The sequence below is a fragment of the Triticum aestivum genome, chromosome 1A (genome assembly GCF_018294505.1).
Source record: "Triticum aestivum cultivar Chinese Spring chromosome 1A, IWGSC CS RefSeq v2.1, whole genome shotgun sequence".
Lineage (NCBI taxonomy): Eukaryota > Viridiplantae > Streptophyta > Magnoliopsida > Poales > Poaceae > Triticum > Triticum aestivum.
Window position 1 is genome coordinate 171052148 of NC_057794.1, and position 144179 is coordinate 171196326.

The following is a 144179-nucleotide window of genomic DNA, read 5'->3' on the forward strand; positions in this document are numbered from 1 at the left end:
ACAAACTCGCAACACAAAGGACACAAGATTTATACTGGTTCGGGCCACCGTTGTGGTGTAATACCCTACTCCAGTGTGGTGTGGTGGATTGCCTCTTGGGTTGAGGATGAATAGTACAAGGGGAAGAACAACCTCCTGAGGAGAGGTGTTCTTGTGCTTGGTGAGCTTGTGGTTGTTCTGGTCCCTCTCGATGCGACCTCCTTGGCTATGGTGGTGGCTATTCCTATTTATGGAGGCCCTGGTCCTCTCCCCAAATATTGAGTGGGAAGGGAGCCAACAATGGCCAATTCGAAAGGGGATAGCGAGCACATCTTATCCTGACAAAAGCAGTCTTCGCCTGCAAAAGGCTCTGGTGGTGACGCTGTCTTGGGCTCCACGGTGACCTCCGTCTTGCCGTCCTTCTGGTCTTGGTCTCATTGCACTGATATCGAAACCTTTGCTTGATGCCTCAATACTCCGCGCCTACACTTGCTTCCTTAGCACCAAAGAGGAAACAAGGACTCTGTGCGCGCTGGCGCCCGCCTAGCGCCCGCCCGACGCCCGCCTGGTGTCGATCGTCATGGCTCGCATCATTGGAACCTCGCAAGGTTTTCCTGGCCTTGATCTCTCCGCCCCTCCCGAGCCAGCCTAGTGAGGCCGCTCCTGAGGTCTTGTATCGTTTGACTCGCGAGGCTTAGGCCCTCACGAGGGTCTTGAGTCCTTGTTGGCGAAGATGGGCCATACGGGCCCGCTCGCAGAGCCACGCCGTGGGCCGCAGGCAGGCAAGTCTGGGGACCCCCGTTCCCAGGACACCGACAAAGTTGGATTGGTGGAAGTGGATGGTGGGCAAGCCAATGCGGAAGTTTTGCCTCAAATGCCAAGGGAACAAAATGGGTTAGGTTGCGGAAGTCGGTGTGGTATAGCGGATGATGTGGGGAAGGCTCTAGGCAAAGATGCAACAGTTCCAAAAATTTGATGAGTCAAATGGTGATGGTGTATTTTTTGGGATTGGGCATATCAAGAGCTTCGAAACGAGCTAAAGAACGTCAAAACCGGACTCCGGATGAATTAGTTATGGTCAAAACGGTGAAACACCAAAGGCTGAAATACCAGGGGCCGGGCATCCGGGGGTTAGGCTGGAAATCCGGGACCTGATGTCCAGAACCGAGCGTGATTTGCACTCCGGCAGCTGGATGTCTAGGGGGGAAGATGTCCGGGGCCATGGACCGGATGTCCGGGCTCCAAATCCGAGGATGAACTTGAGGAACTCGATTTTGGGGGCGAAAATTGATGATTTCAGGGGCAAAATTTGACGGATTTTGTGGATGGTAAGTGGAGAAAATTGGGGAAAAGCTAGATCTACTCAAGACACAACGAATCCATGGATCAAAATCAACAAAACATCATCAAACCAACAAATCACAAAAAAAATATAGGGGCTATTTTTGTGGGGTTTTTTGAATTTGGGACAAAAACAAGCAAAATAAGGCTAGAAAAAGAGGGGTAGGGGCTCCAAATTCGTGATCAACCTTGCTCTGATCCAAGATGATGTAGGGTAGAACCCTCGATGCCCGATCTTTCACGAAATGGAGGTAATCCCGCAAAGAACATGAGGGGAAAACACGAGGGGAAACAAGAGGAATCACTCAAATCAACAAGAAACGATCACACATGTGCTAGATCCATGAACAGAAAGGGAGATACATGATTCAAATCCAACAAAAGGGGATACAAGAGGTAACTAGGTCATCTCCTAGAAGGAGGTCTTGAGTCCATGAGGGGTCTTCCCGTGAGGGGTCTTGAATCCAAGATGGATCTTCTCCGTAGAGGCTGCAGTCTCTCTTGGTGGAGTAGATCCGGATGGATGAGCAAAGGTCTATCTCAAATGAGCTAATCCTTTGCTAAGCCTAAATGGAGGAGGGATAGGGATATATATAGGTAGGTGGAGGAAGGGGACGAAGTGGAGGTGAAAGTGCGTTATATCGACTAGAGGGGGGGTGAATAGGCGATTTTTACAAATTCGTCACTGAGGAATTTCAGGGTGAGGAAATTCCTAAGCAACGAACTACTTAGCAGTGGAATAAGTACTCAAATGAAAGCATAACAGAGTAGTAGCACAATCATTATGATGAAATGAAAACAAGCACATTGTACAAGAAGCGTAAACACATGATAAGCAGGCTGAAGACAAACTGACAGAAGAAATTGAACTGAGGAAATTGTGAAAGTCTTCAGTCAAAGTCGTCAAACAGTAACGATCAAGTACAACAACACAGTGATGAGGAAATGAAAGGGTTGAGGAAATAGAACCAGTTAGCTCGGTGAAGACAATGATTTGGTAGACTAGTTCCAACTGCTGTGACAGTCGTACGTCTGGTTGGAGCGGCTACGTATTTAAACCCGAGGACATACAATCCTCACCGTATTCTCCTTGAGCTAAGGTCACATAGACCTCGCCCAATCACTTTTGGTAAGTCTTCAGGTGACTTCCAAACCTTTACAACCTCTGTCACTCGGCGATCCACAATTTCCTCTTGGATGCCGTAGACCATGACGCCTAACCGTCTGGAGGATGCACAGTCCTCAAAGGTAACAAGCGTCGGCTCCACACAGGAACAATCTCTTCAATGATGCTCACTCACTTTGGGTTTGTAGGTGTTTGGTTTGGGGTTTTGGGTTTTCCTCACTTGATGATTTTCGCTCAAAGTCCTCGGAGGATGGGATGCTCTCAATGACAAGTGTTAGTTTCTCGCAGAGCAGCCAACCAGGTAGTGGTTGTAGGGGGCGACTATTTATAGCCTAGGGAGAAGCCCAACATGATAAGGCATAAATGCCCTTCAATGATATGACCGTTAGGTGGGTACATATTTTGGGACAACTGGTGCATAGCACAACAACGGACGGAAATTTGGCTGTCAAATTCCTCAGGGCTATCATGTTCCTCACTTGTAGGCAATCTGCACTGGCGAATTCCTAACTCCTCAGTCAGAACAAATTCCTCAAAGAACAGAAGATCTTTGTCTCTGTCACTGAAGAAATTGACTGAACTATATGAGATTTCCAGTGGCTTCACTCGAAAGGATTGTGTAGGTGTAGGATTTTGAGATGAGCATCACTTGGAAACTTTTCCTTAGTTTTACCTTGACCCCCTTTAACAGTACAATGTTTCCTATGACTTAAGAAAGAGAAAAACAAAACTACAAAAACAAAAGTATCCACGCTTCATATTCCTCGCATGAATATCAAGTCTTCAGGATCACACCAATTTCTTCACTTTCAAAGTCTTCAGAAAGCCAAAGTCTTCAGATGAAGACATTCATTTTTAGAGGTCGACTTTCTCTATAAATATCAAACTCCTCATAGACTTATAGACGTGTGTACACTCACAAACGCATTGGTCCCTTAATCTATAAGTCTTCAATACACCAAAATCACTAAGGGGCACTAGATGCACTTACAATCTCCCCCTTTTTGGTGATTGATGACAATATAGGTTAAGTTTTCAACGGGGATAATCATATGAAGTGCAAATACTGATATTGAGGAATTTGATTGCAAGATATAGAAGAACTCCCCCCGAGGATGTGCATATCTAAGGAATTTGCTTTTGTGAAGCAATGCACATTGAAGAGTAGAATCATGGAGATCTCCCCCTATATCTTGTAATTCATACACGCATTTAACATATGAAGTGAAGAATTTGAAATGCATGATGAAATATGGTGACTGATGTAATTCAGCATGCGTGCATTAACATATATGAGGAAATATCATGTAGAAGAACATTGTAAAAGTATCAGACCACCATCGGACTTAACTTTACAACTCGATCCAACAAATCTTTAGAAGAATGAGAGTTGTAACTTAGCAAAAAAACGCCCATATAGATAGACCTGCTTGAAGACTAACTCAAATCCCCCTTTGTCATTGAATGACCAAAAGGGATGGAAAAACAAGGACTAACGCCCCTGAAGAATATCATCACGAAGTCAATGGAGGAGCATTAACGTTGTTGGGGTCGGTTGTTGAAATAGAGCCCGCCATAGTGTCGTCCAAGTCTTCATTTTCATCAGTCTCGCGTGATGAAGAATAGGAGCTGGCCACTAAGTGAGGAACTTTGACCTTCTTGAATTTCTTCTAAGGTGGCTGAGACCAGTCAAAGTCCTGCTTGAAGCCCATCTACTTAAGATCTTCTTCACCATAGAGATGAGACAGAACAGCCCAGGTGCGATCAAATACTTCATGTAGATAGTAATGGTTCTTCTCATATAATTTTGCGTGATTGTCATGTTCTGAAGAATTGAACCAAACTGCCGTTTGACCCATTTGTGGTTGCGATCGACCTTTTGGTGAAGACTGAGGAGAAGCTCATGATCAGTGAGCACCCTTGGAGCAGTGGCTTGAGGATTTGGCTTTGAAGCATTAGCGGCAGGGTCATGAGTGGCGGAGTCATCATTGGTGGAGTACGAAGCAGCTTTGCGAAACTGGCCATCCAATGGACGAGTGCCTTCATCGATAATAGCTGCCTTGCCCATCTCATCAGATGAGGAAATAGGTCATTTGAAGACTTCGATTGGGGGAAAGTAGCTGACGTGATTTTGCAAATCAGCCTTGTAATGAATTGAAGACCTTGATCTGATGAACCTCATGATCCAGGGAGCGTAAGGCTTCAATTCAAATGGTGAAAGAGCAACATTTTCCATAGTCCTCATGAAGAAATGATGGTAGTTGATAGGAACTCCATGGATGATGTTGAATAGCAGGTTATTCATGATGCCAACGACCTCTTCTTCATTAGAGTCGTGGCCCTTGATTGGACTGAGGGTCTTGGTCAAAATTCTATAAATTGTGCTTGGCGCATAGAGCAATTCCTTCACGAGGAATTTGGTTCTTGGGGCTTGGCCAGGCTTCAGAGGCTTCATTAACACTTGCATGAAATGATCAGATAGCTCAGGTTCATGGCATATGAGTCTTGCACCTTCAAGGGGAGGACTGACAGAGACGACATGAAGCAATTCAGAGGCCGGGGATTTGTAGTGAGTGTTTTCGGCCATCCAGTCCAACACCCATGAATTCCCATCTTCGGCGTTGCCTGTGATGGCAACGTAGCATAGAACTGAAGAATTAGCTCTTCATTCCAGTCACAGATGTGGGTGCAGAAGTTGAGCAGCCCAGCATCATGAAGAACACTAAGGACTGGGGTGAAGTAGGGCAGCGACTCCATATCCACATGAGGAATGTGCTCATGGTCAAAGATCTTGTCTTTATAGAATAGCAGTGAAGAATAGAAGTTCATATGACTTGCTGTCCAGAAGTGCTTGCGTCGAACACGAGCAGAGTCATAGGTGTTGTAGTCAGTGAGGAAAATGTGCTCATTGAAGAACTCAGCAACTTTGAACTTCTATTTCTTGGAGAAGGGATCCTTTGGCTTGGACTGAGGAGTGTCAGTTAATGTCTTCATAGCCTCTGGAATCACAGTATCCGGAGTTGCAGGCTGAGGTATTTCAGTTGCAATATCATCAGTAGCAGCCTGGTTCTCCATTTCTTCAGCAGCATTTACATCAGCGCTAGTGGCTGTAATTTCTTCAGGGATCGTAAGAAGAGAAGCTTGAGGTTCTTCAGAGCCCATGTGAATTTCTTCGGTCTGAACCGGGGACTGAGGAATTTGTTGCAGAGGAGTGAACAATGGTGTTGCAGAGGAGTGAACAATGGTGAATTGGGGTGATGACTTTCCCAGTAGTCATCATTCAGAATTGGAGTGGTGCACCCAATGTCCACGTCTTCATCTTCTTCATCAATTACGTCAACGCCAGCCTCTTCAGCTGTAAACTGAGGCATGGGTGATGATACCAATGGAGTTGAAGGGATGTTATCCACTTCAATTTCTTCATCCAACTGCTCTGTTGAAGCAGCAGGAGGACCTTCTGCATCTGATCCACTTGGAATTTCATAATCCTCATCAAAGGGAACAATCTCCTTTGATGGCATGCTCGACAGAGGAAAAACATCGATGGGATTTTTGTAAGAGCTTGTCAAAGTCTTTGCCTTCTTGGGAGCAGAACACTCTAAGAAAGCAGATGCTTTCCTTTTCTTTACAGCTGCTCGCTCCACAGCATTGGTTTTCTTTGCTTCTGTTGCAGAAGGAAGGATAGGACTTGATGTTGATGCAGGAGGAGCAGAGGAAATTGGTGCAATTCCTGTTGGAAATATGCCCTAGAGGCAATAATAAAATGGTTATTATTATATTTCCTTGTTCATGATAATTGTCTATTGTTCATGCTATAATTGTATTAACCGGAAACCGTAATACATGTGTGAATACATAGATCACAACTATCCCTAGTGAGCCTCTAGTTGACTAGCTCGTTGATCAATAGATGGTTGTGGTTTCCTAACCATGGACATTGGATGTCATTGATAATGGGATCACATCATTAGGAGAATGATGTGATGGACAAGACCCAATCCTAAGCATAGCACATGATCGTTTAGTTCGTTTGCTAGAGCTTTCTAATGTCAAGTATCATTTCCTTAGACCATGAGATTGTGCAACTCCTGGATACTGTAGGAGTGCTTTGGGTGTATCAAACGTCACAACGTAACTGGGTGACTATAAAGGTGCACTACGTGTATCTCCGAAAGTGTCTGTTGGGTTGGCACAAATCGAGACTGGGATTTGTCACTCCGTTTGACGAAGAGGTATCTCTGGGCCCACTCAGTAATGCATCATCATAACGAGCTCAATGTGACTTAGGAGTTGGTCACGGGATCATGCATTATGAAACGAGTAAAGAGACTAGCTGGTAACGAGATTGAACAAGGTATGGGGATACCGATGATCGAATCTCGGGCAAATAACATACCGATGGAAAAAGGGAATTGTATACGGGATTGATTGAATCCCCGACATCGTGGTTCATCCAATGATATCATCATGGAACATGTGGGAACCAACATGGGTATCCATATCCCGCTGTTGGTTATTGGCTGGAGAGATGTCTCGGTCATGTCAACATGGTTCCCGAACCCGTAGGGTCTACACACTTAAGGTTCGGTGACGCTAGAGTTGTTATGGGAAATTGTATGTGGTTACCGAAGTTTGTTCGGTGTCCCGGATGAGATCCCGGACATCATGAGGAGCTCCGAAATGGTCCGGAGGTGAAGGTTTATATATGGGAAGTCCAGTTTCAGTCACCGGAATAGTTTCGGGGGTTATCGTTATTGTACCGGGACCATCGAAAGGTGTTCGGGGGTCCACTTGGTGGGGCCACCTACCCCGGGGGACTTAATGGGCTGAATATGGGAGAGAACTAGCCCCTGGTGGGCTGGTGCTCCCCCCAAGGGCCCAAGGCGCCTAGGTTTGGAAACCCTAGGGAGAGGGGGCGCCAACCACCTTGCTTGGGGGGCAAGTCTCCCCCCTTGGTCGCCGCCCCCCTCTAGATGCATCTAGGGGGGCCGGCTCCCTCTCCCCTTCACCCTATGAATAGAAGGGGGGCGGGAGGGCTGCCGCACCCCCTTCCCTAGCGCAGCCCCTCCCTCTTCCAACACCTCCTCCTCCTCCGTAGTGCTTAGCGAAGCTCTGCCGGAGAACCATGAGCTCCACCACCACCACGCCGTCGTGCCGTCGGAGTTCTCCCTCAACTTCTCCTCTCCCCTTGCTGGATCAAGAAGGAGGAGACGTCCCCGGGCTGTATGAGTGTTGAACACGGAGGCGCCATCCATTCGGCGCTTGATTGGATCTTCCGCGATTTGAATCGCCGCGAGTACGACTCCATCAATCGCGTTATTGTAATGCTTCCGCTTAGAGATCTTCATGGGTATGAAGATGCACTCCCTCTCCATCGTTTCTAGCGTCTCCTAGATTGATCTTGGTGACACGTAGGAAAATTTTGAATTATTACTACGTTCCCCAACAGTGGCATCATGAGCTAGCTCTATGCGTAGATTCTATGCACGAGTAGAACACAAAGTAGTTGTCGGCAATGATTTGTTCAATTTGCCTACCGTTACTAGTCTTATCTTGATTCGGCGACATTGTGGGATGAAGTGGCCCGGACTGACCTTACATGTACGCTTACGTGACACTTATTCCACCGACTGACATGCACTTGATGCATAAGGTGGCTAGTGGGTGTTTGTCTGTCCCACTTTAGTCGGATCGGATTCGATGAAAAGGGTCCTTATGAAGGGTAAATAGAATTGGCATATCACCGTTGTGGCTTTTGCGTAGGTAAGAAAGGTTCTTGCTAGAAACCCTTAGCAGCCACATAGAACATGCAACAACAATTAGAGGATGTCTAACTTGTTTTTGCAGGGTATGCTATGTGATGTGATATGGCCAAAAGGATGTGATGAATGATATATGTGATGTATGAGATTGATCATGTTCTTGTAATAGGAATCAAGACTTTCATGTCAATGAGTATGACAACCGGCATGAGCCATAGGAGTTGTCTTAATTTATTGTATGACCTGCGTGTCAATGAAAACGCCATGTAATTACTTTACTTTATTGCTAACTGTTAGCCATAGTAGTAGAAGTAATAGTTGGCGAGACAACTTCATGAAGACACGATGATGGAGATCATGGTGTCATGCCGGTGACGAAGGTGATCATGCCATGCCTCGAAGATGCAGATCGAAGGCGCATGATGATATCGGCCATATCATGTCACTTTATGATTTGGATGTGATGTTTGTCATGTTTACATCTTATTTGCTTAGAACAACGGTAGCATAAATAAGATGATCCCTCACTAAAATTTCAAGAAAAGTGTTCCCCTAACTGTGCACCGTTGTGAAGGTTCGTTGTTTTGAAGAACCACATGATGATCGGGTGTGATAGATTCTAACGTTCGCATACAATGGGTGTAAGCCAGATTTACACATGCGAAACACTTAGGTTGACTTGACGAGCCTAGCATGTACAGACATGGCCTCGGAACGCGAGAGACCGAAAGGTTGAACATGAGTCATATAGTAGATACGATCAACATGGAGATGTTCATCGTTGATGACTAGTCCGTCTCACGTGATGATCGGACACGGCCTAGTCGATTCGGATCATGTATCACTTAGATGACTAGAGGGATGTCTATCTGAGTGGGAGTTCATTAAATAATTTGATTAGATGAACTTAATTATCATGAACTTAGTCTAAAATATATGTACAATATGTCTTGTAGATCAAATGGCCCACGCTAATGTTGCCCTCAACTTCAACGCGTTCCTAGAGAAAACCATGCTGAAAGACAATGGTAGCAACTATACGGATTGGGTTCGTAACTTGAGGATCATCCTCATAGCTGCCAAGAAAGCATATGTCCTTGAAGCACCGCTAGGTGACGCACCCATTTTCCCAGCAACTCGAGACATTATGAACGCCTGGCAGTCGCGTAGTGATGATTACTCCCTGGTTCAGTGCGGCATGCTTTACATCTTAGAACGGGGGCTGCAAAAGTGTTTTGAGTAGCACGGAGCATATGACATGTTCCAAGAGCTGGAAATGGTTTTCCAAGCTCATGCCCGGGTCGAGAGATATGAAGTCTTGGACAAGTTCTACAACTGTAAGATGGAGGAAAACAGTTCTATCAGTGAGCATATACTCAAAATGTTTGGGTTGCACAACCGTTTGTCTCAGCTGGGAGTTAATCTTCCAGATGACTCGGTCATTGACAGGATCCTCCAGTCGCTTCCACCTAGCTACAAGAGCTTTGTGATGAACTACAATATGCTAGGGATGGAGAAGTCCATTCCTAAGCTATATTCAATGCTGAAATTAGGAGAGGTGGAAATCAAAAAGGAACATCAAGTGTTGATGGTGAATAAGAACACTAGTTTCAAGAAAGGCAAGGGTAAAAAGAACTTCAAGAAAGACGGCAAGGGAGTTGCCGCGCCCGGTAAATCAGTTGCCGGGAAGAAGCCAAAGAATGGACCCAAGCCCAAGACTCAGTGCTTTTATTGCAAAGGAAATGATCACTAGAAATGGAACTACCCAAGTACTTAGCGGATAAGAAGGCCAGCAACGCCAAAGGTATATGTGATATACATGTTATTGATGTGTACCTTACCAGTGCTCGTAGTAGCTCCTGGGTATTTGATACCAGTGCGGTTGCTCATATTTGTAACTCAAAACAGGAGCTGCGGAATAAGCGAAGACTAGCAAAGGACGAGGTGACGATGCGCGTCGGGAATGGTTCCAGGGTCGATGTGATCGCCGTCGGCACACTACCTCTACGTCTACCTTCAGGATTAGTTTGAAAACTCAATAATTGTTATTTAGCGCCAGCTTTGAGCATGAACATTGTATCTGGATCTCGTTTAATGCGAGTTGGCTACTCATTTAAATCCGAGAATAATGGTTGTTCTATTTATATGAGAGATCTATTTTATGGTCATGCCCCGCTGGTCAATGGTTTATTTTATTGAATCTCAAACGTGATGTTACACATATTCATAGTGTGAATGCCAAAAGATGTAATGTTGATAATGATAGCCCCACATACTTGTGGTACTCCCGCCTTGGTCACATTGGTGTCAAACGCATGAAGACACCCCATGCATATGGACTTTTGGAGTCTCTTGATTATGAATCATTTGACACATGCGAACCATGCCTCATGGGCAAAATGACCAAGACTCCGCTCTCCAGAACAATGGAGTGAGCAACCAACTTATTGGAAATCATACATACTGATGTGTGCGGTCCAATGAGCATTGAGGCTCGCGGTGGCTATCGTTATGTTCTCACCCTCACTGATGACTTAAGTAGATATGGGTATGTCTACTTAATGAAAAATGAGTCTGAGACCTTTGAAAAGTTCAAGGAATTTCAGAGTGAGGTAGAGAATCAGTGTGACAGGAAAATAAAATTCTTACAATCAAATCGTGGAGGGGAATACTTGAGTCTGAGTTTGGCACGCACTTAATGAAATGTGGAATTGTTTCACAACTCACGCCGCCTGGAACACCTCAGTGTAATGGTGTGTCCGAACGTCGTAATCGCACTCTATTGGATATGGTGCAATCTATGATGTCTCTTACCGATCTACCGCAATCATTTTGGGGTTATGCTTTAGAGACTGCCACGTTGACTTTAAATAGGGCTCCGTCGAAATCCATTGAGACGACACCGTATGAATTATGGTTTGGGAAGAAACCTAAGTTATCGTTTCTGAATGTTTGGGGATATGATGCTTATGTCAAGAAACTTCAACCTGAAAAGCTCGAACCCAAGTCGGAAAAATGCGTCTTCATAGGATACCCTAAGGAAACTATTGGGTATTCCTTCTACCTCAGATTCGAAGGTAAGATCTTTGTTGCCAAGAATAGATCCTTTCTAGAGAAAGAGTTTCTCTCGAAAGAAGTAACTGGGAGGAAAGTAGAACTTGACGAGGTACTGCCTCTTGAACCTGAGAGTAGCGCAGCTCAGGAAGATGTTTCTGTGGTGCCTGCACCAACTAGAGAGGAAGTTAATGATGAAGATCATGAAACTTCGGATCAAGTTGCTACTGAACTTCGAAGGTCCATGAGGACAAGTTCCGCACCAGAGTGGTACGACAACCCTATCCTGGAAATCATGTTGTTAGACAACAATGAACCTTCGAACTATGAAGAAGCGATGGCGGGCCCGAATTCCAACAAATGGCTTGAATCCATGAAATCCGAGATAGGATCCATGTATGAAAATGAAGTATGGACTGTGACAGACTTGCCCGTTGATCGGCAAGCCATAGAGAATAAATGGATCTTTAAGAAAAAGACTGACGTGGATGGTAATGTGACCATCTATAAGGCTCGGCTTCTCGCTAAGGGTTATCAACAAGTTCAAGGGGTTGACTATGATGAGACTTTCTCAGCCGTAGTGAAGCTGAATTCCGTCGGAATCATGTTAGCAATTGCCGCATTCTATGATTATGAGATATGGCAAATGGACATCAAAACGGCATTCCTTAATGGTTTCCTTAAAGAAGTTTTGTCGATCCTAAGAATGCTTACAAGGTATGCAAGCTCCAGTGCTCCATCTATGGGCTGGTGCTAGCATCTCGGAGTTGGAACATTTGCTTTGATGAAATGATCAAAGCATTTGGGTTTATGCAGACTTATGGAGAAGCCTGTGTTTACAAAAGTGAGTGGGAGCTCTGTAGCATTTCTTATATTATATGTGGATGACATACTATTGATGGGAAATGATATAGAACTTTTGGAAAGCATAAAGGCCTACTTGAATAAGTGTTTTTAAATGAAGAACCTTGGGGAAGCTGCTTACATATTAGGCATCAAGATCTATAGAGATAGATCGAGACGCCTCATTGGTCTTTCGCAAAGCACGTACCTTGAAAAGATATTGAAGAAGTTCAATATGGATCAGTCCAAGAAGGGATTCTTGCCTGTGTTGCAAGGTCTGACATTGAGCACGGCTTAATGTCCGACCTCGGCAGAAGATAGAGAAAAGATGAGTGTCATCCCCTATGCCTCAGCCATAGGCTCTATTATGTATGCCATGCTGTGTACCGGACCTAATGTGAACCTTGCCGTAAGTTTGGTAGGGAGGTACCAAAGTGATCCCGGTATGGAACAATGTACAGCGGTCAAGAATATCCTGAAGTAACTGAAAAGAACTAAGGATATGTTTCTCGTTTATGGAGATGACGAAGAGCTCGTCATAAAGGGTTACGTCGATGCTAGCTTCGACATAGATCTGGATGACTCCAAGTCACAAACCGGATACGTGTATATTTTGAATGGTGGGGCAGTCAGCTGGTGCAGTTGCAAGCAAAGCGTCATGGCGGGATCTACAAGTGAAACGGAGTACACAGCTGCCTCGGAGGCAGCACAGGAAGCAGTCTGGATGAAGGAGTTCATCACCGACCTAGGAGTTATTCCCAATGCGTCGGGCCCGATGACTCTCTTCTGAGACAACACTTGAGCCATTGCCCTTGCCAAGGAGCCCAGGTTTCACAAGAAGACCAGGCATATCAAGTGTCGCTTCAACTCCATTCACGAATATATTCAAGATGGAGACATAGATATTTGTAATGTGCATAGGGATCTGAATGTAGCAGAACCGTTGACTAAACCTCTTCCACGAGCAAAACATGATCAACACCAGAACTCTATGGGTGTTCGATTCATCACAATGTAACTAGATTATTGACTCTAGTGCAAGTGGGAGACTGTTGGAAATATGCCCTAGAGGCAATAATAAAATGGTTATTATTATATTTCCTTGTTCATGATAATTGTCTATTGTTCATGCTATAATTGTATTAACCGAAAACCGTAATACATGTGTGAATACATATATCACAACAGTCCCTAGTGAGCCTCTAGTTGACTAGCTCGTTGATCAATAGATGGTTGTGGTTTGCTAACCATGGACATTGGATGTCGTTGATAACGGGATCACATCATTAGGAGAATGATGTGATGGACAAGACCCAATCCTAAGCACAGCACAAGATTGTGTAGTTCATTTGCTAGAGCTTTTCTAATGCCAAGTATCATTCACTTAGACCATGAGATTGTGCAACTCCCAGATACCGCAGGAGTGCTTTGGGTGTATCAAACGTCACAACGTAACTGGGTGACTAAAAAGATGCACTACAGGTATCTCCGAAAGTGTCTGTTGGGTTGGCATGAATCAAGACTGGGATTTGTCACTCCGTATGACGGAGAGGTATCTCTGGGCCCACTCGGTAATGCATCATCATAACGAGCTCAATGTGACTAAGGGTTTGGTCACAGGATCAAGCGTTACAGACCGAATAAAGAGACTTACCAGTAACGAGATTGAACAAGGTATGGGTATACCGACGATCGAATCTTGGGCAAATAACATACCGATGGACAAAGGGAATTGTATACGTGATTGGTTGAATCCCCGACATCGTGGTTCATCCGATGAGATCATTGTGGAACATGTGGGAACCAATATGGGTATCCAGATCCCGCTATTGGTTATTGGACGGAGAGATGTCTCGGTCATGTCTACATGGTTCCCGAACCCGTAGGGTCTACACACTTAAGGTTCGGTGACACTAGAGTTGTTATGGGAAATTGTATGTGGTTACCGAAGGTTATTCGGAGTCCCGTATGAGATCTCGGATGTCATGAGTAGTTACAAAATAGTCCGGAGGTGAAGATTTATATATGGGAAGTCGAGTTTCAGTCGCCGGAATAGCTTCGGGGGTTATCGGTATTGTACCGGGACCACCGAAAGGTGTCCGGGGATCCACCAGGTGGGGCCACCTGCCCCGGGGGACTTAATGGGCTGAATATGGGAGGGAATCAGCCCCTGGTGGGCTGGTGTGCCCGCCCAATGGCCCAAGGCGCCTAGGGTTGGATACCCTAGGGGGAGGGGCGCCTCCCACCTTGCTTGGGGGGCAAGTTTCCCCCCCTTGGCCGTCGCCCCCCTCTAGATGCATCTAGGGGGCCGACCCCCTCTCCCCTTCACCCTATAAATAGAGGGGGGTGGGAGGGCTGCCGCACCCCCTTCCCTTGCGCAACCCCTCCCTCCTCCAACACCTCTCCTCCCCCGTAGTGCTTAGCGAAGATCTGCCGGAGAACCACGAGCTCCACCACCACCACGCCGTCATGCTGCCGGAGTTCTCCCTCAACTTCTCCTCACCCCTTGTTGGATCAATAAGGAGGAGAGTTCCCGGGCTGTACGTTTGTTGAACTCGGAGGCACCGTCAGTTCGGCGCTTGATCGGATCTTCTGCGGTTTGAATCGCCGCGAGTACGCCTCCATCAACCGCATTCTTGTAATACTTCTGCTCAGCGATCTTCAAGGGTATGAAGATGCACTCCCTCTCCCTCGTTGCTGGCATCTCCTAGATTGATCTTAGTGACACATAGGAAAATTTTGAATTATTACTACGTTCCCCAACAGTTTCCTCAAGCACAACTAATGCAGTTACCCTGGCATTGTTAGTGTCTTGAGGCGCAGTAGCAAATCCTTCAGCTAGCCTGGCTTGTTCTTCAGGCACAACACTAGAGGTTGCCCTGGCAGTTTCTTCAGTGGCTGGTATGTCTTCATCAGCCCTCGTATTTTCAGTTTCTTCAGCAGCCTGATTTTCATCAGTGGTGCTGGCATGTTCTTTAGTAGGCTGTGCAGATGCATCAGCCTAAGGAGATTCATATTGCGTTGGGGCTGCAACATTAGAGGTTAATCCCTTCACCATATTGACGAATCTGACATTGGCTCCCAGCCAATCTATACAGTACCCGTCAAATTCATCACTGAGTCCTTTGATCTCAGCTTGCATGGCTACAAATTCATCAGTTGTCATTTTGACAATGTGCTTCTTCGGAAAACGCTCCTTCTTGTACTGAGCTTTCTTCAACTGCCTATCCTTCTCAAATTTCCATTTTTCCTCGCCTATGAAGGCAGTCAACATGTGATTCTGGCCAGGTGTGAGTTTGAAATCAGGCATCGGAGTGTTGGGGTCCTTGTGCTCGAGATCAATGTACTCAAGGATCAACTTGGGATCCAGCAGAAGAGGCACATTTGTGCCTTTGGCTCTAGCGGCACTTTGCTGTCTATCGTTGATGATTTCTTCCAATTCTTCATCATCAGCCTCGTCTTTGTTAGATGGCACATGAAAGGCAACCCGCTTCTTGTGTGGACTTGGTCTAGTGCCTCATCTAGCAATGGCCTTGGTCTTCAGCAAAGTTGGGCCTATTGTGGACTACAGAGGAGCCGAAGAACTTGCTGAGGATCCTGATGCAATTGAGATGCCAGTGGTCCTTTGACACGAGGCGAGGTGCACAGGTGCTGAGGACTTTGCAGGAGCAACTAAAGACTTTGCAGCTGGAGGAACTGGAGCAGCTTGAGGAATTCGCTTTGAGGGCACAGAAGAGCTTGGCCGTGAGGGCATTGCTGAGGAGCTTGGTGGTTTACGAGCTGGCTTCTTAGGCATAGCCTTCTTGGGCTTGCTAGCAGAGACCTCAATAGCAGCAGCAGTAGCAGTGTCTTTGTTGAATTTCCTCACTGCTTCTTTGGCCACTTTAGCCAGTTTAGCTTGTCGCTTGGCCCATTCAGCGGGAAATTCCTCACCTCTTCTGATGCTAGAGGGATTAGCAACTTGGCCTGGTGCCAATGGAGGTCTTGGGCATGGAGGGTGTACAACGAATTTCCCCATGTAGTTGGGAGTGACATAGCGATATTGCCTCCATTCTCTAGCCCATCTCCTCTCAATATTATGAATGCGCACTTTTCGCTCATTCTTTGTTTCCTCAGGAGGTGTGCAATATCCTGCATAGATGTCTTCAGGGATTTAAAAAGCAGTGTTGACTTCCAATTTCTTCCCTCCCTTCTGAGGTTTCTTGCTGTCAGCCATTTTCTTCAGCTGAGGAATTTGAACAACAGAGTTCTCTGAAGAGGTATGCAATCTGTCTTCGAGGAACGCTGCAAATGAGTTAAGTTGATGAGAACCTAGTGATCCAGCAGTGGACATGAGTACCTATGAGCAAAGTATAGGTGCGAAGAATTTGGAGAGGTCATATGCGTTCTCAGAAGTTTTTCAAAAAGAACAAGTTTGAGGAATTTGACCAAAGGCGTCTTGAGGAATTTCACTAAGCGTTCTTTGACTTAGGTTCCAAAGTTGTATAGATTGGAAAATCCACACAATTGAGGAATCTTGAAGAAAAAACATTGCTTATAGAAACCGGTCAAGAATAGATGTATGTGAGGTGTTTAAAGTGTGGAAGTTGAAGAACAAACACCTTTTGAAGATTTTGTGGAAATCATCAGAATCAACAAGGGCGGTAAAAGTAACTTTTAATTACCCTTGATGAAGAACACGACGGACAGGGAGTTGTAGATTGGAAGTTAGTCAGTCCAGATCTTCCACGCCCTAACTCGGCAGAGGAAGATAGCTGCGGCATCGGCGGAGTGAAGATTTCCGCGGCCAGCGCGAGTACAACGACGACGAGGTGCAGGCAGTGCAGCTCTTCCTCACCGGCGACGATGGAAGTAGCGGCGGCGCTAGGTCTGGAAGCTCGAGCGAGGGGAGTGAGGTCGAGCGGGGTAAATGAAGTATGTGGAGGGTGTGGGGTATTTATAGCCGAAGTGAAAAACCGCTCCCCGAAGAAATTGGACGAACATGCCCCTGACCCTTCTCATCCTAGCGACATGTGTCACCCACGTACAGATCAGTGGCGATCGTGTGAGATCGTGGGTGACTAGATAAATCCTATCATGGGATGTGGAACGATTTGAGCGGCAAAAGCCAAAAATTTGGGATATGAAAATTTTAAGGTTTTGTTCGCAAATTCTTCAGCTGACAAGGACACAGTGAAGATTTTGAACAGGTTTCAAATAGAACGCATATGAATAATATGTGAACAGACTGGATTGAGTATTGCATAGAGGGGGAAGGGTCCGATAACATTCACTTAGCAGAAAAGTAAACATGAAGAATTAGCGGCAAAATCCAACGAAGAACACAAATGGAAAGAGTGAAGACCATGCAAAGTTGAAGAATTTGAACAACTGAGGAATTTCGAAACTGAAGAAATACTCTAATTGAATATTTTCAACTTTTGTTGGTGGCGTGACCCACCGTATAAGAATGATGAATTCAGATGCCGCGTACAATTGTCATAGGGCTCTGAGAAACAAATTCTTCGTTAATTTCTTCACACTTAGAGGGTTAGTCTTCATTGATTGAAGAAAAATGTTACTTCGTGTGTTGCACATCTAAGTCATCAATTTGCATAAGTGTTAGGATGTGTGTCCTTTTCAAAGAACATTCAAAGATTCTAAGATATTTAGCTCACACCACAACTTGCTAAATCTCTTCTCATCGAAGGGCTTTGTGAAGATATCGGCTAGTTGTTCTCTAGTCTTCACATGCTCGATAGAGATGTCACCCTTCAACACATGATCACGAAGAAAATGATGACGAATCTGAATGTGATTTGTCTTCGAGTGCTGAACTGGGTTATGAGCAATCTTGATGGCACTCTCATTGTCACAATAGAGTGGCACATTCTTCACATTGATGTCGCAGTCCTTGAGGGTTTGGTTCATCCATAGTAATTGAGCACAACACGAACCAACAACAATGTACTCAGCTTCAGCAGTAGAGAGTGATACGCAGTTCTGCTTCTTCGAGGACCAACATACTAAGGAACATCCGAGGAAATGGCATGTGCCTGATGTTGACTTGCGGTCCACACGATCACCAACATAGTCAGAGTCAGAATATCCAATGAGATCAAAAGTCGAGCCCTTGGGATACCATAACCCAAGTGTTGGTGTGTGAGCTAGATATGAAAGTATATGATTCACAGCCTTATGGTGTGATTCCTTCTGTGTACCTTGAAATCGTGCACATATGCAAACACTAAGCATAATATCTAGCCTAGATGCACATAAATACAATAAGGAGTCAATCATGGAGCGGTATACCTTCTGATCGAAGTCTATACCATTTTCATCAGTGCATAGATGGCCATTTGTGGGCATAGGGATTTTGACGCCTTTGCAATCTTGCATGTCGAATTTCCTCAACACATCTTTGAGGTATTTCTCCTGCGATATGAAGATGCCATTGTTTTATTGACGAATTTGAAGACCTAAGACGAATTTCAATTCTCCCATCATACACATTTGATATTCCTCACTCATCATATAGGCAAATTCGTCAGTGTAACATTGGTTAGTACAGCCAAAGATAATATCATCAACATAGATTTAGCACACGAATAATTCATCATCATAGGTTTTGGTGAAAATAGTTGGGTCAAGTGAACCGGCTTTGAAGCCTTTCTTCATGAGGAATTCCTTCAAAGTATCATACCATGCCCGAGGTGCCTGCTTGAGGCCATATAGGGCCTTATTGAGTCTGAAGACTATGTCAGGATGCTTTGGATCTTCAAAACCTGGGGGTTGAGCAACATATACTTCTTCCTCAAGCTTACCATTGAGGAATGCACTTTTCACATCCATTTGATATAAGATGATATTGTGATGGTTAGCATAAGCAATTAATATGCGAATAGCCTCAAGTCTAGCAACATGTGCAAAAGTTTCATCAAAATCAATTCCTTCAACCTGTCTGTAGCCTTGAGATACAAGCTATGCCTTATTCCTCACCACAGGGCCATTTTCATCTTGCTTGTTGCAGTAGATCCATTTGGTGCTGATGATATTGTGCTTGCGAGGTTCTGGTCACTTGACAAGTTCCTAGACATTGTTGAGCTCGAATTGATGTAATTCCTCTTGCATCTCTTGAATCCACTCAGGCTCCAGAAATGCCTCATCTACTTTGGTGGGCTCTGTGATAGAGACAAAAGCAAAGTGACCACAAAAGATAGACAAATGTGAAGCCTTTGAGCATGTGAGAGGACCTGGTGCTTTGATGTCATTGATGATTCTCTCAATCTACACTTCATTAGCAACGCGAGGATGAGCGGGTTGATGATGTTGAGGGGGCTCAGCATTTTCTTCAGAGCCATTTTCCTTAGGTGCACCAACACGATGTTCTTCACGTTCTGGAATGACTTCTTCAGCAGATTCTTCGGTAGGAATGGCATCCTAAGTAGCCTTGAACTTAATGGATTCCTCAGGTGATATTTCATCTAGCACATGAGGTAGGTGCTCTCTTTGCGAGCCGTTAGTCTCATCAAACTGCACATCTACAGTTTCAACAACCTTGTGGTGATAGGTGTTGAAGACTCTATATGTGTGCGAGTCCTTTCTGTAACCAAGCATAAAACCTTCATGTGCTTTCGGTGCAAATTTAGAATTGTGATGAGGATCTCTAATCCAACATTTAGCACCGAAGACTTTGAAATAACTCACAGTGGGTTTCTTGTCAGTGAGGAGTTCATATGATGCCTTTTTGAAGAATTTGTGAAGATATACCCTGTCGATGATGTGGCACACAATATCAATTGCCTCAGGCTAGAAGCGAGGATCCTTCTTGTATTCATCAAGTATAGTGCGAGCCATCTCAACAAGAGTCATGTTCTTGCGCTCCACGACGCCATTCTGCTCATGAGTATAAGGAGGAGATAACTCGTGAGTGATACCAAGTTCATCAAGATAGTCATCAAGACCAGTATTCTTGAACTCGGTTCCATTGTCACTTCTTATGTGCTTGATCTTCACACCAACGTTGGTTGAAGCCCTCAAGGAAAATCATTTGAAGACTTCCCGCACTTCAGTTTTGTAAGTGATGATATGCAGCCATGTGTAACGAGAATAGTCATCAACAATGTCAAAGCCATATAGGGATGCAACATTAGTAAATGTGGCATAATGAGTAGGGCCAAAGAGATCCATGTGAAGCAATTCAAATGGACGAGTGGTAGTCATGATGGTCTTTGAGGGATGCTTGGCCTTGGTCATCTTTCTAGCTTCACAAGCTCCACACAGATGGTCCTTGAGGAATTTTACACCCTCGATGCCAATGACATGCTTCTTCTTCGCTAGAGTGTGCAAGTTCCTCATGCCAGCATGACCAAGTCATCGATGCCATAGCCAGCCTTCTGAAGCGTTTGCAAGTAGACATGTAGCAGGTTGTGGTCCTGTAGAGAAATCAACAATATACAAATATCCTCTCCTAAAGCCTTCGAAGAATTTGGAATTGTCGGCTTTCATGATCACAACACAACGGTACTTGCCAAACACAACAACCATATCAAGATCACAAAGCATTGAGACAGACATGAGGTTGAACCCTAAGGACTCGACAAGCATGACTTTGTCCATGTGTCGATCCTTTGAGCTCACAACCTTACCTAGACCCAATACCTTGCTTTTGCCTTTGTCAGCGTAGGTGATATGCTTCAGATGTGATGGAGATAAGGCATTTTCCATCAATAAGTTCCTATCACCAGTCATGTGCTCTGTACATCCAATGCCGAGGACCCACTCAGTGGCTTTGGGTTGATCATCCTGCAGATGAATTAGTGCATCTTACAAACTCATATACTTCATCAGTGAAGAATATGACATCAAATTCATCAGATCAATTTCATCAAGGAATAGAACAGATATAGCAGAATATGGACGTGAGAAATGAAAATGCATTTCTTCATGATTAGCTTGCATCCTTTCAAGCATATTCAGGTCTCCAACAAATTCTTCAGACGTTTAAGTTCGTTTGGAGACCTGACCGTGCATAAGAGATTAGTTCATTTTCTTCACCACCCACATCTGGAGGTGTGGCAAAGACTTCACCATTCTGCGAGCTCCATAAGAGAAAAGTGGCATTGACGCCAATCCACTTTGTTTCACATAAGAGGGGTTAGAGTAAGCATATGAATAAGTAGAGAAATTCTTCATGGACTTATGAACATAATGATTTGAAGAATAATGCACATGTTCATAACCCTTAGATCTTCCCTGTGAAACAGAAGTGTTAGCACGATGATGTTCATACGACGATCTGGATCCATATGAGGACTTTGATCCACGTGAGGAATTTGGTCCATATAAGGACTTGGATCCATATTAAGAATTTGATCTGTGGTTCCTATTCTTCATAGGTGGTGTCATGATGACATTCACCTGAAGACTTTCAAGGCACCTTTTGGGAACCCATATTTTCTTCATAGGGGGACCGTTCCTGCAGTTAGTGCCAACATATCTAGCAAATACTTCACCATTCTGATTTTTGAATAGTTTATAGTTGGAGTCAAATGACTCATCAGAAGAATATGAAGATTCACATGTAAAGCCAGATAAAGTAGATGGATCCATTGAAGGTCGCTTAGCAGCAACCCATGAGGTTTTGGGATACTGCTTAGGTTTCGAGTAGGTCCCATCAGCATTGAGTTTCCTCTCAAAGGCAATACCCTCTTTCCTAGGGTTCCTATTGAGGATCTGCTTTTTAAGCACGTCACAAAGAGCCTGATGCCCTTTGAGGCTTTTGTACATGCCTGTCACATACAATTCCTTCAGCCCTGCATGGTCAGTGATACTAGCAGCATCCTCAGATGAGGAATTTGTGATAGCAGAGACAGTTGAAGAATTTGTAGCAATAGAAGCATTTGAACTTTCAGGGGAAGAATTAGCAGATTCACGTTCAATGCATTTTAAACATGGTGGAATGAATTCAACTCAGCGGAACTGATTTGTTGAGCAAGTAATGAATCACGTTCCTTCTGAAGATCTCCATAACTCACCCTTAGCTGCTCAAGATCTTGCTTTCTTTGAAGATATTCATAAGAAAGCTTCTCATGACCACTGTCGCGCAATGTTGGGGATATCGCTTATCGGGAACTTATCGGTCGACCCATGATAAGGGGTAAATCGGACAGTTTATCGGCATATCAGCTGATTTATCGCCATATCGGCTGATTTATCGGCCAATTTATCTTATCGGTCAGACACCGGTAAGCGATAAATCGGCTGATTTATCGGAATATCGGAAGATATCTTGAACCATGGTGTCGCGGGATATCCGCGGCCACCTATGGGACCGGGCGGCCCCTTGCTGGTTCGGCGGGGGACGTCGTGTTGCACAAAGGGCAGACCAGCGCGAGGTAGGACGGCAGAGAGCACACAAGCAATTTACACAGGTTCGAGCCGCCGCGAGGCATAAGACCCTAGTCCTCCTTTGGTGGATTGATGGTGGAAACGAACATGGTGGTGCGTGGTACACTTGCCTGGCAAGACCTGCCTGATACGTCTCCAATGTATCTATAATTTATGAAGTATTCATGCTAATACATTATCATTCTTGGATGTTTTACAATCATTTTATAGCAACTTTATATCATTTTTTGGGACTAACCTATTGACCCAATGCCCAGTGCCAGCTGTTGTTTTTTTTCTTGTATTTTACATCGCAGAAAATCAATATCAAACGAAGTCCAAGCACCGCGAAACTTTACGAAGATTTTTTGGGACCAGAAGGAACCCAATGGGCCAAAGTTGCACCTAGGGGGTGCCAAGAGGGGGGCACAACCCACCAGGGCGCGCCAGGGCCCCCTGGCGCGCCTAGGTGGGTTGTGCCCACCTCGGTGGCCTCCCGCACCCCCTCTTTGCACTATAAATTCCCAAATATTCTGAAACCCCTCGGGGTTAACCTAGATCAGAAGTTCCGCCACCGCAGGGCTCCGTAGCCATCGAAAACCAATCTAGACCCGTTCCGGCACCCTGCCGGAGGGGGGAATCATCTCCGGTGGCCATCTTCATCATCCCGACGACAACCACAATGAGGAGGGAGTAGTCCACCCTCGGGGCTGAGGGGTTGTACCAGTAGCTATGTGTTTAATCTCTCTCTCTCTCTTGTTCTTGAGATGTCACGATCTTAATGTATCGCGGGCTTTGTTAATATAGTCGGATCATATGGTGTTTTCCCCTCTCTATCTTGTTGTGATGAATTGAGTTTTTCCCTTTGAGATTTCGTGGTTATCGGATTAAATACTTTTATGGATTTGAGAACACTTGATATATGTCTTGCAATCGAATACTCGTGGTGACAATGGGGTATCGTATTGATTCACTTGATATATGTTTTGGCACTCAACTTGCGGATTCCCGTGGTGACATTGGGGTAATCTATGCATAGGGGTTGATGCACGTTCTTGTCCTTGTCTCCGGTAGAAATCTTGGGGCACTCTTGTAATTCTTTTTGTGGATTGAGTATTATGAATATGAATATGCTTTGGTGTTATTCTAGTACGAACTCTAGGATAGATCTAACGGAAAAAATAGCTTTGTATTATTTTAGTACGTACTCTTGAATAGATCGAACGGAAAGAATAGCTTTGAGGTGGTTTAGTACCCTACAAAGAATTCCTATCTTTTGTTCTCCACTAATAGGCACTCGAGAGTGATTCTTTGTTACACTTTGAGACTTTGATGGATAATCATATGATCCAACTATGTTAGCATTGTTGATAGATTGCACTAGAGAAAGTACGAACCCTAGGCCTTGTTTTTAAGCATTGCAATACCGTTTTTGTGCTCGTTTACTATTTGCTACCTTGCTGTTTTTATTTATTCAGATTATAAAAATATATTTCTACCATCAATAGTACACTTTCAACACCATCTCTTCGTCGAACTAGTGCACCTATACAGTTTGCCATTGTATTGGGTGTGTTTGGGACACGAGATTGCTTGTATTTGGTTGCAGGGTCGTTTGAGAGAGACCATCTTCATCCTACACCTCTCACGGATTGATAAACCTTAGGTCATCCACTTGAGGGAAAATTGCTACTGTCCTACAAAACTCTGCGCTTGGAGGCCCAACATGTGTCTACAAGAATAAAGTTGCATAGTAGACATCAAGCTCTTTTCTGGCGCCGTTTCTGGGGAGGTGAGTGCTTGAAGGTATATCTTTAGATCTTGCAATTGAATCTAGTAGTTTCTTGTTTTATCACTAGTTTGGTTTATAAAAGAAAACTACAAAAACATGGAATTGAGGTTGCATCATATTATTAATCATCTTTATAATATCTTTCTTGAAAATTATGGTTCGGAAAATTGTGCTCAATTGTTAGAAGAAGAAGTCAATAAAATGTTTGGCACAAAATATTTGAATGATGAGCATGATTGCAATGTTGCTAGTATGAATTTTTTGAATATCCATGATGCTAATGATATGCAAAGCCACAAGCTTGGGGATGCTATATTTGATGAATATGATATTTTTAGTCCCCCAAGTTTTGATGAGAAAATTTATTCTGATGATTGCATGTTGATAATCCCCAAGTGTAGGGAATCATCGTAGCAATTCCCAATGGTGGAAGTGATAAGTATGGAGTGTCGAACCCACAAGGAGCTAATGGTAAGATCATTATTATCTCAAGTCCTATCTGCCACTGATACGACTCTACATACACCGAACGTTTGCTTCCAACTAGAAACGAGAAATAAAACTACATTGTGGGTATGAAGAGGATAACTTCGCATGGTATCAAAGAGATAAAATATATAAGTAGGGGCTGTTATGATAAAGTTAGAATATATTACTAAATATTATAAATAGCAAGTGTGGAATAATGATGGGTCGGTGTGCAGAATTATCCTAGGCAATCGTTAACATAACTGGTAGTCGTCATTACAATTTCATATGAGGGAGAGGCATAAGCTAACATACTTTCTCATCTTGGATCATATGCACTTATGATTGGAACTCTAGCAAGCATCCACAACTACTAAAGATCATTAAGGTAAAACCCAACCATATAATTAAAGCATCAAGTCCCCTTTATCCCATATGCAACAGCTGTCAGGACCCCGATCCTAAGTCATACCGATCTAGCATGTAACACATCATATCACTTTGTGGCCTCACGCACGGTATTCCCACAGGTGCCACCTTACCCGGCCCAGGATTGTTTGCGCCTTTTGGCTCACGTATATGATAGTGTCGCTAGCATCCATATGACAGAGAAACCGAGCCGACATTGTGATGCCCCGATTCAATCATATACTAATCATACACGCAAACGTGTACGATCAAGATCAGGGACTCACGGGAAGATATCACAACACAACTCTACAAATAAAATAAGTCATACAAGCATCATATTACAAGCCAGGGGCCTCGAGGGCTTGAATACAAGAGCTCGATCATAGACGAGTCAGCGGAAGCAACAATATCTGAGTACAGACATAAGTTAAACAAGTTTGCCTTAAGAAGGCTAGCACAAACTAGGATACATGTTGAAAGAGGCGCAGGCCTCCTGCCTGGATCCTCCTAAACTACTCCTGGTCATCGTCAGTGGCTTGCACGTAGTAGTAGGCACCTCCAGTGTAGTAGGAGTCGTCATCGACGGTGGCATCTGGCTCCTGGACTCCATTGTCTGGTCGCAGCAATCGGGTATAGAAAGGGGGAAAAGGGGGAACAAAGCAACCGTGAGTACTCATCCAAAGTAGTCGCAAGCAAGGAGCTACACTACATATGCATGCATTGGTATCAAATGGAAAAAGGGGTAGCATATGTGGATTAAACTGCAGAATGCCGGAATAAGAGGGGGACTGCTAGTCCTATCAAAGACTAAGCTTCTGGTAACCTCCATCTTGCAGCAGAATAAGAGAGTAGATGGTAAGTTCACCTAGTAACATCGCATAGCATAATCCTACCCGGTGATCTTCCCCTTGTCGCTCTGTGAGAGAGCGATCACCGGTTGTATCGGGCACTTGGAGGGGTGTGTTTTATTAAGTATCTGGTTCTAGTTATCATATGGTCAAGCTACAACTCCGGGTCGTCCTTTTACCGAGGGACACGGCTATTCGAATAGATCAACTTCCCTCCAAGGGTGCACCACATTTCCCAACACGCTCGATCCCCTTTGTCCGGACACACTTTTCTGGGTCATGCCCGACCTTGGAAGATCAACACGTCGCAGCCCTACCTAGGCACAACAGAGAGGTCAGCACGCCGGTCTAAATCCTATGGCGTAGGGGTCTGGTCCCATCGCCCATTGCACACCTGCATGTTACGTACGGGGCCGGTGAGCAGACTTAGCCTCCCTTATACAAGAGCAGGCGTTCCAGTCCAACCCGGCGGGCGCCACTCAGTCGTTGACGTCACGAAGGCTTCGACTGATACCACGACGTCGAGTGCCCATAACTGTTACCACGTAGTTGGTTAGTTCGTATAGGCTAGTGGCCAGACTCAGATCAAATACCCAGATCTCGTTAAGCGTGTTAATTAAATTATCCACGGACGCCGACCAGGGCCAGGCCCACCTCTCTACTGGGTGGTCTCAACCTGCCCTGTCGCTCCACCACAAAGTAATAGTTGAGGGCCGTCGGGAACCCAGGCCCACCACTACCTGGATGGAACCACCTGCCCCTTCAACCCCCCAACATTGGAATCACTTGCAGGTACTCAACGAGCCGACTCAACTTTAGTCACAACATGTAATATGTATAAAGTATATAATATATCCCCGCGATCACCTCCAGAGTGCTCACGGCCCGATAGTATAGCATGGCAGACAGACAGGAATGTAGGGCCACTGATGATAAACTAGCATCCTATACTAAGCATTTAGAATTGCAGGTAAGGTATCAACAACTGTAACAACAATGACAGGCTATGCATCAGAATAGGATTAACGGAAAGCAGTAACATGCTACACTACTCTAATGCAAGCAGTAGAGAGAAGAGTAGGTGATATCTGGTGATAAGGGGGGGCTTGCCTGGTTGCTCTAGCAAGTAGGGGTCATCAACAACGTAGTCGACCGGGGCACCAGCAGCGGCGTCAGGTTCATAGTCTACCTGAGAGAAGAGGGGAAGAAACAATGAATACAATGCAAACAGATGCATAACGATGCATGACATGACAAGTAGCGGTGCTAGGGGTGCCCTAACGCGGCATGAGGTGATACCGGTGAAGGGGGGAAACATCCGAGAAAATATCCTCGGTGTTTCACGTTTTCGGAAAAATGACTCAGAGGGGAAAGTAGCGTGTTCGCTATGCTAGGTATATGTGGCGGACGAACGGGCTGCGTATCCGGATTCGTCTCGTTGTTCTGAGCAACTTTAATGTACAAAGTTCTTCCATCCGAGCTACGGTTTATTTTATATTGATTTTTAAAAGATTTAAATTAATTTTAGCATTTAATTAATTGATTTAATTCGACATTATCCATAACAGTGCATGCTGACGTCACCAGTCAACAGGGGTGTTGACTAGTCAAACTGACGTGTGGGTCCCGTTCGTCATTGACTAGACTAACTAAACGTGATTAATTAGTTTAACTAGTTGTTTAGTTTAATTAATCAAAATTAATTAAGTTAATTAATTATTTTAATAATTATTAATTATTTATTTTTAATTCTTTTTTTAAACGTTCTCAGGGGTGGGCCCCGGCTGTCATTGGGCTAGGGGCCCTAACGGGTGAACGGGCGTTGGGCACGGGCACCCGACAGGGCACCACCGAGCGAGGCAAGCGGGGCTGCGGCGGGGCGCCGGCAGCTGCCACTGATAGAGGCGAGGGTCCCGATCTTTCGATGAGATGAAAACTATCGACTTGGTGGAGTCAACTTTGACGATCCGACTACAAACGTGCACGACGTTGCGCCTTAGCAATCGCTAAACCAATCTCCTGAGGTTACCGACGATGCTGGAAGCATGATCAGCCTGACCACGAAGTTCTATTCCTGCACGCAATCGAAGAACAAGCAAGAATATGATAATGCAATCTGAATACTGCGAATATAGATGTAGTACTGATAAAGGTGGGGATCCGGAAGCGGTCTTGGTCTGGTTGTTGGACACAAACGAAGTACACGAAGTTGCAATGGCTAACTTTTAACTAAACAAATCCCAAAGTCTAAACAACACCCTAAGGTCCGTATATATGGAGGAAGAGGGGGGATTTCGTGGCCCTTGGAGGAGGGGTCTGAAACCAACCCTAACTCTTGTTTCCCCACACATACGGACTCTAAAAACAGCCTATACTTAAGTATTTCAAAAATACATGGGCCTGGCCCAATAATAAGGTGACGCAACACCTAAAATAGCCTCTGGACGAAATTTATGAAGTGGCATCTTGTATATTTCGTCCAAGGCTTCATGCACTCCTTATGGTGGCTTCAAAGTCCTGAAATCATCCAGCAGCCGAAGCGGGAGGTCGGGGATGGGCCGCGAGCGGCGCGCGTTGTGTGCGAGCGTGCATCGGCGCGGAGAGGTGGAGGCGGCAGGACACGCGCGGGCGGGGGGTAGGCCGAGCTGGGCAGCAGCAACGCCGCAGCGAGAAGCAGCAGTGCTGCAACGACAACACGAGTAGAGCAGGCACAGCGCAGGCGCGTAGCACGGAGCGGCAGACGCAAAGGCGTGCAACAGCGGGGGCACAAGGCGGTAGCTGCGGGCGAGCAGCGCAGCGGCAAGAGAGGCGCAGCAAGGCGGGGCTTGGCCATGAGGAAACAAGGGGCATGGAGACACGGGTGCGCTTGGGGGACAAGCGGCCGGAGAAGAGGCGAGGCAGCGCCAGGGAGGGGGTCGGCGAGCGGCTGTGTGCGTGTGAGGCCAGTGGCGGCCGAGCGTGACGAGGACGACGGCGGGCGCGAGCGAGAGATGAGGAGAGGGGGTCTCACAAGGGGATGTAGGGGACTGGGCAGCGGGGCTCATGGTGGGGGGACGGGGACGACGCGACGGAGATGAAGCAGGCCGGCGAGGCGGCGTTCCGGGCAGAGGTGGACGGAGAAGGGCGATCCGGGCGGCGACCTCCTCCTCCGATCCCGATCCAACCGGGGGAGAGAGGGGAGATATTTCGGGGGAGTGTGGGGGAGTGTGGGTGTCGGTGGAGTGGGGAGGGGGTTATGGAGAGGCAGTGGGCCGGCCGGTTGGTTGGGCCAGGTGGGCCGGCGCCCTGCTGGGCCAGAGCACAGTGGGGGGTGTTTTCCTTTTTTTGTTAGTTTGTTTTTCTCCTTTGTATTTTCTTTCTTTTATTTATTTTCTTTTCTGTTTTATTTCAATTTGAACTATTTAGGCATTTTATAAAAATGTGCTTATTACACCATATTTACATATGCATAATATGGCACCTCCCAAACATTTTTGTTTTAACTTTGGAAAAGTTTGATGTGTGACATTTATTTAAACTTTTGAATTTGAAAAGTTTTGATCGAACGCGAGATTAGCAACACTAACCAGGGTGGCGTGGCACCGTTAACATGGGATTACTGTAGCATGATTATCCGGGCATTACAAAACTCCTCCACTACAAGAAATCTCGTCCCGAGATTTTAGGAGGTAGATGGAAACAGTGCGGGGTATTCATCATGCAGGCGGTCCTCACGCTCCCAAGTGGCTTCATCTTTAGAGTGATGCAACCACTGGACCTTGAGGAACTTGATCGCTTTCTGACATGTGCGGCGATCAACTTGGTCGAGAATGCGGACTGGATGCTCTTTATAGGAGAGGTCCTGTTGCAATTCAAGTACTTCATGATCCACTGCTCGTATTGGGTCTTTGAAGCAACGGCGGAGCCGTGACACGTGGAACATATTGTGAACCTGAGAAAGGTTTGACGGAAGCTCCAATTGATATGCCACTTTAACATGCCTTTCGAGAATAGTGAAGGGACCGATATAGCGAGGAGCTAGCTTGCCCTTGATCCCGAAGCGGTGAGCACCCTTCATTGGTGTAACCCGAAGATAAGCCTTTTCGCCAGGTTGATAGACCATGTCTTTGTGATGACGGTCATACTAACTTTACTGAGGTGACTGAGCAGTCTTGAGATTCTCGTGAATAATGCGGACTTGTTCTTCGGCCTGTTGGATAATATCCGGACCGAAGAGTGGACGTTCCCCAGATTCTGACCAGTTTAGAGGGGTCCGGTACTTTCGTCCATATAACACTTTGAAGGGGGCCATCTTCAGACTAGCTTGATAGCTATTATTATAAGAGAGCTCGGCATACGGAAGAGATTCCTCCCATTTCTTGCCGAAGGAAATTACACAAGCTCGAAGCATGTCTTCGAGAACTTGGTTGACACGTTCAACTTGTCCTTGCGACTGAGGATGAAACGCAGTACTAACGACAGATGAGTTCCGATAGCTTCTTGGAAACTTGCCCAGAATCTTGAAGTGAACAAGCTGCCACGGTCCAAACTGATAACCAGTGGAATACCGTGAAGTGAAACAATACCGTGAAGCTGACTAGCAGTGATTGTTTCTTTGACCGCCAGAAAATGTGCAACTTTACAAAGCCGGTCAATGACGACAAGAATAGCATCATTACCTTTCTGCGATTTGAGAAACCCAGTGACGAAGTCCATTTCAACATGGTCCCATTTCCATTCAGGAATAGAGATAGGTTGCAAAGTTCCAACAGGCCTTTGATGTTCTGCTTTGATGCGACGGCAAACATCACACTCAACAATATAACGGGCAATGTCTTGCTTCATATTAGACCACCAGAATCTCTAACGAATATCCTGATACATCTTTGTACTACCAGGATGGATAGATAGAGGCGTATCATGAGCTTGTTTCATGACCTCCTGTGTCATATCAAGGTTTTTCTCTGAACATGGCACCCCTAGGCGGCCCTTGAAGTACAAGGTGCCAACATCAACCATAGTGAAGAAGGAGGGCTTGCCTTCTGCGAGGTAGCGCTTAATCTTGTGTGCTTGAGAGTCATATCCCTGAATTCTCTTGATGGAGTCCAAAAGATCTGGTTCGACAACTAGGGTATTGAGGGTACCCTGGGAAACAACACAGAGGTTCATCTTGCGAAACTCCTTAGGAGGGGGAGTGAGGGCACTAGGGGGAACAATATGGAGGTTCAGCTTTCTGAATTCTTCAACAAGCAAGGGCTGAACTTTGCGAACCTGGAGGTGGTTGCAGTAAGACTTGCGGCTCAAGGCATTAGCCATTACATTAGCCTTGCCTGGGGTATAGGATATACCCACGTCAAAGTCTGCAACAGTCCCCATCCATCTCTGTTGTCGGAGGTTTAGGTCTGGCTAAGTAAACAGATATTTCAGACTTCGGTGGTTGGTGAAGATCTTGCAACGATTACCGAGAAGTTAATGTCACCACTGCTTCAAAGCATGAATGGCAGCAGCAAGCTCGGGGTCATGAACTAGGTAGTTTTCTTCATGAGGGCGCAGTTGACGAGAGTCATAAGCAATAACTATGCGCTCTTGCATTAGGACACAGCCTAATCCTTGACAGGAAGCATCGCAGTAAATGACGAAGTCCTTCTTAGTATTAGGTGGAGCAAGCACTGGGGCAGAAGTCAACATGTCTTTGAGTGCCTGGAAACTTTCCTGACATTTGTCTGTCCATTGGAACTTGACACCTTTATGCAACAGATTAGTCAGAGGCCTAGTGATCTTGGAGAAGTTCTCGACGAATCGACGGCAATAGCTGGCGAGACCGAGAAAACTTCGGACTTGCTTGACATTCTTCGGAGGAGTCCAATCGAGAATAGCCTGAACTCGTTCAAGGTTGACAGCAATACCATCATTGGAGATGACATGTCCAAGATAGGTTACTTCGGGGAGCCAGAATTCACACTTGGAATACTTAGCATAGAGTTGATGCTCTCGAAGCTTTTCCAGCACAAGACAAAGATGTTCAGCATGTTCTTCTTTGTTCTTGGAAAATACAAGGATATCATCCAGATAAACCACGACGAATTTGTGGAGGTAATCCATGAATATGTAGTTCATCAGACGAGAGAAGGGTGGCTGGAGCATTCGTTAAGCCGAATGACATGACGATGTACTCGTAAGATCCATATCGAGTCAAGAAGGAGGTCTTTGGGATAACCTCTTCACGAACACGGATCTGGTGGTAACCCAACCTCAAATCGAGTTTGGAGAACACTGATGATATAGCTAGTTGATCATACAGATCATTGATCCGAGGGAGGGGATTGTCGGGTGGTTGGTGCGACATATGCCAAAGGATGGCTTATCATTGTGGGAGCCAATAAAACATCGCCGGTGCCTGGAAACGGGATAAGGCGAAGACATGCACGCCGGTGAATCTTACCCAGCTTTAGGGCTCTCCGTGGAGATAACACCCCTAATGCAGCTCTGTGGGGTCTCCGCATGATTACTAGCTCGATGGGTAGCTACAGAATGCTCCTTGAGTTGTTCGGTGAAAGGATGAAGGAGGGCCAGGCCAGCCCGCTCCTCTTCTCCTTGTGGTGTCTAAAAACTATCCAAAGAGCGATCTCCCCTGCATGGGAACCCTGGGGGGTTTATATAGGCCTACCCCCCAGGGGTACAATGGTAATCCAGCAGGGCGTGGGCCCTGGCCGTCTGTGTCTACACCCACCGGCTTCTCCACTGACTGGTGGGGCCCGCCGACTGGTGGTCCCGCCGGCTGCCGACCCTTTGGTCGACAGGCTGGCCCCACCGCTCGGGGGTCCTGTCGGGGGCTGGTTACTGTTACCTTGCCCCTGGTGACGATGGCTTTGTCGTGGTAAGCATGGCTACAGTGTTGTCGCGAGGCGGCTCATCACTGTAGCCTTACCTTCTCTTGTCTCCTTAATGAAGCACCTCCTTGGAGGGAGAGAGCTGGCCGGCTATTGGAAGCCGGCCATACCCTTGGCCGACTGTGGGAAGTCTGGCCGCCCTTGGGATCTCCCTGACCGAGGGGGCCCGCCACCCACGGGTCGTACTGACCGCTCGCCGTGGGTGATGTCACGATCATCGTGGTAACAGTGCCGCGCCGGACGGGAGATGGCCGCCCCGTACAGTGCACTCTGTCCATGCGTGCGCCGGGATTTGGGGGTGGCAGGCTTTACTGTTGCCACGCCCCGTCTTGTCGCCGTTATGTGGGTGCAGACTCTGAGGGCAAGATCTTAGCCGCCTGCTGAGGGACCGGCTCCTGGGAGTCGGCCTTTTCATGGCCGGCTTCTGGAAGTCGGCCTTCTCGTGGTCTTGTTTCTCAATGATTTCAGGGCTAGGTCGCCTTTGCGCAGCAGGCTTGAGAGGTAGCCGGCTGGGGGAAGGCGGCCCCATGTCTTGGACGCTTGGAGGCTTGATCGGCCTATAATTTTTCTAAAGTGCCAGGGGAAGCCGGTTAGGCTACCCGTGGTCATTTACTCCGATAGTAGTCCCCGAAGCTGGTTGGGCTCCGAGGCAGAAAAAAGACGAGGAGCTCAGTCAGCTTCCTATCTTGAGGAGCCGGGAACTAGGAGCCGGTTTCGACTAGGCGCGCCGTCTCCTAGAGATCTCGAAGCTTGAAGGCGGGTGCCAGTCGGTGCGCGAGTCCGGCTATGAGATGACCGTTCATCGTCTGCGTGCCATGTGGCATCCTCCGGCTGGAGGGGCCTGCCAGCCCACCCGCGCGACGAGACGCCGCCGCAGTCTGGGGCCCGCCACTACAGGGCCTCGGCCCATGCGCGGATGTTCTGCGGCCCGGACGGACTGCACGCGCCCCAGCGGCGGTTTCCTCACGCCGTGATGGCGCAATAATCGCGGGGCGTGGGGGAGTGGGTGCAGTTAATCCCACATCCCCCCACGTCTTGCCTCCTCGGCTTTGCCGCACGAGGCTATAAGTAGGGGGAGAGGAGGGGAGCGCCAAACGCTCGCGCGCTCTCCCTCGCTCTACCCCCTGCTTCTTATTCTTCCTCTTGTCATGACAGCTACCTGCCGCCGCTCGGCCTTCCTGCCAATCTTCTTGGCTTGCTGTCGCTTCGTCGCAGCTGGGTCGTGCGCCCTCCTTTCGCCGCACCTTTCTCGCTGCTGCGGCGTCCCCATGGCGTTGTCGATCTCCTGGGACGGCTCCAACATCCACGACGACCACGTCGACTTCCTCCGTCGGATGCGGCGGCTGCCGGGCATGGATCTCGTGCGGGTCCGCCTCGCGCCGGAGAGGGAGATCTCGCCGGTGCCGGAAGGGGACGAGCGGGTAATCTTCCGCTCGCACTGCCTGCATGGTTTCGGCCTGCCGGCGAGCAGGTTCCTCCGCTCGTTCCTTGAATTTTATCATCTCTAGCCGCATCACCTCACTCCCAACGCGGTGATGCTGCCGTCGGCCTTCGTCACCCTGTGCGAGGGTTTTCTTGGCGTGCTCCCCACTCTTGAACTATGGGGAGAGTTCTTTCAGTGCAAGCTCGACACTATCATCGCGGGCGTGCCCGCCCCATGCGGCGCCTTCATCGCCATGCGGAGGATGAGCGACAACAACCCGTTTCCGCCTATCCCGCTGATCCAGTCGGTGAAGCTCTAGCAGAAGTCCTACTTCTACGTGAAGAATATTGCTCCGCAAGGTGACTTCGTCAACCTGCCGGCTTACGTAGCCGGCCCGACGGCTGGGAGGCAGCCTTCATGGTCCTTCCGGTCTAGGTCATTGTCTCCGGGTGGGTCTGCCTCCATTGCCCGGCTCCGGGTGATGATCCAGTCGGAGGGTCTGTCCGGGGCCGACCTGGTGGCCGCCTTCGTGGAGCGCCGGGTGATCCCACTCCAGGGCCGACCTCACATGATCTGCCAGATGAGCGGCCGCTTCGACCCGTGCCGGCTAAGCACCAAGGAGATGCCTCACGCCGAGGTGTCTTACATGGTGAACTACATTTCCAAATGCAAGCTCAACGAGGAGTGGCAGTACGGGAAGGTGTCGTACTCTCGTGCCACTCCTCCGCTGATGGTAAGTTTCTCTTCCTCTTTCTCTTTACTTGTTGCCGAGTTCATGGTGGCCGACTCCTGACTAGCCAGCCTTTCTTTGGCAGAACCCCATGCTTCCACCAGCAGCCGGGGCCGCAGGGGTGGAACGCCAGTTCCTTCCCGATCATACGATGGACGATGTAGACGACCCAGACCTAGGGGCAGCCGCCATGGAGGATGACGTCGCGGGGGAAGGCGGCAACACAGGACTGTCCAGATGACGACGAGGCCGAAGTCATTCCGCGCTGCCGACCGGCGCCCAATCACCATGGTGCGGGCCCATCCGCCGGGCCGACTGCCCATGGCGGCGCGCAGAAGCGCCAGGCCGCGTTGATCCACTTCGGCAGTCGGCCAAAGAATCCCAAGAGTACCGCGGCGGCGACCAAGCGGGACGAGGCGGCCGCGAAGGCAGCCTGCTTTCGCAAGGTAGTGAAGCAGCCGCAGGTGGTCTCAGCTTAAGTGTCGCTGTTGTCATGCCTTTCTTTTTTCTTCTTCTTCGGTTGATGTTTTTCCAAACCCTTTTTCTCGATTTATCAAACAGGGCCCCTCTTTCCCTTGGGCGAGTCCCGGCCGCCTCCATAGTCGGAGCCGTAGGAGGGTCTTCAAGCTCGCGCCGGGTAGATCCCCGCGCCGACCTCCTAGAGGCGACGGAGCGGAACGCGCGGGAAGTGCGAAAGGAGCGGGAGGCGGAGGAGTGGAGGGCGGCTCGAGAGGCGGAGCTGAAGTCGGTGGAGGTGCGAGCCGTCGCAGCCGCCAAGGCCCAGGCAGAGGCCGCAGACGCGAAGAGGGAGGCGGAGGCCCTGCAGAACCAGCCTCCGCAGTTCGTCATTCCCCTCCGCGCCGTGGCTCCCGACACCCCTGTGCCCCCGTTGGAAGAGGCCGGCCGTGGCCAGCCGGAGATGGAGAGGGAGGCGGCGCCATCACTGCCGACTGGAGCGGGCCGAGGAGGCCGGCCTGAAGTGCCGCCAGTGCAGCCGGCCGGGGGCGAGCCGACCGAGGGAGGGGATCTTGTGATCTCGTCACCGCTTCGCCGGTGCGCGGGGAAGGCGACTTCAGCGCAGGACGCGCAGAAGACCGTGGACGCCGGCTCGTCGGCCCAGGACCTAGAAGCGGCCAGCGACAGCTCGTCCGGGTGGATGCCGGGTGGCGGGACAGCCATGCTAAATGTGGTGGCGCAGGACGTCCGGAACCGGCTTCAGGCCCAAGCCACCGCGCTGAAGCAGTACAACCAGGAGTTTCTCACGACGCGATCGGTTATTCGGGTGAGTCCTCCTGCTCCTTGTAGATTGCTTTTAATTTCTTCCATGGGGGCGCGTCAGCACACCCACTGGGTGTAGTCCCCGAGTTCCGAGCCGGCTGCTGAGCAGGAGGCTTGGAACTTATTGGAAAGCTTGATTGCCATCTTGTTCTTAATCGCGTCCCTTGTCTTCTCTGCAGGAGTACCACAACCTCCGCGCGGCCGCCTTCAACTCCTAGGCCCAGGAGTTGAATCAGAAAGCCACTGATCTGACCAAGAGCCGTAGTAAGTGCTTCATTTTTCTTTTAAGTGGGGGCGCGTCAGTGCACCCACTTGGTGTAATCCCTGAGATTCGGGCTGACTACCGAGTAGTCGGGTCGGACCTTTTCCTGACAACTTCTTTGTTTATATTTGCAGGGGCCAATGCTGACTTGAGGAGCTAGCTGAGCGGAGCCCAAACCGCCCTTCGTGCCAAGGAGGCTGAGTGCGCCGCCCTGGCTCAAGAGCGTGACCACCTGGCCAAGAGGCTGGCCAACCAGGAGGAGAGCCACAAGGCGGCCCTGAAGGCGGCGCAGGACAGCGAGGCCGCCCTCAAAGCCGAATATGAGACCGAGGCGGCAAACTGGGCTGAGATGAGGCAGGCGCTGAGCCAAGGCTACAGCCGGGTGGAAGACTTGATTGATGGTAGGCTGCCTTCTTCTTTGCTTCCTTGCCTGCCTTCTACTATCTGATTCATTTTTTGACTTTGTGCCACTGCTTTCCTCTTTGTGCAGATTACTTTCCCGGCTACTCTGCCGCCACCACCCAAGCCATCGAGGCCTACCGCGACGCGCGACGGTAGGCGGGGGCCGAGATCGCACTGAATGCCAGCCGGTCACTTGAGGAGCAGCTTCTGGGGCTTCAAGCCCGCCTGCAGCCGGCCCACCGCATGCTCCGTCGTCTTCAGCGTGCCGGGGCGCGAGTGCTGGCCGCCCTCTGGCCTGGCGAGGTGGTTCCGCGCACCCCAAGTCGGACCGCTGACTGGCTGGAGGTCGCAGTCGGCCGCTTCGAGGCTTGGAAGGCGTCAGCGGCCCGGTCCGGCACTGGGCGGGCTCTGGAGTTCGTCCGAGCTTGGTATCCTGGGCTGAACTTGGACCAGCTGAGCACCTGGCGGCAGGAGGCTGATGAGGAGCTGGAGGCGGTGTGGCCGGCTATCATCCAGCGCGCCTCGGAGATCGCCGAGTATACTGATACCAGCGCCTTTGCTGCTAAGGTGGATGACGCCGGCGTCGCTCAGCCGGAGGAGTGGTTCATGCTGAACCCGGCCGAAGTTGAGGACTCGGCCGAGGAGATTGCCTCCAGTGATGAGGGCGAAGGGGAAGAGGGAGAGGATGACGAAGACGCTGCGCCGGAAGGTGAAGAGACGAGCCCGCCTCAGCCCGATCGTGCCTCTAGCAACGATGCCGAGACTCGCCGGCCGGTCACTCCTCCAGCCAGCACCGCCGACTCCGCCAACCTGCCCAACTCGCCTGTTGTTCCCCTGGCTTGATCCTCCGTCCTAGCTTTCCTGCTTGTTACTTCTTTGAAGAATCTTTAAATTTTCACAGTTCCACCCACTGGGGGTGTATTCAGACTATGTTGAATGCTGGCCTTTCGAAGGTCTTTTGTGTAAATATTATGCATGTGTTTGGCTTCCGTTTATGTTTGCTTTTTATCCTTTGGCTTTTCCCTTTACCGCCTTCCCTTGGCCGTCGCCTTCCCAGCCGGACAGCTGCTTTGCAGTCTGTGGCCGGAGAAGGACTTGGTCGTTTTGGGAAGGCAAGTACTCGAGCTTTCTCAGATTGCAGCAAGGGGAACGGGAAGCCGGCCAGACGGCTGCTCTGGTAGCCGGCTGGCAAGTGGGAGGCCAGCTCGCGTTACATAAGTTCGTTGGTCCTTAGCCGTTTTTCGCGTGGGCATCCTTTCCTGCCCTTGGCTCTTGCCAGTCGGACAGTCGGTTCTTCGAGCTGTGACTTTTTGGCAAGAGGGGGCTTGGGTGCCGGCACACTACTTGTCTGACTGCAGGTGGAACTTCAGATATAACTTGAGGCGGCGAGTCCCCGGGCCGACTGGTCGAACCCGGTGCCGGACGAAGAAAGCAAGTGTAGTAACATAATCATATGCGTGATACTCGTATTTCATAGATAAAAGAGGGTAGTCCCCGAGCGCTCCTCGGGGCACCCCTTGTCTCGTACTTAGTACAAAAGGTAGCGTGCTACATACTGTTTTTTAACTGTAAAATTTTCGGAGGAGATTGGCGTTCCACGATCATTCCGACTCCTTGCCGGAATCATCTCTCTTGCGTGCCTTCGGCTTCTGCGCGTCGATTAGGTAGTAGGAGTCGTTGCCTAAAGCTCTGCTGATGATGAAGGGGCCCTCCCAAGGGGCCGAGAGCTTGTGCTGGCCGGCTGTTCGCTGGATCAGCCGGAGCACAAGATCGCCCTCTTGGAAAGATCTTGGCTTGACCTTCCGGCTGTGGTAGCGGCGCAGACCCTGCTGATAGATGGCGGAACGACTGAGAGCTAACAGCCGGCCTTCTTCCAGCAAGTCAACACCGTCTTCTCGTGCTTCCTTGGCTTCCGCCTCCGTGTACATGGTGACCCGAGGCGAGTCGAACTCGATGTCAGTTGGGATGACAGCCTCGGCACCATATACAAGGAAGAAAGGGGTGAAGCCGGTCGACTTGTTTGGTGTAGTGCGCAAACTCCAGAGGACGGCCGACAGCTCATCAAGCCAACAACCGGCTGAACGCTCCAGTGGCACGACCAGTCGGGGCTTGATGCCGGAGAGGATGAGGCCGTTTGCTCACTCGACCTGGCCGTTTGACTGCAGGTGGGCAACGGATGCTAGGTCCAGCCGGATGCCGTGTGTTGCGCAGAATCGTGCTAGTGCTCCCTTTGCAAAATTTGTGCCGTTGTCGGTGATGATGCTATGCGGTACGCCATACCGGGTTGTAATATCTGCGATGAAGGTGACGGTAGTCGGCCCATTCAGCTTCTTGATCGGCTTTGCCTCAATCCACTTGGTAAATTTGTCCACAGCGACGAGCAGATGTGTCATGCCGCCGCGTGCCGTCTTGAACGGGCCCACCATGTCCAGCCCCCAGACGGCAAAGGGCCAGGTGAGGGGGATGGTCTTGAGTGCAGAAGCCGGCAAGTGTTGCTTGGAGCTGAAAACTTGGCACCCTTTGTAGTGTTTGACTAGTTCCTTGGCGTCTTCCAAAGCAGTCGGCCAGAAAAATCCATGGCGAAAAGCTTTGGCGACGAGTGATCTTGAGGCTGCGTGGTGGCCGCATTCGCCTTGGTGGATGTCCCTGAGGATTGCTATGCCCTTCTCTGGTTCGACGCAGCGCTGGAAGACTCCAGTGACGCTGCGCCTAACAAGCTCTTGGCTGACGATTGTGTAGGCTCCGGCTCGGCGTTGAACTTGTCTTGCCGAGATCTCGTCGGTTGGCAGCTCTATGTTTACTAAGAAGTTGAGGATGGGCTGGGCCCATGATGGAGCTGTGACTTCTTCTATTGTCAGGACTGCCACTGTGATAGGGGCGGGTGGGCTGGGTGGTGAAGAGTTGGAGTCGGAGTCGGCCATTGCCTGTTGTGTTGATGTATTCCCCGAGCCGGCTACAGTAGCCCCCGGGCCGAGTTCCGAATTCCCCGGGCCGGGTGCGACTATGGCAGTCCCCGGGCCGCCTGTTGGAGTCCCCGCGCCACCTGCTTGGTTTCCCAAGTCGGATCCGACTGCGTTGGGGTCAGGCGGCACGAAGATGGAATCAGATTCTGGAGACGGCTTGATAGACGGCTTGAGGAGGCGGTGGAGAGAAACACCGGCTGGTATGGCTTGCCGGGTGGATCCTACTCGTGCCAGGGCATCTGCTTGCATGTTGTCGGCACGTGGTACATGAAGGAACTCACATCCTTCAAAATATCCACTGATTTGCTGGACGAGGAAACGATAGCTCGCCATGTTTGCGTCTTTGGCGTCCCAGTCACCGGATGACTGTTGGACCACCAAATCCGAGTCGCCATAGCATAGGATCCGGCGGATGCCGAGCTCTTTGGCTAGCCGGAGCCCGTGTATGAGCGCCTCGTACTCGGCCACATTGTTGGAGGCGGCAAAATGAATTTGCAATGTATACTTGAGCTTGTCGCCCTTGGGAGAGGTGAGGACGATGCCGGCTCCCAAGCCGGTGTGCATCTTGGACCCATCGAAGTGCATCCGCCAGTGAGTGGAGTCGGGAGCCGGTGGCAGGTATTGGGTTTCGGCCCAATCGACGAGGAAGTCGGCCAGCGCCTGGGACTTGATAGCGGTGCGGGGTTAGTAGAAGATCGCGTAGGGGGGCAGCTCAATGGCCCATTTGGCCACTCGGCCGGATGCATCCCGGCTGCCTATGATCTCGGCGAGCGGGGCAGTGCATATGACCGTGATGGGGTGCTCTTAAAAATAGGGCTTGAGCTTCTTGGCAGCGAAGTACACACCGTAGCACATCTTCTGGTAGTGTGGGTTGTTCTGCTTCGAGGTGGATAAGACTTCGCTTAAATAATACACCGGCCTCTGAACCGGCTGAGCCCGGCCTTCTTCTGGGCGCTGGACTACGATGACAGTGCTGACCACCCGGCTAGTAGCGGCAATGTAAAGGAGCATGGGCTCCTTTTCAGCCGGTGCCGCCAAGACAGGCGGCGTGGTCAGCATCTTCTTTAGCTCGTGGAAGGCTTGGTCCGCCTGGTCGTTCCACTCGAAATGAGTGGACTTCTTCATGAGTCGGTAGAGGGGGAGGGCTTTCTCTCCGAGCCGGCTGATGAAGCGGTTCAGGGAAGCCAAGCATCCGGTGAACTTCTGGACATCCCGCAGCTTGGTGGGAATCTCCATTCTCTCTATGGCCTTGATCTTCATTGGGTTGCACTCGATGCCGCGTTCGGAGACCAGGAAGCCTAGGAGCTGGCCGGCTGGTACTCCGAACACGCATTTCTCGGGGTTGAGCTTGATTTGGAATCGGCGCAAGTTTTCAAATGTTTCTCTGAGGTCTTCCAGCAAGGTGCCGCGCTTCTCCGTCTTCACTACAATATCGTCTACATAGACGTGGGCATTTCTGCCGAGCTGCTTGAGGAGGCATTTCTGCATGCAACGCTGAAAAGTGGCACCGGCATTTCTCAAGCCGAATGTCATAGTCAGGTAGCAGAAGGCTCCGAATGGTGTGATGAAGGCGGTTTTCAGGCGGTCAGCTGGATCCAACTTTATCTGGTGGTAGCCTGAGTAAGCATCCAAGAAGCTCAACAGCTCGCATCCGGCTGTGGAGTCTATTACTTGATCAATCCTTGGCAAGGCGAAAGGGATCTTTGGGGCAAGCCTTGTTGAGGCTAGTGTAGTCTATACACATGCGCCACTTGTTATTTTTCTTCAGCACGAGGACCGGGTTGGCGAGCCACTCTGGGAAGAAAACTTCCATAATGAAGCCGGCTGCCAGAAGCCAGCCTATCTCTTCTCCTACAATCCTTCTCTTCTCCTCCGATAGTCGGCGGAGAGGCTGTTTGACTGGTTTCACACCTTCTCGGACATGTAGCTTGTGCTCGGCGAATTCCTTCGGCACACCCGGCATGTCCTTGGGGGACCATGCGAAAATGTCCCGATTCTCACGGAGGAAATCGGCGAGCTCGCCTTCCTATTTGCTGTCCAGGTTTGCCCCGATGGTGGCAAACCTTTCTGGGTGATCTGGGTCCAGAGGTACCCTCTTGGTTTCTTTGGCCGGCTGAAAAGAACCTTGGGCACCACATTCCTTGGGGTCGGGGGCCAGGGCCGGCTGCTTGCCGGTCATGGCCACGACTCGGTCCAGTATCTTCTTCTCTTCAGCAATTACAAGGGACTCGGCCAGCCGGCTGCTGGCAGCCGCACACTCGGAGGATTTCTTGTAGTCTCTAGCTATGGTGATGATGCCCTTGGAACTTGGTATCTTCATCTTGAGGTAGGCATAATGGGGTACAACCATGACCTTGGCCAGGGCAGGTCGGCCAAGCAACGCGTGGTAAGGGCTCTCTAGATCCACCACTTCAAACCACACCGCCTCTCGGCGGAAATGATCCCTGTCCCCGAAGAGTACATCTATCTTGATCTTGCCGATTGGGGAGCAGGACAAGCCGGGTACGATGCCATGGAACACAGTCCGACTGGGCATGAGCTGCTTTGTCTTGATGCTCAGCTTCTCCATGGTGTAGGATATTGATGCTGCTCCCACCATCTACCAGCACATGGGAGAAACGGGCGGCTCACCTTTCCGTAGCGAGGGTGGCGTCCAGAACCAATGCGTAAGAGCCGGGAGACGGCATCACCTCTCGGTGATCTGTCCGGCTCCAGCTAATAGGCCTTTCTGACCAGTGCATGAACTCTGGGTTGTTGGAGGCGACTCCGTTGACTTCTTAATTTTGTCGGCGTCGGCTACGCCGATCTTCTGGCTGGCTTGTAAAGACGACATAGGCGGCATGCTCGTTAGGGTACTCATCTTGAACTGCCCCGACCGCTGGTCGAGCGGCCGGCTGCGGAGGAGCCGGAGGCGGCTGACCAGCAGGCGGACGTGGCGCCATCCCCTCACCCTTGGAGATCCGTGTGAGCCAATGGCATTTTATGGTCGTGTGGTTTGAAGGCTTTGCGCCGCTGTGAAACTTGTAAGGGGCATCAAGTGCTTGCTCATAGGAGAAAGTCGGCTGCCAAGCCGGCCTGCCGCCCTTCTGCTTCTTGGGTGCGGGCCGCCCTTCGAGTTGTTCGTCTTCGACTGTGGCCACCTGCCGACTGGTGGAAAGCGGCAGGGGAGCCTTGCGCTTGTGGTCGTTCTGGTGTGGGCATCGGCTGGATTCTCCAGCCGGCGTCTTGGACTTGGAGCGAGCACCTTCCCGGAGGCGTCCACTCGGAGCTCGGTCTTCATTGAGGAATCGGCTGTGGCGTATTTATCAGCTATGATCAGCAGCTCATCAAGCGTAGTCGGCTCGTCGCAGAGGAGTCGGTGCTTGAGGAGGGTGCCTTCTCCGCACCCGGCGGTGAAGTACTACTCTATAGCTTGAACCTCGTGCACTCCCTCGCAGGAATTGCGGAGCTCGGCCCAACGCGTGAGGTAGTCGCGAGTCAATTCGTTGGGCCCTTGGACGCACAAGGAGAGCTGTCGGGGCTTGGGAGCCCGCTTGTAGGTGCTGGTGAAGTTGCGTATGAAGGCTTCACTGAAGTCTAGCCAGCTGTTGACACTGTAAGGCTTGAGGTTGTTAAGCCAGGTGCGCGCCGTTCCTTGGAGCATGAGGGGCACATATTTCACGGCAACACGCCTGTTGCCGTTTGCGATGCTAACCGCGGTGGAGTAGTCGATCAACCAATCTTCCGGCTTCACGGAGCCGTTGTACTTGGGCGTGTCTCTTGGGAGCGAGAACACTTTGGGGAAGGTCTCGTCGCGGATGCGGGGGCCGAAGCAAGACGGGCCGACATCATCTTCTTCTTCCAGGGCCAGGGATCGCGCAAGGCGGTCGATCCGATGGCGGGCATCATTTTCACCGACTCCTTCGTGGCGACCCAGCCGGCCGCTGAGAGTCGGATGCATGACAGGTGGCGGGGTAGGGTATCTCTCCCCACGAAGCGGAGGAGGAGGGGGCACTCTATGGCTCGAGGGCGGCCCTCTGCGTCACGCTCGATGGAGATTCGAGTCCGGCTACGGCTGGCAGCCGGCTCCTTTTCTTTTCTCGCGCGGGTGTTGCCCGCGGTCGGTGTTCGGGACATCGCATCATGCTCTCAGCGCGGGGGAGGACTCTCAGCGCGGACGCCGGCTTCGTGCCGCTCCATGGCCACGTCGATAAGTTGCTGGATGCGTCTGGTCATGTAGGGGAGCTCTTCAGGCCCCAGCCCATTCAACTCGTCTGCGGCCGCCTGGGCGGCGCATAAGTTCTCGAGAGGCGTGGAATAGACAGGGTGGTCTGCTCCCAGCATGTTGGCGATAGCCGCGCCATGTTTCTTGATGATGCCGACGCGGCTCGCCCCGTCGGGAGGCGGCGTGCCGAAGGCGGCACGGTCGACCTCGCATTGGTGAGCCTCGGTGAGGCGTCTCATGCTGGCGAGCTTCTGGCCCTCCACAACGAGGGCGAGGCGGCGCGCCTCCAATGTCTTGGCATCCGCGTCGGCCGGGACGGGGACGGACAAGTCGTGCAGCACCATTTGCAGAGCGTCGTGGGTGTTTTCGCCTGAGGGGGCGCCATGGCTGATGACCAGTACCTCGGTGATGGCACTGCCGCTGCTGTCGGCTCGAGGAAGAGGGTCGTTGATGACCACCATGTTGGTGGTGGAGGCGTCAAGGGATGCCGTGTCGGAGTCGACAAGCATCGGGTCGGTGGAGCCAACCGACTCCAAGTCCGCGACAAGCTCACCGGAGACATGGAGTTGGTCGAGGAGGCTGACGAGGTGGCTCTCGGGGCAGTCTATGCCCGCGTTGGATGCGAGCTCGTTGAAGATGCGGGCCTCGCCAAGAAGATCGGCGAGGCAACTTGCCGCGCAGGCGTCGGCGACATCTTGCAGCGCGTCAGGGCAAGCGCCATCGGGCGAGCCGGGCTGGCTACGCACATTGGGAAGGAAGAGGGTTCCCGTCCAGAACAGGTCTCCGGATGACGGTGCACCTGGCCCCACGGTGGGCGCCAAATGTCGGGTGGTTGGTGCGACATATGCCAAAGGATGGCTTATCATTGTGGGAGCCAATAAAACATCGCCGGTGCCTGGAAACGGGATAAGGCGAAGACATGCACGCCGGCGAATCTTACCCAGCTTCAGGGCTCTCCGTGGAGATAACACCCCTAATGCTGCTCTGCGGGGTCTCCGCATGATCACTAGCTCGATGGGTAGCTACAGAATGCTCCTTGAGCTGTTCGGTGAAAGGATGAAGGAGGGCCAGGCCAGCCCGCTCCTCTTCTCCTTGTGGTGTCTAAAAACTATCCAAAGAGCGATCTCCCCTGCAAGGGAACCCCGGGGGGTTTATATAGGCCTACCCCCCGAGGGGTACAATGGTAATCCGGTTGGGCGTGGGCCCTGGCCATTTGTGTCTATGCCCGCCGGCTTCTCCGCCGACTGGTGGGGCCCGCCGACTGGTGGGCCCGCCGGCTGCCGACCCTTTGGTCGACAGGCCGGCCCCACCGCTCGGGTGTCCTGTCGGGGGCTGGTTACTGTTACCTTGCCCCTGGTGACGATGGCTTTGTCATGGTAAGCATGGCTACAGCGCCGCCGCGAGGCGGCTCGTCACTGTAGCCTTACCTTCTCTTGTCTCCTTAATGAAGCACCTCCTTGGAGGGAGAGAGCTGGCCGGCTATTGGAAGCCGGCCATACCCTTGGCCGACTGTGGGAAGTCTGGCCGCCTTTGGGATCTCCCTGACCGAGGGGGCCCGCCACCCACGGGTCGTACTGACCGCTCGCCGTGGGTGATGTCACGATCATCGTGGTAACATTGTCGCGCCAGATGGGTGATGGCCGCCCCGTACGGTGCACTGTGGCCATGCGTGCGCCGGGATTCGGGGGTGGCGGGCTTTACTGTTGCCACGCCCCGTCTTGTCGCCCTTATGTGGGTGCAGACTCTGAGGGCGAGATCTTAGCCGCCTGCTGAGGGGCCGGCTCCTGGGAGTCAGCCTTTTCATGGCCGGCTTCTAGAAGTCGGCCTTCTCGTGGTCCTGTTTCTCAAGGATTTTAGGGCTGGGACGCCTTTGCGCAGCCGGCTTGAGAGGTAGCCGGCTGGGGGAAGGCGGCCCCATGTCTTGGACGCTTGATCGGCCTATAATTTTTCTGAAGTGCCAAGGGAAGCCGGCTAGGCTACCCGTGGTCATTTACTCCGACAGGGATATTTGTTCTGAATGGTGGCTTGGTTAATAGGTCGATAATCTTGGACCAATCGGTTTGTCCCATCCTTCTTCCTAACAAAGAGAGAAGGTGCTCCCCAAGGAGAGCAACTAGGGAGAATGAAACCTTTGCTAAGATATTTGTCAATTTCCTCCTTAAGCTCAATGAGTTCATGTGGCGGCATCTTGTAGGGTCGTTTGGCTATAGGGTGGTGCCTGGTTTCAAGTTGATGATGAGTTCAACAGCTCTAGCAGGGGGAATCCCTGGAAGTTCTTCCGGAAAGACGTCTTGGAATTCGCGAACGACAGGAATGTTTTCAATGCCCTCGAGTGGTGCAGCGTTCAACGCATTCAAGGCATAAAGCCATGCCTCGGTGTTCTGAACTAGATGAGCTTGGTAAGTAATTATTTCTTCAGAAGGTTGTAGAAGATGGACAGTCTTAGTGGCACAGACTATAGAAGCAGTATGCGCTTTCAACCAATCCATTCCCAGAATGAGATCAATGCTACAGGACTTCAGTATGATGGGAGAGACAAGGAATTCCAGTCCTTCGATTTCAACGGGGACGTCGTTGCAAATCATGGAGGTCCGACATTGGCCCGCGGGAGTGTGTACTAATAGCGAAGTGTTCATGTCATCATATTTAATGTCGTGCAAGCATGCAAAATCTTCTAACATGAATGAGTGCGATGCACCTGTATCAAATAAAACAGATGTTGGTACTGAATTTACGAGGAGTGTACCCATCACGGTAGCAGGCTGGTCTTGAGCTTCATTAAGATCAACGTGGTTGGCATGAACATGACCATAAGACCTGGCATTGTTGTTCCAAGGCTCGTTGCTTTCACGGCCAGCTGCAGGATGATGAGGACATCAATACCATTGTTACACCCACAGCCCCTGCTGCTATACATACTGGACCAATTACTAGAGCTCGCGCACGCCAATTGAATTATCAGATACTTTCGTTTCTTGGTGTTCATGAGAATATGATGCTGCCTAAATTGGATACATTTGTTTTGCTTACAAATGAAGGGCCTAGCTTGGACAAGAAAGATGAACCTTGGAACAAGTTCAAGCATGGAGATGATGGCATGCACAAGGGGGTCCAGAACGGAGATACAAGTGATGATTTCAGGACTTTGAAGCCACCATAAGGAGTGCATGAAGCCTTGGACGAAATATACAAGATGCCACTTCATAAATTTCGTCCAGAGGCTATTTTAGGTGCTGCGTCACCTTATTATTGGGCCAGGCCCATGTACTTTCGTATTACTTAAGTATAGGCTGTTTTTAGAGTCCGTATGTGTGGGGAAACAAGATTTAGGGTAGGTTTCAGACCCCTCCTCCAAGGGCCACGAAATCCTCCCCTCTTCCTCCATATATACAGCCCTTAGGGCGTCGTTTAGACTTTGGGGTTTTGTTTAGATTAAAAGTTCGCCATAGCTGCAACTTCGCGTACTTCGTTTGTGTCCAACGACCAGACAAAGACGTCACAGAACCCCACCTTGATCAATAAAGCTTTCATCTTATATTCACAATATCTAGATTGCAATCTCAGTTTCTTGCTTGTTATTCGTTTGCTCGTAGGAAATAGACCCTCGTGGTCAGGTTGATCGTGCTCCGGTGTGGTCAATAACCCCTCGGAAGTTGGTTTAGCGATTGCTAAGGCGCAGCGTCTCGCATGTTCGTAGTCGGATCGTCAAGGTTGACTCCCATAGAAACGATAGCCACCATCTCATCGAAACATCGGGACACCTTTGCCTCTATCAAGTGGTATCAAATTTACAGGTTGCTTGGTGAGATTTTACAGTTTTTCGTAGTTTAGATCGAGTCTATTCTTCATACCTACAGTCCACAAAAAAAAGCCAAAAAAATTAGGGTTAGTTCATCATATCCGAACCAATCTGAGCCTTTGCATAGTCTTTTCAGTATTTTGCTTTGCTGAATTTGCGGTTGCATCGTCGTGTCTAGTTGCTGGTCTTAGAGTCTATTCTTTTAAAGTTTCGAGTTCTGGTCATAAGTTGTCACGCCGCCGCCGCACCATCATCATCGCCCCCGCCATCTATCACCAATCAGTACCCATATACCACCACCAATCCGTATCCATATACCACCACCGCTGCCATATCCTACCATCATATATCCACCACCAATTCGAGTTCCTTTCATATTAGGTTTGTTTTCGAGGTCCGACTAATTTCCGATTTGTGTTTCCTTTCCTGAGTAGGTTTCGGGAAAAAAAGAGTCTGGAGACCCCCGGGCAGTTTTTAGGCCAAAATTTTCACAGGCAAAAATATTTTTCCCTATCCTATTTTTAGGCTTTTCTGGGTCTTTTGAGCTATGTGCCATCATACTGATTTTTTGTTGCATTTTTTCATCATCGCTGCCCTTATTTCCGATAAAAAAAGTCAAAAAAATCGTGCCCATCCTGTCAGTTTGATGAGGGAAGAGTTTTGAGACACTCACCATTATAGTGATTTTTTGCAAAAAAAAAGAGGAGCGCCAAAAAGAAGAGCGAAAAAAGTTCCAGAGTGTGCTTTTCCCTTGTTTACGTGCAGCGTCGTGATTTTGTTAGTGTTCTAGGCTCGCGTCTCTAGCACGGTCTAGCCTAGGACCAGCACAGTACCGTCGTTGAGCGTTTATTCAACTTTGCATCTCTGAATTGATTATTGCTGACCCTTTTTGCTACCATATTATAAGCCTTCCCAGCTCCACATACATCTACGTCGTGCGTTTGACTCTCCCTGGTAATCGCTCTATCCAAGCTTTGAGAGTTTTGACTACGACAGTTGCCGATCACCTCCTGCTGCTGGGTAAGAACTGGTAAGTATTTGAGATTTTCTTGATGGATTTGTGACATCCACCACCACCTCTTGTTAGTAGTCTGTAGGATCATATTCTTGTGTGTTTCTATTGCTGCTAACCATGGCAGGATCACAAGCCGACGAGACTGACTGGGAGAACATGACGAATAAGGAGTTGCATGATAAATTTCAGCAAATGATGAGTGGACAGGTGCAAGATGTGCTAAACAGATTTGAAGAGGCCATGGAGAAGATAGATGGCATGGAGAAGACGTTCGAAACAAAGCTCGATAACAAGTTTAATGAATTGCTCGCGCGTCTTCCACCGCCACCACCGGCTGCCCCTAACGCACCTCTACAACAACAACAACGTCGCTTTCCAAATCAAGTGGGACGAGCACATCGCGTTCCCATTGAACCTTGGCAAAATTCGGGTGCCGCTGTTGATGCTTCCGCCGCTCCTGCTGCTACTGCAGAGGTGGAGGACCATTACGAGGATGAGATTGACCAAAATCAGAACTACGTGCAACCACCAGCACCACCACCACCAGGTCATCCTCATGCATATCATCTCAACGGTAGGGCTGCACCACCACCTGAGGTACATGACCATCTTCCTAAACTAAAATTGAATATTTCACCATTTGAGGGTAGATATGTTCCTGATATATATCTTACTTGGGAGTTAGAAACTGAACAACGATTTACATGTTTACAATATCCTAAGGAGAGACGTGTTACTACTGCTGTTTGTGCTTTCACTAGCTTTGCATGTGTTTGGTGGTCTGAACATTGTAGATTATATCCTATTCCAACTACTTGGGCTGCTTGGAAAACTGCTATGCGTACTCGTTGGGTTCCACCATATTATCAATGTGAATTACTTCAAAAATTGCAGCGTTTAAGACAAGGAAAAAATTCTGTAGAAGAATATTATCAGGAATTACAAACTGGCATGATTATATGTGGTATTGTTGAGGAGAATGAAGCTATGCTTGCAATTTTTATGGGTGGATTGAATAGAGAGACTCAGACCATTCTAGAGTATAAGGAGTATACTAATATCACTCGTTTATTATATCTTGCTTGTAAAGCTGAACGTGAAGTGCAGGATCGACAGGCATTGGTGCGAACTAACTTTTCTGCAGGTCGATCTTCATCATGGACACCACGTGCATCCTCTACTTCCACTCCACCAGCACCTCCATCAGGTGCCACCTCCAGCCGTGATATAAGAAAGCAGGCACAACCACCAATATCTGCCAAGAGCACACCTGCCGGACCTGCACAGAGCTCTTCTTCTTCCATGTCATCAACAGGGCACACAAGTGATATTATTTGTCTTTGTTGTAAGGGAAGAGGACATTTTGCGAGAGAATGCCAATCTCAGCGTGTGTTGATTGCTACTGAGGATGGTGGGTATGAGTCCGCTAGTGACTATGATGAGGAGACTTTGGCTCTTATAACACATGGAGAACACGGTGGAGAGGATTCTGATCATGAGACGCAATACATGGTTGCTGAAGATGCTGACAGGTATGAGTGTTTAGTTTCTCAACGTGTTTTGAGTGTGCAGGTTACACAAGCTGGGCAAAATCAGAGGCATAATTTGTTCCATACAAAGGGAGTTGTGAAGGAACGTTCTGTTCGCGTCATAATAGATGGAGGGAGCTGCAATAACTTGGCTAGCATGGAGATGGTGGAGAAGCTATCTCTCACCACAAGACCACATCCACATCCTTACTACATCCAATGGTTCAACAACAGCGGCAAGGTTAAGGTAACACGTACTGTTCATGTGCATTTTAGTATCTCTACATATGTTGATTATGTTGATTGTGATGTGGTGCCTATGCAAGCATGTTCCTTATTACTTGGTAGACCATGTCAATTTGATACAAATTCTGTACACCATGGTAGAAACAATCAGTATACTCTTATTCATGAGGACAAAAATATTACTTTGCTTCCTATGAATCCTGATTCCATTTTGAAAGCTGATATTAATAGAGCTAATAAAGCAAAACAGGAGAAAAATAAAAGTGAAAATCAGATTGTGGCAAAAGAATTTGAGCAACAAATGAAGCCTAATAATACACCATCTAGTATTGCTTCTGAAATTAAATTGAAAAGTGCATGTTTACTTGCCACCAAATCTGATATTGATGATTTAGATTTTAGAAAATCTATTTGCTATGCTTTTGTGTGCAAAGAGGCATTATTTTCATTCGAGGACATGCCTTCCTCTTTGCCTCCTGCTGTCACTAACATTTTGCAGGAGTTCGCTGACGTCTTTCCACAAGACGTGCCACCGGGATTACCACCTATTCGGGGGATTGAGCATCAAATTGACTTAATTCCCGGTGCATAATTACCCAACCGTGCACCATATCGTACCAATCCAAAGGAGACGAAGAAGATTATGCGTCAAGTACAAGAACTGCTCGACAAAGGTTATATACGTGAATCCCTTAGTCCTTGTGTTGTTCCTATCATTTTAGTGCCGAAAAAGGATGGTACGTCGTGTATGTGCATTGATTGTAGAGGCATTAATAATATTACTATTTGTTATCGTCATCCTATTCCTAGGCTAGATGATATGCTTGATGAATTGAGTGGCTCTACAATATTCTCCAAAGTTAATTTGCGTAGTGGATACCATCAAATTCGTATGAAGTTGGGAGATGAATGGAAAACAGCATTTAAAACTAAGTTTGGACTATATGAGTGGTTAGTCATGCCTTTTGGGTTAACTAATGCACCTAGTACTTTCATGAGGTTAATGAACGAAGTTTTACGTGCTTTCATTGGACGATTTGTGGTAGTTTACTTTGATGACATATTGATTTATAGCAAATCTTTGGAGGAACATTTGGAACATTTACGTGTTGTTTTTATTGCTCTACGTGATGCATGTTTGTTTGGTAACCTTGGAAAGTGCACTTTTTGCACCTACCGAGTATCTTTTCTTGGCTATGTTGTTACTCCACGGGGAATTGAAGTTGATAAAGCCAAGATTGAAGCTATTGAGAGTTGGCCGCAGCCCAAAACGGTCACACAAGTGAGGAGTTTCCTTGGCCTCGCTGGTTTCTATAGGCGTTTTGTGACAGATTTCAGCACCATTGCGGCACCTCTCAACGAGCTTACAAAGAAGGATGTGCCTTTTGTTTGGGGTACCACACAGGAAGAAGCCTTCACGGTATTGAAAGATAAGTTGACAAATGATCCTTTACTCCAACTTCATGATTCCAATAAGACTTTTGAGCTTGAATGTGATGCTAGTGGAATTGGATTAGGAGGTGTGTTATTACAAGATGGCAAACCTGTTGCATACTTTTCTGAAAAATTGAGTGGGCCTAGTCTGAACTATTCTACTTATGATAAAGAATTATATGCTCTTGTTCGGACCTTAGAAACATGGCAACATTATTTATGGCCAAAGGAATTTGTTATACATTCTGATCATGAATCTTTGAGACACATTAAAAGTCAAGCAAAACGGAACCGTAGACATGCTAAATGGGTTGAATTCATTGAGACTTTCCCTTATGTCATTAAACACAAGAAGGGTAAAGAAAATGTTATTGCTGATGCATTGTCTCGTCGTTATACTATGCTTTCACAACTTGATTATAAAATATTTGGTTTGGAGACCATCAAAGATCAATATGTGCATGATGTTGAATTTAAAGATGTATTACAGAATTTTAAGGAAGGGAGAACTTGGAACAAGTTCGTTCTTAACGATGGACTTGTGTTTCGTGCTAACAAGCTATGCATTCCAGCTAGCTCCATTCGTCTTTTGTTGTTGCAGGAGGCGCATGGAGGAGGATTAATGGGACACTTTGGCATCAAGAAGGCGGAGGATATACTTGCTACACATTTCTTTTGGCCAAAGATGAGACGGGATGTTGAGCGTTTTGTTGCTCGCTGCACGACATGTCAAAGAGCTAAGTCACGACTCAATCCTCATGGTTTATATATGCCTTTGCCTATACCTAGTGTTCCTTGGGAGGATATTGTTGGAAATATGCCCTAGAGGCAATAATAAATTAGTTATTATTATATTTCCTTGTTCATGATAATCGTTTATTATCCATGCTAGAATTGTATTGATAGGAAACTCAGATACATGTGTGGATACATAGACAACACCATGTCCCTAGTAAGCCTCTAGTTGACTAGCTCGTTGATCAATAGATGGTTACGGTTTCCTGACCATGGACATTGGATGTCATTGATAACGGGATCACATCATTAGGAGAATGATGTGATGGACAAAGACCCAATCCTAAGACTAGCACAAGATCATGTAGTTCGTATGCTAAAGCTTTTCTAATGTCCAGTATCATTTCCTTAGACCACGAGATTGTGCAACTCCCGGATACCGTAGGAGTGCTTTGGGTGTGCCAAACATCACAACGTAACTGGGTGGCTATAAAGGTACACTACAGGTATCTCCGAAAGTGTCTGTTGGGTTGGCACGAATCGAAACTGGGATTTGTCACTCCATGTAAACGGAGAGGTATATCTGGGCCCACTCGATAGGACATCATCATAATGTGCACAATGTGATCAAGGAGTTGATCACGGGATGATGTGTTATGGAAAGAGTAAAGAGACTTGCCAGTAATGAGATTGAACAAGGTATCGGGATACCGACGATCGAATCTCGGGCAAGTGTCGTATCGATAGACAAAGGGAATTGTATACCGGATTGATTAAGTCCTTGACATCGTGGTTCATCCGATGAGATCATCATGGAACATGCGGGAGCCAACATGGGTATCCAGATCCTGCTGTTGGTTATTGACCGGAGAGTCATCTCGGTCATGTCTGCATGTCTCCCGAACCCGTAGGGTCTACACACTTAAGGATCGGTGACGCTAGGGTTATAGAGATATTAGTATGCGGTAACCCGAAAGTTGTTCGGAGTCCCAGATGAGATCCCAGACGTCACGAGGAGTTCCGGAATGGTCCGGAGGTAAAGAATTATATATAGGAAGTGCTGTTTCGGCCATCGGGACAAGTTTTGGGGTCACCGGTATTGTACCGGGACCACCGGAAGGGTCCCGGGGGTCCACCGGGTGGGGCCACTTGCCCCGGGGGGCCACATGGGCTGTAGGGGGTGTGCCTTGGCCTATATGGGCCAAGGGCACCAGCCCCAAGAGGCCCATGCACCAAGAATCAAGGGAGAGGAAGAGTCCTAAAGGGGGAAGTCACCTCCGAGGTGCCTTGGGGAGGAGGGACTCCTCCCTGGCCGCACCCTTCCTTGGAGGAAGGGCCAAGGTTGCGCCTCCCCCCTCTCCCTTGGCCCTATATATACTGGGGGGAAGGGAGGGCAGCCCAACCTAAGCCCTGGCGCCTCCCTCTCCCTCCCATGACACATCTCCCTCCTCCCACAGCGCTTGGCGAAGCCCTGCTGGAATCCCGCTACTTCCACCACCACGCTGTCGTGCTGTTGGATCTCCATCAACCTCTCCTCCCCCTTGCTGGATCAAGAAGGAGGAGACGTCGCTGCTCCGTACGTGTGTTGAACGCGGAGGTGCCGTCCGTTCGGCGCTAGGATCATCGGTGATTTGGATCACGACGAGTACGACTCCATCAACCCCGTTCTCTTGAACGCTTCCGCGCGCGATTTACAAGGGTATGTAGATCCACTCCTCCCTCATTGCTAGATGACTCCATAGATAGATCTTGGTGACACGTAGGAAAATTTTGAATTTATGCTACGTTCCCCAACAGTGGCATCATGAGCTAGGTCTATGCGTAGTTTCTATGCACGAGTAGAACACAAAGTAGTTGTGGGCGTTGATTTTGTTCAATATGCTTGCCGTTACTAGTCTTATCTTGATTCAGCGGCATCGTGGGATGAAGCGGCCCGGACCGACCTTACACGTACTCTTACGTGAGACTGGTTCCACCGACTGACATGCACTAGTTGCATAAGGTGGCTAGCGGGTGTCTGTCTCTCCCACTTTAGTCGGATCGGATTCGATGAAAAGGGTCCTTATGAAGGGTAAATAGCAATTGGCATATCACGTTGTGGTTTTTGCGTAGGTAAGAAACGTTCTTGCTAGAAACCCATAGCAGCCACGTAAAACATGCAAACAACAATTAGAGGACATCTAACTTGTTTTTGCAGGGTATGCTATGTGATGTGATATGGCCAAAAGGATGTGATGAATGATATATGTGATGTATGAGATTGATCATGTTCTTGTAATAGGAATCACGACTTGCATGTCGATGAGTATGACAACCGGCAGGAGCCATAGGAGTTGTCTTAATTTATTTATGACCTGCATGTCAACATAAACGTCATGTAATTACTTTACTTTATTGCTAACCGTTAGCTATAGTAGTAGAAGTAATAGTTGACGAGACAACTTCATGAAGACACGATGATAGAGATCATGATGATGGAGATCATGGTGTCATGCCGGTGACAAGATGATCATGGAGCCCCAAGATGGAGATCAAAGGAGCTATATGATATTGGCCATATCATGTCACTATTATTTGATTGCATGTGATGTTTATCATTTTTATACATCTTGTTTACTTAGAACGACAGTAGTAAATAAGATGATCCCTCACTAAAATTTCAAGAAGGTGTTCCCCCTAACTGTGCACCATTGCGAAAGTTCGTCCTTTCGAAGAACCACGTGATAATCGGGTGTGATAGATTCTTACGTTCACATACAACGGGTGTAAGCCAGATTTACACACGCGAAACACTTAGGTTGACTTGACGAGCCTAGCATGTACAGACATGGCCTCGGAACACAAGAGACCGAAAGGTCGAGCATGAGTCGTATGGTAGATACGATCAACATGAAGATGTTCACCGATGATGACTAGTCCGTGTCACGTGATGATCGGACACGGCCTAGTTGACTCGGATCATGAAATCACTTAGATGACTAGAGAGATGTCTATCTGAGTGGGAGTTCATAAGATGAACTTAATTATCCTGAACATAGTCAAAAGGTCTTCGCAAATTATGTCGTAGCTCGCGCTTCAGTTCTACTGTTTAGATATGTTCCTAGAGAAAATTTAGTTGAAAGTTGATAGTAGCAATTATGCAGACTAGGTCCGTAAACTGAGGATTGTCCTCATTGCTTCATAGAAGGCTTATGTCCTTAATGCACCGCTCAGTGTGCTGAACCTCGAACGTTGTCTATGGATGTTGCGAACATCTGACATACACATTTTGATAACTACGTGATAGTTCAGTTAAACGGCTTAGAGTTGAGGCACCGAAGACGTTTTGAAACGTCGCGAAACATATGAGATGTTTCGAGGGCTGAAATTGGGATTTCAGGCTCGTGCCCACGTCAAGAGGTATAAGACCTCCGACGATTTTCTTAGCCTGCAAACTAAGGGAGAAAAGCTCAATTGTTGAGCTTGTGCTCAGATTGTCTGAGTACAACAATCATTTGAATCGAGTGGGAGTTGATCTTCCAGATGAGATAGTGATGTTTCTCCGAAGTCATTACCACCAAGCTGCTAGAGCTTCGTGATGAACTATAATATATCAGGGACATATATGATGATCCTTGAGATATTCGCGATGTTTGACACCACAAAAGTAGAGATCAAGAAGGAGCATCAATTGTTGATGGTTGGTGAAACCACTAGTTTCAAGAAGGGCAAGGGCAAAAAGGGATGCTTCATGAAACGGCAAATCAGCTGCTGCTCTAGTGAAGAAACCCAAGGTTGAACCCAAACCCGAGACTAAGTGCTTCTGTAATAAGGGGAACAGCCACTGGAGCAGAATTACCCTAGATACTTGGTAGATAAGAAGGCTGGCAAGGTCGATAGAAGTATATTGGATATATTATGTTAATGTGTTTACTAGTACTCCTAGTAGCACCAGGGTATTAGATACCGGTTCGGTTGCTAAGTGTTAGTAACTCGAAATAAAAGCTACGGAATAAACGGAGACTAGCTAAAGGTGAGCTGACGATATGTGTTGGAAGTGTTTCCAAGGTTGATATGATCAAGCATCGCACGCTCCCTCTACCATCGAGATTGGTATTAAAACCTAAATAATTGTTATTTGGTGTTTGCGTTGAGCATAGACATGATTGGATTATGTCTATCGCGATACGGTTATTCATTTAAGGAGAATAATGGTTACTCTGTTTATTTGAATAATACCTTCAATGGTCTTACGCCTAAAATGAATGGTTTATTGAATCTCGATCGTAGTGATACACATGTTCATGCCAAAGATATAGGATAGTAATGATAGTACCACCTACTTGTGGCACTGCCACTTAAGTCATATCGGTATAAAACGCATGAAGAAGCTCCATGTTGATGGATCTTTGGGCTCACTCGTTTTTGAAAGGTTTGAGACATGCGAACCATGTCTATTGGTGTATATGCATGAAGAAACTCCATGCAAATGGACCGTTTGGACTCACTTGATTTTGAATCACTTGAGACATGCAAATCATACCACATGGGCAAGATGACTGAAAGCCTCGTTTTCAGTAAAATGGAACTAGAAAGCAACTTGTTGGAAGTAATACATTTTGATGTGTGCAGTCCAATGAGTGCTGAGGCGTGTAGTGGATATCGTTATGTTCTTACTTCACAGATGGTTTGAGTAGATGTTGAGTACATTTACTTGATGAATCACGAGTCTGAATTATTGAAAGGTTCAAGTAATTTCAGGGTGAAGTTGAAAGATCGTCGTGACAAGAGGATAAAAGATCTATGATATGATCATAGAGATGAATATCTGAATTACGAGTTTGGCACAGAATTAAGACATTGTGGAAATTGTTTCACAACTAATACAGCCTGGAACACCATAGTGTGATGTGTCCGAACATCATAACTGCACCCTATTGGATATGATGCATACCATGATGTCTCTTATCGAATTACCACGATAGTTTATGGGTTAGGCATTAAAGACAACCACATTCACTTTAAATAGGGCACCACGTAATTCCGATGAGATGACACCGTATGAACTATGGTTTAGGGAAACCTAAGCTGTCATTTCTTAAAAGTTTGGGGCTGCGACGCTTATGTGAAAAAGTTTCAGGCTGATAAGCTCGAACCCAAAGCGGATAAATGCATCTTCATAGGACACCCAAAACAGTTGGGTATACCTCCTGTCTCAGATTCGAAAGCAATAAGGGATTGTTTCTAGAATCGGGTCCTTTCTCGAGGAAAAGTTTCTCTCGAAAGAATTGAGTGGGAGGATGGTGGAGACTTGATGAGGTTATTGAACCATCTCTTCAACTAGCGTGTGGCAGGGCACAGGGAGTTGTTCCTGTGGCACCTACACCAATTGAAGTGGAAGCTTATGATAGTGATCATGAAACTTCAGATCAAGTCACTACCAAACCTCGTAGGATGACAAGGATGCGTACTACTTCAGAGTGGTACGTAATCCTGTCTTGGAAGTCATGTTGCTAGACAACAATGAACCTACGAGCTATGGAGAAGCGATGGTGGGCCCGGATTCCGATAAATGGCTCGAGGCCATAAAATCCGAGAGAGGATCCATGTATGGAAACAAAGTGTAGACTTTGACAGAACAGCTCGATGGTCATAAGGCTGTTGAGTGCAGATGGATTTTAAAAGGAAGACGGACAATGATGGTAAATGTCACCATTAAGAAAGCTCGACTTGTCGTTAAGATGTTTTCCGACAAGTTCAAAGAGTTGACTACGATGAGACTTTCTCACTCGTAGCGATGCTAAGAGTCTGTTGGAATTATATTAGCGATTACTGCATTATTTATGAAATCTTGCAGATAGGATGTCAAAACATTGTTTCCTCGACGATTTTCTTGAGGAAAGGTTGTATGTGATACAACCGGAAGGTTTTGTCAATCCTGAAAGATGCTAATAAGTATGCAAAGCTCCAGCAATCCTTCTAGGGACTGGAGTAAGCATCTCGGAGTTGGAATGTATGCTTTGATGATGATCAAAGATTTTGGGTTTATACAAAGTTTATGAGAAACTTGTATTTCCAAAGAAGTGAGTGGGAGCACTATAGAATTTCTGATAAATATATGTTGTTGACATATTGTTGATCAGAAATGACGTAGAATTTCTGGAAAGCATATAGGGTTATTTGGAAAGTGTTTTTCAATGGAAAGCCTGGATTAAGCTACTTGAACATTGAGCATCAAGATCTATAAGGATAGATCAAAACGCTTAATGGTACTTTCAAATGAGCACATACCTTGACATGATCTTGAAGGTGTTCAAGATGGATCAGTCAAAGAAGGAGTTCTTGCCTGAGTTGTAAGGTATGAAGTTAAGACTTAAAGCTCGACCACGGCAGAAGAAAGAGGAAGGACGAAGGTCGTCCCCTATGCTTTTATCATAGGCTCTCTACAGTATGCTATGCTGTGTACCGCACCTGAAGTGTGCCTTGCCATGAGTTAGTCAAGGGGTACAAGAGTGATCCAAGAATGGATCACAGGACAGCGGTCAAAGTTATCCTTAGTAACTAGTGGACTAAGGAATTTTCTCGATTATGGAGGTGGTAAAAGAGTTCGTCGTAAAGGGTTACGCCAATGCAAACTTTGACACTAATCCAGATTATTCTGAGTAGTAGACTGGATTCGTATAGTAGAACAGTTATTTGGAATAGCTCCAAATATAGCGTAGTAGCTGCATCTACAAGATGACATAGAGATTTGCGAAGTACATACGGATCTGAAAGATTCAGACCCGTTGACTATAACATCTCTCACAAGCATAACATGTTCAAACCCAGAACTCATCGAGTGTTAATCACATGGTAATGTGAACTAGATTATTGACTCTAGTAAACTCTTTGGGTGTTAGTCACATGGGGATGTGACCTTGAGTGTTAATCACATATCGATGTGAACTGGATTATTGACTCTAGTGCAAGTGGGAGACTGTTGGAAATATGCCCTAGAGGCAATAATAAATTAGTTATTATTATATTTCCTTGTTCATGATAATCGTTTATTATCCATGCTAGAATTGTATTGATAGGAAACTCAGATACATGTGTGGATACATAGACAACACCATGTCCCTAGTAAGCCTCTAGTTGACTAGCTCGTTGATCAATAGATGGTTACGGTTTCCTGACCATGGACATTGGATGTCATTGATAACGGGATCACATCATTAGGAGAATGATGTGATGGACAAAGACCCAATCCTAAGCCTAGCACAAGATCATGTAGTTCGTATGCTAAAGCTTTTCTAATGTCAAGTATCATTTCCTTAGACCATGAGATTGTGCAACTCCCGGATACCGTAGGAGTGCTTTGGGTGTGCCAAACGTCACAACGTAACTGGGTGGCTATAAAGGTACACTACAGGTATCTCCGAAAGTGTCTGTTGGGTTGGCACGAATCGAGACTGGGATTTGTCACTCCGTGTAAACGGAGAGGTATCTCTGGGCCCACTCGGTAGGACATCATCATAATGTGCACAATGTGATCAAGGAGTTGATCACGGGATGATGTGTTACGGAACGAGTAAAGAGACTTGCCGGTAACGAGATTGAACAAGGTATCGGGATACCGACGATCGAATCTCGGGCAAGTATCGTACCGATAGACAAAGGGAATTGTATACGGGATTGATTAAGTCCTTGACATCGTGGTTCATCCGATGAGATCATCGTGGAACATGTGGGAGCCAACATGGGTATCCAGATCCCGCTGTTGGTTATTGACCGGAGAGTCATCTCGGTCATGTCTGCATGTCTCCCGAACCCGTAGGGTCTACACACTTAAGGTTCGGTGACGCTAGGGTTATAGAGATATTAGTATGCGGTAACCGAAAGTTGTTCGGAGTCCCGGATGAGATCCAGGACGTCACGAGGAGTTCCGGAATGGTCCGGAGGTAAAGAATTATATATAGGAAGTGCTGTTTCGGCCATCGGGACAAGTTTCGGGGTCACCGGTATTGTACCGGGACCACCGGAAGGGTCCCGGGGGTCCACCGGGTGGGGCCACCTGCCGCGGGGGGCCACATGGGCTGTAGGGGGTGCGCCTTGTCCTATATGGGCCAAGGGCACCAGCCCCAAGAGGCCCATGCGCCAAGAATCAAGGGAGAGGAAGAGTCCTAAAGGGGGAAGGCACCTCCGAGGTGCCTTGGGGAGGAGGGACTCCTCCCTGGCCGCACCCTTCCTTGGAGGAAGGGCCAAGGCTGCACCTCCCCCCTCTCCCTTGGCCCTATATATAGTGGGGGGAAGGGAGGGCAGCCCAACCTAAGCCCTGGCGCCTCCCTCTCCCTCCCATGACACATCTCCCTCCTCCCACAGCGCTTGGCGAAGCCCTGTTGGAATCCTGCTACTTCCACCACCACGCCGTCGTGCTATTGGATCTCCATCAACCTCTCCTCCCCCCTTGCTGGATCAAGAAGGAGGAGACATCGCTGCTCCGTATGTGTGTTGAACGCGGAGGTGCCGTCCGGTCGGCGCTAGGATCATCGGTGATTTGGATCACGACGAGTACGACTCCATCAACCCCGTTCTCTTGAACGCTTCCGCGCGCGATCTACAAGGGTATGTAGATCCACTCCTCCCTCGTTTTTAGATGACTCCATAGATAGATCTTGGTGACACGTAGGAAAATTTTGAATTTATGCTACGTTCCCCAACAGATATATCTATTGACTTTGTTTTAGGTTTACCTCGAACAAAGAAGGGGAGGGATAGAATATTTGTTGTCGTGGATAGGTTCTCAAAAATGGCACACTTTATACCATGTCATAAAAGCGATGATGTTGTTAATCTTGTTGATTTGTTCTTTCCTGAAATTATTCGCTTGCATGGTGTGCCAAATACTATTGTTTCAGATCGTGATACTAAATTTCTTAGCCACTTTTGGAGATGTTTATGGGCTAAGTTGGGGACTAAACTGCTTTTTAGTATTACTTGTCACCCCCAAATTGATGGACAAACTGAAGTAGTCAATAGAACTTTGTCTACTATGCTTAGGGCTGTTTTGAAGAATAACAAGAAAATATGGGAAGAATGCTTGCCTCATATTGAATTTGCTTATAATCATTCATTGCATTCTACTACTAAGATGTGCCCTTTTGAAATTGTGTATGGTTTCCTACCTCGTGCACCTATTGATTTGTTGCCTCTTCCATCTTCGGAGAAGTTTAATTTTGATGCTAAAGAACGTGCTGAATTGATTTTAAAAATGCATGAGTTAACTAAGGAAAACATTGAGCGTATGAATGCTAAATATAAACTTGCTGGAGATAAGGGTAGAAAACATGTCGTGTTTGCACCTGGAGATCTTGTTTGGTTACATTTGCGTAAGGATAGATTTCCAATTTTGTGCAAATCAAAGCAAATGCCACGTGCTGATGGTCCTTTTAAGGTGTTAGAGAAAATAAATGATAATGCATATAACCTTGAGCTGCCTGCAGATTTTGGGGTTAGTCCCACTTTTAACATTGCAGATTTGAAGCCTTATTTGGGTGAGGACGATGAACTTTCGTCGAGCACGACTTCATTTCAAGAAGGGGAGGATGATGAGGACATCAATACCATTGTTACACCCACAACCCCTGCTGCTATACATACTGGACCAATTACTAGAGCTCGCGCACGCCAATTGAATTATCAGGTACTTTCGTTTCTTGGTAACGATTCTAATGTTCATGAGAATATGATGCTGCCTAAATTGGATACATTTGTTTTGCTTACAAATGAATGGCCTAGCTTGGACAAGAAAGATGAACCTTGGAACAAGTTCAAGCATGGAGATGATGGCATGCGCAAGGGGATCCAGAACGGAGTTACAAGTGATGATTTTAGGACTTTGAAGCCACCATAAGGAGTGCATGAAGCATTGGAAGAAATATACAAGATGCCACTTCATAAATTTCGTCCAGAGGCTATTTTAGGTGGTGTGTCACCTTATTATTGGGCCAGGCCCATGTATTTTCTAAATACTTAAGTATAGGCTGTTTTTAGAGTCCGTATGTGTGGGGAAACAAGAGTTAGGGTTGGTTTCGGACCCCTCCTCCAAGGGCCACGAAATCCTCCCCTCTTCCTCCATATATACAGCCCTTAGGGCGTCGTTTAGACTTTGGGGTTTTGTTTAGATTAAAAGTTCGCCATAGCTGCAACTTCGCGTACTTCGTTTGTGTCCAACGACCAGACCAAGACATCACAGAACCCTACCTTGATCAATAAAGCTTTCATCTTATATTCGCAATATCTAGATTGCAATCTTAGTTTCTTGCTTGTTCTTCGTTTGCTCGTAGGAAACAGACCCTCGTGGTCAGGTTGATCGTGCTCCGGCGTGGTCAATAACCCCTCGGAAGTTGGTTTAGCGATTGCTAAGGTGCGACATCTCGCACGTTCGTAGTCGGATCGTCAAGGTCAACTCCCAAAGAAACGATAGCCACCATCTCATCGAAACATCAGGACAGCTTTGCCTGTATCACAGGAAGCGCCAGTTGATTCTGGTTCTGAAGGAAGTTCCTGGCGAGGTGACCTGGTTGGCCACACTTGTAGCACAGACCATTATTGGGAGTGGGAACAGGAGCTCGGGATGGTGGAGCTGGAAGTCTCGGCTGCCTAGTTGGTGGGGGAGGCAGACGCGGTGCAGCATAGGACTGCCTTGGAGCAGGTGCAGTTGGCTGGTACATGCTATTGGGAATCCATATCCTACGCTTCTACGAGGATGGGCCCGAAGATGAGCCCGTGTCACAATTGCGCCTGTGAGAGCTCTGGTGTTCCTGTAGACTAGTTTCAACATTGATGGTCTTGTTCACCAAGGTGGCGAAATCAACAAAGTCATGCACTAGAAGTGCGAGCTTGATGTCAGCTTGAAGGCCATCGCGGAACTTCTCCTATCTGCGTGCATCAGTTGCAATGTCTTCTTCAGCATAGCGGGGTAAATCCAGAAACTCCCGCTGATAAGCTTCCATGGTTTTGTTGCCTTGGGTGACGTTGCGGAACTCGCACTTCTTCCGGTCCATGACTCCGTGAGGAATGAAGCGGGCACGAAAGGCAGCTTGGAAGTCTGGCCAGGTGATGATTGTTCCAACCGGCAGAGTATGCCAGTGGTTGTCCCACCATTGAGCAGCGGGTCCTTTCAGGAAGAAGGAAGCAAAGGTGACATAGCTGGCAGGGGCTACATCAGCAGACTCCATCTCATAGGTGATGTCACGGAGCCAGTCATCAACATCTAGGGGCTGAATTGAGCTGTGGTACACAGTTGGGTTGAGGTGCATGAAATCCTACAGAGTCACTTGGGCTGGCTGCTGGTTCATATTGGGACGAGGAAACTGAGCCATCATATTCTCCATGAACTGGCGATTCATCTCGAGTTGTTGGATCATACCATCCATGTAGTCAGGCGGTGGTGGGGGATGGCCACCACGACCACGACCACCTGGTCTAACCATCCTGCTAATATATAACAGGGGTAGTTCAGCATTGAGAATTTGCCAGGACAAGAACCATTCATGATGAAACATGCATAATGAAAGGAACACGATAGATACTACATAGTAGTTGGCATATCTTACAAAACAAATCATGCATAGAGTTCGGTACACAGAGTTCAGTACATAGGCTAAAGAACATCATAGGCGGCCCGCAGGCTCGCGGTGGATGCATCTAACACTAACAAGCAAGCCTACATTAGTCCCAGGAGGAACTGTGGAGGTAGGTGTAGCCTGACAGCTGGTAGTGACACGATGGGAAGTCCTCCACGTCAGTAGCCTGGGGTCCGCGGATACTCTAGTGCGGAACCCGACGCGCGGGTGGCAGAAGAGGACCAAGTGCGGGAGAGTAGCCTCCCACATCTGGCCAAACAACACCCTGGGGCATCACGGTCCTGGCAGGGTAGATCACAAAATGCGACAGATCACCAGATCGGACAGAGGGGTGCAATTGCGTCAGAGCACGGTACAGGTGCTGGCAGGTGGTTTACAACTCGTGGCGAAGAGGTCGGTTAGCTCTATCTAGCCCATCAGCCTGCAGAACCAGGTTCTGATGGTAGAAGGGCTCTCGGGTGACAGTGGAGTAGGCAGCAGTGTAGTATCCCTCTGCACCATCATCGGATGCGATAGCAATGTGCCTGAAAGGGGAGGTGTCCAACTCCCGATACTCTCCATGAAGACGTGTCAGAGCAGCATAAGCAGCATCGTGGACCGCCATGTCGATAGTCACTCCAACACCATGAGTAGTGTGCAGCACGGTAGTGGAGTCATACTCCCGAGAGTAGAGGTGGACGATGGCACGGTACTGCTCCTCGTTAAAGTCCTGATACTCCTCATAGACGGTGTACTCAGGGTGCCAGCGGTAACCCAGATAGGTCATCATCTCAACCAACACGGCAGGTGATCCTGAGGCACCAATGGCCATCGTGTGGTGCACGACCTGTCTTGTGGGTTCCATCTAAAAACCAAAATGTTTCAAAGGAGCCAAATGATAGTGTGGATAATGTTCAATATACTACTCTAAGGAATAAATAGGACTTATCCAACTTTGGGGTGAACATGGTCACGGGATCCTAATGTTAGAGTTAGTAAATTCGTTTAACTCGAGTAGAAGAGAGTTCAGAGTCCCAGAGTAAGGATCGAGGACTAAAAGATCCTAATACCACCCAAATGGCGACGTGGGCCCGTAAGACACACAACCATGTTAGTAAAAAGTTTTGTAATGTCTAGACTCGACTTTGGCCAAGGAGTGTGGAAGAGGGAATCCTACAGGCAGTTGGCTCTGATACCAACTTGTGACGCCCCAATTCAATCGTACACTAATCATACATGCAAACGTGTACGATCAAAATCAAGGACTCACGGGAAGATATCACAACACAACTCTACAAATAAGTCATACAAGCATCATATTACAAGCCAGGGGCCTCGAGGGCTCGAATACAAGAGCTCGATCTTAGACGAGTCAGCGGAAGAAACAATATCTGAGTACAGACATAAGTTAACCAAGTTTTCCTTAAGAAGGCTAGCACAAACTGGGATACATGTCGAAAGAGGCGCATGCCTCCTGCCTGGTATCCTCCTGAACTACTCCCGGTCGTCGTCAGTGGCCTGTACGTAGTAGTAGGCACCTCCAGTGTAGTAGGAGTCGTCGTCGACGATGGAGTCTGGCTCCTGGACTCCATCGTCTGGTCGCAGCAATCGGGTATAGAAAGGGGGAAAAGGGGGAGCAAAGCAACTGTGAGTACTCATCCAAAGTACTCGCAAGCAAGGAGCTACACTACATATGCATGCATGGGTATCAAATGGAAAAAGGGGTAGCATATGTGGACTGAACTGCAGAATGCCGGAATAAGAGGGGGATAGCTAGTCCTATCGAAGACTACGCTTTTGGTAACCTCCATCTTGCAGCAGAAGAAGAGAGTAGATGGTAAGTTCACCAAGTAACATCGCATAGCATAATCCTACCCGGTGATCCTCCCCTCGTCGCTCTGTGAGAGATCCATCACCGGTTGTATCTGGCACTTGGAAGGGTGTGTTTTATTAAGTATTCGGTTCTAGTTCTCATAAGGTCAAGGTACAACTTCGGGTCGTCCTTTTACCGAGGGACACGACTATTCGAATAGATCAACTTCCCTGCAGGAGTGCACCACATTTCCCAACACGCTCGATCCCCTTTGTTCGGACACACTTTTCTGGGTCATGCCCGGCCTCGGAAGATCAACATGTCGCAGCCCTACCTAGGCACAACAGAGAGGTCAGCACGCCGGTCTAAATCCTATGGCGCAGGGGTCTAGGCCCATCGCCCATTGCACACCTGCACGTTGCGTACGCGGCTTGTGAGCAGACCTAGCCTCCCATATACAAGAGCAGGTGTTCCAGTCCAACCCGGCACGCATCGCTCAGCCGCTGACATCACAAAGGCTTCGGCTGATACCACGACGTCGAGTGCCCATAACTGTGCCCGCGTAGTTGGTTAGTGCGTATAGGCCAATGGCCAGACTCAGATCAAATACCCAGATCTCGTTAAGCGTGTTAATTGAATTACCCACGGACGCTGACCAAGGCCAGGCCCACCTCTCCACTGGGTGGTCTCAACCTGCCCTGTTGCTCCGCCATAAAGTAACAGTCGGGGGCCATCGGGAACCCAGGCCCACCACTACCTGGATGGAACCACCTGCCCCTTCAACCCCCAACATCGGAATCACTTGCGGGTACTCAACGAGCCGACCCGACTTTAGTCACAACATGTAATATGTATAAAGTATATAATATATCCCCGTGATCACCTCCCAAGTGATCACGACCCGATAGTATAGCATGGCAGACATATAAGAATGTAGGGCCACTGATGATAAACTAGCATCCTATACTAAGCATTTAGAATTGCAGGTAAGGTATCAACAGCTGTAACAACAATGACAGGCTATGCATCAGAATAGGATTAACGGAAAGCATTAACATGCTACACTACTCTAATGCAAGCAGTAGAGAGAAGAGTAGGCGATATCTGGTGATCAGGGGGGCTTTCCTGGTTGCTTTGGCAAGTAGGGGTCATCAACAACGTAGTCGACCGGGGCACCAGCAGCGACGTCAGGCTCGTAGTCTACCAAAGAGAAGAGGGGGAAGAAACAATGAATACAATGCAAACAGATGCATAATGATGCATGACATGACAAGTAGTGGTGCTAGGGGTGCCCTAACGCGGTATGAGGTGATATCGGTGAAGGGGGGAAACATCCGGGAAAATATCCCCGGTGTTTCGCGTTTTAGGACAGATGACTCGGAGGGGGAAAGTTGCATGTTCGGTATGCTAGGGATGTGTGGCGGACGAACGGGCTGCGTATCCGGATTCGTCTCATCGTTCTGAGCAACTTTCATGTACAAAGTTTTTTCATCCGAGCTACGGTTTATTTTATATTGATTTTTAAAAGATTTAAATTAATTTTAGCATTTATTTAATTAATTTAATTCAACATTATCCGCAACAGTGCATGCTGATGCCAGCATGACGTCGGCAGTCAACAAGGGTGTTGACTGGTCAAACTGACGTGTGGGTCCCGTTCGTCATTGACTAGACTAACTAAACATGATTAATTAGTTTGATTAGTTGTTTAGTTTAATTAATCAAAATTAATTAAGTTAATTATTTATTTATTTATTATTATTATTGTTACTATTTATTTTTAATTCTTTTTTTAAATGTTCTCAGGGGTGGGCCCCGGCTGTCATTGGGCCAGGGGCCCTAACGGGTGAACGGGCGTTGGGCACGCGCGCCCGACAGGGCGCTGCCGAGCGAGGCAAGAGGGGCGCCGGCAGCCGCCAGCAGTGGCGAGCGGCGGCCCTAGGCGATGGCGGGTGGCGCATGCGACGGTTAGGGGCGGGGCGCGGGGGATGTCGCCAGGGACAGGCGAGCATGGACGATGGCCAGCGAGAGGGGCCATGGGGCGCTGCCAAAGCAGGAGGTCAGGGCTGGGCCGCAAGCGGCGCGCATTGTGCGGAGGTGGCAGGAGGCGTGTGGGCGGGGGTTAGGCGGAGCGGGGCAGCAGCAACGCGGCGGCGAGAAGCAGCAGCGCTGCAACGGCAGCAGGAGTAGAGCAAGCATGGCACAGGCGCGTAGCACGGAGCGGCGGACGCAGAGGCGTGCAGCAGCGGGGGCGCATGGCGGTAGCTGCGGGCGAGCAGCGCATCGGCAAGCGAGGCGCAACGAGGCGGGGCTCGGCCATGAGGAAACAGGGGGCAGGGTGATGCGGGTGCGCTTGGGGGACGAGCGGTCGGAGTAGAGGCGAGGCGGCACTAGGGAGGGGGTCGGCGAGCAGCTATGTGCGCGCGAGGCTAGTGGCGGCCGAGCGTGATGTGGACGGCGGCGGGCGCGAGCGAGAGACGAGGAGAGGGGGGCTCACGAGGGGATGTAGGGGACTGGGCAGCGGGGCTTGTGGTGGGGGGACGGGGACGACGAGACGGAGATGAAGCAGGCCGGCGAGGGAGGTCCAGTGAGGCGGCATTCCGGGCAGAGGTGGACGGCGAAGGGCGATCCGGGCGGCGGCCTCCTCCTCCGATCCCAATCCAATCGAGGGAGAGAGTGGGAGATATTTCAGGGGAGTGTGGGGGAGAGTGGGTGTCGGTGGAGTGGGCAGGCGATTATGGAGAGGGAGTGGGTCGCCCGGTTGGTTGGGCCAGGTGGGCCGGAGCCCAGTGGGGGGTGTTTTCCTTTTTTTTGTTAGTTTGTTTTTCTCCTTTGTATTTTCTTTTATTTATTTATTTATTTTCTTTTATGTTTTATTTCAATTTAAATTATTTAGGCATTTTTATAAAAATGTGCTTATTGCACCATATTTACATATGCAAAATATGGCACCTCCCAAACATTTTTGTTTTAACTTTTGAAAAGTTTGATATGTGACATTTATTTAAACTTTTGAATTTGAAAAGTTTTGATCCAACGCGAGATTAGCAACAGTAACCGGGGTGACGTGGCACCGTTAACGTGAGATTACTGTAGCATGATTATTCGGGCGTTACAGACATGACTAGTTGTGAATCCAAAGTGGCACTAACTTACAGGGACATGCATACATGACCCAGCAACGAACGTGTCGGTCATCTACGTATTAACCCAAGTCGTAGCAAGCTACGCGGACTTAAAGGAAGAACGTGTGACATTTCCCCGAAGGGACAGACACAGGAATGAAGAAGGACACATGACCCAACATACAGAGCATACAGGCAACAGAAGCATACCATGTCTGAGTACAGACAACTACAAATGAAAAAGGCCGAGAAGCCTGACTATGTACAAGACCCTCCCAAGGGTACAAGATCGTAGTTGGGGTAACAAGCTAAACGTCGAAGTCCACGCGGAACTACTAGTGAGACTGAAGTCTCTCTGCAAAAAACATAAATTAAGCAAACATAGACTTACATCAACACTAGCTACATATGCATCAGTATCAACAAAGGGATGGTGGGGTTTAACTGCAGCAAGCCACCTTTGACTCGGTGGCTAACCTGAACTACGACTACAAGTAACTATTTTGAGATGGCGCACACGAGTCCACATATTCACCATATCAATACACCACTATAGATCCGCTCCTGTCTCCCTACGAGAACGCCATCCATAGCACTCACGCTTATCTTGTGCATTTTAAAGTATCCACTTTCACTTGTCTATGAACTGTATAGGCAACCCTGAAGTCCTTTACCGCGGACGCGGCTATTCGAATAGATCATTTATAACCCTGCATGGGTGTACTCTTCACACATGTTTCCACCACTTAGCGTCTGCACATGACATGTGCTCGGCAGACTGCATGTGAAAGCCGACGTGGGTGTAGACCACGACCTGACTAACTGATGTAGGGTAGAACCCTAGTGGCCCGATCTTTCACGAAAGGAGCGGATCCCGCGATTCACACGAAGAACACGAGTGGGAAAACAAGGGGAATCACGAGGGGAAACATGAGAGAACACTCAAACCAACAAGAATGATCACACATGTGCTAGATCCATGAACACAAAGGGAGATACAAGATCCAAAGTCAACAATGGACGATACAAGAGGTAACCGGTTCTTCTCCGTGAGGAGGTCTTGATTCTTGAATCCACAAGGGGATCTTCCCGTGAGGGGTCTTGAATCCAAGGTGGATCTTCTCCATAGAGGGGTCGCGGTCTCTCTCGTGGAGTAGATCCGATATGGATGAGCGAAGCTCTATCTCTCAAATGAGCTATCACAACGCTGACCCTAAAACATAGGTGGAGGGGGAGTATATATAGTCTAAGGGGCGAAGGGGTACATGGACCACGACCCAGATGTGCTGCACGCAGGCAGGGGGGCCGGATGTCCGGGCGTCGGGCCGGATGTCCGGGCCTTCCCGAGACGCCAGATGTCCGGGCACTGGGGCCGGATGTCCGGGCTGGCAGGGTCCAACCTTGTTGCTCTCTGGAATGGTGGGGTCCGGATTTCCGGGTCGGAGGCCGGATGTCCGGGGGCTCAGGACGCGCTGGATGTCCGGGCCCTGTAGACTTGGCCGCTAGCTCCTTGCTGCTGGTGACACGTCCATGGTCCGGATGTCCGGGCCAGGGCCGGATGTCCGGGTCCTAGAAGCTGTCTTCGTCTTCTTCCGTCGTCGCTTCCATGCTTCCCTCGCGGATGGTGTAGTTGTTCCTTGGCGCTTGAACTCCTCCTCGTCGTCCGTAGTGTTCCAACAATACCTATGCATGCACACGAGAGAAGTGCCAAGTAGTATACCATCCTCGAAGGGGTCAAGTGAGCACGTGTAAAGGAGATGATTCACCTTTGTGTATGTGAAGTAGATGTCGCACGTGTCACTTACCAAACGGACTCTTGACATGGTGATGTCCATAGGATGCTCCGCATCATCTCCCCTCCCTTGGGAAAGATCCGACCTCGGATCGAAATCCAAATCACCATGGGAAAGAGATGGCATCGCCGTGTAGGAGTGGTCGATCACCAAGTTCTCGTCATCTTGGAGGTCGAAATGGGCACTCTCCAATGTCGCACCATCTTGAGATTCCTTCAAAAGTAGCAAAGACAACAAACACCTGGAAAAACAAATGTGGTTAGCGTTAGTGCAAAACCAAGCATTCAAGAGGTGATTCACCAAACAAGTGCCGTCATCATGCAAAGCATATGGTTTGACAAAGGATTGTGACATTGGCATATAAGCATATAAATTGAGCACAATCAAAGATATCATGGGGACAAGCATGTAAATGTGAGGTAGTGATGCAAATATGTGTAACAAGATAATAAGCATCTACCTCAAGATCATAGCAAGCATGGGAAAATTGCTCAATGAAAGGTCTATGGTAGGCATAGGAATCATTCACAACACCAAATAAAATGAAGTGTCTAAACACATGGGTCAAGTGCAAGACAATCGAAGCACAATTTGCATTGGGTGTAGTGAATATAGTGTGGCACTCAACACAATGGAAAGAGCAATTGTTCATCATGTGTGAGGCAATCAAGGCAAGCATGTAGCAGTCAATGGGACATGGCATATGTGAAGTGATGACATTGTTGCAACCAAACATGTGATAGGAGCAAGTAATCCAAGAATTGGATGCAACACACAAGGCATATATATCATGATGCATGGAATTGTGAAAATGACAAGTGGAAGCAAGATCTCTAACATGTGCACAAGCAAGGGGTCCAAGATGATAAGTAAGTCGTATGGTGCAAGCAACACAAGTAGTATGATCCACAATATGCATGCTCATGATTTGGAGGTTCTCAAAAGAGAAGGATATCACCTTGAAAGCATGTTCTTGTGCGTACTTCACAATGCCGAAGTACAAGAAAGTGTGATGTAGAATTGTCGTGGTAGAAGGTGGTTCGCTCTCAAGAGCTCGGATTGTCAATTCACGTGACGTGGAAGTTGACACGAAGTCCAAGTATCCTACACATGCACACAACAAAAGAAAGAACGTATGCGCATGGTAGATAAACACATCATCCATCATGATGGTTCTCTTCTCTTGAACATAACCATTAGAAGCACAAGTGCATGAAGAATATGATGCAACAATGGCAATATTTATGGCACTAGGTATATGGTACAAAGAGGTAAGACAAGCATGCTTCATAAGGAATATGTTAAAATCTCCAAATATATGTGAGAATGCTATGGGGGCAAACTCATTATCAAGATAAAGGCATAATTGCACACAATACATGGCAAATCATCTATCATGAGAGAGGCAACATATGGATAGATATGACAAGAAGCAATAACAATCATGTTGTGAAAACTAGTGGAGCGAAGATGCAACACACTAGAGGAAATCATGGCAATGATGCCATGTGAGTAAATAATAGGCATAGACAATGCACATGACATATCGCAAGCACGAACACAAAGCAAGATCATAGTATAATCATAGGCATGGGGCACAAAGCAAACATGGCAATAATAAGTGATATCTCCACCAAGCTTGCAAATACACATAGAAGTACTGGAATCAATCATCATGTGTAATGCAAAGCATGGGTCACAAATGCATGGCAAAGGCATAGGAATGAGCATATCATGCAAAGTGAACATGGAAAGATGGGCATATAATATGTAATGGACAATAACCCATAGCCAAGTGAGGGTCATGTAGAAGAAATGCACGAAGTCTTTGCGTGAAGAGAGCGATGGGAAAGACACTCCATGGGACCCCAAGTCATCGTTGCTCTCTAGAGCTTGTTTTGTCAACTTGTGGGATTGCGAGGTTGACAAGAATTCGTGGGTACCTACACAAAAGAGACACAAACGAAAGAGATTGTGTGTGTGGTAAATGTACACATCATCCATCATGATGTGTATGTGCACATGAGAGTTAGTACAAGATAAGCATCACTCAAAGAAATTTGATGCATGGTATAAGAACATTTCATCCATCATGATAGAATAGTTATTGTGTATAACACGATGGGGATGCAAATTGAGCATACAAGTATAAGGATCATGAAATGGATGGGAGTGATCAAAATCTCCTAAAATGTATGAGGAAACTATGGGGGTCTCCTCATGTGCAATATTTGAAACATCATACGGAGAAAATGGACAATATCCAAAACAATGCATATACGAAGCTAGGTGGTCATGGCATGGCATATGAGATAAATGATGCAAAGGTAGCATGTCAATATCATCACAAGAGAAACACATTCCAATAACCATGGGCTTGTCATCTATGCCATAAGTGCAAATTGGGTTAATCTTAATGGCATATGCATAGTCACTATGAAGAGATTGCAAATATGACATGTGGTCGATCTCATGCATAGCATATGATAAGTCAAGCGGATTAGCAAACATGATGTGAACGAGAGAATTAGCACAAGAAATCCTATGTAACATGGCATCACAACTAATAGACTCCACATGGCAATCATCATACTCATCATAAATGGGTAAATCATGGCATGGGGAAATCATACTAACATGAAGCATGTCAATAGGGGGATCAACATCATGCAAGCAATCAAAGTCATGAATGTCCACTAGTGGGACTAGAGCATCACCTTCACCTATGTTACCTTTGTCATTCCACTCACGTGGTGTAGGTGAGGTGGGAAATACCAAATGGTGGTCATCTTCATCTTGATGGAACCATGTGGGGGGTGCATCACATTCCACCATGGCCATCGTCTTGTCCAAAGGTAGGACGAAGTCATCGAGAATCAGCGCGTCATCATATAAGGGACCTAGCACCAAATGAGAAGACAGAAGAGAGGTAGAGGTCAAGTCGTTAGTGTTGAAAGTGGCCTCACATGACCTATCAACTATCTCACTCTCTCTATGTGGTGGTTCACTCACTCCCTCAAAATAGGTGCACTCAAACTCACATATGGTGGAGTCACTCATCTCACTCAAATGATGGGGGTTGTGGCTCTCCTCACATGGGAATTGTGGCAACACATATATGGGGCTACTGGTGAACTCACTCTCACTCTCAATATGGTGGCACAAGTCACTCAAGTCATCATACGTCGCCGTGGTCGAAGGAAAAATCCCATGCTCAACCATCTCGTTGTCGTCGCCATGGATGAAGTCCGAAGATGGCACATCATCACTCTCGCCTCCTAAGATGGAAGCATCATCCTTGCTCGTCACCATGTCGCTCGCCTCCGAAGCTTGGTCCTTGATGGTCTCCGTAGTCGTAGTCGTCGCCGCACCTGAAGGAAATATGCCCTAGAGGCAATAATAAAGTTATTATTTATTTCCTTATATCATGATAAATGTTTATTATTCATGCTAGAATTGTATTAACCGGAAACATAATACATGTGTGAATACATAGACAAACAGAGTGTCACTAGTATGCCTCTACTTGACTAGTTCATTAATCGAAGATGGTTATGTTTCCTAACCATGAACAAAAGAGTTATTATTTGATTAACGGGATCACATCATTAGAAGAATGATGTGATTGACTTGACCCATTCCTTTAGCTTAGCACTCAATCGTTTAGTATGTTGCTATTGCTTTCTTCATGACTTATACATGTTCCTATGACTATGAGATTATGCAACTCCCGTTTGCCGGAAGAACACTTTGTGTGCTACCAAACGTCACAACGTAACTGGGTGATTATAAAGGAGCTCTACAGGTGTCTCGAAAGGTACATGTTGGGTTGGCGTATTTCGAGATTAGGATTTGTCACTCCGATTGTTGGAGAGGTATCTCTGGGCCCTCTCGGTAATGCACATCACATAAGCCTTGCAAGCATTGCAACTAATGAGTTAGTTGCAAGATGTTGTATTACGAAACGAGTAAAGAGACTTGCCGGTAACGAGATTGAACTAGGTATTGACATACCGACGATCGAATCTCGGGCAAGTAACATACCAATGACAAAGGGAACAATGTATGTTGTTATGCGGTCTGACCGATAAAGATCTTCGTAGAATATGTGGGAGCCAATATGAGCATCCAGGTTCCGCTATTGGTTATTGACCGGAGACGTGTCTCGGTCATGTCTACATTGTTCTCGAACCCGTAGGGTCCGCACGCTTAAGGTTTCGATGACAGTTATATTATGAGTTTATGAGTTTCGATGTACCAAAGGAGTTCGGAGTCCCGGATGAGATCGGGGACATGACGAGGAGTCTCGAAATGGTCGAGACGTAAAGATTGATATATTGGACGACTATATTCGGACATCGGAAAGGTTCCGAGTGATTTGGGTATTTTCGGAGGTACCGGGGAGTTACAGGAATACGAGGAAGTAGCAATGGGCCTTAATGGGCCTTAGTGGAAAGGACGAGGAGGTGGCGCGCGCCCCTCCCAAGCCCAGTCCGAATTGGACAAGGGATTTGGGGCGCGGCCCCTCTCTCCCTTCCTTCCCCTCTTCCCCCCTTTCCCCCCTTCTCCTAGTTGGACTAGGAGTAGGAATCCTACTCCCTGGCGCGCCCCTCCTAGGGCCGGCCTCCTCCCCCTTGCTCCTTTATATACGGGGGCAGGGGGCACCCCATAGACACACAAGTTGATCCACGTGATCATATTCTTAGCCGTGTGTGGTGCCCCTTTCCACCATAATCCTCAATAATATTGTAGCGGTGCTTAGGCGAAGCCCTGCGACGGTAGAACATCAAGATCGTCACCACGCCGTCATGCTGACGGAACTCTTCCCTGACACTTTGCTGGATCGGAGTCCGGGGATCGTCATCGAGCTGAACGTGTGCTAAAACTCGGAGGTGCCGTAGTTTCGGTGCTTGATCGGTCGGGCCGTGAAGACGTACGAATACATCAACCGCGTTGTCATAACGCTTCCGCTGTCGATCTACAAGGGTACGTAGATCACACTCTTCCCTCATTGCTATGCATCACCGTGATCTTGCGTGTGCGTAGGAATTTTTTTGAAATTACTACGTTCCCCAACAGTGGCATCCGAGCCTAGGTTTTATGTGTTGATGTTATATGCACGAGTAGAACACAAGTGAGTTGTGGGCGATATAAGTCATGCTGCTTACCAGCATGTCATACTTTGGTTCAGCGGTATTGTTGGACGAAGCGGCCCGGACTGACATTACGCGTACGCTTACGCGAGACCGGTTCTCCCGACGTGCTTTGCACAAAGGTGGCTAGCGGGTGACAGTTTCTCCAACTTTAGTTGAACCGAGTGTGGCTACGCCCGGTCCTTGAGAAGGTTAAAACAGCACCAACTTGACAAACTATCGTTGTGGTTTTGATGCGTAGGTAAGATTGGTTCTTGCTTAAGCCCGTAGCAGCCACGTAAAACTTGCAAGAACAAAGTAGAGGACATCTAACTTGTTTTTGCAGGGCATGTTGTGATGTGATATGGTCAAGACATGATGCTAAATTTTATTGTATGAGATGATCATGTTTTGTAACCAAGTTATCGGCAACTGGCAGGAGCCATATGGTTGTCTCTTTATTGTATGAAATGCAATTGCGCTGTAATGCTTTACTTTATCACTAAGCGGTAGCGATAGTCGTGGAAGCATAAGATTGGCGAGACGACAATGATGCTACGATGGTGATCAAGGTGTCGCGCCGGTGACGATGGTGATCACGACGGTGCTTCGAAGATGGAGATCACAAGCACAAGATGATGATGGCCATATCATATCACTTATATTGATTGCATGTGATGTTTATCTTTTATGCATCTTATCTTGCTTTGATTGACGGTAGCATTTTAAGATGATCTCTCACTAATTATCAAGAAGTGTTCTCCCTGAGTATGCACCGTTGCGAAAGTTCTTCGTGCTGAGACACCACGTGATGATCGGGTGTGATAGGCTCTACGTTCAAATACAACGGGTGCAAAACAGTTGCACACGCGGAATACTCAGGTTATACTTGACGAGCCAAGCATATACAGATATGGCCTCGGAACACGGAGACCGAAAGGTCGAGCGTGAATCATATAGTAGATATGATCAACATAGCGATGTTCACCAATGAAACTACTCCATCTCACGTGATGATCGGACATGGTTTAGTTGATTTGGATCACGTAATCACTTAGAGGATTAGAGGGATGTCTATCTAAGTGGGAGTTCTTTAGTAATATGATTAATTGAACCTAAATTTATCATGAACTTAGTCCTTGTAGTATTTTGCAAATCATGTTGTAGATCAATAGCTCGCGTTGTTGCTTCCCTGTGTTTATTTTGATATGTTCCTAGAGAAAATTGTGTTGAAAGATGTTAGTAGCAATGATGCGGATTGGATCCGTGATCTGAGGTTTATCCTCATTGCTGCACAGAAGAATTATGTCCTTGATGCACCGCTAGGTGACAGACCTATTGCAGGAGCAGATGCAGACGTTATGAACGTTTGGCTAGCTCAATATGATGACTACTTGATAGTTTAGTGCACCATGCTTAACAGCTTAGAATCAGGACTTCAAAGACGTTTTGAACGTCCTGCACCATATGAGATGTTCCAGGAGTTGAAGTTAATATTTCAAGAAAATACCCGAGTTGAGAGATATGAAGTCTCCAACAAGTTCTATAGCTAAAAGATGGAGGAGAATCGCTCAACTAGTGAGCATGTGCTCAGATTGTCTGGGTACTACAATCACTGGAATCAAGTGGGAGTTAATCTTCCAGATAAAATAGTGATTGACAGAATTCTCTAGTCACCATCACCAAGTTAGTAGAACCTCGTGATGAACTATGAAATGCAAGGGATAACAGAAACGATTCCCAAGCTCTTCGTAATGCTGAAATCGACGAAGGTAGAAATCAAGAAAAACATCAAGTGTTGATGGTTGACAAGACCACTAGTTTCAAGAAAAGGGCAAAGGGAAGAAAGGGAACTTCAAGAAGAACGACAAGCGAGTTGCTACTCAAGTGAAGAAGCCCAAGTATGGACCTAAGCCTGATACTAAGTGCTTCTACTACAAAGGAACTGGTCACTGCAAGCGGAACTACCCCAAGTATTTGGCGGATAAGAAGGATGGCAAAGTGAACAAAGGTATATTTGATATACAGATTATTGATGTGTATTTTACTAGTGTTCATAGCAACCCCTCGGTATTTGATACTGGTTCAGTTGCTAAGAGTAGTAACTCAAAACGGGAGTTGCAGAATGAACAGATACTAGTTAAGGGTGAAGTGACGATGTGTGTTGGAAGTAGTTCCAAGATTGATATGATCATCATCACCCACTCCCTATACTTTCGGGATTAGTGTTGAACCTAAATAAGTGTTATTTGGTGTTTTCCTTGAGCATGAATATGATCTGATCATGTTTATTGTAATACGGTTATTCATTTAAGTAAGAGAATAAATTGTTGTTCTGTTTACATGAATAAAACCTTATATGGTTACACACCCAATGAAAATAGTTCGTTGGATCTCGATCGTAGTGATACACATAATCATAATATTGAAACCAAAAGATGCAAAGTTAATAATGATAGTGCAACTTATTTGTGGCACTGCTGTTTAGGTCATATTGGTGTAAAGCGCATGAAGAAACTCCATGCTGATGGGCTTTTGGAATCACTTGGTTATGAATCACTTGATGCTTGCGAACCATGCCTTATGGGCAAGATGACTAAGACTCTGTTCTCCGGAACAATGGAGCGAGCAACTGACTTATTGGAAATAATACATACTGATGTATGTGATCCGATGAGTGTTGAGGCTCGCAGCGGGTATCGTTATTTTCTGACCTTCACAGATGATTTGAGCAGATATGGGTATATCTACTTGATGAAACACAAGTCTGAAACATTTGAATAGTTCAAAGAATTTCAGAGTGAAGTGGAAAATCATCGTAACAAGAAAATAAAGTTTCTACGATCTGATCGTAGAGAAGAGTATTTGAGTTATGAGTTTCGCCTTCAGTTAAAAACAATGTGAAATAGTTTCACTACTCACGCCACCTGGAACACCACAATGTAATGGTGTGTCCGAACGTCATAACCGTACTTTATTAGATATGGTGCGATTTATGATGTCTCTTACCGATCTACCACTATCGTTTTCGGGTTATGCATTAGAGACAGCTGCATTCACGTTAAATAGGGCACCATCTAAATCCGTTGAGACGACACTGTATGAAATATGGTTTGGCAAGAAACCTAAGCTGTCGTTTCTTAAAGTTTGAGGTTGCAATGCTTATGTGAAAAAGTTTCAACCTGATAAGCTCAAACCCAAATTGGAGAAGTGCGTCTTCATAGGATACCCAAAAAGAAAAATGTTGGGTACACCTTCTATCACAGATCCGAAGGCAAGCTATTCGTTGCTAGGAATGGATCCTTTCTAGAGAAGGAGTTTCCCTCAAAAGAAGTGAGTGGGAGGAAAGTAGAACTTGATAAGGTAATTGTACCTTCTCCCTTATTGGAAAGTAGTTTATCACAGAAATCTGTTCCTGTGACTACTACACCAATTAGTAAGGAAGCTAATGATGATGATCATGTAACTTCAGATCAAGTTACTACCAAACCTCATAGGTAAACCAGAGTGAGATCCGCACCAGAGTGGTACGGTAATCCTGTTCTGGAAGTCATGTTACTTGACCATGACGAGCCTATGAACTATGAGGAAGCAATGATGAGTCCAGATTCCGCGAAATGGCTTGAGGCCATGAAATCTGAGATGAGATCCATGTATGAGAACAAAGTATGAACTTTGGTTGACTTGCCCGATGTTCGACAAGTCATTGAGATTAAATGAATCTTCAAGAGGAAGACGGATGCTGATAGTAGTGTTACTATCTTGAAAGCTAGAATTGTCGCAAAAGGTTTTTCGACAAAGTTCAAGGTGTTGACTACGATAAGAGTTTCTCAATCGTATCTATGCTTAAGTCTGTCCGAATCATTTTAGCAATTGCCGCATTTTATGAAATCTGGCAAATGGATAAACGAAGCTGCATTCCTTAATGGATTTCTTAAAGAAGAGTTGTATATGATGCAACCAGAAGGTTTTGTCAATCCTAAAAGTGTTAACAAAATATGCAAGCTCCAGCGATCCATCTATGGACTGGTGCAAGCATCTCGGAGTTGGAATATATGCTTTAATAAGTTGATCAAAGCATATAGTTTTATACAGACTTGCAGTGAAGCCTGTATTTACAAGAAAGTGAGTGGGAGCAATACAACATTTCTGATAAGTATATGTGAATGACATATTGTTGATCGGAAATAATGTAGAATTATTCTGCAAAGCATAAAGGAGTGTTTGAAAGAAGTTTTTTTTCAAAGAAAGGCCTCGGTGAAGCTGCTTACATATTGAGCATCAAGATCTATAGAGATAGATCAAAACGCTTGATAAGTTTTTTCAACGAGTACATACCTTGACAAAATTTTGAAGTAGTTCAAAATGGAACAGTCAAAGAAAGAATTATTGCATGTGTTACAAGGTGTGAAATTGAGTAAGACTCAAAGCCCGACCATGGCAGAAAATAGAAAGATGTCATTCCCTATGCCTTGGCCATAGGTTCTATAAAGTATGCCATGCTGTGTACCAGACCTATTGTATACCCTACACTAATTTTGGCAAGGGAGTACAATAGTGATCTAGGAGTAGATCACTGGACAGCGGTCAAAATTATCCTTAGTGGAATAAGGATATGTTTCTCGATTATGGAGGTGACAAAAGGTTCGTCATAAAAAGTTACGTCGATGCAAGTTTTGACATAGATCTGGATGACTCTAAGTCTCGATCTAGATACATATTGAAAGTTGGAGCAATTAGCTAGAGTAGCTCCGTGCAGAGCATTGTAGACATAGAATTCGCAAAATACTTACGGATCTGTATGTGACAGACCCGTTGACTAAAATTTTCTCACAAGCAAAACATGATCACACCTTAGTACTCTTTGGGTGTTAATCACATAAATGATGTGAACTAGATTACTGACTCTAGTAAACCCTTTGGGTATAGGTCACATGACAATGTGAACTATGGGTGTTAATCACATGATGATGTGAACTATTAGTGTTGGATCACATGGCGATGTGAACTAGATTATTGACTCTAGTACAAGTGGGAGACTGAAGGAAATATGCCCTAGAGGCAATAATAAAGTTATTATTTATTTCCTTATATCATGATAAATGTTTATTATTCATGCTAGAATTGTATTAACCGGAAACATAATACATGTGTGAATACATAGACAAACAGAGTGTCACTAGTATGCCTCTACTTGACTAGCTCGTTAATCGAAGATGGTTATGTTTCCTAACCATGAACAAAAGAGTTGTTCTTTGATTAACGGGATCACATCATTAGAAGAATGATGTGATTGACTTGACCCATTCTGTTAGCTTAGCACTCGATCGTTTAGTATGTTGCTATTGCTTTCTTCATGACTTATACATGTTCCTATGACTATGAGATTATGCAACTCTCGTTTGCCGGAGGAACACTTTGTGTCCTACCAAACGTCAACGTAACTGGGTGATTATAAAGGAGCTCTACAGGTGTCTCCAAAGGTACATGTTGGGTTGGCGTATTTCGAGATTAGGATTTGTCTCTCCGATTGCCGGAGAGGTATCTCTGGGCCCTCTCGGTAATGCACATCACATAAGCTTTGCAAGCATTGCAACTAATGAGTTAGTTGCGAGATGATGTATTACGAAACGAGTAAAGAGACTTGCCGGTAACGACATTGAACTAGGTATTGAGATACCGACGATTGAATCTCGGGCAAGTAACATACCGATGACAAAGGGAACAACGTATGTTGTTATGCGGTCTGACCGATAAAGATCTTCGTAGAATATGTGGGAGCCAATATGAGCATCAAGGTTCCTCTATTGGTTATTGACCGGATACGTGTCTCGGTCATGTCTACATTGTTCTCGAACCCGTAGGGTCCGCACGCTTAAGGTTTCGATGACAGTTATATTATGAATTTATGGGTTTTGATGTACCGAAGGAGTTCGGAGTCCCGGATGAGATCGGGGACATGACGAGGAGTCTCGAAATGGTCGAGACGTAAAGGTTGATATATTGGACGACTATATTCGGACATCGGAAAGGTTCCGAGTGATTCGGGTATTTTCGGAGGTACTGGGGAGTTACGGGAATATGAGGAAGAAGCAATGGGCCTTAATGGGCCTTAGTGGAAAGGACCAGGAGGTGGCGCGCGCCCCTCCCAAGCCCAGTCCGAATTGGACAAGGGATTTGGGGCGCGGCCCCTCTCTCCCTTCCTTCCCCTCTTCCCCCCTTTCCCCCCTTCTCCTAGTTGGACTAGGAAAGGAGGAAACCTACTCCAACTAGGAGTAGGAATCCTACTCCCTGGCGCGCCCCTCCTAGGGCCGGCCTCCTCCCCCTTGCTCCTTTATATACGGGGGCAGGGGGCACCCCATAGACACACAAGTTGATCCACGTGATCATATTCTTAGCCGTGTGCGGTGCCCCCTTCCACCATAATCCTCGATAATATTGTAGCGGTGCTTAGGCGAAGCCCTGCGACGGTAGAACATCAAGATCGTCACCACACCGTCGTGCTGACGGAACTCTTCCCCGACACTTTGCTAGATCGGAGTCCGGAGATCGTCATCGAGCTGAACGTGTGCTAAAACTCGGAGGTGCCGTAGTTTCGGTGCTTGATCGGTCGGGCCGTGAAGACGTACGACTACATCAACCGCGTTGTCATAACGCTTCCGCTGTCGATCTACAAGGGTACGTAGATCACACTCTTCCCTCGTTGCTATGCATCACCATGATCTTGCGTGTGCGTAGGAATTTTTTTGAAATTATTATGTTCCCCAACAGCACCATCTTGAAAAAGAGTTGTGGAGGACTCGGCATCATCAATGCCACAAAGAGAGATGGCGGTGAAGTTGAACTTGGGAGCATCTTCTTGGAGCTCGTCAGGCTTGGACATCTTGGTGGTACTATCCTCATGCCCGCCTTCTTGGAGCTTGGTCTTAGAGAAGTGTGCTTGGGGTCGAGAAGCCTTGGCCTTCATGAGTTCTTGTTCCACCTTGAGAGCACCAATGTAGTTGTCGTCGAGGGACTTTTAGTTCTTGAGGAAGATCGTCTTGGAGATGTCGTTGTGCAATCCCATCATGAAGTGGAACTTCATCGAAATGGGGTCATCCACGCCGGCTCGTCGCAAGGCAATCTTCATCTCCTTGAAGTACTCATCGATGGACTTGGATCCTTGGATGGTGTTCTCCAATTGGCGTTGAAGTTGTTCCGTGTAGGTTGGAGGCACAAACTCTCGCCGCAAAGCTCTCTTCGTCTTGGGCCAACTCATGTCGTAGGTCTCCGAAGGTGTGTGAAGCCACCATGTGGACGCGTAGTCGTGGAAGTTCCTTGTGGCGCACTTCACTTGATCTTTGGGAGGGACTTGATGTAGCTTGAGCTAGTCATCCATCAAATGCCCCCACTTGAGATACTCCTCGGGTTCTTGAGTCCCATAGAAAGGAATCACATGGTCAATGTCGAGGTCGTGTAGCTCGTGGAAGTCGCGGACTTGAGCTTGGGGAGCTTATCTTGAGGTGCTTGTGGGCGAAGATGTCGTATGTCCGTGGGCGAAGATGCCTTGAAGTCGCTTGGCGAAGATGCCAAGGGGGATGGTGAAGTCGTTGAGCGGTTGTTGGTGTTGAGATCTTGACCTTCACGTCCTTGTTGGTGATGGTGTTGATGCCGATGTGATCTTGCCGGAGATGGTAGCTGGGAGGCATGTGCTCTTGAGCGTCTTCTCGGAGATGAGGAAGATCGCTTGTAGGACTTGATGAGGGCTTTGATCACCTCCATTTGAGCTTGCATCTTGGCGTCGTTGGAGTTGTTCGTGGCATCGAACTCGTCGTTGTTGTTGTAGACCGAAGATGAAATGCCTTGCCTATCCATCACTCCAAGAGAAAAATGTGAGTGGTAGAAAGAGAAGAACGAATGCCAAATACACCTTTATTGAAGTTGAAAGTGGATCAATGATCACTCCAATGTGGACAAGGAAATAGCACAATTGGTACCAATTCTTGTCGGTTTCTCACACCTACACAAATAAGGCTTATGGTGGAGCTCGGTGAGGATAGTGGCACAAAAAATTTGATGCAAAATGTTAGCAAGAGTCAATAATATTGAAAGAGATTCACAAATTCTCAAGTGAAACAAGTAGACCAATAGCAATATGGGTGGCACACGGGAACGCACACACGAATAGATAAATGTGGTCGTGCAACCAAGGATGAGCACAAAATGTGGAATCCACGGAAAACGCTCGTGTTGCACAACTCAAGAGAGACGCTAGCACGATTGCTCAATAGGCGGATACGACACTTGTGCACAACCTACAAGATGCAAAATGTAACAACTTCTATCCCAAGTATGCTATGTGTATGATTATCCGGTGGTATGATCCAAGATGATCGGATATGACAATCTTATATGCAATGGGGTATGATGCTATGGCACTTTCTTACAAGCTTCTTTGTTCTTTCTCTTTTGCTTAAAAGCTTTATTCTTCTTTTTTTGTATGGCCACTTTGCAAAATGCACAAACCAAGATAGCAATTGGGTATATACGGAAACAAACTTGCGGCACACGAGATGATATGATACCGATATGGTATGGTATGTATGCAATGTATGGTGTAGATCACTAATGTGCACAAGTAAAGTTGCCAGCAATACTCAAATGGCTAGTCTCGATAGGCAAGGGACGCAAAATGCGCTAGGGGTTATCAATGCAATGGCAAGGAAATATACAATGGAGGGATACCACGATACCAAGATGATACGGAGGTTACCGTCCTTGGCGATGATGAGTGGCGGTGATCTTGATGGAGATACCAAGATGATGGAGACTCGTCCCTAAGTAGCCGAAACACCTTAGGAAACAGAAAAACCACGAACTCAAAATCTCAAATGTCAAATGGTGGTAGCGGGAATGCGGTGGTGGTTGCAGAAGCTTAATGGGATTGCAGAAATGACAATGATGGGTTGTGGAGTACGCAATGCGGAAGTTGAGAGTCAGGTGGTGGACTATACACAGTGTCGGAGTTGGAAGCACGGTCCCTAAGTAGCCTAAACACCTTAGGAGACACAACTCACAACACAAACAAAATTGGGTTAAGTTGGGATGGTGGAAGTGTATGGTGGTCAAGCCTATGAGGTAGTGGTGGTGGTGGTTGATGAAGAAGAAACCGTCCCTAAGTAGCCTAGACACCTTAGGAGACTCAAATCACTCCTCAATCAACCCCTAATGCGATGGGGAACAAAATTGGTTAGGTTGCGGAAGTCGGTGGTGGTTATGCGGAGGTTGTGGTGGAAGCCCTAGGCAAAGATGCCAAAGATCCAAAACAATTATGGAGTCAAATGGTTTTGGTAGTATTTTTGTGGGAAGGGGGATGTCAAGAGCTTTTCAACGAGCTAAAGAATGCGAAAATCGGACTCCGGATGAATTAGTTATGGACAAAACGGTGAAACAGGAAAGCTGAAATTTACAGGGGCCGGACATTTTCGAATTGGGGGCGGAAATTGATGATTTTGGGGGAAAATTGATGGGATTTCGTGCATGGAAAGTGGGGAAACTTGGTGATATGCTAGATCCACTCGAAACCAAGCAAATCCATGGATCAAAATTAACAAAACTTCGTCAAACCAACAAATCACAAAAAAAATTGGTGCTATTTTTGGTGGGGATTTTCGAATTTAGGACGAAATCAAGCAAAACAAGGCTAGAAAAAGAGGGGTAGGGGCTCCAAATTCGTGATCAACCTTGCTCTGATCCAAGATGATGTAGGGTAGAACCCTAGTGGCCCGATCTTTCATGAAAGAAGCGGATCCCGCGATTCACACGAAGAACACGAGGGGGAAAATGAGGGGAATCACGAGGGGAAACACGAGAGAACACTCAAACCAACAAGAATGATCACACATGTGCTAGATCCATGAACACAAAGGGAGATACAAGATCCAAAGTCAACAACGGACGATACAAGAGGTAACCAGTTCTTCTCCGTGAGGAGGTCTTGAATCCACAAGGGGGTCTTCCCGTGAGGGGTCTTGAATCCAAGGTGGATCTTCTCCGTAGAGGGGCCGCGGTCTCTCTCGTGGAGTAGATCCGATATGGATGAGCGAAGCTCTATCTCTCAAATGAGCTATCACAACGCTGACCCTAAAACGTAGGTGGAGGGGGAGTATATATAGTCCAAGGGGCGAAGGGTACATGGGCCACGACCCAGATGCACTGCACGCAGGCAGGGGGGCCAGATGTCCGGGCGTCGGGCCGGATGGGCCTTCCCGAGACGCCGGATGTCCGGGCTGGCAAGGTCCAACCTAGTTGCTCTCTGGAATGGCGGGGTCCGGATTTCCGGGACGGAGGCCGGATGTCCGGGGGCTCGGGACGCGCCGGATGTCCGGGCCGTGTAGACTTGGCCGCTGGCTCCTTGCTGCTGGTGACACGTCCATGGGCCGGATGTCCGGGTCCTGGAAGCTATCTCCATCTTTTTCCGTGGTCGCTTCCATGCTTCCCTCACGGATGGTGTAGTTGTTCCTTGGCGCTTGCACTCCTCCTTGTCGTCCGCAGTGTTCTCACAATACCTATGCATGCACACGAGAGAAGTGTCAAGTAGTATACCATCCTCGAAGGGGTTAAGTGAGCACGTGTAAAGGAGATGATTCACCTTTGTGTATGTGAAGTAGATGTCGCACGTGTCACTTGCCAAACGGACTCTTGACATGGTGATGTCCATAGGATGCTCCGCATCACTAACCACACAAGTCCCTAGTCCAGGTTTATCGCCTATTCAGGTTCCATCCACAGGGAGTCTGGCCGAGGTTTCCACTACGGCCCAAAACGATGTGTGCAGGATTCCCAAGGCACCAAATGGGCGACTCGGTACACCAGGCCACGTGCCTACCGCATCACAGCCCACCCCTCGGGTCAGCGCTGCGCATGGCCTTAAGCATACTAGAAACACCGGAAACTACTTCCAACTCCTGGATAGAGGACAGGGGGTTAATAAGTCGAGCGGGTCATATTTCAGGGCCCAACATGTGGTAGTAGTTGTTCATGGATCACAAACACATAACTCAATTCCTGAGGATGGTTTCAATGAGAACCCACCATGTACTCCTACATGGCCTCTCACCGCTACCTTTACCAAATCATGTTCACACACTTAGCTCTCAACAGTAAGACATGTTCACCACATTCCAATTCATCCCCGATGAATCAGACCTGACTCAACTCTAAACAGTAGTAGGCATGACAACAAGCATGAATGAGTAGGCACATCAGGGCTCAAACAACTCCTACTCATGCTAGTGGGTTTCATCTAGTTATTGTGGCAATGACAGGTCATGCAGAGGAAAAGGGGTTCAACTACTGCAACATGTAACGTTTGAATCGTTGTTGTCCTAATGTAGTAAAAGAGAGCAGAAGTGAGAGAGTGGGATTGTATCGGAATGAACAAGGGGGTTTTGCTTGCTTGGCACTTCTGAAGATAGTATAGTTCTTCATCGGTGTCATCGATCTCATCGTTGGAATCACGTTTACTGAGAGGGGACAAATACCGGCAATAGAGAAGGAACACAATCAATGCAATGCAACAATATGATGCATGATCATGACATGGCAATATGCTGTGGTTTGAGCTAATGCAGCTAGCAATGATTTAAATGAAGTTGGTTTGAACCCAAGGTTCAAATTCAAACTCCATATGTGAAATTCAAATGCCATTTATATGATTTGTCCGAAAGAGCAGCCATAAGTTGTTCTATCATGCATGAAAGTTGTACCTATGGAAAGATTGGATTTTTCTGATCATTTTTCATATATAAATTATTTCATTCTGAGCTATAGATTATTTTCTATGACTTTTAGAAGTTTTGACTAGTTTCTGGAATTTCTGAATTATTTGAAATACAGAAATTATTTACTGCATCAGCATGATGTCATCATGAAGTCAGCAGGTCAACGGGGCTAGTCCAGGTCAAACCTATCGTGTGGGGTCCACACATCAGTAACACATGGCTGGTTAGTGTCGCTGACAGGTGGGCCTGGTCAACGGCCACGTCAGCAGGGACAAAGCTGACGCGTGGGCCACTTGTTTAATTTAAGCTAAACAGAGAATAAATCCTAGGGTTAAATAGGGCATGGGCCCGTATGTCAGTGAGAGAGGGGGTTAATTAGTGGTGTCATCAGTGGCTAATGACGTGCCACGTCATCATCGCTGGACTCTGGCCGGCGGTGACCATTCTGCACGGCGGAGCTACAGTTGGGCGGCGCTAGGGGCTGTGGTTAGGTGCGGTGAGACTATCAGGAGGGGAGCCCATGCTCGTCTGCATCCAATGGAGCAGGAAGGAGCTGATGTGGTGCGTCATACCCACCGAAAATGAGCTCGCGGCAGCGGCCGGAGCTCGGGCGGTTGCGGTGTTGGTGTTGTGGCATGCAAACGGCCAATCCAAAGCGCTTGTGTTGCTCTACAACATGTGGCGAACACATCGGCATGCACGCCCGGGACCAAAAGGTCACCGGAGCCACGTCGACGTTGAGCTCAGGCGGTGGCGCGTTTCGGTCTCTGATGAATAGATGGCTACGACAAGCAATCGAGGCGGAGGAGAGAGGGGTTCGCTCTGTGAGCTCACAGTGAGTCCAACATGCGTGAGGGAGAGGTCGGGGATGCCCTGTAGCTCCCAAATCGGCGGCGAGGATCCATGGTGGCTGGCGATGGGAACGGCGATGCTGGCGAAGTTGTGGCGCGTCCTTCACTCCATGGCTTGGTGGAGAGGACGAGGAAGACGCGGCGGTGCTTTTTGACCCAGTGGCACGACGTGGGGTAGCCGGTGGCCGTGAGAACAGCGAGCGGTGGTGACAAGCTCTACTCGGGTTCCTCTATTCTTGCGAGACACGGACGAGGAGGAGGGAATGAGGCCATGGGTGTCGGGGGGAGTGTGTGGCGTCGCCTAGGCGCATCGAGGATGAAGCAGGCAGGGAGGAGGTGGATCGCGCGCGGGGACCACGCGCCCTCCTGCCCACTAGCAGGAGGTGGGAGACGACTGGCACCTCGGCTGGGCTGGGCCGCACAGTGATTGGCTGAACTCTCTAGTGGGCTGCACTGGTGAGGCCAGGTAGGTTTGCTCTCCTTTTTATTATTTTTTGTTTTTTGTTTTTCTGTTCTGGTTTAAAAAAATACTAAACCATTTCATAAAATCCTGGAAATAATTATGGGTGCTTTCTGAATTATCCCAGTGACCCTTAACAATTTCCAACATTTTTGGAGCATCTAAAATATATATAGTAATTTTTGGAGCCCCAATCAAGTACAATATATGTTGAGGTAAAATCCAAGATGGCTAGGAAAATTGTGCATCACCTCTGGTTAGTGTTTCCAACATTTCCAAAAATCATGAACATTTTTCTCAGACCATTTTGGGTTCTTGGAATTTATTTGAGTTGAACCTATTTGAATTCTATTTGCTGCTAGGGTTTGATTATCCCCCCATTTCAGGTTTAAATAAAATTTAGACATGATGCATGAATGCAAATGCGACTATCTATGAACAAAAATCTAGGGCTGTGACAACTCAACCCCCACTAAACAAGAATCTTGCCCCTAGATTCAAGACGTGAGGTAAGAAGACGAAGGGGACACAAAGCTAGCACAATCTTCACAATCTAGGTTGCACCTCATAGGAACGTTGATTCGATCATCATCTTTTTCTTGACGTCTTGCTCTGAGAACTCAATCCAACATGACAACGAGAAGAAAGGGAAAACTCTAGAAAAATCAATCTTCGTGAAGATCGAGCAACTCATGGAGTGAGACATTGAAACACCTCTTGAACTGTGACACATAACACACATCAGAGATGATGGTAAGGATCTGTTGACGAAGGTTTAATTTGGTAGGCAAGAATTCCACGCTTGAAAAGATGGTGCACTAGTTTCAGAGTAGTGAGGAGTTAATTGTCCTTCATACCATAACGGGGCACCTTAGAAGAGGTGACTCGTAGAGTTATTCCCTTAAGTGGAAAAAAGAATTTCTTTTAATATAGAGATCATAGAAACTCTCTATACCAGCCTAGGGAAAATCACAAACGATCATTTGAGGGAGTTCGGAGAAATGACATACTCAGTTTGGAAAGAAAACTAGAGTTATAAGACACCTCAGCAAAGGGAAAGCACATTCCAGATGATGCCGAGGATATAACCCAATGACTGAGCGTGCTCTCGAGAACTTGAGCATTTCCTTACTCATCAAGGTCTTACCAGCATCCCTAGCACTTGGCAACACATCATACTACCATGATGAATAGTGATGGATGATGCAGATGCAAAGGAAGACATCACGTTCTCAGATTTCACTTAATGATACCAAGGAAAAGAAATCTGGATGATGGACCGAGAGACATTTAGCACTCCGCTTCTAGTGTTCTCCTTGATGTACCGGCTTAACCCAATACCACTTGGTATCTGGAATATTAAGTAAAGGTCTGACTTCGAGAGAGCAAAGGATCGATAAGGAACTTCTAAAATAAGTCGCACAACATCCTCATGGAGAATATGGTCAAATTTGTTGGCCAATATGCTACAATAATATATCTTCGGGCTAGGTGTGTCCGCCAAAACATCAACCTTGCTGAAGCCTACATCATAGATCTTGGAAAAGTTCCAACCATCATATATGCCTGAGATTCAGATCTAGTTGGTAACAGGATATTTCAGACAGCATGTCTGAAAGAGAAAGGTTGCAACACAAATCGACGAGATGACATTGCATGATTCTTGGGAAATGAACTATGGTAGAAAGCTCCAAAACATGAACAGGTCCTGCTACGCACATGTGAACATGCCGTCCCAGACAAACATGACCACATAGTAGTCTTACAACAAAACACTACCGAGTTCTGGTTGGGAACCATCATCAAGGATATCGAAGTTCTTATGCACTTATCGATGAACTTCTTATCCTTGAACAAATCAATCAGTGGCTTGTTGCTACCTCTTGAGCACTGTGTCGGTTTTCCCTTGAGGAGGAAAGGGTGATGCAGCAAAGTAGCGTAAGTATTTCCCTCAGTTTTTGAGAACCAAGGTATCAATCCAGTAGGAGACTACACGCAAGTCACCTCGTACCTACACAAAACAAATAAGAACCTCGCAACCAACGCGATAAAGGGGTTGTCAATACCTTCATGGTCACTTACGAGAGTGAGATCTGGTAGAGATAATAATAAGAAGAAAAATATTTTTGGTATTTTTATAATATAGATAGGAAAGTAAAGATTGCAAAATATAATAGATTGGAAACTTATATGATAAAAGATAGACCCAGGGGCCATAGGTTTCACTAGTGGCTTCTCTCAAGATAGCATAAGTATTACGGTGGGTGAACGAATTACTATCGAGCAATTGATAGAAAAGTGCATAATTATGAGAATATCTAGGCATGATCATGTATATAGGCATCACGTCCGCGACAAGTAGACCGAAACGATTCTGCATCTACTACTATTACTCCACACATCGACCGCTATCCAGCATGCATCTGGAGTATTAAGTTCATAAGAATAGAGTAACGCATTAGGCAAGATGACATGATGTAGAGGGATAAACTCAAGAAATATGATATAAACCCCATCTTTTTATCCTCGATGGTAACAATACAATACGTGCCTTGCTGCCCCTGCTGTCAGTAGGAAAGGACACCGCAAGATTGAACCCAAAGCTAAGCACTTCTCCCATTGCAAGAAAGATCAATCTAGTAGGCCAAACCAAACTGAGAATTCGAAGAGACTTGCAAAGATAACCAATCATACATACAAGATTTCAAAGAATCAAATATTGTTCATAGATAAACTTGATCATAAACCCACAATTCATCGGATCTCGACAAACACACCGCAAAAAGAGTTACATCGAATAGATCTCCAAGAAGATCGAGGAGAACATTGTATTGAGATCCAAAGAGAGAGAAGAAGCATCTAGCTAATAACTATGGACCCAAAGTGTAACGCCCTGGATACGACTTACCATATTTGTACTCCAACTCTTGTCATTTTCGGCTCTAAGTTATGTTATTCCCTCGTGGTTGGGTTTTGTCTTTGTTATGCATTTTGTCCATGTCATGCATTTCATATCATGTCATCATGTGCATCTCATTTGCATACATGTTCGTCTCATGCATCCGAGCATTTTCCCCGTTGTCCGTTTTGCAATCCGACACTCCTACATCCTCCGGCGCCCCCTTTTGCCTCTTTTTGTGTGCGGCTATTAAATGCTCTCGGATTGGACCGAGATTTGCCTAGCGGCCTTGGTACAGCACCGGTAGACCGCCTGTCAAGTTTCGTCCCATTTGGAGTCTGTTTGATACTCCAACGGTTAACCGTTGAACCGTAAAGGCCTCGTGTGTGTTGCAGCCCAACACCCCTCCAAAATGGCCCAATGAACCATCCAAACTCCCTCCATCCTCTCGGCCGTTCGATCACGGTCGCGTGGCTGAAAACCGCACTCCATTCAGACACTCCAAACTCCCTCCACCTATATAAAGGTCTTCCCCGTCTAATTTTTGGGCGAAACCCGAAATCCAATCCTCCTTTGCGCCACCGGACAATTTCCCCTCACCGGACATGTCTGCCTCCACCTCCGCAGCCAACCACGGCGTGCCACGTCAGCTTGGGACGCCCCACTTCGCCGCGCTCCACTGCACGGGCCCGCCGGGGCCCGACCGTGACCCTCCCGGCCCGGGTCGCCGCCCGCCGCCGCCCGTGCTCGCATGCCCGCGCCTCCTCCTCGCCGTGTTCGTCGTCTCGTCGGTCAACGCCAGCCACCTTCGCCGCTGCTCCGCTGGAGTTCCTCCCACCGGCGACCCCGCGCCGCGTGAGACCGACCTCCTGTCGCCGGATCTCGCGGCGAGCTCCGCCGCCACTCCGGCTGCCGCCCGCTGCTTCCTCCGCCGCGCGCTCCATGCCCCACGGTGACCTCGCCCCAGCGCCGGCGAGCTCCGCCGCCCGGAAGCCCCGTCGCCGGCCGCCCCGTCCGGATCCACCGCGAGGTGGACGAGATCCACCCGCTCCACCATCCAAACGGCGTGTCCACGTCCTGGATCTCCTCGTCCCGCACGCCCTCGTCCCGTTGACTTTCGGAGGTCGAATTTTCCACTAAGTCCTTTTCTGTGATTATTTTATAGCCCTGTTCAACATGCCATAACTCCTCATCCGTAGATCCATTTTGCATGCATGATATATCAAAATGTTCATCACGATGTGCTCTTCATTTTGTTCCATTGTGCCATGCTTGTTTGAGTCCATCTTGGTGCCCAAATTGTTGATGCAAGAGTGCTATAAAATGTTAGGTGCTGATTCTTAACAGATCATGAGCATTTGTCATTTTTGCCATCATTATTGTGTGCTGCATATGGGCATGAGCTCTACATGTGTTTTGGGCTATGCCATGCCATCTTTACAGGGGTGTATGCCATGTATTTTCTTGATCAATGTGGTTACTAGCACAAGCATGCAAAGTAGCTCTCGTGATATTGCTGATTTCAGAGACTTAGAATTTCACTAAGTCATTTCCTTGCTGTTATTTTTATGCCATGTATTCACGTTACTACAGTGAGATCCATGCTTCTTTTGAGTATGTTCAGTAAGGATGATTTTGACATATGGTTGTGCTCTATCCATCCATGCCCCTGTTTGCATTTATGGAGTGCCCTAGCATGACTCAATCTTGCTCTACTTTTGCTATAAAATGTTCCTGGCAGATCGTTTACGTGTTAATCAATTTTGCCAAGGTTGTTGTAGTTGATCCATGCATGCTATGAGTTTGTTCTTGCTTTGGTTAGCTTCATGAACATGTCTTATTTCTGGTAGTATGCTTAGCTTGTCATGCAATGCCTTGTGTTGAGTGAATCAAGCTCGCAAAGAGGCCTTCATAATTCTATTTATGCCATGCTCAGTTTTCTGCTAAGTCTGAATCTGTTAACAAAACTTGCTATGTTTACATAGGTGCCATCATATCTTCTGATCCTTTTTGGCTTATGGTCAGTAAGGGACTTTTGTTATATGCTTTGAGTAGATTCATGCCATGCCTTGTTTTTCCATGATATTTTCCTGTAGCATGTTGTTATCTTGCTCTAAACATTGCTTCCTGATGTTAAATCCTGACATGTTAGTATTTCACTAAGTCTGAGATGCTGATATCTTTTGCACTTTTGCCATGCTTGTTTCAACCTTCTCTTGTGTGATTTAGCCGTAGCTCAGTGTTCATCTTTTTTCAAGCATCTTGAGTAGATCACTACCATGTACTTTGTTTCTATGTTGGGGTGCAGTAGCTTAGTTTCTTGTTGCATTCTAGAGGGCATCATGCTGTTAATCACAGAATTGTGCCATTCTTGTTTTGCTTGCCATTTGCAAACCGTGCATCTGATTCCGGTGGTCTTTATATTGATTTCGATCGAAATCAACTCATCTTTCCAGCAGCACACTTCGTTTGCCAAGTTGAGGCCTGGTTCAATCTTTCCCTTCTGGAGCACGCATATGCATTGCATATCACATCCCGCATATCATGTCATGTTTTGCACCATGTTGCTTGCGCATTGCACCGTGGTTGATTGTTGTTTCCCTTGCTTGTGTTCTTGCTTTGGGTAGAGATGGGAGACGATTACGTGATCGAGGAACCCGTTGCGTACGCTTACGAGGATCGAGCTTTCATCAGCTCGGAGAACTCTGCACGCAAGATGACCATACCCTCGAAATCACTTCTATCTTTGCTTGCTAGTTACTCGCTCTTTTGCTATGCCGCGATACCTACCACTTGCTATATCAAGCCTCCCATATTGCCATGTCAAGCCTCTAACCCACCTTGTCCTAGCAAACTGTTGTTTGGCTTTGTTATCGCTTTGATCAGCCCCTCTTATAGTGTTGCTAGTTGCAGGTGAAGATGGAGTTTGTTCCTTGTTGGAACATGATTATTATTGGGATATCACTACGATTATATCTTGCTTACTTTAATGCATCTATATACTTGGTAAAGGGTGGAAGGCTCGGCCTTATGCCTTGTGTTTTGTACTACTCTTGCCGCCCTAGTTTCCGTCATACCGGTGTTATGTTCCTTGATTTTGCGTTCCTTACGCGGTTGGGTTATAATGGGAACCCCTTGACAGTTCTCCTTGAATAAAACTCCTCCGGCAAGGCCCAACCTTGGTTTTACCATTTGCCACCTAAGCCTTTTTCCCTTGGGTTCTGAGAACTCAAGGGTCATCTTTATTTTAAACCCCCCCCCCCCCGGGCCAGTGCTCCTCTGAGTGTTGGTCCGAAACGGGCAGCCTGCGGGGCCACCTCGGGGCAACTCGAGGGTTGGTTTTACTCGTAGCTTGACCTATCCGGTGTGCCCTGAGAACGAGATACGTGCGACTCCTATCGGGATTTGTCGGCACATCGGGCGGCTTTGCTGGTCTTGTTTTACCATTGTCGAAATGTCTTATAACCGGGATTCTGAGTCTGATCGGGTCTTCCAGGGAGAAGGAATATCCTTCATTGACCGTGAGAGCTTGTGATGGGCTAAGTTGGGACACCCCTGCAACTTTCGAAAGCCGTGCCCGCGGTTATGGGCAGATCGAAATTTGTTAATATCCGGTTGTAAAGAACCTGACACTTAACTCAATTAAAATGAATCAACAACGTGTGTAGCCGTGATGGTCTCTTTTCGGTGGAGTCCGGGAAGAGAACACGGTCTCGTGTTATGCTCGAACGTAGGCAGCTTCAGGATCACTTCTTGATCACTTCTAGTTCACGACCGTGTTTTGCTTCTATTCTCGCTCTCATTTGCGTAAGTTAGCCACCATATATGCTAGTGCTTACTGCAGCTCCACCTCACTACCCCTTTTCCTACCCCTTAAGCTTAAATAGTCTTGATCACGAGGTGTGAGATTGCTAAGTCCCCGTGACTCACAGATACCTCCAAAACAGTTGCAGGTGCCGATGATAACTGTGCAGGTGATGCAACTGAGCTCAAGGAGGAGCTCGATGTGTTCGTTGTGTTGTTTCGTTTCCAGTTGATCAGTAGAGGAGCCTAGTTGGGGCGATCAGGGATCTAACATTAGGGGTTGTCTTTCTTTATTTGGTTCCGTAGTCGGACCTTGATTGTATTCTGGATGATGTAATGCTATATTCATGTATTGTGTGAAGTGGTGATTGTAAGCCAACTCTTTTTCCCTTTCATATTCAGTACATCGGATGTGTAAAGATTACCCCTCTTGCGACATGCCTACTATGCGGTTATGCTTCTAAGTCATGCTCCGACACGTGGGAGATATAGCCGCATCGTGGGTGTTACACGAAGGTCTGTGGTAAACTACTCACACATCATCGGAGAGGCTATGGTGTTGATGCAGAAGCCCTCCATGATTGATCCCCCCATCCGGTGGATGTCGGCGTCCTGGGAACGGGGTTCCCCAGACTTGCCTGCCTGCGGCCCACGGTGTGACCAAGCCAGCAGGCCGTACGGCCCATCTTCCCCAGCAAAGCATCCAAGACCCTCGCGAGGGTCCAAGCATCGCGAGGCGGACGATGCAAGGCCTCCTCTGGAGTAGCCTAGCCAGGAAACCTCACGAGGAGCGGAGATATCAAGGCGAGGCAAATCTCACGAGACCCTCATGACGTGAGTCATGACGCACGGCACCAGGCGGGCGCCAGCGCGCGCAATGTCCTTATTTCCTCTTTGGTGCTAAGGAGGCCAGCGCAGGCGAAGTGTACTGAGGCATCAGGCAAAGGTTGCTAAATCAGTGCAACAAGACCAAGACCAGGAGGACAGCAAGACGGAGGTCATCATGGAGCCCAAGACGGCGTCACCACCAGAGCCTTTGGCAGGCGAAGACCACTTTTGTCAGGATAGCTTGTACTAGTTGTCCCCCTTCGAATGAGCCCGCCATTGTTGGCTCCCTTCCTGCTCGATATTTGGGAAGAGGACCAGGGACAATATAAATAGGACTAACCACCACCTTAACAAGGGACGGATCATGAAGGAACGGATCATTGAGGGATGGATCATTCAGACCACCCACACACACACAAGCTCACCGAGCTCAAGAACACCTCAACCTCAGGAGGCTGTTCTTCCCTTGTACTGTTCATCATCAGCCCTAGAGGCAATCCACCACCACCACACTAGAGTAGGGTATTACACCACAACGGTGGCCCAAACCAGTATAAACCTCGTGTCTTTTTGTGTTGCGAGTTCGTCGAGTTCGTCCGCGAGATATTAGCGAGCTAGGGCGTAGATCGGTGGGAGGAAAAGACTTCGCGTGCACCCCAGTGTTTGAACCTTAAGGGTTTGCCGGAACCCCACATCCGACATTTGGCACGCCAGGTAGTGGTGCGACGTAGCCTCCCTTCCATCAGTTCGTCGCTCCGTTGCTCCTTCGTCTCCATGGCGGACGCTCACCGTGCTCGAGCTGAGCGTCGGGATGCCCTCACCACCCGCGTCGCTCAGACGGCTCCCGTCGGCGGGCCACATCGCCGTTCTCCATCCCCGCCACCAACGCTGCCACCGGCCCAGCAGGGAACGAGCAGCAGGCGTCCTCGCTGCATCCTTCGGTGTGGCGGGACGGCCGCACCGCCACTCCATCGCTGACCCCTGCCGGTTCTTCGTCTCATGCGCACCGCGCTCCCATGGAGGCACGGGCCGCGCTCCTCGCAGCGAACGAGCTCCTGCGCTACCGCCCCATCGACGACCTCTACGAGGAGTGGCTCAAACACGTCGCCGAGCTCGTCCGTGCCATGGGGGGCTCTCCGGCGCCATCCCACTCTCTGCCTCCCCCTCAACTAGCCGCGGGCGACGGGGCTCATGGTGTGCCTCCACCACCTCAGCCCCAAGACGTGGCCTTGGCACTGAGGCACGCAGCTCCGCGACGTGATCCACCGTGCCCGGTGCACGCGCGCGAAGAGAGAAGTTGCCAAGAAATTCCACGGCCGCGAGAAGCCACACCTGTGCTCCCTGCGCCACCTCGTCAAGACCGCATACCACCCACAGAGGCGCAGCGCGCACCTCGTCAAGACCAAGCTCCACCTTCGAAGCGGGCCCCGGCAACCACGGCTGGCTGCCGCGCCTTCACTCCCAAGCTGCGTAGCATCGCCTGTCCGGGCAAGTTCAATCTGGATCTGCCTCCTCGCTACGAAGGTACCGCCGACCCCGCGGAGTTCCTGCAGCTCTATGAGCTGAGCACCGAAGCAGCCAACGACGACGAAAAGTTCATGGTGAACTAGTTTCCCATGGCTCTCAAGGATGGAGCTCGCTCTTGGCTCCTGAATCTGCAGCACGACTCGATCTCCTCCTGGGACGAGATGCGCGACCGCTTCGTCGCCAACTTCCAAGGCACTCGCGACCGCCCTCCGGCCGCGGGTGACCTACACCGCATCAGGCAGCAGCCAGGAGAGACCCACCAGAAGTACATCCAACGCTTCAACAACACCCGCCTCAAGATCCCCAAGTTCACGGACGAGGCCATCATCTCCGCGTTCTCTGAAGGTGTCCGTGACGTCAAGATGAAGGAAGAGCTCGCCATCCACGAGGAGCTCTGCACATCTCAGGAGCTGTTCAACCTGGCGACCAGGTGCGCAAGAGCTGAGGAGGGGCGCCTCTCTCTCCTTGAGCCGCCAGCCATGGGCGCGGAGGAGAAGAAGGCCAAAGCCAAGGACGTGAAGCGCAAGTAGGTAGCTGTGCTCGCAGCGGAGCCCGACATCAAGCGGGGCAGAGATCAGCCCGAGTCATCCAAGAACGTCCGATCGTTCTGCACCTTCCACAACCTGAACACCCACAACACCAGCGACTGTCAAGAGCTTAGAGCCATACGCGAGGGACGCTACGGTCGACGCCCCGAGCGCAATGACCGGGACTACGACCGCGGAGGAGGACGTGGAGGCGAACGCTGGGACGACCGTGGCCTACGCCAGGAGTGGCGCGACCGGCCTCGTGAGGACCACTGGTAGGACCAGTCTCGTGAGGGCGCTTGGAGGGACCCGCCTCGTGAGGATCGCCCCCAAGGCAACGCCGGTCTTCCCCCGCTGCCGCCACCAAGAAGGAACGACGACCACCATCAGGACGAGGGGGCTGGGGGCTTTCAGGAGCCGCGTTTGATCGCCTGCATCATGGGCGGCGCCCATGCCCAAGCCTCTCAGCGCATCTTCAAGCAGTTTGCTCGCGAGGTGAACGCGGCGCTCCCCAAACTCGAGGCCACGCGCCCTCTCAGGTGGTCCCAATGCGTCATCACTTTCAACTCGGCGGATCAACTCAAGTGCGCAGCCACCGCTGGCACCCTCCCTATGCTATGTTCCCCAGTCATCAGCAATGTGCAGGTCACCAAGACCCTGATCAGCGGCGGCGCAGGGCTGAACGTCCTGTCCGTTGACACGTTCGACAACCTCCAAGTGCCATATGAGAAGCTCTAGCCCACCAAGCCTTTGTTAGGAGTGACTGATGGCTCCACCATGCCGATAGGGCAGGTCCACCTGCCTGTCACCTTCGGGGAGCGCAAGAACTACTGCACCGAGCTCATCGACTTCGACGTCGCGCACATCCGCCTGCCGTACAATGCCATCCTCGGGTATCCAGCCCTGGCCAAGTTCATGGCAGTCACTCATCACGACTACAACATTCTCAAGATGCCAGGAAGCAGAGGAATGATCACGGTCCCATGTGAAGAGAGAGATGCGGTGTGCTCCCTTGAGCGCGCCTTTCAAGCCGCAGCAATCGACGACCCACACAGCAGAAATGAAGGCCCTCTGGATGCCATCCCCAAGAAGAAGAAGCCGCGCCGCATAGGACCTCAGGAGGACGGCGTCGCGGCAGAAGCCACGTCAGGACCAGCACCCGCTTCAGGGGCACCTCCCTCTATCACATAGGAAGGCGCGCCCGATGCCCTTCTTAGGCAGGGCTCGGGGGCTCTCTTCTGGAGGGCCTTAGACTTTGCCAACCTCATGAGGGAGGCGCTTGGGCACCACTTGGAGGCGTGCTTCGTGGTACGCGACCCTCAGGAGAGCATAGGGCAAGGAATGCCCACCACTCAGGAGTTCATCACCAAGACCACCCGGGAACTGCAAGAAGCAAGAGCCATGCGCAACGACGGCCGCCCACAAGGCGCAGCTCCGCATCCTGGCGAGGATGCTGGGCTGCGCGTCTGCATCGACGTCCCATGGCTCAACAGGGCCGCATCTCAGGAACGTTTCTGGCCTTCGCGTGTGGGCCGCTGCGAGGGCCCGCCACACAGCTACGTTTGTATGCCCTTTGGCTTGCCAAGCATGGCGTCGGCCTATCAGCGCAACATGCGACGTGTCCTAGCGGCTCAGGAAGCCAGCTACCACGCCGTTCTGGAGGAGATGGAGACGGTCCTCAGGGAACCTCCCGAACCCTCGGAGCCTCCCGAGGCTCATGGTTCTGGCGGCTCATGAGGAGTCATTTCTTCAATGCACGCCTTCAGCTGCACCAACTCTGCTTCGTCTACAGAACCAGGTGACATCTTCCAAGCTCATTTAGCTGGGAGCACCCCTCGGGCTGCATTATTCCCAGGCCGCGTGGGTCCGTCCTTGCGGCATGTATCCCCTTTGCTTATGTCTTCAGCTTACCTTGTTGGGGGCGCCCCTCGGGCTGCATCATCCCCAAGCCGCTCGGGCCGGACCCGGTGGCATGTACCTTCCTACATTTATCCAAGTTGATATGATCTCCATGCTTAACCTGCCAACTACTGTCACCTGCTCAATCATCGCCTCCCCCGGGGCCTCCATACAGGCACGGCGCTAGTGCATGGGTCCGTCCTTGCCACGCTGACAAATCTGAGCGGTCGAGCTCTGGCTTGCGGCACGCCCCGCGCACGTCACCTCACTAGGCCCTCAGTGCTTCTCCTCATCCAGAGCAACAAGCGGCAGACTGACAGCTGTAATGGCAAACCGTGTTTCTTCTTGTGCCTGTTCATAGGGACCCCGTGGGAAGGATAGCAGGCGGCACCACGAGACTCCTTTTCTCTCGTGCAATTCGCTTGCGTGTTAAAAGGGGGGCTCCTGAGCATCGCGACTCAGGATATCTGACTAGATCTCCAGCCCTCACCCCCTGGCCTTGACCACGGCATCGCGACCTGGCATACCAGCGGCGGCTTGCTCGAGGGCCGGGACCGGAGGACGTAGAGCACTAAGGAGAGCATGAGGGGAGGGAAACTAGTATGGGCCAGCCTAGCTATGCCACACGAGTAGGTGCACAACCCTAGCGCAACGTCAGGAGTCGCCACGAGATCAACGAGATAAGTCTCGCACTCGGATTGGCTAAATGTTTGGGCCTGATGATCACGCATGCCTTGCCGCAACCCCGTTGCGGCCACGTCAACTCCCTTTCTCGCCTTACCATGGCCGCTTGAGCGCTAAGGGGGACCTCCTGAGCATCGCACCTGAGGGGCTCTTACTGGACCTCGGGCCGCACACCTCCTAGCCTTGACCATGGCACGCGGCCTGGCATACCAGCGACGGTTGTAGCCTACCTGGGGACCAGGACCTGTCAGCGTAGAGAAACAAGCTATCACGAGGAAAGAAAGGGGGACCGAGCCTTAACGGGACATGCGTTCACCAAATTCTAATAACAGGGAAGATAAGCACAAAAGACATTACGGACCCTTACTATGCCCCCACGGGGTAATTCATGATTCATTGCAGGAAACAAAAGCCAATACTAAGGGGAATCCTATATTCATCCTTCTGTGGTGGACACCATCAATAGTGGGCCACGGGAGGCCGGCGCCAATCCCATCCAGATCAGCCGCGGCGACGGCCGGACGCCGCAGCGCTGCTCCGAGCGCGGCGAGAGCTCGGGGGCACGTAGCTGTCGTCGCTCGTCTCTGGAGTCTCATAGAGCATATGAGAGCTGCTGGACTCCCATGGGTTGCTGCTGCTGGAGTGGTCGCGAGCAGGGCGCGCATCAGCCTTGCGCTCCTCTCCGGAGCAGCACTCCAGGCGGCGGCCCTCGGCATCAAAGACCTTGAAGGAGAGCGTGGTGACGGCATCGTACTCAAAGTGGATCACGAGGGTGCCCCTCGCATGGCAGACCTGCGCGATCTCGCCCCAGCTGCGAGTCATGAAGATCTTGCCGCAGTGGAACAAGGAGGAAGGAGCAAGCAAGCAAGGAAGAGATGGGCAACGGGGGCTCCGCCCCCTCCCCATTTATAGCAAGAGAAGGCCGACCGACGTCTCCCACGACCGCAGGTAATGATGGTTTTCCTTGCATGTCGCAGGGACTTGTCAAGTCATGCAGTTGCTGAGGAAGAATGGGGAGCGGAGATGCCCACGTCTAATCATCCACCATGTGTCAATCGAGGCCATAGGCTTTGGGGGCCCGCGGCGCTCCGTACTTGGCCCTTGGCTTCACCGCGAAGCCAAGCCCGAGCGCACCTTGGGCCCGGGGCTACTGTCGGCGTCCTGGGAATGGGGTCCCCAGACTTGCCTGCCTGCAGCTCACGGCGTGACCAAGCTAGCAGGCCGTACGGCCCATCTTCACTAGCAAAGCATCCAAGACCCTCGCGAGGGTCCAAGCCTCGCGAGGCGGACGATGCAAGGCCTCCTCTGGAGTAGCCTAGCCAGGCAACCTCACAAGGAGCGGAGATATCAAGGTGGGTCAAACCTCACGAGACCCTCGTGACGTGAGCCATGATGCACTGCACCAGGCGGGCGCCAGCGCGTGCAGCGTCCTTGTTTGCTCTTTGGTGCTAAGGAGGCCAGCGCACGCGAAGAGTACCGAGGCATCAGGCAAAGGTTTCTATATCAGTGCAATGAGACCAAGACCAGGAGGACGGCAAGATGGAGGTCATCGTGGAGCCCAAGACGGCTGCACCACCAGAGCCTTTGGCAGGCGAAGACCACTTTTGTCAGGATAGCTTGTACTAGCTGTCCCCCTTCGAATGAGCCCGCCATTGTTGGCTCCCTTCCCGCTCGATATTTGGGAAGAGGACCAGGGCCAATATAAATAGGACTAGCCACCAACTTAGCAAGGGACGGATCATGAAGGCACGGATCATTGAGGGACGGATCATTCATACCACCCACACACACACAAGCTCACCGAGCTCAAGAACACCTCAACCTGAGGAGGCTGTTCTTCCCTTGTACTGTTCATCATCAGCCCTAGAGGCAATCCACCACCACCACACTGGAGTAGGGTATTACACCACAACGGTGGCCCAAACCAGTATAAACCTCGTGTCTTTTTGTGTTGCGAGTTCGTCGAGTTCGTCCGCGAGATCTTAGCGATCTAGGGCATAGATCGGTGGGAGGAAAAGACTTCGCGTGCACCCCAGTGTTCGAAACTTAAGGGTTTGCCAGAACCGCACATCCGACAGTGGAGCTCCGAAAAAGGCCCCAAGATGGGATCTCTTGGGTATAGAAGGTTGCGGCGGTGGAAATAGGGTTTCGTCATGCTCCTGGATGTTTTCGGGGTATATGGATATATATATATAGGAGGAAGAAGTAGGTCGATGGAGCTGCGAGGGGCCCATGAGGGTGTGGGGCGCGCCCAGGGGGGCAGGCGCGCCTCCCTGCCTCGTGGCCACCTCGTTTCTTTCTTAACGTCTACTCCAAGTCCCCCGGATCACATTTGTTCCAAAAATAACTCTCCCGAAGGTTTCATTCCATTTGGATTCCGTTTGATATTCCTTTTCTATGGAACACTGAAATAGGCAAAAAAAACAGCAATTTGCACTGGGCCTTGGGTTAGTAGGTTAGTCCCAAAAATAATATAAAAGTTTATAAATAAGCCCATTAAACATCCAAAACAGATAATATAATAGCATGGAACAATAAAAAATTATAGATACGCTCGAGACGTATCAAGCATCCCCAATCTTAATTCCTGCTCGTCCTCGAGTAGGTAAATGATAAAAACAAAAATTTTGACGTGGAATGCTACCTAGCATAATTCTCAATGTAATTTTCTTTATTGTGGCATGAATGTTCAGATGAAAGACTCAAGACAAAAGTTTAACATTGACATAAAATAATAATACTTCAAGCACACTAACTAATCAATCATGTCTTCTCAAAATAACATGGCAACAGAAAGTTCATCCCTACAAAATCATATAGTTTGGTCATGCTCCATTTTCATCACACAAGAATGCTCTCATCTTGTATAACCCCGATGAAAAGCCAACCAACTGTTTCAAACTTTAGTAATCTCAAACCTTTTCAACTTTCACGCAATACATGAGCGTGAGATGGATATAGCACTATGGGTGGAATAGAATATGATGATGGGGGTTATGTGGAGAAGACAAAAAAGGAGAAAGTCTCACATCGACACGGCTAATCAACGGGCTAGGGATATGCCCATCAATTGATGTCAATGCAAGGAGTAGGGATTGCCATGCAATGGATGCACTAGAGCTATAAATGTATGAAAGCTCAACAAAAGAAACTAAGTGGGTGTGCATCCAACTTGCTTGCCCACGAAGACCTAGGGCATTTGAGGAAGCCCATTGTTGGAATATACAAGCCAAGTTCTATAATGAAAAATTCCCACTAGTATATGAAAGTGACAAAACAAGAGACTCTCTATCATGAAGATCATGGTGCTACTTTGAAGCACAAGTGTGGAAAAAGAGGATAGTAGCATTGTCCCTTTTTATTTTTTATTTCTCCCCTTTTTTGGGCCTCTTTTTTTATTTGGCCTTTCTCTCTCTTTTTTATTTAGGACAATGCTCTATTGATGATGATCATCACACTTCTATTTATTTACAACTCAATGATTACAACTTGATACTAGAACAAAATATGACTCTATATGAATGCCTCCGGCGGTGTACCAGGAAGGGAAATGAATCAAGAGTGACATGTATGATAAATTATGCATGGTGGCTTTGCCACAAATACGATGTCAACTACATGATCATGCAAAGTAATATGACAATGATGAAGCATGTCATAAATGAAACGGTGGAAAGTTGCATGGCAATATATCTTGGAATGGCTATGGAAATGCCATAATAGGTAGGTATGGTGGCTGTTTTGAGGAAGATATAAGGAGGTTTATGTGTGATAGAGCGTACCATATCACGGGGTTTGGATGCACCGGAGAAGTTTGCACCGACTCTCAAGGTGAGAAAGGTCAATGCACGGTACCGAAGAGGCTAGCAATGATGGAAAGGTGAGAGTGCGTATAATCCATGGACTCAACATTAGTCATAAAGAACTCACATACTTATTGCAAAAATCTACAAGTCATCAAAAACCAAGCATTACGTGGATGCTCCTAGGGGGATAGATTGGTAGGAAAAGACCATCGCTCGTTCCCAACCGCCACTCATAAGGAAGACAATCAAAGAACACTTCATGTTTCAAATTTGTTACACAACGGTTACCATATGTGCATGCTACGGGACTTGCAATCTTCAACACAAGTATTTCTCAAATTCACAACTACTCAAGTATCACACTCTAATATCACCATATTTATATCTCAAAACAATTATCAAGTATCAAACTTCTCATAGTATTCAATGCACTTTCTATGATAGTTTTTATTATACCCATCCTGGATGCCTATCATATTAGGACTAACTTTATAACCAAAGAAAATTACCATGTTGTCTTAAGGGACTCTCAAAATAATATAAGTGAAGCATTAGAGATCAATAATTTCTATAAAATAAAACCACCACCGTGCTCTAAAAGATACTCCCTCCGTCCGGAAATACTTGTCCTTGAAATGATTGTATCTAGACTTATTTTAGTTATAGATACATCCATTTACAACCATTTTGAAGACAAGTATTTCAGGACGGAGGGAGTATAAGTGAAGCACTAGAGCAAAATTATGTAGCTCAAAAGATATAAGTGAAGAACATAGAGTATTCTAATAAATTCCAATTCATGTGTGTCTCTCCCAAAAGGTGTGTACAGAAAGGATAATTGTGGTAAAGTAAAAAGCAAATACTCAAATCATACAAGATGCTCCAAGTAAAACACATATCATGTGGTGAATAAAAATATAGCCTCAAGTAAAGTTAGCGATGGAAGAAGACGAAAGAGGGGATGCCTTCCGGGGCATCCCCAAGCTTAGGCTTTTGATTGTACTTGAATTTTACCTTGGGGTGCATTGGGAATCCCCAATATTAGGCTCTTGCCACTCCTTATACCATAATTCATCAAATCTTTACCCAAAACTTGAAAACTTCACAACACAAAACTCAACAGGAAATCTCATGAGCTCCGTTAGTATAAGAAAACAAACCACCACTTAAGCTACTGTAATGAACCCATTCTTTATTTATATTTGTGTTAAACCTTCTGTATTCCAACTTCTCTATGGTTCATACCCTCCGGTACTAGCCATAGATCCATCAAAATAAGCAAACAACACACGAAAAACAGAATCTGTCAAAAACAGAACAGTCTGTAGTAATATGTATGTTTCGAATACTTATGTAACCCCAAAAATTCTGAAATAAACTTTTGGACGTGAGGAATTTGTCTATTAATCATCTGCAAAGAGAATCAACCTAATCGCACTATCCAGTAAAAAATGACAGCAAATCTCGTGAGCGCTAAAGTTTCTGTTTTTTACAGCAAGATCGCAAAAACTTCCCCCAAGTCTTCCCAAAGGTTCTACTTGGCACAAACACTAACTAAAAGCATAAAACCACATATAAACAGAGGCTAGATGAATTATTTATTACTAAACATAACCAAAAAGCAAGAAACAAAAATAAAATTTGGTTGCCTCCCAACAAGCGCTATCGTTTAACGCCCCTAGCTAGGCATAAAAACAAGAATAGATCTAGGTATTATCATCTTTGGTATGCAATCCGTAAGTGGCTCTATAATAGATTCATAAGGTAATTTAATTTTCTTTCTAGGAAAGTGTTCCATGCCTTTCCTTAATGGAAATTGTAATGTAATATTCCCTTCTTTCATATCAATAATTGCACCAATCGTTCTAAGGAAAGGTCTACCAAGAATGATGGGACATGTAGGATTGCAATCAATATCAAGAACAATGAAATCTACGAGCACATAATTCCTATTTGCAACAATAAGAACATCATTAATCCTTCCCATAGGTTTCTTAATAGTGTAATCCACGAGATGCAAATTTAAAGAACAATCATCAAATTCATGGAAACCTAACACATCACACAAAGTTTTAGGAATCGTGGAAACGCTAGCACCCAAATCACATAAAGCATAGCATTCATGATCTTTAATTTTAATAGTATTTTCCCAATCATCATGAAGTTTTTTAGGAATAGAAACTTCTAATTCAAGCTTTTCTTCATAAGATTGCATTAAAGCATCAACGATATGTTTGGTAAAAGCTTTATTTTGACTATAAGCATGCGGAGAATTTACCACGGATTGCAGTAAGGAAATACAATCTATCAAAGAGCAATTATCATAATTAAATTCCTTGAAATCCAACATACTGGGTTCATTGCTATGTAAAGTTTTGACCTCTCCAATCCCACTTTTACCAATTTTTGCATCAAGATCTAAAAACTCCGAATCATTGGGACGCCTTTTAACTAAAGTTGACTCATCTCCAATCCCATCATTATCAAGATTAATATTGCAAAACAAAGATTTAATAGGATACACATCAATCACTTTTAGATCTTCATCCTTATTATCATCAATACTAGAAGAATACAATTTTATAAAAGCAATCTTTTTAGCACGCATCCTAGCGATTCTTTCTTTGCACTCACCAATGGAAATTCTCATGGATTTGAGAGACTCATTGATATCATGATTAGGTGGAATAGATCTAAGTTTCAAAGAATCAACATCAAGAGAAATTCTATACACGTTCCTAGCCAGCTCATCAATCTTAGACAATTTTTATTCAATCAAAGCATTGAAACTCTTTTGTGAACTAATAAATTCTTTAATACTAGATTCAAAATCAAAGGGCATCTTATTATTATTTCCATAAGAATTGTTGTAGGAATTACCATAATTATTAGAGGAATTACTAGGATACGCCTAGGATTAAAGTTTCCTCTATACGCGTTGTTACCAAAATTGTTCCTACCAACAATATTCACATCCATAGATTCATTATTATTCTCAATCAAAGCAGACAAAGACATATCATTAGGATCAGAAGAAACACTCTTATTACCAAACAATTTCATAAGTTCACCCATCTTTCCACTCAAAACATTAATTTCTTCTATAGCATGAACCTTTTTACTAGTAGATCTTTCGGTGAACCATTGAGAATAATTAACCATAATATTATCTAGGAGTTTGGTAGATTCTTCTATCTCTTTGGATCTCAATGCAAAGTTCTCCTCGATTCTCTTGGAGACCTATTCGATGTAATCTTCTTTTGCGGTGTGTTTGTCGAGATCCGATGAATTTTGGGTTTATGATCAAGACTATCTATGAACAATATTTGAATCTTCTCTGAATTCTTTTATGTATGATTGGTTATCTTTGCAAGTCTCTTCGAATTATTAGTTTGGTTTGGCCTACTAGATTGATCTTTCTTGCAATGGGAGAAGTGCTTAGCTTTGGGTTCAATCTTGCGGTGCTCAATCCCTGTGACAGAAAGGGAAACGAGACGTATTGTATTGTTGCCATCGAGGATAAAAATATGGGGTTTATATCATATTGCATGAGTTTATCCCTTTACATCATGTCATCTTTGTCGGGGAAACTGATCCACGAACACCTATGGGGCTGGCGGACCGAGCCCCTTTCGGTTCGGCGAGGGGCGGAGATCACACGAAGAGCAGATCGAGGCGAAGCACACAAGCGGTTTACCCAGCTTCGGAGCTCTCCGGAGAGATAACACTCCTACTGCTGCTTGTTTGATTATCTTGTCTTCTTGCTCCAGAGAGAGAGCGTAGTGTTTTTCTGGGTTCCGAACTAGTCGAACCCCCTCTACGTTGCGCATGGGCCTCCTTTTATATGCTAAAGGGGTCACCGACAGGTGGCAACGCAGAGAAGGGTACAAATGTAAAAAGTGAGGTGGTTGGTACAGTTACTTGTACAGTGCACCCTACCTAACCCTGACGGCAGGGGACAAGGGCATTAAATGCCCGTCTGAGTCGCCCAAACAGTGCAGAAAAGGACCATTAGGGGCGCCACCGTTCACCATGATGGCGATCTTGTCAGCTTCGCATGCCACTTCGCACCGCTGGCTGCACAGCCTCCTGCCACGCGCGCCTGGAGAGGCCCCCAGAGCGACACGTTGGTGGATGCGCTGGAGCGTGGGGACAGAGTGGCCGCCTGCCGCGGCAAGCGCCTTGCCGCTGCTGTTATCTTGTCAGGTCCGGAAGCTTGTCGCTCACCGGGCCTCGAGGTACCTTGGTTGATCTTCCCGGCAAGATCCTCTTGCCGGGGCCTTGTTGCCTTGCCGGAGCGCGTGGCGCGTCACGGCAAGTTCCTTGGAGTGCCTTGGTTGGTCTTCCCGGCAAGCTCCTCTTGCCGGGGCCTTGTCTCCTGAGCTTAAATACTTTGTTCTTGAATGGCTCCAAGGGAACCACGGAGGATCTTGGCGTTCGCCCGGCAAGCCTTGCCGCGGGGTGCTGCAACTGCCCGTGCACAAGTTTGGGGTACTAGGGTACCCCTATTCTAGTACACCGATAGGAGCCCCCGGGCCTGGGCCAGACACGGTGCTGAGCGTTGTTGGGCCAGGCCCAAGACAGGGCACGGGCACACGCGGACTGGGCCACGCCGAATCTCGCTCCGTATCCACCGCGCTCTCCCCTAACGGCACGCGTTGAATGCGGCGTCGTGGGAGAGATCGTGGGTGGTTCTTTATTCGGAAGGGCGAAACGTCCGCCCCGGCCCTCTTTATAAGCAGAGGAAACAGTGGCAGTTTGTTCCCCCTTGCTGGTTGCTACTACTCCATCTTCACGAACCTCTGCCACCCCCCTTCTTCTCGAAGCCGAGAGAGCAGCGCTCCGCCCCCCATTGCCACCAGCATCACCAACGCCGTCGACCTCCCCCACCACCTCCGCCATGGCTCCGAAAGCCGACAAGGGAAAGGGAGTGAAGTCGGCCGAGGCGCAGCGGCTCGCGCCGCTGCGGAAGGAGCGAGCGATCTTCTCCCCCCAGCTCAGCGCGAAGGAGCTGAGGGAGTACTTCTACCTCTTTTGGGCGACGGAGACATGTGCGCATCCGCGCACGAGGGTACTCCCGGCCGCTGCTTCGGAACTGGCTCCAAACGGGTACCCATTCTTCGCGCTGTTCTTCTATTGCAGGATCTGCCCGCCCTTCTCGGAGTTCTTCTGCGATATCATGAACACCTACGGCCTCCGCCTCCTTGATTTCACCCCCAACGCCGTTCTGACCATGGCAGTTTTCACACATTTGTGCGAAAACTTTGTCGGAGTCCACCCGAATGTTGCTCTTTTCCGCCACTTCTTCATGCCTCGAGTAGAGAGAGGAGAGCCGCTTGCCGGAGGGATCGCCTGGATCTCGAGAGTCGGCAAGAAGGAGGCGTACTTGGAGGGTGAGCTCCGCAGCAAGTGGGAGGAGTGGAGAGCGGAGTGGTGCTGGATCGTCGAGGAGAATCCGCAGCCCTTCACCGCCGTGCACCAAGCTCCAATAGTGCACGGCAATGACTGGAGCAACATGGCCCCGGAAGACGAGAGGCTGAAGATCGCCATTACTAGGATCCTTCGCCTCAGGCTTGCCGGGCTCACTGTAGGCGCTGTAGGCGCAGAGTTCCTCCGCCGCCGCATCGCCCCCCTGCAGGAGAGGGGGAGGCCCGCCTGGGAATTCAAGAACTCGGCGGACATCATGAGGCTGCGGCCGGGCCTCAACTACAACTTTACCGTCTTGGAGCTGGATGCAATGCTCCTGGAGTTGTTCAAACATGATCCCCAGCACCCATTCATGCTGGCGAGGGGCGTCGTTCCATTGTGCAATAATTCTTCGCTTGACCGGATCCGCGCCATGATGCCGTTGTGCGATTCACACGGAATCGTTCCAACTTGGCAAGAGCCTGCGGATGACGTCATGCAAGCGTTCTTCGACAACTTGGAAGAAGTGCCGGTCCGTGCTGACGAGCAGAAGAGCCTCACCCGTGACACCACCGACGAGGAGCTGCAGCGCATCGCCACTAGGGCGGAAGAGGTTGCAGCCACAGCTACCGCGGGCGCGTTCGGGTTCACTGTGGAGGAGGCGGAGGCGGCAGAGGCGGCAAACCTCGCCGAGCGCGCGGAGTTCATTGGCGAGGAAGAGCCTGCCGGCTCTGAAGTTGAGCCGAGCGAGGCCGGCGAGGAAGAGCCCGAGCCTTCAAAAAGCTTGCCGCAGGGGGAGCCCCCGGCTCCGCCAAGAAGGCGTCTTCGCAGGGCCGCGGACGTAGTGGGGCGGCAGCCGGGTCAACAGCGGCCGAGCCGTGCGACACGCTCTACCACGGCAAGCAATGTTGCCGCGGGAGCGCCTCACGCAGCAGCGGCAACTGGAGCGGGATCTTCCCGGGCCATCGCCACCGCCCCCGCCAAGCGGGCAAGGGATCTGTCACATCCTAGTTAGTCATGCTTTAGAGTGTTGCATCATGTTTACTCTTTCATCAGAAACTTGAAATGGGGATGACAGAACCCCCAGTCCCCTCTGAATCCAACTAGGGTTACTAAAATAATTTTTCAATGAACCTGAAATGCCCTTCTAAAATGCCCATCATTTTTGTCTTGGTTCAGAACCTCTGCCAAAAATGGTGCACATTTTCCTAGGCCATCCTAGGGTTTTTGAATTAAATCATAAATATTTGAATTTGGGCATTTAAAATAATATAAAATATTTAAATGCTCAAATATCTCCAAACTAAAATGTTTCATGTTGGAAATAATCCAACTATGGGCCAGGAATAGTTTGGTGATTTTTGAAGTTTCCTAGGTATTTTATTAAATTCAACAAAGTTGCAGATATATATTAAATAAAACAGAAACAGAAGAAAAGGGGAAAACTTACCTGGGCTCCTCCACTGTGCGGCCCAGCCAGCTGACCGGCCCAGCCAGCAGCCGACCCAGCCCAACACTGTAGCCCTCCGTCGTCTTCCTCCCCTCGCCCCGAAGCTGCTGCGTGCTCGCGCGCGCACGGCCGCGCGGCCACCTCCTGCTTGCCGACGAGCTCCTGGCCGCGTGGATGACTCCCGCAGGCCGTCCCGATCCCCCCTGCTCTCTCTCACTCTCCCCCGGCTCTTCCTTCCTCTCCCTCGCTCTCTCTCTCACACGGCCGAACACCACCGTCGCCGCCGTTCGCCGTAGCAGCCATCTCCGGCCACCCCTCGCTCCCCCGACTAGCTCAGAAGCTCCGCCACAACCCCCTCTTCCTCCCCACCGCTCCACAGCTCTCCGGAAGCCCTGCATCGCCGCCTACGTCGCCGTTCCCCCCCCCCTCGGCCACCGGAGGTCATCGCCGTCGATTCGCTGCACTCCGGCCGTCCCCGAGCCCGCTAACCATCCCTGCAGCTCCGCGGTGAGCCACTGATTCGATTCCCCCTTGCCCCGTCGTCCCTAGCCTCCTGTAGCTGCCGCCCCCTTGAGCTCCGAAGCTCGACGCCGCCGGCGATGTCGCCGTCGTGGCCACGGTCACCGTAGCATCCAACCGAGCACACTATCGTGCTCTACACCTCACTGGGATCACGCAGCACACACTAACGCCTCCCCAAACCCTCTGCAACATCGATCCCGACCGCACCCGAACTCCGGCCGCCGCAGCCGAGCTCGCCGCCGTCAACTCCGGCCACCCCGAGCCCAACCACCACCACCAATAGTCGCGGCTCAACCTCAGCAACACGTAGATGCCTTCCGCCGTCCATTTGGTTGCCGGAATGGCAAAAAGCACTTTCGCCGCCGTCTCGGACCTCGCCGGCGTCATGTCGCCGGTGGGGTTTGACTTGTCCGACCTGGGGTTTGACCCCCCAGGGTCACTGACGCGTGGGCCCTGTCGGCCAGGTGGTCAGATTAGCGCTAACTACTGTTAGTCAACCCTCCCTGACACTGACAGTGGGCCCCAGCGCCACTAATCCCTAATTAGGATTAATTTAAACCTGTTTAACCCCCCCTGTCACTGACATGTGGCCCCCACACGTCAGGTTTGACTTCAGCCAGCCGCAGTTGACCACTGACGTCATGCTGACGTCATGCTGACGCATTAATTGATTTTCTGGATTTAAATTAAATCAGGAAATTCCAGAATATTATTTAAACTTCAAAAATTCATAACTTTTATTCTGTAACTCCAAATTGGACAAATTATATATGAAAAATGATCAGAAAAATCCAATCTATCCATCTGTACTATTTTCATGCATGATCAAACAAGTTAAATTGATGTTTTAAGCAGAACAAGGAAAAGCACTTAAAGAGGCCATGTTTGAGTTTGAAATTTGAATCTTTGATTCAAATTTGTTCAAACCCTTCTGGTTTTAGTTGCATTAGCCCAACACACTCATATTGCCATGTTTCATGCATGCATCATATTGTTGCACATTGTTTGGTGATGCTTGTGTATCGATGTCCTTTGCGACAGGTTCTGCCCCCGAGGAATACCGTGATTACCCTAACGAAGAACCATATCAGTGCATCGAACCATCAAGCAAGCAACCAACCATTTGATCATATCGATACAATCCCATGTTCTCGCTCCTGCTCTCTTTTACTGCATTAAGACAACGCGATTCAAACTGCTGTGTGCTACGGTAGTTGAACCCATTTCCTCTACATGACCTGTCATTGCCACAGTAACTAGATGAAACCCACTAGCATGTGTAGGAGTTGATTGAGCCATATGTATGTGTTGTTCCTACCTTGCTATGCCTGCTATGCTTAGAGTCGTGTCAGGTCTGGTTCATCTGGGAGATGGGCTAGAGTGAAATGATTATGTTGGTAATGGGAGTGGTGTGGTGAACACGATTTGGTAAAGGTATCGATGAGAGGCCATGTAGGAGTACATGGTGGGTTGTTTCATTGAAGCCGACCTTAAGCACTGAGATCTGTATGTGTGATTTAAGAATCAGCTACTACCATGCATTGGGCCCGAAACCAATGGACCCTCTCGGCTTCTTATTCACCCTAGTTCTCCGTCCAGGAGTTGCAAGTAGTTTCTGGTGTTTGTAGCCTACTGGAGGCCGTGGACAGCGCTGACCGTAGGGGTGGGCTGTGATGCGGTAGGTACGTGGCCGGGTGTACCGAATACCCGTTAGGTATCTCGGGAACCCTGTTCACATCGTTCGGGGCCGTATGGGAAACCTCGGCCGGACTCCCTGCGGATGGAACCTGAATAGGCGATAAACCTGGACTGGAGGCTTAGGTGATTAGGTAGGTCGTGGCCGACACCCACGTTGGGCTTCCGCTTGAAGGTTGCCGAGTACATGTCGTGTAAACGACGGTAAGCGGTGAGAGCGTGTATGAAGAAGTACACCCCTGCAGGGTTAACATGATCTATTCGAATAGCCGCGTCCGCGGTAAAGGACTACTTGGTTGCCTATACAGTTCATAGACAAGTAAATGGAAACTACTAAAAGCCTCAAGATAAGTGTGAGTGCTGAGGATGGCTCTTCCGTAGGAAGACGGAGGCGGATCCTCGGTAGTGTATTGAAGTGGTGAGTAGTGGACTCGTGTGCGCAAAACATTTCAAGTTGGAGTATCATAGGATAGCCTAGCCAAGAGTCAAAGCTGGCTTGCTGCAATAACTCCACCAACCCTTCTTGATACTAAGCATGTATGTAGGATCTGATGTAAGTCTTGCTGAGTACCTTTGTACTCATGTTGCTATAATCTACATTTTTACAGAAGACGCTGCAACCCCTTCTGATGGGTTCTATGTAGACGTTGACATCAACGAGTAGGCTAAAGACCCAGGCGGTGACCCTGAGCTTGTGATGGACCACGTAGTATAGCTAGGCTTTCCAAGCCTCTTTTATTTTACTAGTTGTCTGTACCCAGACAATGTACTTCCGCTGCTGGTTTGTATGACTGTATGACTTGTATGTTGGGTCGTGAGACCCGTACCTTTGTGTATGTTATGTATGGCTCCCTGAGCCTTAAATAAAGTACTTGTGTCATAGAGTCATGTTGTGATGCTCCGTTGTATTTGCACATATCGAGCATATTGTGTGTATGATTGAAATGCTTGGTATGTGTGGGATCTGACTATCTAGTTGTTTATCTTTAGTAGCCTCTCTTACCGGGAAATGTCTCCTAGTGTTACCGCTGAGCCATGGTAGCTTGCTACTGCTCTAGGAACACTTAGGCTGGCCGGCATGTGTCCTTCTTCGTTCCTGTGTCTGTCCCTTCGGGGAAATGTCACGCTTTGAGTACCGGAGTCTTGTTAGCCCGCTACAGCCCGGTTTACCGGAGTCCTGCTAGCCCAGTGCTACAGCCCGGACCCACTTGCTGATGACCGACACGTTCGAAGCTGGGTCATGGATGCCTGTCCCTGTAAGTCTGTGCCACTTTGGGTTTACGACTAGTCATGTCAGCCCGGGCTCCTTATCATATGGATGCTAGCGACACTATCATATACGTGAGCCAAAAGGCGCAAACGGTCCCGGGAAAAGGTAAGACGACACCCGTGGGGATACCGTGCGTGAGGCCGCAAAGTGATATGAGGTGTTACCAGCTAGATCGATGTGACATCGAGTCGGGGTCCTGACAGCGTTGGCATCAGAGCCGGACTGCCTGTAGGTTCTCCAAGCCAAACTGGTCGATGTTGAGTCTAGAAATTCTTTAGTTATATGTAGGGGAATTGTTTGTGGGTTGTAACGTAAGGCTCTTTTTACTCCTCTATCTTATGACTTCTGATCTGAGTCAGTCCATTCTTCCACCGGGGGATAAGGAATTAGGATCTTTTCTCTCTATCAGGATCACGTGTTACTAATCAGTAGTACCTTATGAGTTTGATGGTTACAAGCCTAGTTCAGTTCTACTACCACATTATGTTGCCAGAATGGTTTCAGAACTTTGATATGATGATGTTGAGTATGTACGAAATCCTTTGTCAAATGTCTCAAAATCCTTTCTGAGCATTTACAGCTGTTATGCTGCCGAAATTTTGCTAGAAATTCTAATGCCTTTGCATTATGATTATGCTTTCAGATGGCCACTCGCGACCTCAATCAAGTGGTTCGCCTGACTCGATGCCTAGATGTACCCGGCCATACTGCTAAGTTGGTCAGGGTAATGACTGAGGCTGGATACCGCTGGTATCCTGAGTACACGGTCGAAGAGCAATTCCGGGACTTCAATCAAAGCCAGTATCTCTGCACTGTCAGGATATTTCCATCTTATCCTGGATCCACCGAGCCTCTTCACTGCTCCTATGGACTCGGGGTTACTATTGAGATGGCTGTGCAGGACGCCGCCTACTCTATGATGACCATTATGCGAGTCAGATCTGGTTTATTTCGGGACTCTGACTTCCGGTATATGCCAGGATCACTTCCGGGAGCACAAGGGTATCTCCAGGCTATCTATGCTGACTCCACTCAGGAGGATTCACGGACTCGCACCACTGCTGAGATGCTCGAGGATAAGGACCGTGAAAATCGGGCCTTGAGGTTAGAGCTCTTCAATACCCGTGCTGACCACTGGGCCACTTTGACTCGGTTCGCACCGGCTGTGCAAGCTGGATTCTCAGATATGCGCGATCTCTATCCTGTGAGATCTGCTCTGCCGGACGTGATGGTTTGGCGTGATGTAGGAGGCATCACCCCACCTCGCGGTCCCCGCAGGCCACCGTTTGTTGGTCCAAGGCCTCATCCTAGCCCCTATGGTCCACAAGCTCCGCGAGACCGTCTGTTTCCGGATGATCATGTTGAACTTCCAGGCTATGGAGGTGACTTCTACGAGGACTACTACGGATCGGTCTGAGTTAGGGGTAGTATCACTAGTTCGCACTAGCCGTGTCGTCTATCGTCCTGCGTGACTCGTGGGATATGACCTAGTTTGTACTCTTTCCGGAGGTGTAGAAAAATAATGTATAGTAGCTTGGAATGCCTCCGATGAGATGTAATCCTCTTGTCACCGTAATAGTACTTTGTTTGGTCTTGTACTAAACCCTGTATGGTGTGTATGACGATGGAATAAAAGAAGCAGTTTCTGTATCTACCATGTCATACGGATGATCATCTTGCATTCCGAGTTATTCCTTACGTTATGTATCCTATGTCGGAATTTTACCATCCTGACTAAATCATTGTCTTGTTCACCTAGGATGGTCAACACGCGCGCTAACCCTGCTTCCCAAGAGCAGGCCGAGGGCAGTGAAGGCAGGAATGAAAATCTGCCTCATCCTCCTTCACTAGCCGAGGTTATGATGGAAGCTGAGAGAAACAAGCGGGAGACTAACCGTTTGTTGGAGCGTATTGAACAGAATACAGCACACCATCAGAGGGCTAACGTGGTGTCACTCAGTGATTTTATCAAATTGCATCCACCCACGTTCCACCACTCCGTCGAGCCTCTCGACGCTGATGACTGGCTTCGCAGTATCTCTCACAAACTGCGTTCCGCGCTGGTAGCGGAGGCTGACAAGGTCACCTTTGCTGCATATCATCTTGAAGGCCCCGCCAGTCTATGGTGGGAGAATTATGGAGCTATGCGCCCAGCGGGCCATGTCACTACTTGGGCTGAGTTCAGTGAGGCTTTCCGTGAACATCACATTCCGGAGGGTCTCATGGACCGTAAACGTGAAGAATTTTGCAATTTCACCCAAGGCCGACTTTCTGTGGATGTCTATAGCAGGGAGTTTGGTAATCTCGCGCGATATGCAACTGAGGAAGTGTCTACTGACGCCAAGAAGCAAGCAAGGTTCCGTAAGGGCCTTAGTCCTGAGCTTCGCCGCGACCTCCGTCTGCATGAGTGCACATCTTTTCAAAAACTTGTCAACAAAGCCATCAGTGCTGAAACTGGTCAGACTGACTATGACGCAACACGCAAGCATGGCCGTGACATGGGTTCCTCATCCGGTGCTGGTCCTCAGAAGCGCCGCGTGTGGGTGCCCAACACCGCCCTGCCACCCAGGTTCACACCGAGGCCATCTTTCCAGGCGCCTCGCCCTGTTCAACAGTCTGCTCCAACCAAGCCCTATGGGGGTCCAACCAATAATGCTCCTCCACGTACCAGTTCCGTGACTTGTTTCAAGTGTGGGGAATCTGGCCACTATATGCGTGAGTGTCCCCAGACCAACCCCAATCAATCTGCTAAAGCTGTTGGCCGTGGCAAGCCGACAGGAAAAATATTCCACGCCAAGCCGGTCACCGCTACACGTGGCCATGTCAACTGTATCTCTGCCGAAGAAGCTCAAGAGGATCCCAACGTCATTCTCGGTACGCTTCTTGTTAATTTCCACACGGCATCTGTTCTTTTCGATACAGGAGCCTCTCATTCTTTTATATCCGAAAATTATGCTCGTTTGCATAACGTTGCATTCTGTGACATGTCATCCACTATGGAAATTTCTACTCCTGGTTCTAGATGGCAGACCTCTAGGGTAAGTTATGGAAATGAAATCCAAGTCGACAGACTTGTTTTCCTTGCATCTTTGATAGCCCTTAAATCTTCAGATATTAATATCATTTTGGGTATGGACTGGATGTCAGCTCATCAAGCCAAAATTGATTGCTTCTCTAGGACTGTTCAACTCACCCATCCTTCGGGGAAGATAGTCAATGTCTTGACCCGAATAGCCAAGCGACAAATATATTCTCTTAACGCCAGCCCTTTGCCAGACCTTGAGGACGTTCCGGTAGTCCGTGACTTCCCGGATGTCTTTCCAGAGGAATTGCCAGGTGTTCCACCTGACAGGGATGTTGAGTTCGTAATCGACCTCATCCCCGGAACCGTTCCGATTCTAGAAGACATGCTTCGAGCCTCTGTTATCTCTTTCGGAATGGACTGGGAGAAGTGCCTTCCATTTGCCGAATTCGCCTACAACAACAGCTATCAATCTAGCTTGGGTAAAGCCCCTTTTGAAGTTCTCTATGGACGACGATGTCGAACACCCCTTAACTGGTCAGAGACCGGGGAAAGACAATTCTTTGGCCCGGATATGATTCAGGAAGCAGAAGAACAAGTTCGTATCGTTCGTGAAAAGTTGAAAACAGCCCAATCTCGTCAAAAGAGTCAATATGACCGAAAACATAGGGCTATGACTTTCGAAGTTGACAAGAAGGCTTATCTTCGGGTCACCCCTCTGAAGGGAACCCATCGTTTCGGTATCAAAGGTAAATTAGCTCCTCGTTACATTGGACCTTTTCGCATTCTTGCCAAACGAGGAGAAGTTGCGTACCAGTTGGAACTACCTCCGCACCTCTCCAGAGTTCACGATGTCTTCCACGTTTCCCAACTCAGGCGTTGCTTCTCGGACCCTATCCGTGAAGTGGACCACGAAACGCTTGATCTCCAAGATGATCTTACATATCGAGAGTACCCCATTCGTATCCCCGATCAAGCCGAACGTACCACGCGACGTCATAATATCAAGTTTCTCAAGATTCAATGGTCGCACCATTCTGAGGATGAAGCAACTTGGGAAAGGGAGGATCGTCTTCGACTCGAGTATCCCGCCTTCTTCCCGGAGGAACCCAAATCTCGGGACGAGATTCTTTTGAGTGGGGGTGAGTTGTCACATCCTAGTTAGTCATGCTTTAGAGTGTTGCATCATGTTTACTCTTTCATCAGAAACTTGAAATGGGGATGACAGAACCCCCAGTCCCCTCTGAATCCAACTAGGGTTACTAAAATAATTTTTCAATGAACCTGAAATGCCCTTCTAAAATGCCCATCATTTTTGTCTTGGTTCAGAACCTCTACCAAAAATGGTGCACATTTTCCTAGGCCATCCTAGGGTTTTTGAATTAAATCATAAATATTTGAATTTGGGCATTTAAAATAATATAAAATATTTAAATGCTCAAATATCTCCAAACTAAAATGTTTCATGTTGGAAATAATCCAACTATGGGCCAGGAATAGTTTGGTGATTTTTGAAGTTGCCTAGGTATTTTATTAAATTCAACAAAGTTGCAGATATATATTAAATAAAACAGAAACAGAAGAAAAGGGGAAAACTTACCTGGGCTCCTCCACTGTGCGGCCCAGCCAGCTGACCGGCCCAGCCAGCAGCCGACCCAGCCCAACACTGTAGCCCTCCATCGTCTTCCTCCCCTCGCCTCGAAGCTGCTGCGTGCTCGCGCGCGCACGGCCGCGCGGCCACCTCCTGCTTGCCGACGAGCTCCTGGCCGCGTGGATGACTCCCGCAGGCCGTCCCGATCCCCCCTGCTCTCTCTCACTCTCCCCCGGCTCTTCCTTCCTCTCCCTCGCTCTCTCTCTCACACGGCCGAACACCACCGTCGCCGCCGTTCGCCGTAGCAGCCATCTCCGGCCACCCCTCGCTCCCCCGACTAGCTCAGAAGCTCCGCCACAGCCCCCTCTTCCTCCCCACCGCTCCACAGCTCTCCGGAAGCCCTGCATCGCCGCCTACGTCGCCGTTCCCCCCCCCCCCTCGGCCACCGGAGGTCATCGCCGTCGATTCGCTGCACTCCGGCCGTCCCCGAGCCCGCTAACCATCCCTGCAGCTCCGCGGTGAGCCACTGATTCGATTCCCCCTTGCCCCGTCGTCCCTAGCCTCCTGTAGCTGCCGCCCCCTTGAGCTCCGAAGCTCGACGCCGCCGGCGATGTCGCCGTCGTGGCCACGGTCACCGTAGCATCCAACCGAGCACACTATCGTGCTCTACACCTCACTGGGATCACGCAGCACACACTAACGCCTCCCCAAACCCTCTGCAACATCGATCCCGACCGCACCCGAACTCCGGCCGCCGCAGCCGAGCTCGCCGCCGTCAACTCCGGCCACCCCGAGCCCAACCACCACCACCAATAGTCGCGGCTCAACCTCAGCAACACGTAGATGCCTTCCGCCGTCCATTTGGTTGCCGGAATGGCAAAAAGCACTTTCGCCGCCGTCTCGGACCTCGCCGGCGTCATGTCGCCGGTGGGGTTTGACTTGTCCGACCTGGGGTTTGACCCCCCAGGGTCACTGACGCGTGGGCCCTGTCGGCCAGGTGGTCAGATTAGCGCTAACTACTGTTAGTCAACCCTCCCTGACACTGACAATGGGCCCCAGCGCCACTAATCCCTAATTAGGATTAATTTAAACCTGTTTAACCCCCCCTGTCACTGACGTGTGGCCCCCACACGTCAGGTTTGACTTCAGCCAGCCGCAGTTGACCACTGACGTCATGCTGACGCATTAATTGATTTTCTGGATTTAAATTAAATCAGGAAATTCCAGAATATTATTTAAACTTCAAAAATTCATAACTTTTATTCTGTAACTCCAAATTGGACAAATTATATATGAAAAATGATCAGAAAAATCCAATCTATCCATCTGTCCTATTTTCATGCATGATCAAACAAGTTAAATTGATGTTTTAAGCAGAACAAGGAAAAGCACTTAAAGAGGCCATGTTTGAGTTTGAAATTTGAATCTTTGATTCAAATTTGTTCAAACCCTTCTGGTTTTAGTTGCATTAGCCCAACACACTCATATTGCCATGTTTCATGCATGCATCATATTGTTGCACATTGTTTGGTGATGCTTGTGTATCGATGTCCTTTGCGACAGGTTCTGCCCCCGAGGAATACCGTGATTACCCTAACGAAGAACCATATCAGTGCATCGAACCATCAGGCAAGCAACCAACCATTTGATCATATCGATACAATCCCATGTTCTCGCTCCTGCTCTCTTTTACTGCATTAAGACAACGCGATTCAAACTGCTGTGTGCTACGGTAGTTGAACCCATTTCCTCTGCATGACCTGTCATTGCCACAGTAACTAGATGAAACCCACTAGCATGTGTAGGAGTTGATTGAGCCATATGTATGTGTTGTTCCTACCTTGCTATGCCTGCTATGCTTAGAGTCGTGTCAGGTCTGGTTCATCTGGGAGATGGGCTAGAGTGAAATGATTATGTCGGTAATGGGAGTGGTGTGGTGAACACGATTTGGTAAAGGTATCGATGAGAGGCCATGTAGGAGTACATGGTGGGTTGTTTCATTGAAGCCGACCTTAAGCACTGAGATCTGTATGTGTGATTTAAGAATCAGCTACTACCATGCATTGGGCCCGAAACCAATGGACCCTCTCGGCTTCTTATTCACCCTAGTTCTCCGTCCAGGAGTTGCAAGTAGTTTCTGGTGTTTGTAGCCTACTGGAGGCCGTGGACAGCACTGACTGTAGGGGTGGGCTGTGATGCGGTAGGTACGTGGCCGGGTGTACCGAATACCCGTTAGGTATCTCGGGAACCCTGTTCACATCGTTCGGGGCCGTATGGGAAACCTCGGCCGGACTCCCTGCGGATGGAACCTGAATAGGCGATAAACCTGGACTGGAGGCTTAGGTGATTAGGTAGGTCGTGGCCGACACCCACGTTGGGCTTCCGCTTGAAGGTTGCCGAGTACATGTCGTGTAAATGACGGTAAGCGGTGAGAGCGTGTATGAAGAAGTACACCCCTGCAGGGTTAACATGATCTATTCGAATAGCCGCGTCCGCGGTAAAGGACTACTTGGTTGCCTATACAGTTCATAGACAAGTAAATGGAAACTACTAAAAGCCTCAAGATAAGTGTGAGTGCCGAGGATGGCTCTTCCGTAGGAAGACGGAGGCGGATCCTCGGTAGTGTATTGAAGTGGTGAGTAGTGGACTCGTGTGCGCAAAACATTTCAAGTTGGAGTATCGTAGGATAGCCTAGCCAAGAGTCAAAGCTGGCTTGCTGCAATAACTCCACCAACCCTTCTTGATACTAAGCATGTATGTAGGATCTGATGTAAGCCTTGCTGAGTACCTTTGTACTCATGTTGCTATAATCTACATTTTTACAGAAGACGCTGCAACCCCTTCTGATGGGTTCTATGTAGACGTTGACATCAACGAGTAGGCTAAAGACCCAGGCGGTGACCCTGAGCTTGTGATGGACCACGTAGTATAGCTAGGCTTTCCAAGCCTCTTTTATTTTACTAGTTGTCTGTACCCAGACAATGTACTTCCGCTGCTGGTTTGTATGACTGTATGACTTGTATGTTGGGTCGTGAGACCCGTACCTTTGTGTATGTTATGTATGGCTCCCTGAGCCTTAAATAAAGTACTTGTGTCATAGAGTCATGTTGTGATGCTCCGTTGTATTTGCACATATCGAGCATATTGTGTGTATGATTGAAATGCTTGGTATGTGTGGGATCTGACTATCTAGTTGTTTATCTTTAGTAGCCTCTCTTACTGGGAAATGTCTCCTAGTGTTACCGCTGAGCCATGGTAGCTTGCTACTGCTCTAGGAACACTTAGGCTGGCCGGCATGTGTCCTTCTTCGTTCCTGTGTCTGTCCCTTCGGGGAAATGTCACGCTTTGAGTACCGGAGTCCTGTTAGCCCGCTACAGCCCGGTTTACTGGAGTCCTGCTAGCCCAGTGCTACAGCCCGGACCCACTTGCTGATGACCGACACGTTCGAAGCTGGGTCATGGATGCCTGTCCCTGTAAGTCTGTGCCACTTTGGGTTTACGACTAGTCATGTCAGCCCGGGCTCCTTATCATATGGATGCTAGCGACACTATCATATACGTGAGCCAAAAGGCGCAAACGGTCCCGGGAAAAGGTAAGACGACACCCGTGGGGATACCGTGCGTGAGGCCGCAAAGTGATATGAGGTGTTACCAGCTAGATCGATGTGACATCGAGTCGGGGTCCTGACAGGATCCTACTCCTCCGCCTCACCGCACCGGAAGGGAGCCGGACTTCGATCTTTCCGCGCTCAGCTCCGACGAGGAGGAAGAAGAGTAAGTTTCTTTGGTGCTCTTGTAGTTCTTCAATCTTGCTGTTTTTATCTTGTATCTGACTTGTTTCAATCTGAACTCCTTTCTTTTCAGGACGCTGGCCCAGAGAGCGGCGAAGAGGGCCAAGGCCGCGGTGATTGTCATCAAAGATGACCCCACCGTGTCAGCAAGGGGTGGGTCCGAGACCACCTTGACGGACTCGGCAACCACTCCTCAAAGCAGCCCCCAGCGCAGCCCCTAGCGTAAGTTCATAGTTAGTTTTCTGCTGTCAGGCGCGCATGAGTGCTTTTTTCCTTTGTTGATATCTTGCTTGTTGATTTGTGTAGGAGCAGAGCAGCCATATCAGGAGCGCCCGGAAGCTGGTCCCGAAGTGCCATCTGCTTCGACTACGCCGCCAAGGGAGGAGTCCCCGACAAGGGAGCACTCTCCGGCAAGGGACAGCACCGTCGATCCTGCGGCGGCCGAGACCGCAACTACAGATCTTGGCACAGGTAATTCACTTGTCCAAAAACTTTCCCTTGGGTTCTTCTGATTTTCTTCTCTTGGATTTTTGATTGATTTTTCTCCCTTCTTCGTTCTTCAGACCCATCTGCTGCTGAGCCAATGGAGATAGAGGGCGCCGGTGAGGAAGGCGCGCATGGCAGCACTGACGACGCTGCCGCCAACGAAGAAGGGGCTGGTGCTGATGAGACCGCCGGCGAGGAGGCCGCCAAGGCTGCCGCCGCAGAAGCCGGCGAGGGGTCGGGCGATCGCACCGATGACCCTGAGGCCGCAGGAGCGCCAGGCGTTGCGCCGACCGCCGATCCCTCTGCCGCTGCTGCGGAGCCGGGCTCCGAGGAGCCCCAGCCCGGCGCCTACTTGAAGGCCGGCGACGATATCTTCATCAAGCTACCCTGGGCGTCGACCTCCAGGGCGCCGGTCGAGGGGGAAACTTTCAATGAGGAGGTTCTCGCCTCCGCTGGACTGTCGTTGGTCGACGCGCCCAGCAGCAGCAGTGGCGAGCCTGAGGAGGAGCAGCTGCTGCGGAAGCTGCTGTCACTCTACCGCACACGGCAGGCCAAGCTGGCTTCCCGAGAAGCGCTTGTCGCGAAGGCGGGAGTTGATATGGAGAAGCGCGCGGAGGAGCTCCGGGGCCACAATCAAGAAGCTCTCCGGTCCCTGGCACAGGAGCGGGAGCGACTCGCCGAGGAGCGCACGGCCTTCCTTCTCGAGAAGGCCGAAGCTGAGGAGGAACAAATGCGGGCCGCCGAGAAGCAGTTCGCGCGAGAAGGCGAATTGGTGCAGCGGAAGGCCAACCTCGACAGCTACGAGGAGGAGCTCGCCGAGCGCGAGCAAGCACTTGGCGGGGCGCTCAAGGAAGCAAAGGACGCTGCCGCAACCGCAGAGGCCGCCAAGAAAGAGCTGGAGGAGAAGGTGGCGCAGCTGGAGGCCAACATCGGGAAGAGCGGCGAGGAGCTTGCCGCGCTCAAGCGTGAGCGTGAGAAGGATGCTGCCGCCCACGGTGAGCTGCAAGGTCTTCTCGCTGAGAGGGGCAAGGAGCTCAGCGCCGCCAAGGATTCCAATGCAGACCTGGAGTTGAAGCTGGCCACGCTGACGCAGACGCTGGACGACGCCAAGGAGCGGGAGAAGACCTTGTCGGAGAAGGTCAAGGCTGACAAGGCGCTGCTGGAGAGCATCGCAGTTACCCAGAACTCATTCAGAGATACTGTGGAGCACTGGACCGAGGGTCTGGTGAATATTGCCGCAGTCATCGACGAGGAGCTGGCGCAGCTGGGGATGGAGGACTTTGGGTATCCCTCCGACGAGAATCTCCAACCCAGCGCCAAGCTCAGCCTGTTCTTCAAGGGCGTGGCGACGGCACTCCAGCGGCTCCGGGAGAGGATCCCAAAGCAGCTGGCCGACGAGTCGCGCAGAATCTGCGCCGGAGTTCTCCAGAAGGTGCTGATGAAGGTGGCCTTCCGCAATCCAGGCCTCAGCTTCACCAACGTCCTCAAGTCCTTGCCGCCAGACGCCGATCGGGACGCACTCAAGGCCCTTGTCGCACCCATTGTGGACAAGGTGAGCGAGATCAAGAGGGTTGAGGGCGATCGCGTAGACTAGGCCGCCCATTTCTTCTTTTCCCTTGTCGCTGCTAATCATGTTATGAAAACAGTCTGTTAGAGCTGCGACAAGTTATCTTGTAATATAACTTTATTTCTGTTATCAATTGCTATGTTATTTCCTCTACTAGATTCCTTCCTTTGTATGTTTTTACCCTACGCTTCTAGGGAACTTGTCGGCGCAGGCACCCGAGCCGCGAGCGCTGAGTGCGGAACGTCAGCAGCCTGCTGGCGGCGCTGCTTCCGACAAGAAACCTTGTCGCGACTAGATGCAGCACACTTAAGTTGTTGAGCGGACTCGAAACAAAGTAAGGGCGCAACTAGCCACGAGTTGGTTCCTCCGCGCACAGGTTTTCCATACAAAGCAGGGTCGTTCGAGGAAGATAACTCAAAAATTTTAAAAACTGATTGCTCAAACTTTGGCAACTTAGCTTTTCTGTCGTTTGCTTCCCGGCAAGGCAAAACTTTGCTTGAACGACGCCTGGTCCATACCACAATCTTCTCCTTCCCCCCGGCAAACTTGTGTGCGAGGGAACCTTCTTTTCCTTTGTTGAAAAAAAGAAAGAAGAGAAAATAATGATATGGAGCCCTTCGGCTCGTTATTGCTTATCGGATGTAGGTGCTGCACAAAGTGTCAGATAACGCATGCAAGAAAGAAACTAATGCATGAAATGGACAAGTTGTGTGGAGCACATGGGGTTTTATTTATGCACGGGATCTGCGCCCGGCTTGGTACAAAGGATTATATGCAACAGCGGCAAGACTTGTACAAAAGGTGGTTGCCGGAACGGGTTCCGGCAACCGCGCCCTACGGGAAAAACTTACGAAGATGTTCTATGTTCCAGGAGTTGCTCACCGGAATGCCATCTTCGGTCTCAAGGCGGACAGCGCCGGGCCTTGTGACTCGTTTCACCCGATAAGGGCCTTCCCACTTCGGCGTCAACTTGTTGGAATTCTTGGCGGACTGAACGCGCCGAAGAACAAGGTCGCCTTCCTCGAAGCTTCTGGCCTTAACTTTGCGGCTATGGTAGCGGCGCAAAGCTTGCTGGTATCGAGCAGCTCGTACAGCAGCCTGAAGACGATCTTCCTCAAGGAGCAGCGCGTCGTCTTGTCGCAGCTGTTCTTGCTCAAGCTCATCATAAGCGAGCACTCGAGGCGATCCGTATACGAGTTCCGTGGGGAGAACTGCCTCTGCTCCATAGACTAGAGCGAAAGGCGTCTGGCCAGTGGCTCGATTTGGCGTCGTTCTGATCGACCAAAGAACCACCGGCAGCTCCTCGATCCAGTTTCTTCCGCACTTGCGCAGCCTGTCGAAAGTTCTGGTCTTGAGCCCGCGCAGCACTTCAGCATTTGCCCTCTCTGCTTGACCGTTGCTTCTCGGATGAGCAACAGAAGCGAAGCAGACCTTGGCGCCAAGGTCTTGGACGTACTGCATGAAGGTGCGGCTCGTGAATTGCGTGCCGTTGTCGGTGATGATCCTGTTAGGGATCCCGAAACGGCAAACAATTGACCTGAAGAACTTGACTGCTGACTGTGCTGTCACCTTCCTCACTGGCTGCACTTCCGGCCACTTTGTGAACTTGTCGATTGCGACGTACAAGTACTCAAAGCCCCCGACAGCTCGGGGGAAAGGGCCGAGGATATCGAGCCCCCAGACCGAAAATGGCCAGGATAAAGGGATCGTCTGGAGAGCTTGAGCTGGCTGGTGTATCTGTTTGGAGTGGAACTGGCACGCTTCACACTTGGTTACTTGTGCAGTTGCATCCTGGAGGGCTGTCGGCCAAAAGAAACCTTGCCGGAAAGCTTTGCCGGCAAGTGCTCTTGCGCCAATGTGGTGGCCACATATGCCTCCATGTATCTCTGCCAACAGCTTTTGTCCATCTTCCCGGCAAATACACTTCAATTTCACACCGTTGAGTCTTCTTCTGTACAGTATGCTATCGACAAACTGGTACATACTTGACTGCCGGGCTACTTTTTCCGCTTCTTCTTGCTCTTCGGGAAGTTCTCCTGTCTGAAGGAAATGGACAATCTGCTGTGCCCATGCTGGAGCTTGTGGCTCGACAACAAGGACTAAAGGCACATCTGCTGCTGCGGGAACATCCGCTTCTACGGCAAGGACTTGCGGCCCTGCCGGAGCTTGATGTTCCCCGGCAAGCTTGCCGGAGCAAAACTTGTCGGGAGCGTCTGCTTCAACGGAACAAACCATAAGGCTTGCCGGAGCAGACTGCCCCTCAGCATCCTTGGTGTTGATCTTGGGGACTTTCTTGGCGGCGGCTTCGGGGAGCTCTGCCGGAAAGTAGTCACCAGAAACCAACTTCCTCTTCTTGCTTTGTCCAGTTGATGGTGTTACGGATGGTTGAGTCAACTTGAGCACAAAGATCCCTGGTTCCACAGGTAACTTTAGTGCGGCGCACTTTGACAGGCCATCAGCAATGTCATTCTGAGCTCTTGGGATATGCTCCATCTGTAGGCCGTCAAAGTGCTCTTCTAGCTTCCTCACTTCATCAACATATGCTTCCATCAATGGACTCTGGTAGTTCTTGTTCACTTGGCGGACGACAAGCTGTGAGTCACCCCTGACAATGAGCTTCTTGATCCCAAGGTCTGCTGCGATTCTGAGACCGGCAAGCAATCCTTCATACTCTGCAGTATTGTTGGTTGCTTGCTCCTTGGGAAAGTGCATCTGGACTACGTACTTGAGGTGCTCTCCGGTGGGCGCGACAAGCAGCACGCCCGCACCGGCGCCTTGCAGCGAGAAGGCACCATCAAAGTACATCAGCCACTCTTTGCTTGCCTCTTTGACGGGGATGCTCGTCTCTGGAATTTCTTCATCTGGTGTTGGCGTCCATTCTGCTATGAACTCTGCCAATGCTCTGCTTTGGATAGTTGAAGTGCTCTCAAACTTGAGGCCAAAGCTTGACAGTTCCAGCGCCCACTCGACAATCCTGCCTGTCGCTTCTGGATTTTGCAGTATCCTCTTCAGCGGAAAGCGAGTGACGACTGTGATCTCATGTGCTTGGAAGTAATGGCGCAGCTTTCTCGAGGCCATGAGGAGGCCGAAAAGCAACTTCTGCACACCAGAGTACCTTGATCTAGCCCCCTGTAGAAGGGAACTGACAAAGTAAACTGGACGCTGCACCATTCTCTTCTGCATCTTATCATGCTCCTGCGCAGATCCATCTCTGTCGGGACCAGAGCTTGTCGGCGAAGCCCCCTGCTTGTCGCTGGATGCATCTGCCGTGGTTGCTGGCTCATCATCTGCCTCCCTCTCCGCCACTAACGCAGCACTAACCACTTGATTGGTTGCCGCTATATACAGCAGCAACTTCTCTTGCGGCTTAGGTGCGACAAGTGTTGGAGTGGAGGACAGGTATCTCTTCAAGTCCTGCAGCGCAGCCTCCGCCTCCGGAGTCCATTTTATTGGACCTGCCTTTTTCAAAATTTTGAAAAATGGCAGGGCGCGCTCAGCAGATCTAGAGATAAACCTGCTGAGAGCAGCCACGCAACCGGCAAGCCTTCGTACATCCTTGACGCGCTTTGGTGCTTCGATCTGCTCAATGGCCTTGATCTTGTCGGGATTGGCTTCAATTCCCCGCTGAGACACGAAGAACCCGAGAAGCTTGCCGGAAGGGACTCCAAACACGCACTTCTCGGGGTTAAGCTTGAGGTTGATCTTGCGCAGATTTGCAAATGTCTCGTCTAAATCTTGAATCAGGGTCGCCCTGTTCTTGCTCTTGACCACTATGTCATCCATGTAGGCTTCCACATTTCTGTGCATCTGCGGCTCAAAAGCGTGGTGGACTACCCTTGCGAATGTTGAACCAGCATTCTTCAAACCGAAAGGCATCCGTACGAAGCAGTACGTGCCACACGGGGTGATAAATGCGGTTTTCTCTTCATCCTCTTCTGCCATGAAGATCTGATGGTATCCTGAGTATGCATCAAGAAATGAAAGCAAATCACATCCGGCTGTGGAGTCAACAATCTGGTCAATGCGCGGCAAGGGAAATGGGTCTTTGGGACAAGCTTTATTAACATCAGTGAAGTCAATACAAAGCCTCCATTTCCCGTTAGCCTTGCGCACGACAACAGGATTGGCCAACCACGTGGGATGGAGCACTCCTCTGACAAGGCCTGCTGCTTCCAACTTCTTGATTTCTTCTGCGATGAATTCTTGGCGCTCCACTGCCTGTTTCCTGACTTTCTGCTTGACGGGCCGCGCATGAGGACAGACGGCAAGGTGGTGCTCAATTACTTTCCTGGGAACACCGGGGATATCAGACGGTTGCCACGCAAACACGTCGACATTCGCCCGCAGGAAAGCAACGAGCGCGCTTTCCTATTTGGGGTCAAGAGTGGCGCTGATGGTGAAGGTACCACCAGTGCCGTCCTCCTTGGCGGACACCTTCTTGGTCTCAGGTGGAGCTGCCATTGCCTTCTTACACTTGCCGGTGGAGCTCGATGGTGCGTCCTCGACGGTAGCGCAGCACTCCGAAGAGGTGCGCTTGCCGGAGTGGGCATCAGAGCTCTTGCCGGACTTGGTCTTCTTCTTCCCCCCGGGAGCTTCAGCGGCAAGTGTCTTGCGTTCTGCTGCGGCTGCTGCTTCCCGGTAGATCTTGTCGGCACAGATAAGAGCATCCTTCTTGTCGCCAGGGACAGAGATGACACTTATCGGGCCTGGCATTTTCAGTACGTTGTACGCATAGTGAGAGGCTGCCATGAACTTGGCGAGTGCCGGACGGCCAAGGATTCCATTGTAAGGTAATGGAAAGTCAGCAACATCAAACGTGACCCTCTCAGTCCTGAAGTTCAGCTCGCTGCCAAATGTTACCGGCAACGTGATCTTTCCCTTCGGCTTGCTCCTTCCCGGGTTGATTCCTTGAAATGTACCGGTCTCTTCGAGCTCGCTGTCAGGGATCTGGAGTTTCTGGAGCACCGCGGAGGAGATCAGGTTCAAGCCGGCCCCGCCGTCAACTAGCATCTTAGTGACCTTGAGGTTGCGGATTGTTGGTGACACCAACATCGGCAAGCACCCGACCGCAGTTATGCGATCAGGGTGGTCCTCAATATCAAAGATGATAGGCGTGCTGGACCATTTCAGAGGCTTGCGTGACTCGACGGGTGGTTCTGCTGCATTAACTTCCCGCACCCACTGCTTGAGCTGACGGTGCGAGGTATGCAGAGAAGCACCACCGTCAACGCACAGGACCTCTGTGGCTTTCTGGAACTCCTGCTCATCAGTCTCCTCATCATCCATGTCTTCATCGTCGTCGTCATCTTCATCCTTGTCGCGGCCGCGAGGAGGTCTGTCTCCTTGCCGCTGCTTGGCCTTGCCGCGGCGTCCTCCTCGGCCGGGACGTTTCTTGCCGGATCCCCCAGCACCTTCCTGGGCCTTCTCCTTGTCGCGCCGCTCGTATTCAGCTTTCTGTTGCTCAACAAGCTGCTCGACTTTCTTGCAGCTCTGGAGATCATGGCCCTTGGTGCGGTGGATCTTGCAATACTGCTTGTTGGTGCCGTCCTGCTTGTCGGCGACCGCCACCTCCGCGGCAACCTCCTTGCCGGAGTCACCAGCTTTGGCTTTCTTGGCGCCACCACCGTTGCCGGACTGCTCAACAACTAGCACCTCTTTGCCTTTCCTCTTCCTGTTGTTCCGCCGCCGGTTTTTCCTTGCCGGGGCAGCATCTTCACTGTCAGATCCTCCCGCTCCTACATTCTCTCCGGGGAGTCTCCTCCCTTCCTCAGCACGTGCACACTTGTCGGCCAGTGCATATAACTCACTGACGTCCCTGATCTTGCACATCGCCATTTCCTCCCGCATCCTGCGGTTTCGCACGTTCTGATGGAACGCGCTGATCACCGCGGCAGGGTGGACGTCTGGGATGTTGTGCTGCACACTGCTGAATCTCTGAATGTACTTGCGCAGGGGCTCTCCTTCCTTCTGGGCGAGCAGATGAAGATCACTCTCCTGGCCATGAGGCTTGTGTCCGCCTGTGAAGGCGCCGACAAACTGATGGCACAGATCAGCCCAAGAGGATATGGAGTTGTCCGGCAAGTGCATGAGCCAGGATCTGACGTTGGGCTTGAGCACCAGCGGGAAGTAGTTGGCAAGGATCTTGTCATCCCGTCCCCCGGCAGCCTGCACCGCAATGGTGTAGATGCTGAGGAACTCCGACGGATGCGTCTTGCCGTCGTACTTCTCCGGTACGTCTGGCTTGAAGTTCTTCGTGCTGGGCCACTGGACTTGCCGCAGCTCACGAGTGAACGCAGGGCAACCTACCGCGTACGGCAGATCGCCTGGTTCCCCTGGCGCATGCATGTCAACAGAGGGCCCAGCGCGCTTGTCGGATTGACGTCGCGCTTCTCTTCGGCGCTCGATGCGAGTTCGAGCGTCTTCTTGTTGTCGATCATGAAGAACTTGGCGCTGATCGCGACGAGCTCGTGGATCCGACGATGCGGTGGAGTCGCTGTCGAGGTGGATCCGGCGAGTCGGCGATCTTGGCCTTCGGGGTGGTGATTGCATGGTAGTTGCACCTCCACCCGTTTCGTCGCCACCGGCTCGCGCCCGGCAACCCTGCCGCGGCGGCGACGCGCTCGGCCGCCGTGGAGTGTCGCCGTTGGCGTAGCCGATGAGACTCTGAATGGTGGCCCTCCATTCGTCGATCTTGTCCGACGTCGGAGGGTAATCTAGGAGCAGTTGAGCTCGCGCCAAAGCTTCTGCTGGAGTGGTGGGTGGCAGTGGCGGACGGCGCGAGGAGCGGGACGTGCTCGGACTTCTAAAGATGTTAGAAGGAGCAGTATCCCGTCCAGGCGACCGTGCCCCGCTCGTGCCAGCACGCTGGCGTGCATGCTGGTCTTGAGCGCCCCGAGATCCACCAGCTTGGTCTTGGCCTATCATGCGTATGGCACTGCGAGTGCCATGACGCTGTTGGTCTTGCGCCTCCTGAGAGTGGCGCGGAACATGTACAGTCGCCGAGGTTTGTGCAGCCTTGTCCTTGGACCTGGCAGCATCATAAGCTTCCTCGTCGACGTCCATTCTTCCGCCGGCGTCCATTCCACCACCCGTTTGCTCCAACGGTGGCGGAAGTGACGTGGACGGAGCGGCTGCCGCCGAAGTCTTCTTCTTCGGTGGCATGTTGATGAAGGGAATGAAGATCTAGCTCGTGTGAACGCCGGATCAGGTTCACACAATCTCGACGCCCCCTACCTGGCGCGCCAAAGATGTCGGGGAAACTGATCCACGAACACCTATGGGGCCGGCGGACCGAGCCCCTTTCGGTTCGGCGGGGGGCGGAGATCACACGAAGAGCAGATCGAGGCGAAGCACACGAGCAGTTTACCCAGCTTCGGAGCTCTCCGGAGAGATAACACTCCTACTGCTGCTTGTTTGATTATCTTGTGTTCTTGCTCCAGAGAGAGAGCGTAGTGTTTTTCTGGGTTCCGAACCAGTCGAACCCCCTCTACGTTGCGCATGGGCCTCCTTTTATACGCTAAAGGGGTCACCGACAGGTGGCAACGCAGAGAAGGGTACAAATGTAAAAAGTGAGGTGGTTGGTACAGTTACTTGTACAGTGCACCCTACCTAACCCTGACGGCAGGGGACAAGGGCATTAAATGCCCGTCTGAGTCGCCCAAACAGTGCAGAAAAGGACCGTTAGGGGCGCCACCGTTCGCCACGATGGCGATCTTGTCAGCTTCGCATGCCACTGTGCACCGCTGGCTGCACAGCCTCCCGCCACGCGCGCCTGGAGAGGCCCCCAGAGCGACACGTTGGTGGATGCGTTGGAGTGTGGGCACAGAGTGGCCGCCTGCCGCGGCAAGCGCCTTGCCGCTGCTGTTATCTTGTCGGGTCCGGAAGCTTGTCGCTCACCGGGCCTCGAGGTACCTTGGTTGATCTTCCCGGCAAGCTCCTCTTGTCGGGGCCTTGTTGCCTTGCCAGAGCACATGGCGTGTCGCGGCAAGTTCCTTGGAGTGCCTTGGTTGGCCTTCCCGGCAAGCTCCTCTTGTTGGGGCCTTGTCTCCTGAGCTTAAATACTTTGTTCTTGAATGGCTCCAAGGGAACCACGGAGGATCTTGGCGTTCGCCCAGCAAGCCTTGCCGCGGGGTGCTGCAACTGCCCGTGCACAAGTTCGGGGTACTAGGGTACCCCTATTCTAGTACACCGACAATCTTGCTTAAAGTGTTACTCCATTCATATGAACTTAATACTCTAGATGCATGCTGGATAGCGGTCGATGTGTGGAGTAATAGTAGTAGATGCATGCAGGAGTCGGTCTACTTGTCATGGACGTGATGCCTATATACATGATCATACCTAGATATTCTCATAACTATGCTCAATTCTATAAATTGCTCGACAGTAATTTGTTCACCCATCGTAACACTTATGCTATCTTGAGAGAAGCCACTAGTGAAACCTATGGCCCCCGAGTCTATTTTCATCATACAAGTTTCCAATCTATTTTATTTTGCAATCTTTACTTTCAATTTATATCATAAAAATACCAAAAATATTTACCTCATTATCATTATCTCTATCAGATCTCACTCTTGCAAGTGGCCGTGAAGGGATTGACAACCCCTTTATCGCGTTGGTTGCGAGGTTCTTATTTGTTTGTGTAGGTACGAGGTGACTCGCGCGTGGTCTCCTACTGGATTGATACCTTGGTTCTCAAAAACTAAGGGAAATACTTATGCTGCTTTGCTGCATCACCCTGTCCTCTTCAAGGGAAAACCAACTCATGCTCAAGAGGTAGCACGGAAGTTTTGATCTAGGTTATTTTCTGGAGGTTTGGGTGTTTATAGGAGAGGTTGGCGTCGAGAACAAGTTCGAGAACTTTCATTTCTGCAAAAAAACAACAGCACGGTAGTTCTGCTGAAAACAACATCAGTCCGGGTTAGTTCTAATCAAATCATACCAAAATCATATAAAACTATTGTAAACATGGCATGAATACTTCATAAATTATTGATATGTTGGAGATGTATCACATGCCTCCTATTTATGATGATTATATTGGTGACAGTGGATTCGGAGATGTCATGACTTTATTTGCTGATGAATCCACTATTTTGGAAGAGGTTGCAATTGATTCTGAGAACAAAGTTGCTATCTATGATTATTATGGTGATGACATGTATGCTATAAAGAATAATGATAACCATGAAACTTGTCATCATGATTTTAATTTTCAATCCCTTGATAGTTATTTTGTTGAGTTTGCTCCCACTACTATTCATGAGAATAAATTTGCTTATGTGGAGAGTAATGAAATTTCTATGCTTGTGGATCATGAAGAGAATGCTTTATGTGATAGTTATATTGTTGAATTCATTCATGATTCTACTAAAAATTATTATGAGGGAGGAACTTATGCTTGTAGGAATTGCAATAATATCAAGTTTCCTCTCTATGTGTTGAAAATCTTGAAGTTGTGCTCGTTTTGCCTTCCTATGCTAGTTGATTCTTGTTCCCATAAGTTGTTTGCTCAAAAATCCCTATGCATAGGAAGTGGGTTAGACTTAAATGTTCTAGTCATATGCTTCATGATGCTCTCTTTGTGTTTCAATTCTTATCTTTCATGTGAGCATCATTGAAATCATCATGCCTAGCTTAAAAGGCATTAAAGAAAAGTGCTTGTTGGGAGACAACCCAACACTTTTCCTACTGTTTTTGTGTGTTCACATGATTAGGCTACTGTAGTAATCATGTTTTATTGCTTTTGTTTCAATAAAGTGCCAAGTAAGACCTTTGGGATAGCTTACGGTGATAGTTGATTTGATCTTGCTGAAAAATAGAAACTTTTGCACTCAGGAAAACAATTCTCATTTTTAACAGAAGCGTGATAAAATGATGATTCCTTTTGCATAAGATTAATAGACAAATTTCTCAGTCTGTCCTAATTTTTCAGAATATTTCAAGTAGTATAAGTGTGGTTTGAGTACAGATTACTACAGACTGTTCTGTTTTTGACAGATTCTGTTTTCAATGGATAGTTTGCTTGTTTTCTAGTTTCTAAAGCTTATATTGCTGAATATAAATTGTGGAAATGATATGCTACAGTAAGAATTGTGTGAGAACAATCATGAATCTTGACTTTGGCAGTACCAAAAGTGGAATGGTTTGCTCTTTATCATACTAACCTATCCCACAAAGTTCCGTTAAGTTTTGTGTGATTGAAGTTCTCAAGTTTTGGGTGAGATATCGATATGAGGAGAATTAGGAGTGAGAATAACCTAAGCTTGGGGATTCCCAAGGCACCCCCAAGGAAATATTCAAGGAAGATCCAAGCAACTAATCTTGGGGATGCCCCGGAAGGCATCCCCTCTTTCGTCTCCAACATTACCGGTAACCTCACTTGGAGCTATGTTTTCATTCATCACATGATATGTGTTTTTCTTGGAGAGTCAATTTATTTTGTTAGGATTTGCTTGCTGTTATTAATAATAATGTTTTGCATCTTTTATTTCAATAAAAGTGGCAATGATAGCCTTTGCCATGCTTATTTTGTAAGTATACTTGTTGCTGTTTGAAAACAGAAAGTTTACCGCTGTTAAAAAAATTCCCTAGAAAAGTCAGAATGTGAAAAAATGTTGAAACTTTTTGCAAAATTAGATCTGATAAATTTTCTTCAATGTGGTAAATTTTAATAATGTTTGGAATTAGGGAAGTATTGATACTCTTGCATTCTTTACAGACTGTACTATTTTGGCAGATTGCTGTTATGTTTGCATTGTTTGCATATGTTTGCTTGTTTAATGATTCTATTTGCGGATAGGAGTGTTAAATATGCAGAGGAATTTAGTATGCAATGTTGAACAATAATTTTAGTTATTTTATACAGTAGAAAATGATAAGGTTTTTGCATTGGTTTATACTAACTTATCTCACGAGTTCTTGTTGAGTTTTGTGTGGATCAAGCTTTTGAGATTTAGGAAAACCGTGATGTGAGAAGAATTAAGGAGATGCAAAAGCTCAAGCTTGGGGATTCCCAAGGCATCCCAAGATAATATTTAAAGAAGTCTTAAGCATCTAAGCTTGGGGATGCCCCGATAGGCATCCCACCTTTCCTCTTCAACAATTATCGGTTAGTATCGGTTGAGCCTAAGTTTTTGCTTCTTCACATTAGTTGTGTTATTCTTAGAATGTCATTTTATTTCAATTTTGCTTGCTGTTTTAATAAGATACTTAGATCTGAAAGTTTTTAAATAAAATAGAGATCCTCGAATAGTTCCCAGGGAGGCTAAGTAAGCGACATTCACATCCCGTCAAAGAAGCTCTTTTCTATGTAATTTACTCTTGTGCTTCACTTATATCTCATGAGTAAATTGTTGAATAAATTGAATGTCATGAAGTTTAAATCATATCATGCCCAGTGGTAGCTTCACATTGGGTTTAGAAAGTGGAATCTTTTGAGGCTTGACAATCACAATATTGGTCATACAAGCAATTGATGAATAATTAGTATAAGGAAGAGAACTTTCACATGCAAATACACTATCATGGAAATCTTTTGTGATTGTGAGCCCCCATCAAAATATTATATGCCAAAATTGTCGATGTTGGATAAGGAAGACAAAGTAATGATTTATGTTTGTTCATATTCACATAAAAGTTATATTGTCATACATCCTTCAACATGTGGTGCTTGCCCCCCATCTTTGCTAGCAAAAAATTCCGCACCAAGTAGAGATACTACTTGTGCATACAAAAACCCTTAAACCCAAATCTTATTTTCAAGAGTCTATCATACCTACCTAAGGGTTGAGAAAGATCCTTCAAGTAAGTTGTCATCGGTGCAAAAAGGCAATACAAATTGCTTCTAAAAGTGTGAGATCATTTAGTGTAAGAGAAAATTGAGCGTTGTACGAACTTGTGATGGCAAAGTAATAAAAGTGACGGACTGCATAATAAAGGTTGCTATTATAAGGGGCAATATAACGTGACATTCTTTTGCACTAAGGGATTGAGCGTACAAACAAATAAGCGCATGCCAACCTCTGCTTCCCTCTGCGAAGGCCTATCTTTTACTTTTATGAATTTACTTTTATGCAAAGAGTCAAAGTTTTTCTCTCTATTCCTTTTTATTTTTCTCTTTTGGCAAGCATATTGTGGTGAGGAAAGATCTAGGCACATATATCCAGTTGAATACGGGTAGCATGAGTTATTATTGTTGACATCACCATTGAGGTGAATACGTTGGGAGGCAAAACAATAAGCCCCTATCTTTCTATGTGTCCGGTTGAAACGTTTTGCTCATGTGTACAAGGTGAGTGTTAGCAATCATAGAAGACTACATGATGGTTGAGTATGTGGAGCTCTTACTTAAACTCTGTTGAATAAGTTGAATTTCAATTGCTTGGTGACTAAGAACATAGGTTGTTGAGTTTCAAGAGAATTCATTGTTTGAACCTTACATGTGAATTGGTTGCCACTATAACATGAGAAGTTTCATAAGAAAGAATTGATGTTATGATGCTAGGAAAAGTGATTGAAATTATCATTGATCAAACTTATGCACTTTGCTAGCATTCACACTTCACAAATTATTTCTTTTATCATTTACCTACTCAAGGACGAGTAGGAATCAAGCCTGGGGATGTTGATACGTCTCCAATGTATCTATAATTTATGAAGTATTCATGCCAACATATTATCATTCTTGGATGTTTTACAATCATTTTATAGCAACTTTATATCATTTTTTGGGAGTAACCTATTGACCCAGTGCCCAGTGCCAGCTGCTGTTTTTTGCTTGTTTTTTACATCGCAGAAAATCAATATCAAACGGAGTCCAAACACTGTGAAACTTTATGGAGATTTTTTTGGACCAGAAGGATGTCAGTGTCACAACCAGCAGATCTCTGGTAGGGGGTCCCGAACAGTGCATCTAAGGTTGATGGTAACAGGAGACGGGGGACACAATGTTTACCCAGGTTCGGGCCCTCTCGATGTAGGTAATACCCTACTTCCTGCTTGATTCATCTTGATGAATATAAGGATTACAAGAGTTGATCTACCACGAGATCGTAATGGCTAAACCCTAGATGTCTAGCATGTATGATTGTGATTGCCTCTACGGACTAAACCCTCTGTTTTATATAGACAACAGAGGGGCCTAGCACTACTAGGGAAAACCCTATACAGAGAATCTTAGCAGCAGCACAACTCAAAAAGGAGCGCTGCTGCTAATTAGGAGTAGCGCGGGTGTGGAAAACCCGCTACTGACAAGTGCTTAGCAGTAGCGCGCTCGGCGTAACCCGCGCTGCTACAAATATGGACCGACAGTGCCCACCCAACTCCATTTAGCAGCAGCGCGGTGCCGCGAGCCGCGCTACTGCTATAGTTGTAGCAGTAGCGCGGTTTTTCTGGGGTCACTGCTGCTAATTTTCAAATATGGCACACTTTTGGTCCCGGTTAGCAGTAGCGCTTGTACCTAAAGCACGCTGCTGCTAATTTCTTCGCAGCAGCGCGGTTTACGTCCCGTGCTACTACTAACCCGCACCCACCACCTTTTCCCCACCCACCCTCCCCTCCCCTTCCCCTCCCCCTCCCCCTCCTCTCCCTTTCCCCTACCTCTCCCACTCTCACTCTTCTTCTTCCTCAATACTTCTCCCCCATTACTCTCCCTCTTCTACCTACCTTTCTCTCTCTTCATTACTCCTACCTAACTACACCACCTCCATTAATGCATCTCCTTTCTCTTTTTCCTTCCCCCTCCACTAGTTGAAGTTGTCTACTCCCAAATTAGGTAGCTAGGTAGATGTAGTATTTAGTTAAGTGACCTATTTACCCCCTAACTAGAACTATCTTTGTCAAGAAGAGCTTTGTGCACTTTTGATCTCCCTACATCATCGTCTCCACCCTGTGCTCGATCTCGAGATATTGGTGATTAAAATTTTATGCTTTTGCAAAATGGAAATATGTTTATGTGTGTGTGATATGTTTATGGAAATTGTGTGTGTGGCATGAGTTGATGCCAAATTGTGCTTTTGAGTTGCCTATGTTTTGCCGAAATGTCGATTTATTTCCGTTTCGGCGAATTCCGGGCAAACTCTAGATCTATATATGTCCTACTTTTAAGGAAGGTCATGCCAATTTTTTGTATGACTTTGATGCATGCACGCATTTTTATAATCAATTTGTTCATTATATTACCGTGTAGAGTTGACGATGGTCAGTGGAATGATGGTGGACAGGTGGTTGCGGTCGGCGGTGCAGGACATGAAAGAAAATAACCGGATAGAGGTTTTATGTCCGTGTCGAAAATGCAAAGGAATAGTTTGGCTCGACCCCCATGACGATGGTCGTGTCTAAGCGCACCTGCTCATGACTGGTTTCATGGATGGCTATACTCGGTGGATAATTGAAGATGAGGATGAGGATTTTGAGGATGCCGACGGGGCATGCAATGATGACACGGGGCAAGACGAAGAGATGATCGATAATGGCGGCGGGGAAGAGGCCGGACATTGCGGCGGAAAAGGCACCAGACATGGCGGCGGAGAAGGGGCCAAACATGCTGGCGGAGAGAACGACATGGACTCCACGCAGCAGAGTTTGTCGGTACTAAGTTCAATCGTGTGGGACCCTCATGTTCAAGCATTGCTTCGCAAGGAGACGAGTACTGAGAGAGCTGCTTCTAGAGAGGAGGCTAAGCTGGAGCAACTGGTGGTAGACTTGAACACTCCATTGTATGATGGTTGCAATCCCGAGGTGACCCGCTTGAGTTTCACGCTCCAACTCCTGAAGACGAAGGCTAAAAACAAATGGACCGACACTAGCCTCGATGAGCATCTCAAGTACCTAAAGGATGTTCTTCCCGCGGGTAATCTATGTCCTAGTAGTGTTGATGAGGCCAAGAAGATTGTGTGCCCTCTTGATCTGCCACACGTTAGATACCATGCATGCATCAACAATTGCATAATTTATCCGAAGGAGCACGCAGAAAAAACAAGCTGTTCGGTGTGCAATGCTTCTCGATACAAGAAGGCTGGGAAGAAATGTCCCCAGAAAGTGGTATGGTACTTACCGATCACTCCCTGTCTCCAGAGGTATTTTGTAGATCCCAAGGAAGCAAAGCTAATGCGCTGGCACGCGGAGAGGAAGAAGCCCGACGATGGAGATGATCCGAAGCTGAGACACGTCAAGGATGGAAGCCAGTGGAGAGCGTTGAACAGCTTCTATCGGTATTTTGAGTGTGATGCAAGGAACATCGTGCTCGGCGCGTGTACCAATGGCATGAACCCGTTTGGCAACCAGAACACCAACCATAGCACATGGACCGTGTTTGTATGGATGTACAACCTCCCCCCCAGTTGTGCATGAAATCAAAGTACATTCACATGAGCATGCTTATTCAAGGGCCGAAACATCCAGGAAATAATATTAATTTGTATCTGGGGCTACTTCAGGAGGAGTTAGACACGTTATGGAAAACACCAGCCAAGACATGGGACGCCAGCAAAGGTGAGTATTTCAACATGAGAGCCGCGCTGATCACGACAGTGCGTGGCTATCTCGGTTACGGATATGTGGCAGGCCAGGTGTGCCATGGATATTGCGGATGCACGCGGTGCATGGATGATACGACGTCTCAGCAGCTAACGTCAAGGAAAGATGGCGGGTCTGGGAAAATCGTGTACATGGGGCATCGAAGGTGGCTCAAACAGGACGACCCGTGGAGAAACCGTGGAGATCTATTCAATGGTCACGCTGAGCATTGAGGACCTCCACGTAAGCGGAGCAGTGCCGAAATCGATGAGCTATTGAAAAACTGGAAGGAGTGTCCCGCGCCGGGAAAGACGATGAGAAAGGCACCGGAGCCGCTGCTGAAGGTATGGAAGACGAGGTCTATGTTCTGGGACTTGGAGTACTGGCACAAACTCGATACACCTCATTGCCTTGATAAAATGCATATTAGTAAGAATGTCCTTGAGAGCTTGCTCGCAACACTGATGAACATGCCAGATAAGACCAAGGATGGGCCGAAGGCAAGAAAAGACTTGCAAGATTTGAAAATCAGGGAAGATCTGCACATGCCGCCCCGTAAAATGTCAGACGAGACAGAGATGGAGACAGTGGCACGGGAGAAGAAGGGCAAGAATATAAAGAAAGAGGATTCTTGCCCCCCTTCTTGCTTCACCTTAAGTCAGGCTGATATCCATCAATTCTTTAAGTGCCTTACCGAAGTCAAAGTTAGTTCCGGTTATTGTGGCAAGATAAACAAATATCTAGACACAAACAAGAAAAGGTTCAGCGAGATGAAGTCCCATGACTGTCATGTGATGATGACGCAGATACTACCTGTTGCCCTTAGAGGGATAATGCACAAGCATGTCCGTGACACGCTTATTGGTCTCTGCAACTTTTTCGATGTCATCTCTCGAAAGTCGATCAGTGTGAAGCAGCTCCGAAGGCTACAGGAAGAGATCGTTGTGATACTAAATGAGCTTGAGATGTACTTCCCGCCCGTGTTCTTTGACGTGATGGTGCATCTGTGTGTCCATATTGTGGATGACATAATAGACCTGGGGCCATCATTCCTGCACAACATGATGTCGTTTGAGAGGATGATTGGGATCATCAAAGGATACGTACGTAACATGTCCCATCCGAATGGAAGCATCATCCAGGGATATGTGACACAAGAGTGAATCTCTTTCGGTGAGAATTTTCTATATGGCGCAGACCAGCCGCCTGGTGTTAGTGTTGGTTTGCCCGTTAACAAGCACGATGGGAGGCTCGAAGGAGAAGGTCACTGCAATGGTCGCAGGGAACTGCACGTGGCATACTCAGATCGACACAGCGACTTTGACAGACCAAACTTGGTAGTGCTACAACACCTAGATGAGGTAGATCCTTTCATGGCACTGCACAAAGAAATTATCGCAAAGAAGTATCATGACTGGGGGGTATGCAGGATGGACGCCGAAGTTACTAGAGAGCACAACTCCACTTTCCTGCATTGGTTCAAAGAGCATATTATTGCTAATCCCTTGGAGGAGGGCTCTAAGGAAGGATTGCTCATATACGCCTTAGCACATGGCCCCTCACCCAACCTCGTATCCTATCAGGCATATGATATCAACGGATACACGTTCTACACAGAGGCCAAAGATATGGACAGTGATGATCAGAACTCAGGGGTGATGATGGAATGCATGACCGACAGCGACAACGGCGCAACCGAACGATTTGTTGGAAGGGTCGAGGAGATCTGGGAGCTTGACTACTTTGGACTGCACAACACGACAATGTTCCGTGTCAGATGGGATAAGAATGTCGAGAGAGAAAACCGGATTTTCACTACCATGACTATACCCGACGCCAAGAGCGCTACTATGAACGCTATCGCCAAAAACGAGCCATGGGTACACGCTAAGCACGTGACACAATGCTTCTTCATAACCGATCCATGCAATCCCAGTCATGTTGTCGTGAGGAGAGGCAAAAGGAACATCATTGGAATGGATGGAGTCGCCAACGAGGAAGACTATGATCAGTATGGCAACCCAATGGGGGAAGATGATGGTGATGATGAAGTATACGTCAAAAGAAGAACCAATACTACATTACCTAAGAAAAATCGTACTCCATGGAAAAGGCAAAGTCACAATGAGGGGCTCAATTATTCTTCGACAAACAAGAAGGGAAAGAAGTTGACTCAAAAACAAAACGTCAGCGCCGAGGAATATATGTTCCTATTTTGTATGTTATCGGTCAAATGATGTAATATATATATATATATATATATTCCTATTTTGTATACACACTTAGCCATTATTATGCATGGGTCCAATGATGTAATATATATGTTCCTGTTTTGTATACATATTTAACCGTCGAATGATGCAATATATATCGCCTTCCCTTCATTCACTGCTCTCGGGAAATAAAAGTGGGAGAAAATAAAGGAAAAGAAAAAGGAAAACTGGCAGTAGTGATTTCCTTATAAAATAGCTACAGTCAAGCT